The 139051-nt window shown below is 43.9% G+C and overlaps 1 protein-coding gene across 3 annotated transcripts; it reads right to left on the bottom strand.

The window, feature by feature from the left end:
• Positions 1–56920: 56920 nt before the first annotated feature.
• Positions 56921–138465, bottom strand: MAP3K9 (mitogen-activated protein kinase kinase kinase 9). Of its 3 annotated transcripts, none has more exons than XM_060262090.1 (11): positions 137625–138202; positions 125160–125573; positions 101363–101543; positions 93296–93444; positions 85356–85531; positions 78950–79190; positions 78124–78246; positions 75194–75347; positions 66526–66638; positions 64722–65510; positions 56921–58511 (listed from the first exon to the last, which is right to left on the bottom strand). In XM_060262090.1, exons 1-11 carry the CDS (start codon positions 138028–138030, stop codon positions 58102–58104), a joined length of 3156 nt encoding a protein of 1051 aa, XP_060118073.1. In that variant the 5' UTR covers positions 138031–138202; the 3' UTR covers positions 56921–58101. The 3 variants fall into 3 exon arrangements, with proteins under 3 accessions (XP_060118073.1, XP_060118074.1, XP_060118072.1); XM_060262091.1 differs by lacking the exon at positions 137625–138202 and adding an exon at positions 138391–138465 and having other exon boundaries at positions 57878–58599; XM_060262089.1 differs by having other exon boundaries at positions 57878–58599; positions 137625–138317.
• Between the last annotated feature and the right edge of the window lie 586 nt (positions 138466–139051).

Genomic DNA, 139051 nt, shown 5'->3' with positions numbered 1-139051 from the left:
TAATGTACTACTAAGCTATGTTTACTTCACCTGCCCAAAGTCAATGGTGTGAATTCTCATGTTTAGGGAGTGGATATTCTCCTCCCATTTCATACTATCTGGGGTTCATTTAGGGCCTAGACAGGAAGAAGATGAGGTTATGCAATATTCATTGGAGGTCAAGAAGGTTTGGGGTGAGAGAGAATGAACAAAAGGAGGATCACACAGATGACATGAAATAGTACAAAGTCAAACACAAAGAAGCAGATGGAACCAAAGCTGAGGTAGGAAGGAAAACCAGCCTTTGCATTAAATAGATGATTTGAGAATAAAACTCTCAGCTTTAATTGGCAGACAATACAGCAGGAAAGGAGATAATGAGACCTGGAACATCTTTCTTGTTGCAAAGCACTGGGAAGGAACACAGTAATCTTTTAAAAGAAACATACAGCCATCTACGCAGATTGTTCAGCCTTAGTAGTCATGAAAAAATCCTAAAGAAGTATAATTCTCCATCTAAATTAGGAGTTGGCTGTTGTGAAAGTTAGTAACTTTGTGTGCCGCCCTTCCTCCAAGAACCCGGTGTTATGTATGTAGACTAAGCCCATTTTGTTGTCACAATAATCCACTGAGATAGGATAGTTGTGGAAGCAACTACCTGGCAAACTTCCTAGGCTGAGCACACTTTTGAACTCCTATCTCCTTTAATGTCCAGCATTCTATTCACTATACCTCAGTAGTTCCCTAAAACAGTAGTATCCAGCTTTTCTAGAGCTCTGATGCACCTTTAACCCCAGATAGTGGTATGGGACATAAGCTGCAAGCACATGACAGGTCACATGACACTAGAGTTCTGTGATAAAAAGGAGATGAACGGCTGGGGTCCTGCCCTTGCTAAAGCAGAACCCTCTCAATTGCTAAGCAATTTCACCTCGCAGCCCTGTTGCTTCTCTTAGTATGGCGTATTCAGAGAAGCAGGAATTGGAACATGCTTGCTGGCAACATATGTACGTATATGAACATATGTCCTAATACATGCACACTAGCAGCAGCTGCTTCCAAAAAGAGCAAAATGGGGAGGGGGGAAGCAAATTTGTAGGAGCCTGTAACCCAGCAGCTGGGGCTCTGTGACATATCTGACTGAGGGTCCTGATCCATGAGTTGAAGACAGCTATCCTAGACCATATAGGTTATCTGTTTGTATACAGTACTTTCACAGTCCTAAAGACATGGATGGCTGAGAAGGATGATTTTTGCTATGTAATGTCTACATGAGATAGTACTTTCCAGTAACTTTTCTGAGGGTGTAGCCGAGTTTAAATTAGTACATAATCAGCACATAGTGCTGTATTTTGGTGCTTAATCACTGAACTTGCGAAAATGGTCCCCCAAGCATGAGCAGAGGGCTTTTCATTGAGCACCAAGTAAGCACAGCAAGTCCGTGTGGTTCCAGAATCCACAGTGCGATTTCCAGACTTCCATCCTGTATGAAGTGGCAGTTTAACCCCAGAATTTTCAGTTTACATATTAACTGCTGAATTACATGTTCCTGTAAGTATATCCTGCATAATGAAATCTAGGTAGCATTCCCTGTGCTCTATTTGTTTCTGAAGGATGAAGTTCCCATTAATGTATTTCAACTTGACCTCTGCACTGCATTTATATATAAAAAATGTCCTAATACATTAAAACTCTGATTTAATTGAAATTTGTTTTTAAATAACTGCAGAAGATCAAACTAGAAAAATGTCCCAAGGATCATGGGAGTTTCCTTCATCTATCTGACCAAATCCCAGTGCTCTTTGTATGATACATGCATGCTGTAAGCTTTGTGCAGTTACTTTTTCTTGGGGTCACTGCATTGTCCTTTGGTGTGTAGTACTAGTATAATCTCAGGTACATCTGGATGAACCTCCTGTATGTGGAAGTTCACTTTTGGTGTGTTAAGAACAAGAAACAAGTGGTGTAAAGACAAGAAAGTGAGGCTACCTGCAAAAATAATTCCTTGTTCTGTAGAAGGTAATCCATTTAGTGTTCTGTACAGCTTCCATTACATCCTGGGCTAGAATAGTGCACCATTTTCTCATTGGTGAGCTACTTCCACAAAGGGGTTTTATTCCATTGGCCATCTGCTTTTTGTGCAAGTTCTATGTGAAGTTTCACTTATTCTGAGTACGATTCATGTAGCTATTGTACTTTCTTGTAGCTATTGTACAGGATTTGGTGTGGCTGCAGATAAAGCACAGCAGCAATGGGGCCCTCACTCACTGTTTTGCCTTGACATAGTGATAAACAACATATGTCATATCAAAGATTTCAGGTTTTCACAGCTGGTAACATCATTAGGGTTTGTAGAATCTTTTGGGCTCAAGTGCCGTGTTCTACTGGAGAAAGTTTTCCTTCCAGACGTTTCGTTCTCAGCTGCGGAGAACATCCTCAGTGGCGTTGCAGCCGGAGCAGGCGCTCAGACCTTCTTGGCTGCTGTGCATTGAGTGGGACCAGGGCTGCTGCAGAGCTGCTATTTCTAGGCTGGAGGGGGTGTGATAAAAGGGCAGTTACACACCCTCTCCAGCCTAGAAATAGCAGCTCTGCAGCAGCCCTGGCCCCACTCAATGCACAGCAGCCAAGAAGGTCTGAGCGCCTGCTCCGGCTGCAACGCCACTGAGGATGTTCTCCGCAGCTGAGAACGAAACGTCTGGAAGGAAAACTTTCTCCAGTAGAACACGGCACTTGAGCCCAAAAGATTCTACAAACCCTAACATATGTCATATATGGATGCCTTCAAGTAAAACAGTCACTATGTCAAATTGACACAGTATATCATCTTGTGTGGTTAATACATCAGAAAACAGGAACATCAGGCCACACTTGTATCCCACTGTCACCATGACATTGTAGCCCCCCCCCCCACAATTACCTTCCTAAGAGGAGGTAATTTCAAACATCTTACAAGATGCTTGTATTTTGAGCAGCCAACCATGCATGTGATTTCAGCCAACACATGCAGAGAAACAGATGGGAAACTGCCAAAGCTCAAGTACAGAAAAATATGATTAGAGTGGGACCCAGAATAACTCTGCTTGTTTTCTGCATTTAAAACCCCCCTGAAGTACACATACAGAATTAAAACTGTAAAAGGCTACTTTTGAGTTTTTACCTTTCCTTCACTTACTCGCTGTGGAGGATGTACAGGTGAACAAAAGCTCAAGGCCTGTCAGCATTTCAAAAGAACAACAGAAAGCCACAGGAAAGTTCCCTTCTTAAAGTAGAACATTATCATGTGACATTGTACTTTTTCTATTAATATTTGCTGTAGGTGGAAATGAAAGAACACCTGCAGATTTAATGAAATTCAGTTTGAGCTTGCTACTAGGCAAGCACAAATTTGCTTGCTACTAGGCAAGCACAAATCCAGTCTAGAGACCTCCAGTGTATACATGTGGGTGGTTGCTTACATATATACATAAAGCTATTAAAAATCCTTAGTGAGGAAACAATAGTAAATGACAATTCGGTTAGAGGATAAAAGCAGAGGAATAGAATCAGAAGAGAATAAAAAGCAATTTTGCTTCTACTCAACCTAAAGAAGCATTTGATGCAATAATCAACACTCACTCCTCTTATTTAAATATAGTTGAAGGATGTCTTGGCCATTCAAGTGGTGCCTTAAGATTGTTACAATTAAATGTACAGCAGTGGTGGAAAGGATGGGTGGGGGCTCAAGAAATTCCTTTCCAAATAAAGGGCAACGTAGCAAGAACAAGAAGTGAGCCAATGCATCATCCTCAAGGCCCTGAAAAAATCAGGTCTTGACTGCAACAGTACAACTTTCTCTCTGGTCTTTAAAACTTGTGACAAATATTGCACAGTTTGTCCACAGAGTGGCTGAAATGAGAGAGTATTTAGGATTGTCTTAAATCTTCTAAAAGGAAGAATTCCACAGCTTTGCTGAACATGCTTTAATTTCACTAGCTGCTTCAAAAGTTGCACATTCTACAGCATAGAACAAGGCAATCCCAAATATACTTTCCTTGTAAAGTATTGGCATGTTTTGCTGGTGTCCTTTCTCCCAGGTGCTCTCTCATATGCATTTTCTTGTGTGCTGTCATGCATTTGGGGTCTTGTTTCTCCACAATGCTGTTCAACACTGCTGGCTTTGGTAACCCATATTTTAGTTGTAAGCTTTCAAGGCAACATCATGTCAAGTGTATTGTTCTGATGGCCTCAATTAAATCATGTGGGTCATGCAAGCCAACAGGTCAGCAACATTGGCAAAAGAGACCATGGATCATGAGGACAAAGTGGTAGAAAATACTACAGTGGCACAAAAAATCTGCCTCAGGTTTCAATGAGAAAGAGAGTCTATAAATATCAGAAATAAGTGCAAAATGTTTGTATGCACTGCATGTCCACTGAAAATGAGGAACACTGATACAAAAATAAATGCAACTAAGTAAAAGGAGTTGCCACAGTTCTAGCGCTTTCATTCAGAAGAACAGAGCACCCCTGTTTAAGATCTGGTCATAAACAGTAAGAGGGGGCATTGTTAGGGACAGCCAGTGTGGCGCAGTGCTTAGAGTGAAAGACTGCCCAAGTTTGAAACCCCAAACTGCCATGGAAGCTTTAGGCCTAACCCACCTCATAGGATTGTAATGCGGATACAATGAAAACGGAAGACCAAAGTAAAGCACAATGAAGGAGGGGAAGACTCAAAGTAAAGCACTTTGAGTCCCCACTGGGGAGAAAAGCAGGATATGAATGAAGTAAATACAGATATAGCTATCCTTGATTAGTTTCATCTACACCCTTTAATTTTGAGCATTCACACACAAGGATTCAGGGCATGTCTTGTTTTTGAAGCTGGGGCTTAACAATAGTACAAAGAATATCTTGGCATTCTTTTCACAAATTATATCTAATCTGGAGGGCCTTGAAATCTCTGCCATGTACTTCCAGTTGGCTCTACAGAACATAAACAGCTAAATCCATCTTGCAGGAGGTATTCATCTAAACACAATTCAGCACAGTGATTCAGAAATAGCAAGTAGGTAATAGAAATGGCTTGCCAATTCCCAGGTTCCAGCCGGGGTTCTCCTGCTTTCCCAGGCTCCTTCCCACCCCCAGTCAGCTGGCCGGCGAGGGGAAGCCCTGCCCCCACAGCCATCATGTGACTTTCCCCCTCCAGAGGCTTCAGTCTCTACTTGAGAAAGCCTTGCTCTTTGGATGGTGTGTCTGCGTCTTTAAGGCTGAAGGGGAGGGTGGGGGAGGAGGCAGAACAACATGCTGTGAAAGGAGCCCAGACCACGTTTGTTGCACAATCCTTGCAGAGGTCGTTTGCATAGTGTGTAAGTAAACTTGAACCTTTGGTTGCCCTGTGTTATTGTGGAAAACTTGAAAGTTCAGCAACTCATGAGTAGAGGTGCCAATCCCCAGGTGGGGGCAGGGGAGCCCTGCTTTGGAGGCCCTCCAGAGCTTCAGGGTCATCAGAAACAGGACCGGATCAACATGTTTTTTGATGGGGGGGGCAAAATTAAAAAATGACGCCCCCTTTTGGGCCATTCTGTCTTATGGTCCCATAGAATACAATGGACTCCATACCCAATTTGGCACCCCCAAACCATTGGTGCCTGGGGCAAGAATGCCCCCCCTAGATCCGGCCCTGGGGGGGAGGGAGGGAAATGTCTGCTGGACCACAGGGTATAATGGAGAATTAATCCTGGGGTATCTGGGGCTCTGGAGGGGCGTTTTTTTGAGGTAGAGGTACCAAATTTTCAGTGTAGCATCTGATGAGTCTCCTCAAAATGCTTTCCACGTTTCAAAAAGATTGGACCAGGGGGTCCAATTCTATGAGCCCCAAAAGAAGGTGCCCCTATTCTTCATTATTTCCAATGTAGGGAAGGCATTAAAAAGGTGTGTGGTCCCCTTAAATGTGATGGCCAGAACTTCCTTTGGAGTTCAATCATGCTTGTCACAACTTTGCTTATGGCTCCACCCCCAATGTCTCCTGGCTCCACCCCAAAGTCCCCAGATATTTCCTGAATTGGACCTGGCAACTCTAAATAGAAGGCACAGACTGCAAGAGTGGTAAGGTCCAGATGCAAATCAGCACAATTGCTAGCTGGATATACCATTATACTATTTCCAACTGTAACTCTAAAATATATTCTTGCTGCATTGGAGCTACAGCAATGACAGCAACATGTTTATGAACGGGAAGGCCACAAACATACCCTCAGCCTCTGAAGACTTTAACATCCTTTGCTGGAACTACCAATAAACCTGGAAGACAGCCATTGGAATGTCTTGGGGTGTTGTGATCCCTTATGAGTTCAAATTCATATATCAGCTGTCTGGTGCTCTGTACTACCTCCCCTTATAAATAAATCCAGGTCCCCCCACCCCAATTGCTGTATTAAGCATGAAGTTTAAATGCATTGTAATTGCTGGTGGAAGTGTTAATGTTCTGCTTACCTAGAAGGAAACATATGGACAAATGTCTCTTCTGATTTTGCTTAGCAAAGGCAGCTGCAGGATTTCAACCAGGAGGTAGATGTTCAGCATAAAAAGATCCCACCATCCATGTTTCAAGCTGCTGCAACTGATTAGTCAGTCATTTTTATTCCTTTCTAGATGTTGACAGCCTGGAACAGACTTGGAGAGTCAGCCTTCTGGACAAATGGCAGGAGCCAGCTTATTCAAAAAGCCTCGTTTGAAACAACTCACAGCAGCATTTCTCCATTTTGCAGTATAACTAGCTGTAAATCACCAACCTTTTATTTCTCCTGTAGCATCCTTTAGAGATTGATGGGTAACAGTTTACAAAGGCTTTCCTGTTTACACTACAGAAGAGGATTGGTTGTATGCTTATTACATCAACTTTTAAAGTTGAGAAAGCAACATTAATTGGGACAGGTGAGTTTCTCTTTACTAATAAAGAACAATAGTCAATGAGGACTTTTTAAATGCTGTTCTGGCACCTAATTCCCCACCCCCCTGCTGAGCTTTCCAGTTCAATGCAGATGTTTGTATTCTGGGTTGGCTCCATCCCTCCTAAGCCAGGTCAGCAGGCCTGCCCTGTGAAGGAGAAGGATGCTGCTGGCCCCCACCACCTGAGAGGGTTACTGAGCAATCATTCCTGCTTGAATCTGAGCCACATCACCATCCTTCTGCTGCCCTGCCCCGCCTCATTCAGGACACAATGTTTTTATTGATTTTGTTTCATTATTAGCCGCCCTGAGCCCGCTTGTTGGGGAGGGCAGGATACAAAATAACGAAACAAAACTCGAACTTCACAGGACAGAGCTGAGTTTCATGTGGGGGGGGGCGGGGGGGGTGCAGGGCCCTCAGTCAACCCAACCAGGGATGGAGGTGGAGGGGGTCAGGCCATTCTGCATGCACTTGCCGGCCATGATCTCTTCCCTTTAAAGTGTGCTGCTCAGTAGCTTTGGGTCCATTCTGCATAGATAGCTTACTTCTGATTTTCACTGACGTCAAGCCGGTTGGGTTTACTTCGAATGCTGTGCCTGCATTTCACATCTCTCTCTCTCTCTCTCTCTCTCTCCAATTTCTGTTGAGAGTTGCAGTGTATATATTTTACATACCAATGAGAAAAGCCGGGTAGTGTTCTGGGATCTCCTGATTGGTTAGTTTAACACTGGGCATGCCTTTTGAAATAGAAGACTCTTCCAGCTTAATTCACTGTGGGGTAGCTGTTAGTGTCCCCCCCCCCCCCTTTTATCAGTAGTCAAGGAGTTTGCTGGAGGGAAAAAAAACACTGCCAGGCACTGCTTTAAAAATTTAGTGAGAGTCAATGCTGACCACTTGGCTGGAGAGGAGGCAGAGACATCAGTGAATTCCCCCTATTGTTATTTAGAATGAGACAACAAAAGGAGATATTGAGATGGTAAAGAAAACAAAGTAAATTCTACAGCATTAGTCTCATGTTTGAAATGTTTGTGGTCAGAGTCAATTTAAAAGGAAAACTCCCCCCCACAAATACAAAATAGCCCAGTATCCAAACTAAGCAATTACTTTCCTTATCTCCTATTTCAAAAGACATGCATAGCGTGAAACTGACCAATAAGAACAGACCAATTAGCCTGCCAGGGGAGGGGAAAAGTCCAAGGAAATGTTTCTACTTTTAAAGGTTTGAAAGCGAATTAAAAAGAGGAGGTGGGAAATACTGCTCTGAAAACCCACTCTTGAAAACTACAGAGATACAGCAGAGTGACAGCAGAATGCTGGGATAAGGATGTGGAAGGAATTTCAAAATCCGATGCGAGAGTGAGGTGAGTGCGTGTGTAAATATGGAAGCAGGTTTTTAAAGTGACAGAGGTGAGAGCCGTAGTAAATACAAAAGCAGAAATGGCCTTGGCTTCTTGGCACACAACAGTGGGAGGCAGACTAAGCATAGGGTGGGCAAAGGCAGTGAACTTGCTTCTCTTGATCCCAGCTAGCACCAAACAGGAGGCGGCAGGCAGGGAGGGCCAGAGGGAGAAGGTGATGGACTCAGACAGGCTGCAAGTAGGTTTGCCAAGTCCAATTCAATAAATAACTAGGGACTTCGGGGGTGGAGCCAGGAACAAGGGTGTGACAAGCATAATTGAACTCCAAAGGGAGTTCTGGCCATCACATTTAAAAGGACCGCACACCTTTTAAATGCCTTCCCTCCATTGGAAATAATGAAGGATAGGGACACCTTCTTTTGGGGCTCATAGAATTGGACCCCCTGGCCCACTCTTTTTGAAACTTGGAGAGTGCTTTGAGGAGAGTCATCAAATGCTATGCTGCAAATTTGGTGCCTCTAACTCAAAACACATACTCCCCAGAGCCCCAGATACCCACAGATCAATTCTCCATTATACCCTATTAGAATCGGTCTCCATAGGGAATAATGGAGTGCCCAGCAGACATTTTCCTCCCCCCCTGCTTTCTGATGACCCTGAAGCAGGGGGAGGGCCTCCAAACCGGGGGATCCCCTGCCCCCATCTGGGGATTGAGCAACCAACAAAGAGCAACATGGATACTAGAGCAGGAAATAAAGGCTACAGTGAACCTCTGCAAGAACCAGCCTCAAAGTTAGTATACAATTCAAACACTATTCACAGCATTTGGTAAATCTACAAAATTTCTATTGAATAAATCACAAATTATAAGACAATAAGGAGCATACACCCACACCAACAGTCATCTAGAAACAAATTAATGTCCAATATATTTCAATAGTAGAGTGCAAGTGAAAATTCAAACAGTAGTCTTTCACATGGAGCACTGTGGGCGTATGTTCCTTATTGTCTTATAATTTGTGATTTATTCGATAGAAATTTTGTAGATTTACCAAATGCTGTGAATAGCGTTTGAATTGTATAATAACTTTGAGGCTGGTTCTTGCAGAGGTTCGCTGTAACCTTTATTTCCTGCCCACCTGGAGATTGGCAACCCTAGCTGTAAGTGAGGCAAGCCAGAAGGACAAGTCTCCTTGCTCTTTCCCAAGCATTCTGCTGTCACTCTATTGTATCTCCATAGTTTCCAAGAGTGGTTTTTCAGAGGAGTATTTCCCTCTCCTCCTTATAGTTCGCTTCCAAGCCTTTAAAAGCGGACACATTTCCTCGGACTTTTCCTCCCCGCTGGCCAGCTGGTCTCTCCTTATTATTCAGCTTTGCACTAGGCATGTCTTTTGAAATAAGGGATTAGGAAAGTAGTTGCCTTTGTCTGACTTGTTTGCAGGAATACCCAGTGAGCTGGTTAAGTGCTATTAACAGTAAGGTTGTTGTTTTTCCCCTCTTGGGCAATTTTGTTGTGGGGGAAAAAATTGACCACAAACATTTCAAACATGAGGATAATGCTGTGGAACCTGCTGTGTGGCAGCAGGAACAGTTAAAAAAAAAGCCTGGTCCATCTCAACATCTTATTTTTCCCTTTTGTAATCTCATTTCTAAATAACAATGGGGGGCAGGCTGCAAAGTATTGATGTCTCCACCTCTCCCCTCATGAACCACCTCGTCTCCAGCGAAGTTGTCAGCATTTCCTCTCACTAAACTTTTAAAGCAGTGCCTGCCAGTGATTTCTCTCCAGCCATCCCAGATTAGCATTAAACTCCTTGACTACTGATAAGGTGGGAGGGAAAAGAGAACACTAATGGTGATCCCACAGTAAATTCAGCCGGAAGAATCTCCTGTTTCAAAAGGCACACCCAGTGCAAAACTAACAATTCAGGAGAAATCTACCCCACAACACTGTCTGGGTTTTCTCATTGGCATGCAGAATATATACACCACAATTCTCAATAGAAATCAGAAAGAGAGAAAAAGATGCACAATGCAGGCACAACATTCGAAGTAAACCCCAACAAACTCAACTTCAGTGCAAATCAGAAGTAAGCTGTATATGCAGGTAGGGTCAATAACCCGCCCCCCCTTGTCTATCTCTCCCTTTCCAGGTCTCCTCCTTCCCTTCTGAATAGAAAATAAGGAATCTTTGATTATTAAGAACATAAGAGAAGCCATGTTGGATCAGACCAATGGCCCATCGTCCAACACTCTGTGTCACACAATGGCCAAAAAACCCAGGTGCCATCAGGAGGTCCATCAATGGGACCAGGACACTAGAAGTCCACCCACTGTGTCCCCTCCAAGCACCAAGAATACAGAGCATCGGACCAGTACTAAGCCCTGCAGCACCCCACTGCTTACCACCCTCCACTCCAAAAATTCCCCATTTATACCCACTCTCTGTTTCCTATTAATTTGCCAGTTTCTGATCCACAACAGGACTTGTCCTTTTACCCCATGACTCTTGAGCTTAATAAGGAACCATTGATGAGGAACTTTACCAAAAGCTTTCTGGAAGTGAAGGCAAACAACATCTGTTGGGTCCCCTTTGTCCACATGTTTGTTCACCGCCTCAACGTACTCTAACAAGTTAGTGAGACAAGATCTTCCTGTACAGAACCCATGCTGAGTCTTCCTCAATAACTTTTGTTCATCAATTTATCTACTAATTCTCTCTTTAATAATGGTTTCCACCAACTTTCCCGGTATTAAATCAGACTGACTGGCTTGTAATTTCCCAAATCTCCTCTGGAACCCTTTTTAAAGATGGGGGTGATATTTGCTACCTTCCAGTTCTCAGTAATGGAGGCAAATTTCAATTAAAGATCACATATTTTTGTCAGGAGATCCACAAGTTCACCTTTCAGTTCTTTCATAACTCTTGGATGTATGCCATCTGGGCCTGGTGACTTATCAGTTTTTAAATTGTCTATCAATTGACTATTGACAGGAGGAATTTCCAGGGGCTGAGATGAAAACTTAAAAAAAAAAAGACAAGTAGGTCCTTGAGAGGCTTACTCCATGGTTGTCTCTCTTTGGTTGAAGAAACACCAAACAATCGGCAGAGAGAGTGGCAGTGTTGCACCAGACATTCTGCCCCCACCCTGGTGTAGTTTCTGGAAGATCTCAGCCCCCCTCATGCTGCACCGTTTCCCCAGATTAACCTGATTGCCACTCCAGAAAGGTCCTCCTTATCAGTTAAAACCCTAGCAGCTTTATTGTTTATAAGAATAGTTGAATCTCCCTTAACATTCTTTGATCCAACAAAGTATGTTAAAACATGGCTGCTTCAAGGTTATCATTCAGCATTAGGTACCAAAAGCATGACCCGAAAAATAACTGAGGAAGTTGGTGACATGTCTAAATTTTGGAAACTGCTTTAAAGTAGAGGTAAGTTTATAGCATGTGAAAATAATATTGTTTCAAAGAATCCCATGTATTTCTCCTTCATTTCCTTCTTGAGAGTTCTGGCACCTCTTTTTCCAGAAAAAAAGCCCTGTCAATAGGAGAAACTATTCCAAACCTTCCCAATGCAGAGCATTTATTTATTAATTAAAGCAAGATAGTTAAGGGCAATAAGATACAAAACATTCAGACATTAAGAAAAATAAAATTGGACTTCTGGGCAATGGCTTCTTGTTAGGGAGCTTCTGGCCCACCATAGCTACAGGTCTGCCCAGGAGCATGTCTGAAAGGATCATACTTCTTTACAAACCAAAGCTGCAAGCTCCACATGTTCATCTGGCTAAGGGAATGATAGCTATGGTAGATGCCATGAGGCCCAGTAAATAATGTATCTGTTTGACTGATGCCATCTTATCTTCAAGAAGACATGCATCAAGGTTCTGCCCCTATCTGAGGGTAGTAAAACCCTTGCCAGAGGGTAGTAAAGCTCTTTCCAGAGAGGCCAGGGATGCAACACTTGGGGGAAGGTGCTAGTTGAGATTTCTCCCAATTAACTGCTAAGCCTAATTGGGTACAGGTAGAGAGGAGCACTCTTATATGCATCCTCAAGAGTTCTTGGGATTGCACTACAATAAGCCAATCATCCACATAAGGAGAGATGGTAGAGCCCATGGTTCTTAAATGAGCCACAACTACCACCAAACATTACACAAAAACCCTAGGAGTGGCGACAATATCAAGCAAAGAGCAGTGTATTGAAAGAACTCTGACCCCTATCTAAAACAGAGGTACTGTCTGTGTGAGGGGTGAATAGCAATGTGAAAGTACGTGTCTTTAAGGTATAGGACTGCAAACCAGGGATCAGGAGTAAGAAACTCAATCATGGATCACAGAAAAACCATCCTGTATTATTCTGTATCTCTATCCTTTTTGTCAACAAGAAAAAATCAAGAGTGGAAACCACATGCTAGCAGGCCTGTGGGAATGCTTATTAAATCTGCAGATGATACTAAATTGGGAAGGGTAGAAAATATGATAGAAGACAGAGTCAGGATACAGGATGATCTTAACAGGTTGGAAAACTGAGCTAAAACAAAATGAATTTTAACGGGGATCAGTGCCGACACTGGGAAGCTGGTACAAGGCTAGGGCCCAAGGCAGGTGCCCCCTGTCACCCCTCACTTCCTGAGTGAGCTCAGCAGCTGCCGCTGCAGGGCTTCTGGCCTCAGTTTGCATACGCACATGCCGTCACTCTGCCCTCCAGGTCTGTGTTTGGAAGCACAGATGCGAGGGATGGAGCGACAGCGAGCAGCATGCGTGCCTGCTGAGGTTGGAAGCCCCATGGCAGCCACCGAGCTTGCTATTTCCCTCACTGAGAAAGTGAGGGCGAGTGGGAGTGCTGAAACTGGCGCCCTGCCCCCCAGAGCAGCACTCCAGGCAGCCGCCTCATGCTGCCTAATGGATGTGCCAGCTTTGACAGGGATAAATGTAAAGTTCTGCATTTAGGTAGGGAAAAAATCAAATGCATAATTATAGGATGGAGGACACTTGTTTTGGCAGTGGTATGTGGGGAAAGGATCTAGGGGACTTAGTGGATAATACACTGGACATGAGTCAGCAGTGTGATATGGTAGCTGTAAAAACAAATGTGATTTTAGGCTGTATCAACAGAAGTAGTGTCCAGATCACATGAAGTGATGGTAAGAGTCCACACACTTAACCACTATACCAAACTGGCTCTCTTAGAAAGAAGCTTGCCATGCTTGGAAGAGGAGCCCACCCTCCCCTTGTGCCTTGCCCTTTTGTGTTTCTTAGATGGTAGTTCCAAACAGGAACAAGTTGGAAGTGAGGAAGCAAATGATGGAGACTGAGGACATGTCAACTCCAAGATGGATTTTTTTGGTGGATTTTTTTTTAACTTTTTAGTAGTTAGAACTGCTGGGGCCAATTGCATGATGGGACAGAATGGGACTTCAGTACCAAAACCAATAGGGTTGACTGGCTCAAGGAGGGATGTTCTAAGCTAGAAACCCACTTGGATGGGACCAAAACAAAGCCCTCTCCCCTAAAACCAGTCTGTAATTGGGATGCCCTATCAGAACATGCCTTGGGCATAAAGTGCTGACAGATGGTACAAGATCCTACATTATGGGACTCCCCAGATGTGTAAGAGCTCATCACCATGAATCATCGTATGCATTTCTTGCAAAGCACCTTGGTTGCCATAACTGGGCACCACAAATAGTAGATACCAGAACAACCACAGGGTAGGTTGACAAGAGTCGCCTCATGCTGACGAAGATCCCAAGCAGGGAACAACTGGTCCAGGGGTGGCCAAACTATGGCTTAGGAGCCACACATGGCTCTTTCACACAAATTGTGTGGCTCTCAAAGCCCCAACTGTCCTCCTGGCTGGCTTGGAGAAAACATTTCTCTCTTTGAATCACTTCTCCAAGCTGAGCCAGCCTGTGTAGTTTTTTTCCACCTCTCCCTTCCTCCTCCTCCATCTATTTGCTTTCCTTCCTTCTGTTTTACAACTCTCAAACATCTGATGTTCATGTCTTGTGGCTCTCTAACACCTGACTTTTATTCTATGTCGTTCTTATGTTAAGCAATTTTGGCCACCCCTGAAGTGATCCAAAGAAAAAAACAAGAAGAAACAAGAAATACCTCACTCTTCAGTACCAGAATAGAGCTTCAGTCCCCTGCATATCCCTTTCAGATTTTTAATGGTAATAACGGCAAAACAAAATATGTAAATTTGCTTGAGATTTTCCAAGTTAATATAATAAAACTTGTAGAATTGAATTGCTTAGCACATAATTTGGAACAAATTCCCTCCCCTCAAATGCAAGTCTGCTTTTGGTTCTGTCCAGTGTGGACTTGCCTTTACCAAAAAGCTACCTGTTTCAGAATGAATCTGCAATCCCTTTCTTTTCCCAGTGGACAACTGATACTTTGGATAAGTGGGGAGTGAATAAATGGGCTTCAATTGCAATTGCAGATTGTGTTGCTATGCTAACATCAGCAGATATTACTTAGCTCCCCAAAGGGGGAGAAAAGCCCATTTTTCAGGAGCTTCTCCTCTAAATGTAATTAGCAGACAACCTTAACTGGACTGTGAAAATGAGTACTATTTTCTTGCTTGTTCAGCTTATTGTATGGTTTAACAAGGCATTTGCTTTAGAGAGTGCTGCAGAGCTATAGTGGAAAGCAAGAGTCAGCTTAATGTACCTTGTTTGAAAATGAGGAGATAGAACAGCAATAAGATTTCACAAGACAAAGGAAGCCTCTCTGCCCTTTTCATAGAATAACGTCATAGAAAGAATCCTTTAAACTGCACAGAATGATCCCAAGGAATGTATGCAATGTGTAAGCACTGCTTAAAAGCATAATGCACTCTTCCTGCATGTTAATGGATAGTCTCAAGACCTTTCTTTCCGTCTTGAATCCCACTGGCACGCAAAAAAACCCCATTTTAAATAAATAGAGCCCTTACTAAGTAAACACTCACGTTCAAGCCAGCTCCTTAGCAGCAACCAAAATGTTTGGGGAAGGAGACCATTGGCCAGAGGTTTTGGCTTCAGATCATTTGAACCCATGACTAGTTGCATATCTGAGCCCCACTAATCCAGCACCATGATTTGCATACTATGAACATTTTATGTACAACTCCTCTGCAGTTTTTAGATATGATTTTCTTTTGTACTCATCGAGTACCTGAGGAAAGTGCAATTACTCCCATGTTTATCTTGACAATGATGACACTAATGTATTTTTCACCTTAAAGAATAGAAAACTTTAAACTAGTAACATTACAGACTTGAGCAATTTCCCCAACAAATCTTAGCAACTCATAATGCTTGCCTCCAATGCAAGCACTATGACCTGACACTTCTTCTCTGGCTCAGATTTTAATTTAAATTGGGGGGATTCTTTCCTCCTTCTGTTTCACTCAGCCATCACTTTTCTGGCAGCTACAGCCTCCCCGCTCACCCTGCTGACACAATGCCTGAAATGCTTCTTGTTGTGGCTCCAGCGTCAAGGGGAGGGGCCAAGGCAGGCACCCCAGGCAAAATTCCTCTCTATTAACACATTCTAGTTTAGTTTACAGTTTCAACTGAAGTAACACAAAACCACACCATTTTCAGAAAAAGTGGAATAAAATTGGCCACAACTTTTATTGGTTACAGCTGTAGTAAGTCTTGGCACAGCATGGGGTAAGGGGGCAGGAAGAGGCAATGCTGCGTCCTAAGTAGCTGGTGGCCGCCCCCTGCCCTCTGATCCACCCCAAAGACATCCTATAGGGCCCACATCAAGTTAGGGTGGGTCCCGCCCCTCTCCACCAGCAAAAGGCTGCCTTGCCTCTTACCCCTCCCCTGTGGCCCCACAGATGGGGATCAGGGTAAATCCAGATCTCTGCTTATCTGAGCCAAGGCTGCAACCATGTCCTGACCACATACCAGGTTTTCTAATGATGTCTCCACTACAGCAAAACCAGAGGAGGAGGAAATGGTGCATCTTTGAATGTGCCACAAGCACTGTGCATATTCACTGTAGATGGTTAGTGTAGGATCTCGGCATTATAGACTATATACTAATACCATCTTTACTGCTACCATTGTTCGTTCTTGCTATTACAGACCCTTTTTAAAAGTGAGAAAAGAACTGACTCCTTTATGCCTGTCACTAAAAGCTAGCTGTGGTGGCAGTGACAGCATGGGGACCAAAAGATGGCACTGTCCTGTAAATGTGTGCAAAATGTAACACCACCAAAATGATACCATCTCTTCTTGCTTAAAATATTTTCAAAGCCCAGAAACACAGTTTTTGTTGCACTGTGAGATCACCTCCTAAATAGTATAATGGCAAGACATCATATATGAGGTTTTTACATGAGGAGATTTTTTGGGCAATGTAGAAGTCAGTCAGATGTATACAGAAATATTCAAACATTCCACAATTGCTCTTTTGAACTCCCAAATTCTATAATGCAGGGGTGGCCAAATGTGCTTAATGTAAGAGCCACATAGAATAAATGTCAGATGTTTGAGAGCTGCAAGATATGAACATCAGATGTTTGAGAGCAGACAGGCAGGAAGGAAAATAGATGGAGTGGTGGAAAGAAACCAACTTTTAACTTTAAAATGCATTCTTCAAGCTGCTAGCTGACTTGACTTGGAAAAGTGATGTAGAGAGAGAAATGCCTTCTCCAAGCTGGCCAATGGGGCAGTGGGGGCTTCAAGAGTCACACATAGGGTTGCCGATCCCCCGGTTTGGAGGCCCTCCCCCCACTTCAGGGTCATCAGAAAGCAGGAGGGGGAAGGGAAATGTCTGCTGGCCATTCAATTATTCCCTATGAAGACCGATTCCTATAGGGAATAATGAAGAATTGATCTGCGGGTATCTGGGGCTCTGTGGGGGCTGTTTTTTGAAGTAGGGGCAGCAAATTTGCAGTATAGCATCAGGTGCCTCTCCTCAAAAGACCCTCCAAGTTTCACAAAGATTGGACCAAGAGGTCCAATTCTATGAGTCCCCAAAGAAGGTGCCCCTATCTTTGATTATTTCCAGTGGAAGGAAGGCATTTAATGTGATGGCCAGAACTCTCTTTGGAGTTCAATGATGCTTGTCACAACCTTGCTCCACCCCCAAGGTCCCCAGATATTTCTTGAATTGGACTTGGCAACCCTAGTCAAACAATGTGCAAAAGAGACACCTGTGGCTCCTGAGCCACAGTTTGGCCACCCCTGCTCTAATGTATGTATTCCAGGAGATATTAATAATCAGATAGAGGAGGTACACAAATGACCCACAAAAAAATCATAAATCACTTTGTTAAAAATCATGGGCTGGAAATCGCAGGTTGGGGATCAAGGTAATGCAAATCTAGATGTCATCCAGAAAGCAAGTTCTCATGGAATACTTAAACCAGTTGATATTCCTGGCCTTGTCTGCCTTATCTCACATTCATTGAATGTACAAAGCCTGTGTTTGTTTTGGTGTCCCCAGTCACTGTCTTTGAAACAATCTAGCTTTGCGATACAGGTAAATGTTTAGTTACCTCAACCTTTGGACAAGTAAACTGTCATGCTTTGAATAAGTCTTGAATATCTCTGTACACTGGTGGAGATGTTATATCCTAATATCCTTTTTTATTGGTCAGATATCTTAATGCCAGTTTAGGTTCATCTGACGGGGCCTTGATTAATTCTAAGTGGTGGCCACGGGATTTCTTCTATTCTGCTCTTATGGTAGGATGTAGATTCTCAAGCCACCTTAAAACAAATTTTGCTGGATCATGTTTGATCAGACTCGCAGCTAGGGTTGGCCTTACCATAACTAGCAGTAATTCCAGGTTTGATATTTATGAAGATTTTCTTCTTTCTTGGTTAGAGGATACAGCCTTACTGATCACATGCTTTTATTGTCACATATAGGAGTAAATACACTACAAATCTGAGACATGCCGCAGGTTTGGAGAAGACCCTGGAAGGAGTTGTAGAAATATAGTACAAGCGATGATTGCTGTTGAAGAGATGAACAAGCTCAGCTGCTGAATAATTCATCTGAAACAAGCAACAGCCGTGTCAGTGAACAAAAGCACTATACAATACAACATAATTATGAAGTGGCTGCATCAAGGGGAGCATAGATGAAGCTTTCAGATCCACTGATTATGACACCATACCCTTGGCAGTACTTCCAGATGAGCATGCTCTTCTGCTTTCATTTTTAATAATGATGCTTCCCCCCCCCCTTTCAAATGAGACTCTTCGAAGCCACTTTCAGTCCTTGATTACACTTCACTGCATCCCTACAAAATGCCCAAATAATACCACATTTTAACAAGGGAGGAAAATATCTAATTTCCCAATGTTTATGACTCACCCAAGTTGTGGGATCCTGCCATTGTGTGGAAGCTGAAGAGCTAACACAGCTGCTCAGGGATCAGAAGTGCTGAATTAAGTCTGAGTACTCTCATTGCTCACAAAGATTTATGCCATAATGGCCTAAGTATAAAGACTCAGCTGCAGTTATGGATTAAAGGTGGGATTTTGTCCAGACACCTGCATAATAATCATACAAACCAGATCCCAATGAGCTGTAGAGATGCTGACTGGATTTGGGGCTCAGGGCAAACACATAAAGGAGGAGTGTGAGCAAAGCTTCATGTGTATACAGGAAAGGATGCTAATGAAGCAAAACAGCAACTCCAGTAGCTTCTTAGACCGGCAACACAAAGTCAAGTACTCAGCCCACTGCATTGCTCCTTTTGTCAATCAATCAATCAATCACACATGCACACACACAAAGACAGAGAAGAGCACCGACACCACCCAAGGGAGATTAGCCTCACACTTTCAGAACACAACATTGCTTACCTGGAACTGTTGGTCTTTTGTGCAGTAACTGCACAAGTATAGCCATTGATAGAAATGTGTAGAAAGCTCAGATTACAGGATCCTCATCAACTAGTTGTTCCCATATATATGACATGATGTAAGGAAGGGATCATGATGTAACGAGGATACATGTATATATCTATCTCCAATTTTGATAGATTTGTTATTTCACTATGTTTTTCCTCAGAATTAAATCCAAATGGTGACAATATAAACTTAGTTTGCTAGTCCTGCTTGGTCCTTGCATCTGTTAAAACATCTTCATTATGTTGTATGCTAATTTGCTGCTCACTCTCTATTAAGTATGGACTGGTAAATTCCATTTCAACATATATGAAGCAGTGTGTGTGTACACAAAAGCTTTCCTTGAATAAAATTTTGTTCATCTTAAAGGTGCCGGTGGACTAAAATTTTGTTCTCATGATATAAGGAAGGTGTCTTCCAACTTCTGGAGTCATCTATTCAGAAACTTCAGATTCTCCTGATGTATAGTGGAAAGGCTGTTTTCATTCTATCCTAATATAATTTGTACCTATGAAGATGCTTCATGTATAGGACCTCAGGCAGTGGCTACACTGTATGTCTTGTTTGAAGTAGAGCAGTGGCATTCTCTGTGGTAATGTTAAATATGAATGTAGACAAGAGTACTCTGAAGGCAGGAAGAGAATAATATTCCTTCTGTACACTAACCAGGAATAACCACCTCTTTATCTTCAGAGTTACTTGTGACAGAAAATTTCACTCAATGAGTTTTAAACAAATGTAAACTGGATTCTATTTCAATCACTACATTAATGAGAGATCATTATTGAGGGGAATGGTGATGTAATCCCCAGGCAGCATTACAAAAGAACAAATGGATTTATGTACTTCCTTAATCAAGTTTTACAATGCATTCTTAACCTGTGGTCTACAGACCCCAGGGAGGGTGTCAATGGATAGGCTTCAGGGGATCCATGAATTTTCCTTTGATTCCCTTCATGTTACTTTGAAATTCATGTTAGTAAAAACAATCCATGAAAAATATGTTATTAAAGAAGTGTAGGGTGGCATGGGATGCTGATGTCTCAGTTTTCTGTTGATAGGAATTGATGAAAATGTACCGTCATTATTTATTTATTCATATTTACATCTTCAACTTGATGAATCACCCCATCCCAACCAATGCTGGGCTCTGGGTGATGTATAGGATAGTTAACAAATACAAACATAAAAAACCAGTGAAATCAAAATAACAATTATAAATCGGGGAGGGATGGTGGCTCAGTGGTAGAGCATCTGCTTGGTAAGCAGAAGGTCCCAGGTTCAATCCCTGGCATCTCCAAAAAAGGGTCCAGGCAAATAGGTGTGAAAAACCTCAGCTTGAGACCCTGGAGAGCTGCTGCCAGTCTGAGTAGACAATACTGACTTTGATGGACCAAGGGTCTTATTCAGTATAAGGCAGCGTCATATGTTCAATCCTGATGGTGTTCTATTAAAGTGTTTCCAATTCAGATCTCCAGATGCAGTATCAAGGGGGAGGGACCCCTGAGGGGTGGTGGGGGAGGTGCCAGCTTGGCAACTGGCGCTGTCCTTAATTGAAAGCCTGGCAGAGCATCTCTGCCTATCAAGCCCTGCAGAACTGTAAAAGATCTTGTAGAGCCCTGATGTTCTCTGGTAAGTTGGGGCCAGGGGATCTCATCAAAAACAGGTGGACCTCTTTTGGCCAGGGATCATCAGTAAATTTTGACCGATAGAGTATAATGCTCTTTTCAGGGACATAGTGAAGGAAGCAGTCCCATAGATATGTCTGTCCCAGACCACTCAAGGCCTTAGAGGTCATAACCAAAACCTCGAATCTGACTTGGTGCTCAGCCAGAAGTCAGTATAGCTGATGCAGCATAGGTTGAATGCGTCCTGTCCTAAGCATTCCCATCAGGACCCATGCTGCTGCATTCTGAACCCATTGGAGCTTCTGGGTCAGACTCAGGGGTAGGCCAGTGCAGTGTGAGTTACAGCCTAATCTGAAGGGGACCAATGATTATGGACATTTGTACTTGTTTATATCTGGTCACAGTAAACCAGGTAAAAGTAAACATTTAGCCTTTTCAAAAATTGATTTTTTTTTTCATTCCAGACTTACTGTAATATTGTTTAATTAGAAATAAGGCCCATTGTGAAGAAAAATACAATGAGCTCTTGCAAGAGGCTCTGGGTGAGTACCTCCCTACCCTTGCTGTCTTCCAACCCACCCAAGTGAAGGCATTCACTTCACACACCCCTGACCTCAAGAGGAGCTGCCATCTGGACAGCAGCTTTAATTCTGAGTGTTCTCCAGGCCTCACCTGGAGATTGGCAACAGTGGTTCCCCAGGAGGAAATGGCTGGTTTGGAGGGTGAAGTATATGGCATTGTAGCTGAGATCCCACCCCGTCTCAAACCCCACTCTCTCCAGGCTCCACCCCTGAAATCTCCAGGAATTTCCTAACCTAGAGTTGACAACCCTATCTCCTTTTTATCTGCCCCTCTGATTTCAGCTTTCCATCGCCCTCCCCCTCCTTGCAGCCTTTACCTAGGGAAAGGACAGTCTTTTCTCACAGTGTGTGTGTGGGGAGGAAACCAAAGCAGCTTTCATCATTCTCCTCTTCCCCTTTGATCTGCATAACAACCTTGTAAAGGAGGTTAGGCCGAATGTCTGTGATTGGTCCAAAATCACCCAGTCAGCTTTCAGAGCAAGAACCTGGGTCTGGCAGACTCCACTCTGAAGCCCTAACTCCTTTGCCCTCCTCAAACTCCACCACAAATTCTCCAGGGATTTCCCACCAACCTGGAATTCTCCAGGAATTTCCCATCAACCTAGTAAGGACTGGCCCCAATGAGTTCTCCCTCAGAGGCCCTTAGTGATAGCTTTCAGACCAACACTCTCTGATAACACTGTTGGTCTTAAGCACAGGACTTCAGGCTCTCTCTCTTGCTTTCCCTCCCTCCCTATCTATCTCTCTTCATGTGGTCTGCTGCCATGGGACAACATTTCCCCCCATCTCTGGCTATTTCCCTTCCAGAGGAGAGGGAGGAGCCCTCAGCCAATCGAGAGAAGGGTTTCTTTCTCCCCTCTGTGAAGCAGTGGCTCAATCCTTGTCTGTCCTGGGGCTGGAGGATGGGGGCTGCTCAGCCAATGGGAGATTAGGTGAACCTATGGCCAGTCTGTCTGGAAAATTATAGGAGAGATACTTGTGGATTCTCAATGTTAGATAGACAAGAAAATAGCAATAGTCCAGTAGCTCCTTAAAAACTAACTTCAGCTTTAGCTTCAGCATTTGACCTAGTGAACAGTCTGGGCTGATTTCCCTTAGGACTGACTGATTTGATCTTGCAGTCCAAGGGACTCTCAAGAGTCTTCTCCAGCACCATATCTCAAAAGCATCTATTCTTCTGCGCTCGGCCTTCCTTATGGACCAGCTCCCACAGCCATTACTACTGGAAATACCATCGCTTTGACTACACGGACTTTTGTTGGCAGGGTGATGTCTCTACTTTTTATTATACTGCCCAGGTTCGCCATAGCTGTCCTCCCAAGGAGCAAACTTCTTTTAATTTCATGGCTACAGTCACCATCTGCAATGATCTTGGATCCCAGAAATGTGAAGTCTATCACTACTTCCATGTCTTCCCCTTCTATTTGCCAAGGTGTGATGGGGCCAGATGTCATGATCTTAGTTTTTTTGATGTTGAGTTTCAAGCCTACTTTTGTGCTCTCCTCTTTCACCCTCAACAAGAGGTTCTTCAGGTCCTCCTCACTTTCTGCCATTAGAGTAGTGTCATCTGCATATTTGAGGTTGATGTTTTTCCCAGCAATCTCTGCTCGCTTTGTTGTTTGTAATGCTTTTTAAAGTCCATTTGACTTTATTTATTTATTTATTCATGATTTGTATCCCGCCCTTCCCACAAGTGGCTCAGGGCGGCTTCCAGAAATTGGTCAAACATAAAAATTAAACAATTTTAAATATATAAACAATTAAACATTTAAAACAGTTAAAACCTTAAAAACCAGTAAACATTCCAATTACATATAGAACAGACGTCTGGCCAAGCTACATTGAGTTCTCATCTTAGCTAGGTGTAGGCTAGCCGGAAGAGGGTCGTCTTACAGGCCCTGCGGAACTGAACAAGGTCCCGCAGGCCCCTCACCTCCTCCGGCAGCTGATTCCACCATGTAGGGGCCATAACGGAGAAAGCCCTTTCTCTGGTGGATTTCAAGCGGGCTTCTTTTGGCCCCGGGATAGTGAGATTTTGTGTTCCCGACCTCAGTACTCTCTGGGGAACATGTGGGGAGAGACGGTCCTTCAGGTAGGCAGGTCCCAGGCCATATAACACATGGGATGGAGAAAGTAGAGAAAGAAGTACTTTTCTCCCTTTCTCACAATACAAGAACTCATGGGCATTCAATGAAATTGCTGAGCAGTCAGGTTAAAATGGATAAAAGGAAGTACTTCTTCACCCAAAGGGTGTTTAACATGCGGAATTCACTGCCACAGGAGTGGCACACAGGAGCACTACAAGTATAGACAGCTTCAAAAAGGGGTTAGATAAAAATATGGAGCAGAGGTCCATCAGTGGCTATTAGCCACAGTGTGTGTGTGTGTGTTTGTGTGTGTGTGTGTATATGTGTATATATATATATATATATGTGTGTGTGTGTGTGTGTGTGTGTATAAATTTTTTGGCCACTGTGTGACACAGAGTGTTGGACTGGATGGGCCATTGGCCTGATCCAACATGGCTTCTCTTATGTTCTTATGTTCACACTCCAGGATATCGGCTCAAGGTCATCGATGTTACTGTCATAGTTGTCTGGGACATTGAGATCCTTCTTGTATAATTCTTCTGTGTATTCTTGCCACCTCTTCCTGATCTCTTCTGCTTCTGTTAGGTCCCTACCTTTTTTGTCCTTTATCATGGTAATCTTTGCATGAAACGTTCCCTTGATTTCTCCAATTTTCTTGAATAGATCTCTTGTCCTTCCCATTCTATTATTTTCCTCTATTGCTTTGCATTGTTCCTTCAGGAAGGCCTCCTTATCTCTCCTCACTGTTCTCTGAAAATCTGCATTCAGTTGGGTGAATCTTTCCTTTTCATCTTTGCCTTTCGCTTTCCTTCTTTCCTCAGCTATTTGTAAAGCCTCATCAGACAGCCACTTTGCTTTCTTGCATTTCTTTTTCTTTGGAATGGTGTTGATTGCTGCCTTCTGTACAATGTCACAAACCTCCGTCCATAGTTCTTCAGGCACTCTGTCTATCAACTCTAGTTCCTTAAACCTATTCTTCACCTTAACCTGAACTCCTCAGTGCTTAAATGTACTTTTAGCTCAAACTGACTCTGTTTTAATCAGCCAATGTATAACATCTTCAACTTTAGGAGGTTTTTGGATCAGCTAGATAATTCAGGCACAGCACTGTAGCATATCCAGTCTATTTCCTTTAGAAGACAGGCACATTCTGGATTATGATTGATTTTTTTCCCTCAGTAACCTTAATCAAGTAACTTGTTTGCTCTACCCGAGTCATATTTTAGACCATTGACCCCATTCACACCCCTTTCTCTCTAGAACAACCCATGGAAGTCTTCAGTTGACTCTTCCCCCTCCCTCCCTTATAGCATTCGAACATTCTCTTCCTCCTGACTGGATGTTGCTATGGCTCTGCATACTCAAAACTCAGTGAGAGGCGATTGGTACTTGACTCAAAAAAAGGCAAGACAGCCACCTGTCTGTCACCTCGGAAAACCCCAGAAAGGAACCCTCCACTTAAGTTCCCCCCTCCCAGTTGAGTCTAATACAAAAATCAGAGAAGTTTCACTAAATGCTTTTAAAAATATTCCATTAAATCTCTGGCTCAGAGTCAAATCTTAATATGGATGTGCTCACAGACACAACTACTGAACCATTTGGAAGCTGTCCATGAAGACTCCTAGCTGGAATTAGAGGGCAAGATGAGAGAAAGGAGTCTTCTTCCTCAGTCCACCCTGATGGAGTTTTATTATTAATATTGATATTTATTAATTATTATTATTATAGTTATAAACCAACCAGTCCTTGCTACTGCAGGGCTCTTAGCAATATACAACACATATAAAACAACACCAAGATAAAAACCAGTTAAAAACAATTAACAAAACATTTTAACATTCCAATGGTGAGTAATAATCCCAGTTCTGACTGCCGGCTACATTCACAGGCAGGGGGGAAGAGTGATAGATGTAAATAGCAGAGGAGCAGGGCTGGCAGGAGGGAGTCGGCGAACTAGGTGATGGCCTGGCACCCACAGGGGCACCTCCCTCCCTCCTGGCACAATCGGCTGGCCCCTCCCACCTTCCCCCTACCCGGCGCGATTGGCTGTGCTTTGGCTCTTCTGCTCCTGCCTCCCTCCCTCCCGGTGCAATCACAGCACGCCATGCCCCCACCAGCTGCGAGGCGGCGTGCATCTTATCCTTTTTCTTCTAAGAATGCTCTGGAGAAGGCTTGGCTTTCCCTCCCTTCCGTTTCGAAAAGGAGTGGGGAGAAGCGTTCTCCAGCACATTCTTAGAAGAATAAGAAGCATGCCATCTTGCAGATGGTAGGGGTGCAGCGTGCTGTGATCATGCCGTGTGTGTGGGGGGGGGGGGTGCGGCTCTTCTCACGCACGAGACCTCTGCGCCTCATATGGCTGCTGCTCGGTCTGCACCACGCAGGATGGTGAACCTTGTGGCGGTTTGGTGTGCTGTAATCGCGCCACTGGCTCCTGGCCCCTCCGCTGAAACTCCTCACCCCCTCACCTCGCCACCTCCTCGACCCTGACTTCACCGCCACCACGCCCCCTAGCGTCGGCAAAGTCAGGGGAAGCAGCGTAGCAGCGAAGGCACTCAGAGCCGGCAGCTCTGAGTGCGCTCGCTGTCTTTGACCTTCGGCGAGGTGAGGGGGTGGGCAGGGAGCAAGCGCACTCAGAGTCAGTGGCTTTGAGCTTGCCCGCTGTCTCCCCACCCTTGCCGAGGCTTTGCAAGCCTTGCAAAGTGGTGGTGGGGTTCCCAGCCCTTTCTCGCTTTAAAGTGGGAGAGAGCCGAGAATGGGGAGGGGGGCGTGAAAAATATATTTACAAAAAAGGAGGGCAGGGGGTCAATTTTAGCCTGGGGTGCTGGAAACGGCAGCGCTGGGCCTGCAGAGGAGGGTGCCAGTCAGATGGAATCTATCGTTGTCTTTAGCCAAAAGCCTGGTGGAACATCCTTGCCTTGTAGACCCTGAGGAATTGCATCAGATCCTGCAGAGCCTGGACGGTATTTGGAACAGAGTTAAGAACATAAGAACATAAGAGAAGCCATGTTGGATCAGGCCAACGGCCCATCAAGTCCAACACTCTGTGTCACACAGTGGCAAAAATTTTTATATACACACATACACTGTGGCTAATAGCCACTGATGGACCTGTGCTCCATATTTTTATCTAAACCCTTCTTGAAGGTGGCTATACTTGTGGCCGCCACCACCTCCTGTGGCAGTGAATTCCACATGTTAATCACCCTTTGGGTGAAGAAGTACTTCCTTTTATCCGTTTTAACCTGTCTGCTCAGCAATTTCATTGAATGCCCACGAGTTCTTGTATTGTGAGAAAGGGAGAAAAGTACTTCTTTCTCTACTTTCTCCATCCCATGCATTATCTTGTAAACCTCTATCATGTCACCCCGCAGTCGACGTTTCTCCAAGCTAAAGAGTCCCAAGCGTTTCAACCTTTCTTCATAGGGAAAGTGCTCCAGCCCTTTAATCATTCTAGTTGCCCTTCTCTGGACTTTCTCCAATGCTATAATATCCTTTTTGAGGTGCGACGACCAGAACTGTACACAGTACTCCAAATGAGACCGCACCATCGATTTATACAGGGGCATTATGATACTGGCTGATTTGTTTTCAATTCCCTTCCTAATAATTCCCAGCATGGCGTTGGCCTTTTTTATTGCAAACGCACACTGTCTTGACATTTTCAGTGAGTTATCTACCACGACCCCAAGATCTCTCTCTTGGTCAGTCTCTGCCAGTTCACAACCCATCAACTTGTATTTGTAGCTGGGATTCTTGGCCCCAATGTGCATTACTTTGCACTTGGCCACATTGAACCGCATCTGCCACGTTGACGCCCACGCACCCAGCCTCAACAGATCCCTTTGGAGTTCCTCACAATCCTCTCTGGTTCTCACCACCCTGAACAATTTAGTGTCATCCGCAAACTTGGCCACTTCACTGCTCACTCCCAACTCTAAATCATTTATGAACAAGTTAAAAAGCATGGGACCCAGTACCGAGCCCTGCGGCACCCCACTGCTTACCGTCCTCCACTGCAAAGACTGCCCATTTATACTCACTCTCTGCTTCCTATTACTCAGCCAGTTTTTGATCCACAAGAGGACCTGTCCTTTTACTCCATGACTCTCAAGCTTTCTAAGGAGCCTTTGATGAGGAACTTTATCAAAAGCTTTCTGGAAGTCAAGGTAAACAACATCTATTGGGTCTCCTTTGTCCACATGTTTGTTCACCCCCTCAAAGAAATGTAACAGGTTAGTGAGGCAAGATCTTCCCTTGCAGAACCCATGCTGAGTCTTCCTCAATAACCTGTGTTCATCAATGTGCCTACTCATTCTGTCCTTGATAATGGTTTCTACCAACTTCCCCGGTATTGAAGTCAGACTGACTGGCCTGTAATTTCCCGCGTCTCCTCTGGAACCTTTTTTAAAGATGGGGGTGACATTTGCTACCTTCCAGTCCTCAGGAACGGAGGCAGATTTCAATGAAAGATTACAGATTTTTGTTAGAAGATCCACTTTGAGTTCTTTCAGAACTCTCGGATGTATGTCATCCGGACCCGGTGACTTATTAGTTTTTAATTTGTCTATTAGTTGTAGGACCTCCTCTTTTGTCACCTCAATCTGACTCAGGTCTTTCAATACCCCTTCCAAAATTAGTGGTTCTGGGGCAGGCAAAAAGTTCTCATCTTCCACAGTGAAGACGGAGGCAAAAAATTCATTTAGCTTCTCAGCCATTTCCCTATCCTCCTTCAATAATCCTTTTACCCCCTGGTCATCCAAGGGCCCCACTGCCTCCCTGGCTGGTTTCCTACTTCTAATATATTTGAAGAAAGTTTTATTGTTGGTCTTTATGTTTTTTGCAATATGCTCCTCATAGTCCCTTTTTGCCTGCCTGATCACAGTCTTGCATTTGATTTGCCACAGCTTGTGTTCCCTTTTACTAATCTCACTTGGACTGGTTTTCCACCGCTTAAAGGAGTCCTTCTTACCTTTTACAGCTTCCATTACTTTGTTAACCATGCAGGCCTTTTCTTATGCCTGTTTGTGCCTTTCCTAACTTGTGGTATGTATTTTATCTGAGCTTCTAGGATTATAGTTTTAAATAGCATCCAAGCTTCCCCAAGGGTTTTGACCGTATGTACCTTTCCTTTCAGTTTCCTCCTCACATGCCTCCTCATCTCAGTGTATTTACTCCTTTTAAAGTTTTAAAGTTCCACCAGTTTGGGGCCAGGGCCAAAAAGGCCCTGGCCCTGGTTGAGGACAGACAGATGTCTTTATTGTTTTATTTTAATTGATGAGATTTATATCCCACCCATCCCTCTAAGGTGGGCTTAGGGCAGGGACCACCAGCAAGTTGCTGTCTGAGAGCAACGCTCTCCTGGGGTTATAATGGAGGAAACAGTTCCATAGGTACACCGGTCCCTGATTGCAAAAGGCCTTATAGGTCAGTACCAGAACCTTGATGGATCTGTATAATATGGGATGTAAAAGGAAGATACAAATGATTTTAAAGGACCCTTCACATCCGGGCCACTTGCTATTTGAGATCTTACCATCGGGCAGATGATATAGAGTGTTGAAGGCTAAGACAAATAGATTTAAGGGCAGCTTCTACCCAAGTGCTGTGGTTAGGCTAAATGCAGGGCTATGAATGGTTATTTGTTTTAGATGTAGGCTAAATGTAGGGTTATGAATGGTTATTTGTTTTAGATGTATTTAAATGGTTTATGTATATGTCTTTTCTTTAGTGTTGATGTGTTGGTATGTTTGTGGAAGAGCACCTCATTTCGTTGCTCTCATTTTCCTTTTTTGAGAACAATGACAATAAATTTATCTATCTATCTTTGAACTTGACTTGGTATCCCATTAGGAGCCTATGTAGCTAGCACAGCACTGGATGTATATGTGCAGGACACACATCACCACAGTAGTCTAACTTGGAGGTGACTGTTGCGTAGATTACCATGGCCAGGTCAGGGTGCAACAAGTAAGGGGCTAATTGCCAAGCTTGGCACAGATGAAAAAAATGCCAGCTTGGTAATATGAGTGACTTGGGCCTCCATAGTCAAGGAGGGCTTCAAGATCACTCCCAAGCTCTTGACAGACTGTGTTGGTGTCAGTGGTGCACCATCAAGAGCTGGCAATCTATGCCCCAAACCCAAAGCGCACTCAGTCACAGAACCCCAATCTTAGTTGAATTCAGCTTAAACTCTGTTTCAACCATGGTCTCCAAATCCATGGACAAACTATGTGGGGCAGCATCCAAGTGGCCATCCAAAAACAACTACAGCTTGGTGTCATCAGCATACTGATGACATCCAAGCCCAAAACTCCTTGCCACCTGGGCAAGGGGACACATAAATGTTAAGCAGCATCAGGGAAAGAAGTGTCACCTAAGGGACTCTGCATGTCAAGGGGTATCTAAAGGACACTTTCCACCCTGCACAACTCTTTGTCCCTGACCTTGGAGAAATGAGGTAAGCCATTGAAGGGCTAGTCTCTAGAATCCTACATTGGTGAGGTGGTGGGTCAAAAGATTATAACTGACCACACCAAATGCTGCCATAAGGTCTATTAAAAGTAGCAGCACTGACCCACCTTGAGTCAAATTGGAATGGGTCCAATGCCAATGTCTCATCCAGGAAACCATGGAGCTGTTCAGTTACCACCCTTTCTGTCAAGCATAATATTTCTGTGTATTAAATCAATACCTTTATTGAATACTGATTCCTTCCTCTTTAGCTCTAACAACTGTCCTTCCCCATAGCTGCATATCAAAGCTAACCCCCCCCCCCTTACTTTTCTCACCTCCCTTTCCTCTTTCCCACCTCTGGGTAGAAAATGTAGGAATGCTGTAACTTTGATGATAGAGAGAAAGGAGGCGCCTCCCCCGAACAGTTCCCGTTCACTGCTTATCAACAGGAGCAAGAATGTATGAGATTGAGGGAAGTTTCAACCGCAAGATAGTAATGGGTAGTATTTTTTGCATAGTTGTAACAATTCACACATGCTTGTTATGTCTTGAGGCTATCTTTTCTATACCCTTTGATGCAGTCCTTAAAACACTATACTATGAGCAATTCTGTATCACTCTCAAGGTACTGCACCTTGAGCAACAATGGATTATGGATAAAACAAGTCTTTGTATCAAACAATTGCTTGATTATTCGAAATACCTATGCTTGACATTTTGAGAGAGATCCAAGCTGGAATTTAACTGAACTGGTAACTTTCTGACCAAATGGCGGAGAGAGCTCCAGATAACAGTGAACGCCCCAATCCTCTGGAAAGAGGAAGAGGCGAGAGCCGAGAGGATGAGATCGAAGTACGGACCTCCCCGTGGCACATACTAGACGCTCGATGGGCCACGGGGCGAGGGTCCCCCATGCATATGCAGCAACTTCTCATCACCCCCTAAAATTGGGAGCCGCGGACCTCTACCACTCTGATGGAGGAGGCACCAGTGCGGAGAGAGGCCATCCTAACCCAACACTCCTGAGGGTGATGATTGGGGAGAGTGGCCCGGGAAGCCCTCGCGAGAGCGCCTGACCCGTCAGTGGCGAGGAGCGAGAAGAACCCCAATCCAGGGAAGGGGAAGAAGGTGAGGGTCCTCAGCAACCCAGCCCTGACGAAGAAGAAGAAGAGATCAGACGGGACGAGCGGGGGGTACTCCAGACAGTGAGAAATGAGATGGCTGACATGGCAAGAGGCCTGAGGGATGAGATCCAAGCCAATGCCACTTTCATGGCACAAGAAATTAGAAGGCAACTTGACCAAGTGTTGAGACCCACCGACCAGAGGGGAATATCAATACCCCCCCCCTGGGAAGACAACCGGCCGCGCTGCCAATACCAGCCCTGATGCCACCACCAATGGCGCCACTACCAGTTCCCCGAAATTATGGTAGAGGAAGGGAGCTAGATGCTACATTCGATGGGGATACCAAAGAAGTGGAGTACTTCTCCATCCAAGCCAATAGTTACATGCACTATTGGGGAAACACATTTCCTGATGAATTCAGCCAGGTGGAATGCCTGGGGTCGAAGCTGAAAGGGGCAGCCAAACGATGGTACGTGAGCTTGTACGAGACCAGGAGCCCCGAATTGGATACCGTAGCCACTTTCCTGCAAGCTCTACTCACGCAGTATGAAGACCCACTACAGGAAACTCGAGCGCTAATGGCCTTCTGAGACATGCAACAAGAGTCAAAATCGGTGCGTGAGTATATTGCAGAATTTAGAGCAAACACAGCCAAGGTCCGGGGTTGGAACGAACTAATGAAGATAGAACAATTCCAGAGTAGCCTGAACGCAAGCGTTTTGGATAGAGCCCTACATCAAACTCGTCCCACCACACTGGTGGGATGGGTGCAATTAGCAGGCGAAGTAGAGACTAATATGAAAAAAGTGGCCCTACAACGTCAACAGCAGCAAGGGGGGATGTGAGTCTCGGTCGGGGGCAAAATCTGAAGGGAAAAGGCTACTCCAGCAGAAGGAGCCACCAAGCCGACTACTCCTCGCAGGTGTTTTCGATGTGGGGATCTAAATCACCTACCTGCCAACTGCCCAGAGCGACCTCGAGGCCCCCCCCTTACTCTGAAGCCCAGCACCTCAGCACCTAAGAAGGCTTCAACCCATCCTAAAGAATCGGCAAAGAGGAGCACTATAGCCACTACTTCCATGGATGAAGAAACCATCATCATCGATGAGCTGAGCAAGATGTCCTGGGAGGATGAGCCGGCGGGAAACAGGAGCGACCTGCACAGAGAGGTGTCGAGCAGCAGGTTGTGGAATTAACGGCACCACTGAGGGTGAGAATAACTGGATCTTTATTTTTTGTCCCATTGACTTTATTAAATTCAAAGCTAAAGAGATTTGTGCATGTGTGGGCCCTGATTGATTCAGGATGCACCAGAGAGATAATTACCCCCAAATTAGTGGATGCTCTGGGTTTCCCCAAAGTTCCCTTGCCCCAACCCATACAATTTGAACAGATGGACAGGACAGTAATGAAAGGGGAACCCTGTGTGGAGCAGACTCAAGCAGTGCCAGTAGGCATAGAAAATCATTGGAATACTGAACTTTTTGTGATTGCTGCTTCCGCATCTTTCGATGTGGTTTTGGGAGTAGGTTGGGTGGTGAAGCATGAGCCAGACATTAAATGGGGAAACCAAATCATAGATTTCACTGACAGTAAGTGTGATCGGCACCAATGGGATAAGACTTGGGGTAAGGAATCTCCCCCTAGGAATGAAAGATTATGCTTAACAGTAAAAGAAGTGCGCTCCATCCCCAAATGGTATAAAGAGGGGTATTTAGCGAAGAGGAGGCGAATGAACTTCCACCCCCATCGGAATACCGACTGTGCCATAGAACTAATCTCAGGGCAAGAACTCCCCAAAGCAAAACTATACTCCATGGGGTGGGCAGAGAAGGCGGAACTGAGGAAATTCTTAGATAAAAATCTAAAGAAAGGATATCAGACCAACAAGAGCCCCACATGCCGCCCCAGTACTGTTTAGAAAGAAGGAGGACGGGGGGCTTAGACTTTGCAGATTTTCGAGGTATCAATGGGATTTCCACCTCGAATGCCTACCCCATCCCATTGATTAAGGACCTTTTGAGTATGGTATCGGAAGGGAAAATGTTCACAAAATTGGACTTAAGAGATACTTACTTTAGAGTACGCATAAAAGAAGGGGACGAGTGGAAAACCATCTTCAATACTCCCATGGGTCAGTTTGAGTACTTAGTCATGCCATTTGGATTACAAGGGGCGCCTGGAGTTTTCATGAATTTCATCAATGAAGTACTAAGAGAGTATTTATATAAAGGGGTCATGGTGTATCTGGATGATATAATTATTTATTCCAAGGATTTAAAGTCTCATGTGAAATTATTGTAGGAAGTGCTCAGCACTCTGTACGAACACAAACAATACTCTAAATTGTCCAAGTGCGAGTTCCACAAGATAGAACTGGACTATTTGGGATACAGAGTGTCTGGAAAGGGACTAGCAATGGACCCCACAAAGATACACGCAGTATTAGATTGGGAACTCCTGAGGACATGTAGACAGCTCCAATCTTTCCTCAGATTCACAAATTTTTACCGTAATTTCATTCAGGGTTTTGCACACACTATGTTGCCACTAACGGATCTTCTTAAAACAAAAGGAAAGGGTCTGGAAGCAAAAAGGCCAAGAGCTAAACTAGTTTGGACAGCCAAGTGCCAGGAGGCGTTTAATAAACGAAAAGGCTGTTCACCAGTGAACCTATTCTTAGTCACCCAGATGAATTGCAACCTTTCATGGTCCAATGTGACGTCTCTGATGTCATGGTGGGAGCAATATTAATGCAGGCAGATGATGAGGGGAGGCTAAGACCCTGTGCATACATCTCTAAGAAATTTTCCCAAGAACAGCAGAATTGGTCCGTGTGGGACAAAGAGGCATTTGCAGTGACTTTTGCATTAAAAACCTGGAGGTCTTGGCTAGAGGGAGCCCGAGTCCCGTTCGTAATGTGGACAGAGCACAAGAACTTAGAGGCCCTTACGAGGCAACGAAAACTAACTGAAAAACAAATTCAGTGGGTGGGATTTTTTGCCTAATTCGACTTTACCTTAAAGCATATCCCTGGATCAAAAAATTTCTTGGCTGATGCCCTATCTCAACTTCCTCAACACAACAGTCAAAAAGAGGAAGTTATTGACTATCATATCACCCAGTCACCTAGTTGGGGCAGTCACTACTAGATCTAAAACAAAAAAAGGTAACATAGAAGAAAAATGGGGAGGAGAACGACTAATCACGGAAGTAGAGAAAGAGGGAGATACCAAACCAGAAGGAGTTATCAAGGGGGAAGGGGGATTTTGGTACCGTGAAGGGAAACTCTATGTACCAGAAAGCCTCCAGAAATAAGTGCTACAATTTTGCCATAATAGTAAAATTTCAGGGCACTTTGGCTATGTGAAAACGCTACACTTGGTCAATCGGCAATTTTGGTGGCCGCATATGAAAAAAGACATTTCGAGCTATGTGTCAACCTGCCCGGTATGCATCATGGCCAAGAAAAGGGGAGGGAAGCCCCTTGGATTGCTACAGCCCTTAGAGACCGCTGGCCAGCCGTGGTCAGTAGTTTCAATGGACTTTATTGTAGAACTCCCCATGTCTCAAGGGAAAACAGTAATATTGGTAATAGTAGACACTTTCTCAAAGCAAGCCCACTTCAGCCCATGCCCACAACTACCCAATGCGAAGAAGTTAGCCTATTTATTCTTCCAACATGTGGTCAAATTACACTCCTTCCCTGATAAGATCATTAGCGATAGGGGTCCACAATTCATTGCCAACTTCTGGCGGGAGTTTTGCAAATTAACCGGCATGGAGCAAGGTCTGAGCTCAGCGTACCATCCACAGATAGATGGTCAGACAGAAAGGCTAAATGCGCTCCTAGAACAGTATTGACGGTGCAATGTGAATCACCAACAATCCAACTGGGTGAAATTGCTACCCTTTGCAGAATATGGATATAACAACAATGTCCACAGTTCCACCAAGACGTCTCCCTTCAGAGTAGTGAATAGCTACAAAGGGAAACCTTTCCCATTATTACCAGGAGGGGACATAGCGGGGTTGCCGTCATCATTCGAACATTGGTGGGGAACTTTAGGAAAAGAATGGAAAGTAATACAGGAAAATTTAGAGGCAGCCAAAGACACTTATAAAAAACAGTACAAAAAGAATCACATTCCAGTGTGGGATTTCAAAGTAGGAGAGACAGTTTTCTTATCGACTAAGAATTTGCCAATGCCTCAGCCATCCAAGAAGTTAGCTTACAAGTTCCTGGGTCCATTCAAAATAAAAAAGAGTCATCGATAAAGTGACCGTGGAATTAGATCTACCAATAATGTTTAGTAAAATCCATGCTGTCTTTCATTGCAGCCTATTAAGCTGACATCCTGGAGCTACGTCTTGGCACCCTTGACCACCAGCTCCACAACCTATCCAAGTTGGGAATCAGAGTCACCATGAAGTACAGGAAATTCTGGATGCAAAATTTAAAAGGGGGGTGCTGTATTTTCTAAGATGGAAACACTTTCCACCTAGTCACGATGAGTGCGTGGAGGCTTCAAATGTAAGGGCTGCCAGACTAATAAAGAAATTCTACCAAATGAACCTAAATAAACCCCGAAAGAAGGCTTAAGGGGGGCAGTATGTCAAGCATGCTATTTCTGTGTATTAAATCAATACCTTTATTTAATACTGATTCCTTCCTCTTTAGCTCTGACAACTGTCCTTTCCCATAGCTGCATATCAAAGCTAAACCGCCCCCCCTCCCTTACTTTTCTCACCTCCCTTTCCTCTTTCCCACCTCTGGGTAGAAAATGTAGGAATGCTGTAACTTTGATGATAGAGAGAAAGGAGGCGCCTCCCCCGAACAGTTCCCGTTCATTGCTTATCAACAGGAGCAAGAATGTATGAGATTGAGGGAAGTTTCAACTACAAGATAGTAATGGGTAGTATTTTTGCATAGTTGTAACAATTCACACATGCTTGTTATGTCTTGAGGCTATCTTTTCTATACCCTTTGATGCAGTACTTAAAACACTATGCTATGAGCAATTCTGTATCACTCTCAAGGTACTGCACCTTGAGCAACAATGGATTATGAATAAAACAAGTCTTTGTATCAAACAATTGCTTGATTATTCGAAATACCTATGGTTGACACTTTCATTTACCCTACCAGAAACAATAAATTTGATACTGGGTAGTAATTGGAAAGATTGAAAGGATCCAGATTTTTTTTTGGAAAGCAGTACAACCACAGCCTCCTTAAGGCCCTCTGAATAAGCCCTGGTGTCCAGGGATGAGCTGACAATATCCATAACAGGCCTTGTATCCTCCCTTTGCTGGCCTTCACCAGCCATGAGGGACATGAGTCAAAGAGGCATGCAGTCAGTCTGACAGCACCCAGGATCCTGTTGACATCAGTGGAGGAGAGCATGCAGAAGTTATCAAAAACTGAATCCAAATGCCAAGGGACCTCCAGTTCACTTACTGTCTCAAGATTGGGAGGCACATTGTGGCAGAGCCACAAGATTTTATCTGTAAAAAAACTACAAATGCCTCACAGCTAACAGCCAAATTCCTACTATTTTGATTCTCTTTTGTAAGGGATGTCAAAGACTGAAATAGCCTAACAACTCCATGGGTGTGAGCTAGTGGATACAATTGAAACAGAGAAGAATGCATTCTTTACCACCTTTACTGACAGCTCATAGGATTTCATAAGTGTTCTATAAGTTGTTCTTGTGGCCTCATCTCAAACCACTGCCAAACTCAGTCAAGTCATCTGAGTTCTTGTTTCATCCCCCTAAGTTGAGTGGTTTACCAGAGGAATTATTTACCATGAGAGCACAGAGGATGTATGAGGTCTACCTCATTGATGGCTTCGGAGAGATGGGAGATTCCAGTCCATTACCAGCACATCTCATGAGGTGCCAGAAGACACTGGATCCTGCGCAGCAGTCTAGAATCCAATAGGATACATTAGTCTCTGCAAGTGAGCATAAATTAAAAGGATTACTGAAAGAGGATAGGGAAATGGCTGAGAAGCTAAATGAATTTTTTGCCTCCGTCTTCACTGTGGAAGATGAGAACTTTTTGCCTGCCCCAGAACCACTAATTTTGGAAGGGGTGTTGAAAGACCTGAGTCAGATTGAGGTGACAAAAGAGGAGGTCCTACAACTGATAGACGAATTAAAGTCACCGGTTCTGGATGGCATACATCCGAGAGTTCTGAAAGAACTCAAAGGTGAACTTGTGGATCTTCTAACAAAAATCTGTAATCTTTCATTGAAATCTGCCTCCGTTCCTGAGGACTGGAAGGTAGCAAATGTCACCCCCATCTTTAAAAAGGGTTCCAGAGGAGATCCAGGAAATTACAGGCCAGTCAGTCTGACTTCAATACTGGGAAAGTTGGTAGAAACCATTATCAAGGACAGAATGAGTAGGCACATTGATGAACATGGGTTATTGAGGAAGACTCAGCATGGGTTCTGTAGGGGAAGATCTTGCCTCACTAACCTGTTACATTTCTTTGAGGGGGTGAACAAACATGTGGACAAAGGAGACCCAATAGACTTCCAGAAAGTTTTTTTATAAAGTTCCTCATCAAAGGCTCCTTAGTAAGCTTGAGAGTCATGGAGTAAAAGGACAGGTCCTCTTGTGGATCAAAAACTGGCTAATTAATAGAAAGCAAAGAGTGAGTATAAATGGGCAGTCTTCGCAGTGGAGGACGGTAAGCAATGGGGTGCCACAGGGCTCAGTACTTGGTCCCATGCTCTTTAACTAGTTCAGAAATGATTTGGAGTTGGGAGTAAGCAGTGAAGTGGCCAAGTTTGCAGATGACACTAAATTGTTCAGGGTGGTGAGAACCAGAGAGGATTGTGAGGCTCTCCAAAGGGATCTGTTGAGGCTGGGTGAGTGGACATCAATGTGGCAGATGAGCATCAATGTGGCCAAGTGCAAAGTAATGCACATTGGGGCCAAAAATCCCAGATACAGATACAAGTTGATGGGGTGTGAAGTGGCAGAGACTGACCAAGAGAGAGATCTTGGAGTCGTGGTAGATAACTCACTTAAAATGTCAAGACAGTGTGTGATTGCAATAAAAAAGGCCAACGCCATGCTGGGAATTATTAGGAAGGGAATTAAAAACAAATCAGCCAGTATCATAATGCCCCTGTATAAATCGATGGTGCGGTCTCATTTGGAATACTGTGTGCAATTCTGGTCACCGCACCTCAAAAAAGATATAGCATTGGAAAAAGTGCAGAAAAGGGCAACTAGAATGATTAAAGGTTTGGAACACTTTCCCTATGAAGAAAGGTTAAAACGCTTGGGGCTCTTTAGCTTGGAGAAACGTCGACTGAGGACTGACATGATAGAGGTTTACAAGATTATGCATGGGATAGAGAAGGTAGAGAAAGAAGTACTTTTCTCCCTTTCTCACAATACAAGAACTTGTGGGCATTCAATGAAATTGCTGAGCAGTCGGGTTAAAACGGATAAAAGGAAGTACTTCTTCACCCAAAGGGTGATTAACATGTGGAATTTACTGCTACAGGAGGTGGTAGCGGCTACAAGCATAGACAGCTTCAAGAGGGGGTTAGATTAAAATTTGGAGCAGAGGTCCATCAGTGGCTATTAGCCACAGTGTGTGTATATAATTTTTTTGGTCATTGTGTGACACAGAGTATTGGACTGGATGGACCATTGGCCTGATCCAACATGGCTTCTCTTATGCTTTATGTTCTTATTAGCTAGACGCCTAGACGGAGGGGCAGGGAAGAACCGCCAGCCAGGCCTTCATAAGCAAGCAGCCTATGGCACTTCCTCCTTTAAAGTCATATCTACATTGATCCCCGCACCAAAGATCAAATCCAATGTGTGGCCAGCTTCATGTGTGGGACCTGAAATAAACTGGGTGAGCCCTGGTGCTGCCATGGAAGACACCAGGTCTGAAGCCTGAGTGGAGACCACAGCCTTGCCAGTATGGACATTGAATTTCCTAAGAATTAATAACTTTGGGAATTCCAAGGCCCAAAAGGCTTAGCAGACTGTCTGCTGGTGGTCAGTGCACCAGACAGGCAGCCAAACTCACCTCAGCACCCCACACAAGACCAACACAATCATTGTTGGTGACCTTCGGAGAGGGGAGTGGTTGGAAGTAGGAACCTTCTTGGATGAGCAAGGCTACCCATTCCCCTCTCCCCTGAGTTAGGGACTGAGTAACTGAGGGGGAGTCAGTTTTTGCAAGGCAACAGTTTCACCCTCTCATATCCAGGTCTCAGTCATGCAAGCTAGATCTACATTTTGTGTCATCAGGTAATCCCAATAGCATTTTGGTCTTATTATCAATGGATCTAGCATTGTACAACTTCAGTACTGAAGGGGAATTTAAATTCGTAGCATTCACAGCAATGTGCCTTGGGATGGGACAAAGGCTGGGAGGAGACCAAGCATTCTTGCATCTGTCTACTTCCTTTCTGTGACCTTCTCCAACTGCCATATCTCCCCCCTCCCTTTGCCCCTGATCACTGGGATCCCCAGCCAGATGCTGGCCCCCTGAATGATGTTACCTTGTCCCATCCTCTAATTCTTTCCTCCGCCCCAGCCACCCCAGTGACCCACAGTACAACAAATAAACTCATACAAAAACAGTGGTCCAAAAACATTCAGTTGCATCCAATCAGGCAGATTATAAACTCCTATAATCGCTCCTATATTTTCACTTCAGCATCTACATGTTTTCCACGTTGTCCAGATATGGTCATGGTTGGATTTTCTATACTAGTAACAATGCAGTGCTAGTCAAAATAACAGCAGCCTACAAAAACAATAAGAAATACATTCCCCACTTCCCCTCTTTTCTTCTAAAGGAAAAGAAAGATCCAGGAAAAAGGGCCAGTGAATTTCAGGAAAAAGGGGCAGATATTTTACCAGTGCACAGAGCCCCATGGCACAGAGTGGTAAGCTGCAGTATTTCAGTCGAAGCTCTGCTCACGACCTGAGTTCGATCCCAGCAGAAGCTGGGTTCAGGTAGCCGGCTCAAGGTTGACTCAGCCTTCCATCCTTCCAAGGTCGATAAAATGAGTACCCAGCTTGCTGGGGGTAAAGTGTAAATGACTGGAGAAGGCAATGGCAAACCACCCCATAAAATGTCTGCCGTGAAAATGTTGTGAAAGTGACGTCACCCCAGAGTTGGAAACAACTGGTGCTTGCACAGGGGACTTCCTTTACCTTTATTTTACCAGCAGATGACTTCAATGCTTTTCTCAAACCACCAAAGGAAAAGATAGCAGAACTCTGAAGTGCTGCCCTCTACCTTCCAAATTAAAATACAGGTCTGCAACTGTAAGTGTATAAAGTGATAGATGAGCCAATTGAAGTAGTCCTCATTGTAAATACTTTATATTATGGAACACAGCCAAAATACTAAAGACTGCTTAATGGGGTTGGTAATGGTATCGATTCCCCTTTCATTTTAAGAAAACTGCATTCTTAATCAGATCTCCAGAAGTCTCTCATAATTTACTTTGCAAACTGCTACAAATAGATCCTAGGAAGATTTAAAAGAACTGCATGAGGTACAGCTTCTTTTGCAAAAGAGATGCACATCCTTTTTCAGTCAGTCATAGCAATTTTCAGTAGGGAAACAAATCTTGAACTTCAAGATGATGCAATATTTAATTTCTCTCTGTGTTTAATTATGATAATGACAAATACACATAGATGCTCATGTATCTCAGGATTTTTCAGATTCTGGATAAACCATTAAACAATGTTCAGCTTTGAATGGGCATTGGAAAAAGTATGTTCCTAGACCACCTATCTATGAGCAATAGTATACAGGATCAAATACACTCAATTAGTCATAGCTTAGTGACAAAGAACACATTTTGCATACAGACCCTCGGTTCACTCCCTGACACATCTAGTTAAATGACCTAAAGTTGCTGGGTAGAGAATAAGCTTGGAGTGACTCAGCCATGCAGTGTAGCCCCTCTGGAGATGACAGAGCAAGATGTCCAATTTCACAGGAAAAAGCTTCAGATATTCTTAAAACACAATCTCACATGTGCAGTTTTAAAGCTGACACTGAAGAGACTGAAATTATTCAAAATGTTCTATTCTTTGGCTCAGTCATCAACCCAATGGGAGACTGCAGCCAAGAAATCAGAAGGAGACTGGGAAAGGCAGCCATGAAGGAACTAGATTTACTGCTTTAATATGTTGAGAATGTTGGAAAATTAAAAATAAAAACAGATTTTTTAAAAAAGGAACCAGAAAAGATACTTAAGTGTAAAAGAATTGTTGCTAGAGACCAAAATCAAGATAATTCATACAATGGTATTCCCCATTACTATGTATGGAAGTGAAAGTTGGTCAATGAAGAAATTTGACAGGAAGAAAATTGATTAATTTGAAATGTGGTGTTGGAGGGAAGTTTTATAGATACCATGGGCCACCAAAAACAATTGGGTTCTAGATTAAATCAAGACTAAAACTACTGTACTTGGTCACCTCATTAGAAGACAAAACTCACTGGAAAGACAATGATATTAGGGAAAGTTGAAGGCAGCAGAAAAAGTGGAAGACCCAACATGAGATCGACTGACTCAGTCAGTCTTCAAAACCCGAGCAAGGCTGTTAATGATAGGACATTTTGGAGGTCATTAGTACCCAGCTTGCTGAGGGGAAAGTGTAGATGACTGGGAAAGGCAATGGCAAACCACCCTGTAAAAAGTCTGCCATGAAAATGTTATGATGTGACGTCACCCCAGAGTCGGAAACAACTGGTGCTTGCACAGGGGGACCACCTTTACCTTTTTACTTCATAGGGTTACCAGAAGTCAGAAGCAATTTGATCACACGTAACATATCATGTTGCATGTACCCTACAATACAAAGCCACCTTTGTCAATTAGCCTGAAGGTAGCAATATTAGAAGCTCTGCTAGAATCAGGATCAATCCTTCACCATCCCCTTATGGTCCAAGAGGAGGAAAGCTATCCTTCAGATTCCTGTTTTTGCACACTGCTCACCTCGGAGTCATATCCCTCTTCACTGCGCAGCATCTGCTTGGATTTCCCACCATCTGCGCCGGAGGAGCAGGAAGAGCTGCGGCTTCTGCGTCACAAATGGAAACTGGGTTTTAGCGATTTCTGTTTGTGATGCAGAAGCTGCGACTCCTCCTGCTCCTACAGCGCAGATGGTGGGAAATCTGAGCAGACGCTGCACAGTGAAGAGGGACGTGACTCCAAGGTGAGCAGTGTGTGAAAACGGTAGTAGTGAATTGCTACTATACACAGTAACATCCAATATGGGCTAGTCCCCTGCCAGACTCAGAGCTGGGAGATGCAAACCTGAATCGCCACTTTGCCACAGAAGCTTTCTGGGTAACCTTGGGCCAGTCACATTCTCACAGCCTGACCCACCTCACATGGTTCTTTAGAACATTATATAAGGTGATTTGAGGCTCCACTGGGGGGAAAGGCAGGGTATAAATGAACTGAATAAATTAAAATATAACAAGGGTCAGTTTTTGTTACCCAGCTTGAATTCTTAGAGTAATAAATTAACACAATCATGACATTTCACAAAATTTGTAAAGTGGTAGATAGCTGGGGAAGGCAATGGCAAACCACCTCGTAAAAAGTCTGTGATGAAAACGTTGTGATGCAATGTCACCCCAGAGCCGGAAACAACCGGTGCTTGCACAGGGGATTACCTTTACCTTTTTACTTTATAGGGTCACCAGAAGTCAGAAGCAATTTGATCATGTCATTTCACAAAATCTGAAGGTAGGAAATATCTCTTGCCCCAGTCAAGTTCAATGCATTTTGGAAGAGAGTGATCCACTCTTTCCTATTCCTTCACTTCAAATAAACTGGTACTGATGCACTCATCTTCCTTTCTGCCCACTGTACACTTGCATGATGGGCCAGGAATTCATCAAGGGGGTTCTTCCAACACTGATGAACTTGTTCTGCTTATTTCTACAAGCTGTTAAGCAGCAATGGGAACTCTTTTTCAATCCATTGTACAGGGTATACTAGGTTACTTCAGTTCAGGGAATATGCCCAAAGGATATTTATTTAAGCTGAAGAGCAAAGTTCCAAAGAGGTGTCAACAAGTTGTGTAGTAGAAAGAATGCTGTCTCCCTTCTCCCACTTTTGACTTCCTGTCCATCACTGGCTTCATTACAATGCACCATGAATATAAACTGCTAAAATCCCAACACCTTCTGTTGAAGATCCTCATTTACTTGAAAGGTATTTGTATTCCTTTATGTAAAAGGATCCCACCTTGTATCCGGTCATGGGAGTTAAAATAGATTAATTGTAGGGAACAAGAAGAACAGACTAAGCCTGATGCATTATACCTAAAATCTATCTTCTGAAAATTAATCAGGAGGTTTATTTCATTTCCTGCCCCCATGCTCTTTTAAAGTTAGCATGACTGATTTATTTCCTGCTCCTAAGAAACTGTTCTTTTTAAAATCAAGTCATAAGAATTCACTGAACCACACTTCCCTCTTCTGCCTCCCATCCCAACAGCTGATCCCAATGCCACTGCCCCAAGCTGCTTCTAGCTATGAACAGCAAAGTGCCAGCAACCAAAACACACAGGAAGAATGGAAGGAGAGTTCTGGAGCTTGTTTTAGTTTTTATGAGGCCCTTTAACATTTAGTTAGTTAACGCATTAATTTTTTTAAAAAAAATTATAACCAGAAATATGGCACCATAATCAGGCTGCAGTTTTACAAGAATGTAAGCAATTTTAAAAACCTGCATGCAGTTGGTACCATTTTGAAAGAGGCATAGCCCCCTCTTTTGCCTAGGAGAAAATGCCTCTAAGACCATTGAGCATATACTCATATACACATTTAAAAATCAAAGAATGCTTTCCCCATAAAAATGATTTTATTCACCCACAATTTATGAAGAGCTGATAGTTTTAAAAACTAGCTACTCAACTGATTTTAAGTGCATTGAACAACTGGGTGTCCTAATTTTTAGAGCTGTAGTACCGTTCACTACCTTAGGGGGGAAATTGGACAGTCCCTGCCAGAGTAAAAACAGAAGAATCATTTGTCTGATTCATTGTAAACAAGTCCCTTGTGGGAGTTCCATATAACTACTGTATTATGCAGATGTGTCTCACACTATTAAACTGTATCACTAAATTTATCTCTGGCTATCAGTTCCAAGCCTTGACTTGGCTGGTCTAGGCTAGTCGAATCTCCTCACATCTTGGAAGCTAAACAGGGTCAGCCCTGGCTAGTATTTGCATGGGAGACCACCAAGGAACTCCAGGATCACTACGCAGAAGCAGGCAATGGCAAACCACCTCTGAATGTCTCTAGTCTTAAAAATGTCATGGGGTTGCCTTGCCATAAATTGGCTGTGACCCAATGACCCCCCAAAAAAGCAGCTACTTTTAAGTAACAGCCCTTTTAAAGAACTAAAACTAGATACTTCCTTGAAAGCATTACCTTGGTAAACTCAATTATGTTTCTACTCTGTACAGTGAGTGCCTTGAGATAGTCTGTTTCCCTTTCAGGCTTAAATCTGTCAAAATTTCATTAAAGATTAGGTAGAAATCAATGTTGTTTTATTAGGTGGAGTTGGACAAGTGTTATCTCATCAGCCCCACTTTAATCTGATTAGATTTGTAAGGCTGCTAGCAGCATCCCAACTAAATGAACTACTTCAAACTGTTTTAGAGAACCAGTAGGGTCTATATTCAAGTGAGCACCATCTGCTGGCTGTTTTTCTCTGAACAGACTTTAAAATGAAAAGGCAGCTAAGTAACTCAGAAACACTTTGTTCACTTTAGAACTCAGCTGTCTGAAGGAATCTATGAGTTGGCACACTGCAGTAGCAAATGGGGAGTGAATAAAGGAAATTAGTATTTATGGAGGTCTCTGGGGATAGGGTGAGGGAAACAGCAGCACTGCAAATCTGAGATAAGATGAGCGGTCAAAGCTTCCTGCTGTGGAAAGAGGAAAACAGCAAAATTAATATTTCAATAAAGTTTGAGTTCTACAGCAATTCCAGAGGACTATAGCCACTGGGTTAGCAAAAGAGAGTGAGCCAATGCTAAGGAAAAGTACATGAAGAATACTATGACTACATAGTGGTGGATTGAAGCCACTGTTTTTGTCCATTTTACTTAAACTGAAACATCTGAATGCAGCCCATATTTTTATTTAATTCTTAAACACTTTGTAAATGGCTAACATAACATCCAGAAAATATTTAAATATCACTAGCAACAACAAGATAGCCTACCACACCAGAAAATGTTAAAAGCTGGCAGAAAGAAGTATTTTGTGATTTGTCATCTAGATCAGCAAGAAGTTGTTGCCAAGAAACCTGGCTGATCTTTCTAGGAAGAATATGCTGTCTCTGTGGTTTCTTCAGAGAAGGCCCTGCTCCTCACATTCATGTACTCAACCCCACAGATGACAACTATTATATAGTGGGTATAAAGCATTGCAGAGACAAGATCATAGTGAGGACAGCTCTTTATTAGGGGCAGCATGGTGATGGCTGCTTCCACAAAGACTGACTAAGGGTCTGTGGGTCAAACCTATATACAACTCTAATCTCCTGTGCTAGCTTGCCATTGGTTCATTCAAACAGGCAGGAAGTACATACTTTAAGGCACATACATAACATCCCTGCCCACTAAGTTCGCAAGCCCTATTGTACGTAGTCCTGTAGGTATGCTGGCTTGCGCCGCTCGCGTGTTGACCTTCTGAATTCTGGGGCTGCAGGCAGGGAGGTTGCGGCCTCGGGTGCAGTGGGCTAGGGGCCTGGCAGTGTTGGAGCCTCGGCCCTTGGTTCGGGGTCTTCCTGATGCTCGGCTCTGGCCAGATGTTCCGATTCCCCTTACGGTGCAGGTGTTTGTTGAGCCATGGCTGCCGGGGCAGTCGCTTCTTCCATCTCTGGACTGTCAGCCGGTGAGGCATTGGGGCTTGCTGCCCCACCCTCTGGTGCCTCGCGGGGCCGAAACTGGTCTATGTGTTGCTTCATTATGAATCCCTCTTCTGAGGTGATCTCATACATTATGGCCCCCAGTACCCTGGAGACTCAGATCCATGCTGCTCCCCTTCCAAAGTTTTTAGCGAACACCAGGCCCCCTCGACTACTATCAGGGGCAGCCAGCCGGAAAACTGGCCGTACTTGACATTGACATTTCCTACTCCCAGTACTGCGACCTCCCTGTTGTGAAAGTCACGGATTACGAAGGGGGATGGGCTCAACTGGGCTTCCCTCCCCGGGCACAATTCCCTGAATGTCCGGACCGATACTACCTTCTGGCCCGCCCCTGAAACAACTTCCATTTGGCAGAGCCTGCCCGCTATGAGCACAGTCACCTTGTACTTGCCCAGGGACGGCATGCTGGCATACCTGGTTCCTCGCCTCGATGAGCGCCTGGATGTCCTCCACAAATGCAACCTCATGGCGGCGCCCATCTTTCTGTCACGGTTTTCCACCAGGGTGCGACTTTGACCAACACACTCGTGCGAGATGCCCCATTTTTCCACACGTGTGGCAAACGGCGTTCCAGAATTTGCAGGAATGGTGCTCGTGGGCTTCCCCGCAGCTGGCGCATCCTCCTGTCGAGGTAGGGTCAGTGGCACATGGCTGTTGGTGCTTTGGGGCCTGGCGTGTCTGAAGTGTGTCTTCCTCGACGGAGTCTTCCGAGTTGGACCTGCTGGCAACCTGGTTTGTTGCAGTGGTACGCCGTTCCTTATGCGTCCGCCAGTGTAAGCTTCTTGTGTCTCGTCAGTTTGGCCTGTAGCTTCTCGTCGTGGAGGCCTGCCACGAAACAGCACAACAGCGCTTCATCAAGGCTTGTGAAAACACAGTCTCGGGCCAGGCAGTGCAGCTCAGCTAGGAAGGTCGAAGTGGTCTCGCCGGCTTTCTGTACCCTCTGGTGGTATTCTAGTCTCAGGGCCATTAGCGTAGGCCTGGGTGAGAAATGCTCGGTGAGCCTCTCTGCGATGACCTTGTATGTAGTGGCATCATTGGTCAGTCGCACTGGCGACATCATTCTCAGCCAGCGCCAGCATGTCTTCTCCGCAAAGGCTGAGTAAAAACTGTTTCTGCTTCCGCTCATTTGTGATGTGGTAGAGGAGGTAGAAGTTGATCCTCTTCTCCCATCTCTCCCACCTCTCTGATTGGTTGGGATCGAACTCCGGTAGTTACCCATGAGGGCCGAGTGCCGGGGGCCGTCTCAGAAGCGGTGGCACTGGAGGAGCTGGAAGCTTGGTCATCGCTCATCTCTGGTCCTGGCATGGCGCTACTTTAGCGATGGTGGTGCAATGCGCGGAGCTGGGTCACAGCTGCTGTGGCGCAGTGCGGTGCCGGTTGTTCAGTCGCCTACCAGGATCCCATCCTCGTCGCCACTATTATATAGTGAGTTTAAATCACTGCAGAGACGAGATCATAGTGAGGACAGCTCTTTATTACGGGCAGCATGGTGATGGCTCCTTTCACAAAGACTAAGGACCTGTGGGCCAAACCTATATACAACTCTAATCTCCTGCGCTAGCTTGCCATTGGTTCATTCAAACAGGCAGGGGTCTGTGATTGGTGTAGGTGGCAGGTATTTGGATCCCACTGCCCATCGTTATACAGTCCCCAAGCTCTGCTTTCCTGGCTCCAGTGAGCCGGTAGGAAGTACATACTTTAAGGCACATACATAACAACAACAGAACATCAATCAGGGCCTCTATCTTAATAGAAGAAGAGATATGCAAGATCCACAATCTAGGCTCTTTTAGCAGTGACCAAAACCATATAATACCTATTTATTAGAGCCAGCCAAGATTATACAAAACAATGACTTTTTTCTTTTAGCAATGGCAGACATTTTAGTTTCTGCCTTTGTGCAATATCTGAGCCAATGCTGCTAAGAACTTCCTCTCATAATCAATGCTGAGGAAGCCTGAATGTTGCCCAAGTGCCCATACTATAAATTATTAGGTTAATTAGTTCCCTGGACTAGAAGTACAATGTAATGAGGTTCCTGCTACTCTAATACTATTGCTATCTGTATCCACCAAGTTACATTACAAGAAACGTGATTCATAACCTCAGATCTAAGACTCAGAAAGCATACAAACAGGACAATGTGAATTTACAGAACACTGAAGGGAGGCTCTGTATCAGAAATTATCTGTAGTGGGAACACCACATAGTTTATAATAGGATATGCAAAAAGTGGCTGTAAAACATACAATAGTTTGCCATTTTCAATGTTTCTAGGAATGTTTTGTAATTAATGAGGGAGAAGGAACAGATCACTATACAACGGCTATTTATAACAGTTTTATTCAAGTCTGTGTGCTCTAATGTTGAGACAAGGCCTAGAATAGCATTACACTATAATACAATATAATTTTAGCCATTGAACCAAGCCTGCTTGGCACCCTTGGTTTACCTTTTTACAGTACACACACCAAAAAAACCAAAGTAATATTCTTACCAGCTTCAATTAGCTGTCTTAAATATTAGTTTCTAACAATTTTAAAAGCCAAATATATATATATCTGGCTTTTGAAATTGTTAGAAACTAATATACACACACACACATAACACATTAAGAACAGAGGTACAGTACATTCTGGAAAAGTATAATATATTGATGTGTTAGCCACAGAGAAAAAAATCTTTGAAATAATTTAAAAACTGTTTTAAGCCCCAAAAGGATCAGAGGCAATGGCTATCTCACAAATAAAGCTATTCTGAGAAAATAACTTCAATCTGATTTCCTGTCCCCATCACATTTACCTTTAAGCAGAAATGAAAGACAGTCTCCATCATCAAATAGCTTTAGTGCCCTAAATGAGGAAAATACAGCTGATCAAACATCTTGAGATAACTATGAATGAATCTAGAACAAAAAAACCCCACTGAACTTCCAGTACCTCATAGTACTGTGTTAGAGAATGTAATAACTGGGCCCAAACATCCAGAATTTTCAGGCTGGGAAAATGAAACTTATATTAGAAGGCATTAAGACTCAAAACTGGCTCTCCAAGGTGCCTTTTTTCCAGCCTGTATCTAAACTAACATCTAACAGAAGTGACAGCACTCCACATCTGGACATGCAAGACCTAATCTTATACCACAGGGCCAAGCCTGTCTGAGTCATCCACTTTGCAGAATTACTCCATGTATATACATTCTTAAAATAAAATAAAACCAGAGCCAGCAAGGTGGAAGAGGGAAAAGTTTCAGAAGAATAAATTATGCAGTTTAACTGGATACCAAGTTACAGCAGCAGGATCTCAGTGCTGGTAAAACTGGATTACAGCTAGAGCATATAATACCAGTAACTGAAGTTCTTTGAGTGGTCCATCTGTGCAGTTGCATATAAACACACACATTATACATATTATGAACCCTCCAACACACAACTGAGAGGCAGAGGCAAAAGTCCTGGACATGCCCAGGGAATGGAGCTAACATTATCAAACTTTGGGCTCAAAGTAATTATGTTGCATCCCGTGCCATGACCAATCCCTGGACCTTTGAGCTCAGTATTAGCATTGGGCTGAGCCTGACACACATAAAATATCAGTCAAAAGTAGAGTATCCTTCAGCATGTGCAGTACACATTTTCTTCATCTGTGAGCTAACCAAGCCTACTGCTTCTATTTGGTCTTCAGTATTGAAGGATATGATTTCCAAGAAACCGGAGTTTCAGCATTTACGGGGCAAGTGAGCCAGACAGGATAACAAATGTGGGTGGAAAGGGCCAGCAGATCAACAGCTTAGAGATTTATTTATACCTGGGTCCAGCCTCTTCAGTATTAGAGGGCTCAATCGTACTAAAGTGAAGGCCTTTTAATACATAAAAATTGAATTTTCTTCACCAAAGAATAACCACAACCATATCCAAAACATTTGTAATAAAGAAAAACATCTTGACTTCTGCACACCAGCAATTCTTTTTACGCATGAAACCCACAAATACAGACAGAGATGACTGCAAAACAGAAACTGAACACTACATTGCAACGTACCCAATCCGTTCCATTTCCTCAGCAAAATGTCACAAAGGAATAAAACAGACAGACTGGACTTCAAAGGGTCTCATCATCAGAAGTGAATCAGCTCAGGGAAAAGAAACCTCAATCATTTTAACAGAAACAGAAGGTCCTTTTACCTCACTACTACTGAACACAACTATACCTGAACTGAGATGCAAAACCTACATACAAGGCTACTCAGAAAATTATTCCAGGTTTCTCTTGTGTCCACATGGAACTGCTACCTTCTGGTAGTTTTATTTTTTTTTAAGCCTGCCCTGAAAGAAAGGCACTGTCTGCTGTTCTGAGGCCCTTTGCTCATTATTACTGTATATCATACAAGGCCAATCAGAAACTATTTTCTTCAGCTCTGCCCCCCAGAACTACAGCACGTGGGAACAAGTTGGCTGGTACAGACCTCAGGTGACAATGTTGAGGGGGAGGGGAAGGTGGGACAGAGCAAGACTGGAGACTCTGTGAGGAGAAAGAAGCATAGTTTAAAAGGGTGATGGCAAAAAGTGCAATTTTTCTTATTGTCTTACATATACTCATCCTGAAGCACACCCACGACTCCTTAAAATTAGTAATTAATACTATTTGGCTGCCATCCTATCAGAGTTAGAACAAGTGGGATGACAGGTGGAATTTGCCACTGTTTCACAAAATACACAGGTGAACAGGACTTCTAATCTACATTAGAAATTCTAAATGAGGAATATGTTGATGGATATTTTTCTGAATACAGAAAAACAGAGATCTTGCATACATAACGGCAGGCCTCGGATTCAGTGGGAGCTCACAGGAGCACAGCTCCTGAACCTTTCTGAGAGTTCCACCTCCTTGTCCACTGAATAGTATGTGCAGCTGCATAACAATCCCTGGATGAGCTCCACCACCTATTTTTCTACAAAATGTCCCCTGCATAATGGCATATATGGTTCCAGAACTATCTCCCATGTTAAAAATCCCCCTCATTTTGTATTATGTTTGTCAGATACACACATACAACTACCAAAAGCACAATCTCCCAGACTGAGATGTACACCCCATGCTTTCAACAAATACATAGTAATGTGACTTGTAAGTCTTATTTCTGATTTTGGCTTACACTTTTTTGGGGGGGAGGGGTGGTATCTGTGCCTGAGCACAGCAACCTCCGAAACCTTCTGGTGGGAACAATACTTTTGCAGAGAATTTTGCCTGTTAGTGCATGCTCCAAGATGTCTTTCAGACATTTCTACAGCACAGGAAGAGTGGGGTGTGTGACTGAGAATGAGAGAAAGGTCTTGGGATAGCAGCAGCAAACTCAATTGAAAATGTTCACCTTGCAGCAGTAGCTGCAAAGGCAAATTCCACGCTGGGATTAGGAAATGAACTGAAAATAAAATTGTAATGCTCTGTATTGATCTACAGTGAGGCCTCATCTGGCATACTATGTGCATTTCTGGTTCCCTCTCAGAAAAGAATACTGCAGAGCAGGAAAAAATACACAGGAGAGGGCAATCAATACAATTAAGAGGATGAAACAACTTTCCTATGAAGAAAGAACAATCTGGGACTTTTCAATTTAGAAAAAAAATAACAAGGGGGGGGACAAAACAGAGGTTTATAAAATTATGCATAGACTAGAGAAAGTACATAAAGAGTCCCTGCCCCATAATACCAGAACTCAAGGGCATCCAGTAAAGTTGATGGGCGATAGATTCCGCACAGATGAAAGGAAACACTTCTTTACTCAATGTGTATTAAACTGTGAATTCACTGCTAGTGGAGGTAGTGATGGCCACAAGCACAGAAGGCTTTAAAAGGCGGTGATAAAGATTCATTGATAGACCTTTCCTCAATGGCTAGTAGCCAGAGTGACTAAAGGGAACATGCACATTTAGAGGCCCTAAATACTACTATTAAGAGGCAGCATTGCAGGAAGGCCTTGGCCTTGATACCCTGTTTGTTAACCACCACGGTAACTGGTTGGGCCACTGTGTGCTGTAGGCTGTTTCACTAGACAATTCAGCGGAGGTCTTCTTTTGTTATGTTCTTATGACTGCATGGATGACCAGTTGAATCTAGGGTTGCCAAGTCCAATTCAAGAAATATCTGGGGACTTTGGGGGTGGAGCCAGGAGACTTTGGGGATGGAGCCAGGAGACATTAGGGGTTGAGCCAGGATCAAGGCTGTGATGAGCATCATTGAACTCCAAAGGGAGTTCTGGCCATCACATTTAAAGGGACGGCACACCTTTTCAGTGCCTTCCTTCCATAGGAAATAATGAAGGATAGGGGCGCCTTCTTTTGGGGCTCATAGAATTGGACCCCCTAGTCCAATCGTTTTGAAACTTGGGGGGTATTTTGGGGAGAGGCACTAGATGTTATACTGAAAATTTGGTGCCTCTACCCCCAAAAACAGCCCCCTCAGAGCCCCAGATAACCACAGATCAATTCTCCATGATTTTCTATGGGAATAAATCTCCATGGGGAACAATAGAGTTCCCAGCAGACATTTCCCTCCCCTACCCCCGCTTTCTGACGACCCTGAAGCGGGGGGAGGGCCTCCAAACCGGGGGATCCCCTGCCCCCACCTGGGGATTGGCAACCCTAGTTGAATCCTAGATACAATAAACAATCAGTTTTTCTCCTTTGCTGTCTTTGGGCAACCCCACAAGTGGGTGACTGACAAGATGACATAAATGGCGAAAGGTGTGGGTATGCTCTGAAAGGGAAAGACTTCAAGGTTGCTCTGAAAGCTGTGTCTGATCTAGCATATACAACTGTACAATGCTTTACAAAAGGAAAAATGAACAGATTATGTCACAGCTTTTCACAGGGCAGCAATTGAAATATTTCTGAGGAGAAAGCAAGAGACAATTGTCATGCTTTCAAGAGCATCCCCTCTCTCCAAACAGAACTGGTTCTTTACCAACTGTTACAAGTTGGCTAATGATAGAAAAGGCCAACTGGGGGATATGAGCAGCAATGCTAGTTATAAAGCTAAAAGGATTGTCTTTTCCAGAGTCTTTGCCTTATAAACCAATGTCAAGGCATTCAGAGCAGATCTTAGTAGTAGAAGCCCCATTTCTCAGGGTATCTGCAGAGAGGTAAACCTCTCCTCCAGAAGAGAGAAAATTAACTGCTTCCTGTACTAATGTTTAGAAAATTCCAGAGATTTTTTAATGCAGATGCTGGTCTAAAATGTTGGACTACACAAACAAACAATGAACGGAAAACAAAATGCATGCTGTTACAAAAGTCTAAGAAGGTTTCTCTGTTCTACAAAACTCTGCATTTTAAATTTTTTAAAAGTTAATACAATTATTATTTGTATGGTCATTTAGATCAGGCTCAAAGGATTTAACTAGGGGTTTTCCTCCTTTAATTCAAATACACTTCAGGTGACAATCTACTTATTGAATACATAAAGAAACTGGATTGAGTAAAAGAGTACTCTCCCAAAGTTATTAAAAATTGTGCAAACCCCTTAGTATTAAACAAACCCTTAGTGTTAAACAAATAGCTTAGAAAAGTAGCTCAAAAACTCCAAGCAAACCTAGATCCAAGTGGACAGCCGGGTTGATCTTAAGCAGTAGAACAAAGCAGGAGTCAAGCACACCTTTAAGACCAACAAAACATATGAAGCTATATGAAGCTAAATAATCCTATATTTTTAAGTCTTCTATGTAATCTTAAGTGTCTCAGCTTTGCAGAGGATTAAGGGGCAAATCAGATACTCACACATGATCCTAACAACTGCTCCATATGTTTATCTAATCCCCTCTTGAAGCTGGCTCTGCTTGTCGTTGCCATCACTTCCTGTAGCAGTAAATGCTATGTGTTAATTTCTCTTTGGGTGAAACACTTCCTTTAATCATTCTAAACCTATTGCTTATTAATTTCATGGAGTGCTCAAGAGTTATTGTATTGTGAAAAAGTGAGAAAAAGTAATTCTTATTCTACCTTCTCGTTCTCATACATAATTTTGTAAACCTTTATTATGTCACCACTCAGTCGTCGTTTCTCCAAGCTAAAAAACCCTCTTTAACATTTCTTCATAGGGAAAGTGTTCCACCCCCTTAATCATTTTAGTTGCCCTTTCCTGCACCTTTCCCCATGCTATATTTTTTGTGTGGTGTGGTGACCAGAACTTTGAATCACATTAAAATATTGGCTATCACAGACAAAGCCCTTCATGCCTTGGAACCTCATATTTGTGAGGCCATCTCTCCCCCTATGCCATGACAGCTTCACTCATTCCAGCTTCCTATAGCAACCTAGAGTTGGCAACTCTGGAGAAGTCACCCCATTATAATGAAGGAGAAGATGGAATAATTTTATCAAAAAAGAAACAAAAACACTTAAGTTTTCCCTTCCCCAATTACAATGTTCTGGGTAAAACTGACATACTATGCAGATCTGACTTGGGATAAAAGCAAATAAGCGAAGTTGCTAACCTACACAGGCAAACTCAACAACTGCTCATACACGTGACTTCTCTGCTGTGGCCCCCACCCTGTGGAATGGGCTGCCTCAGGCGGGCAGAAATGGTCCCCCTCTCCTGGCTTTCCACAAACTATGCAATACTGAATTATTCAAGAAGGTTTTTCTATGCAGGCAGTAGGGTAGCACTGTCATAAAAGGCTTCATGGAGTGGAGTTATTGGGGACTGTGGTCTGTAATACTGTGTTCAGCTTGCTGTAGGTTTTTCTATACCCAAATCCTATTTCACTATCTCACCTTGTTGGTTCTGTTGACTAACTATGTATAATCCTCCTTGAGACCCAGTGAGAAAAAAAAAAACTAAATAATGCAAATAAAAATAAATAATCCACTAGAACATTTCTACAGACATAAGGATTCCCACTCATGGAATGCAACTTCCTTGCCCTCCCACTACAGCCCCAAATGCCCTCTGAAACACTCAGGGGGCAGGGCAGCAAAAAACCCCTCCCTCCCCACAGGTAAAAATCCCTCTATCTGTAAAAACTAGAGCTGCCAACTTCCAGGTGATCCTGGAGATCTCCCAGAATTAAAACTGTTCTTGAAACTACAGAGATTCATTCCCTTAAGAAAATGGCAGCTTGGAGGGTGGAATCTCCGGCATTATTGCCTTCTGAGGTCTCCCCCTTCCTCAAGCCCTCCCCACCCCAGATTCTACCCCCAAATCTCTAGAAATTACCCAACCTAGAGTTGGCAACTCTGGAGGATTCACCCTATTATAATGGAGGAGAAGATGGAATAATTTTATCAAAAATGGTGTTTTGTTGAGAAACAAAAACACTTAAGTTTTCCCTTCCCCAATTACAATGTTCTAGGTAAAACTGACATACTATGGCAGATTTGACTTGGGATGAAAGCAAATAAAACTTGGGGCGTTGTGAAGAAAGATTAAGGCCCTTGGCTTACTTTATCAAATAACAAGAGCCCTTCATCTAGAAATTCAAGGTCTACTGCATGAAAATAATGCATGTTGTACAAAAAAGGTAATGTGACTACTAGGGCAATATAATGATTTTAAAATGCTGTTTAATGTGCACAAAATTGATAGCTCTGTATTCTGACTGGGCTGTTCACAGTACATTAAATACTCTGTCCCAAATATTGTGGCCCTAAAGAGACAATGGTGTTCATGGGATATTGGCTAACAAGAGACACAAATAATTAAATACATTTTGTATCTTCATTATTGGAAAACATGCCTAGGCAAGTTACCTTTTTAGGCTATTGTCCTATACACACTCACTCTGGAGTAACTTATATTGATTTTGTTGGGACAGATATTTGAGTAAACATGCACTGCTATATGCTCTTGGATCCATTAATAGTCACTGAGCTCCCTTTCACAGAATGAGGTTGGAACTGTTCTTGAGTGATCCCCTTGGGAGCCTTACATAAACCATCTTGAGTTCTGTGAGGCAGCGTGAAATGTATATACAATAAATAAATAAATAGGCCTTACAGCTTAATCTGTGCCTTTACATAAAATAATTAGTTTTTATATGTAAGTTCTGAGGAACTTGCCTCATCAAGGTCATGTCAACAACCTGTAAATTTCCCCCTGATATATTCCGGTTAAGAATTATTTAGTATATACTTATAGAAGCAACCCTTTAGAATTTAATGTTAAATGATAAGAATTCCAAACAGCAGGTTTCAACTTTAAAAATCAAGTAGCAAGTATATGTTCTAGAGACTGATCAAATTTGGTCATCTGTCTGGCCAGATAAAATAACACTGGGAAACTGCCATGGATGTACTGCTCCCTCTGCTTAGACAAGACCTTAGACAATCAATTTAAAATGCTTTCCCCCCCCCCCCCCCCCCTTTAGCATCAAGCAGGGCTTTTGACATGTCAAGAAAGTACAGTTCTGCTTCTACAGAGGCCACAGAGCCATGTTCCAACTTGCACAGTTGAGATAAGCATACACTTCTGCTGCATGAGGTAGCTATAAATATAGATGGAAAAAACTGAGGCACGTATGACAAAGTGATTTGTCCAAGTTTGTACAGCAAGATGCTGGCTGAACCAAGGTAAAACTTCAACAGTTACAATTTCCATTTTCCCTAGGTAACACTGCTACAGGTTTTGGGAGTGATTAACTATGCTTCAGATGAGTGAACAGCAGTTCCTTTTTAACAAAAAGAGATGGAAAGAAATCAGATGAAAGTAAATACAATGGAGGCAAAAGAACATTGGGATTAAAAATCAGTATGGATTACATCCATGAATCTAAAAACAGAACATAGGGTTTTTCAAACATTCTTTCAAAAGTTAATATAATACTGGTGCTTACTATTTTAATATGGCAAGCTGGTAACCAGAACAGAAAAAAAATATTTAACCATAAAACCATGTCATAAAAGCAGGAGTTCAAAATTTCTGTCTGACTTTAACAGCCACACAGAATTTACACTCACAAAATATTCCATTCTTTCCCTAGGTGAATGGTGCAATCTTTTGCCATCACACTGTACTTTGGAGACACTCTGAAATTTTTATGGGGACCACCTTTTCTATGCTGAGTGGTGCAAATGAAGCTCTTTACAAATGTCAAAAGTGCTACAAGCCCAGTGTGATTGCAGCAGTTCTCCCTCACACTGTGCCTGTTTCAGAGAAACTTGGAAAACATCAAGGTGGTTCATGACTTTCAGAGCATCCCCAAGGGTCAGGGTTTGAGAAGGATGGGAATACCTGCCAGATGGAAAAATACACCCACCTGGCATAAGGATTAAGGGATGCCATTTGATGTGTATGTCACTGCCAGTTTCTCTAGATGCATTTCAGCAACCATATACTTCAGCCTACCTAAACATATAGTGTCAGGGAGGAGGGCAGCAGCAGGTATATAAGCATATCATCTGAGCCATATCTCACACTGTCCCATCCCTCCTCCTCTCACTATCAAAGCTTCCCTCCCTTGTTGCACCAGCTCAGCTAGACACTTTCTACCAGGAGCTAAAAGATGGATAGCATAATGCTTCACAACTCTCCTGTTTTATCAATACAGCTCTCATATTTCTTGGGGGGGGGGGGCGGGTTAACAGGTAAAGTTGGAGAGTTTGATATTTATGAAGAAACACCCCCCACCCAAGGTATCCAAATTAAGGAAGAGGAATCATTTGGGTACCCAAAATGATCAAAGGTTGAAATTTTGAGGAAGAAAAATAAAATGTGTCAAGAGAACTGGTGCAGGTACATTTCAATAACCTTTGAAAATAAACACTTGTGCCCAATATAACATTCTAAATGTTGGGACTGAGGTAACTGTAAAACCTACAGTGATATATGGTATCTCTGGACAGAGGTTCAGATATAGCCACACTGCCTACTGCAGTTTTGAAACTAATGAAAAAACCAGAACAGAAATCAGCAGTTCTGTGCAGCTGAAGTACATGCAGCTACAACAATAATAACCATACAAAAAACTCATAAAAATCCCACTCAGGTAACCCAATACCATGTCTGTAGCAGACAAAGCACAAGTGACATGACCTCAGCAGCATCTCTCTACTTCACCCATGTTCAAAGTGCATTCTTAGTGCAAGAAGTAGAACTGAATAGAAAGAGGCTTACCAACCCCTAGTGGATTTCATGCTAGGACCAGAACTCTTGTTTGAGTTCATATGATGTAGGTTTGTGTGTTTTGAGTTCAGTTCTGCATAGTGGAACAGTGTTGTCCTGACTCTGACCTTCAGCATCCACATCCAATAAAGTCCGCTCTTCTTCTGGAAACCTGACATGGAACGGAAGCAGTGCAGGCCTCTCTTCAACAGTGCTACTGCTGCTGGCAAAGCAGGAGTCCAGGTTACTGGGGGTTTCAGCACTGGAGCTATTAGCAGAGGATTCACCCCTTGCATTACTGGGTGAGACAAACCACCAGGGGTCAAGCCGCTGCCTGTTAGCAGAAGGGCGAGGTCTAGGCAGGAATTCCAAGGTCTTCGGCCTCTCCAGAGTAGAGTCTTGCTGAGCATTATAGCGCCTGGGGGTTGGAGGAAAGATGAGGTTGGGGTCTGGCAGTCGAGGGACTTCATTTGCACCCTGACTTGGGCTGGGTGTTTTTAACACACCTATTTCTCCCACCAGGGAAAATAAATGAAAGGGAGAGGAGAGGAGAGGAGGGGAGGGGAGAGGAGAGGAGAGGAGAGGAGAGGAGGGGAGGGGAGGGGAGGGGAGAGGAGAGGAGAGGAGAGGAGAGGAGAGGAGAGGAGAGGAGAGGAGAGGAGAGGAGAGGAGAGGAGAGGAGAGGAGAGGAGAGGAGAGGAGAGGAGAGGAGAGGAGAGGAGAGGAGAGGAGAGGAGAGGAGAGGAGAGGAGAGGAGAGGAGAGGAGAGGAGAGGAGAGGAGAGGAGAGGAGAGGAGAGGAGAGGAGAGGAGAGAGAAACCAACCAGTTAGATAACACTGATGAAGTGAGATGCTGGGTTCATTTAATAAATACAAGGTAATATCAAACACAGGACATGATTAAGGACATGCACACTACATTGCATCTACACCATCTTCATGGTGACTCCTACAGGTCTGAAAGACAGTATGGAGTGGTAGCTAAGCCAGAACAGCGGGCACATCCTCAACAGGAGAATGCTTAAGTTTGTTGCACAACTAAATCCACTTCTTTCTTGAGAATTATTCCTACACTTGTATAGCTAAACTATACAAAATGTAGTATGGGAACCTGCTATCTGGATACAACCAGAGACAGATAAAACTGGAACATAGTCAATTCCCTTAAAAATAAAAAAGATACAGAATGTATTATGTAAGGGTATGCCTTGCGTAAGGATATACCTCATCACTATAAGGCTGTTCAGAGCAAATAAGGATTCTGAACACTTCAGTGTTATGGCACAAGTACTGACCAGTTCATGAAGTGACAGACTATTCTGCTAAGACAGAATCACTGGCCAACATATCCAAAGACAACTGAAGAACTTTGAAGGCTCTGAAGCTGCTCTCCACTGTCATGTATGTAAAACACTGTGATACTTCAGGGGAAGATACAGGTTTTATAATTAGAAAGTGGGGCTTGTGTTCAGCAGCTCCCATTTGAGACATAACTTTGTAATTTGGAAAGGAAATCCATTTTTCATGGGCAGGACTGAGAAATAGCCTTTTTTCTTTGCGAAGAAAAACTGTACAGCCAGGGCTTTTTTTGTAGAAAGACCCAGCAAGAACTCATTTGCATAGTAAGCCACACCCCTGACATCAAGCCAGACGGAACTGCATTCCTGTGCATTCCTGCTCAAAAAAAGCCCTGTGTACAGCTGGAATTATATTTATAGACATTCAGGAAATCATGAAGGGGATTTTTTCAGTATGTCTGTTGACAAATATGAATAATTGACAGACACGGTTCATACTTTTTCATTATGATTTTTGACACAAATTGGGTTGGAGGAACCATCTGAAGGAAGCTCTGATTTGGGTGGCAGTAATTGAGGGAAGAGAAACGTTATGGGTTGTGACGGAACCGGCCCGATTCTGCCTTCAGGCCCGGTCCCGTCAACTCCCTATTGAGTCGCCAACTCCTGGAGGGAGCTATTTCTCCTCCTGCCCCTTGGGCTCGCTGCCACCACCTGCTCAGTCTAGGGGTTCAGATTGAGAGGAACAGGACTCCCAATCCCCCTCTCCAGCTATGAGGCCAGGCCTCAAGGTCCTCTGCCACCCTGTACTTGGGTTTCACAGAGACCTCAGCACTTCTTTGGGGCACCCCTGGAGGATTGGCACCTTATCCAACTGCATGCCTTCCCCCTTCCCCGGGGCCCCCTTTATAAAGCAGTGTGGTCTAAAGCGGTTTGGGGATCTATGTGGTACAGAGATTGACTGCCAGCATTCAAAACAGAAAAAAAAATTTATTTACAAGAGAAAAAGAAAGGGAAAGAAAAACAAAACAAAAACAGTTGCCTATAAAAAGTTAGCACAGCACAGCACCCGCACAGCAAACAGCATGATAAAGGAAAGGTGTTATAAATGCATCCTACTGTCCCTGGTCTAAACTTGCCCCACCTTGGGGATGACTTACTTGGTCTGACTGCCTGGGGGCCTCACAGGCAGGAGCCCCCATGGCCACCACATGCTCCCTCGAGCGCCAGTTGCAAAACTGCCTTCTCTTCCTGCTAACTCCAATCCCAAGAACAAAAGAACTTCCTCCCTCTCTAGGAGACTTTCCCCCTAGCATTGTTGGTTTGGCTCTGGAAGGGAGGGGGGTTTGGAGGGAGGCTAGGCCAAAGCCTGCTTAGGAGTTTCATGTTTTCCCTCCCAATGAAGCACCAACATTGACTAAAATGGCGTTTCTCCACATGGGTATTTGATGAAAACCTGCAGTAGGCAGCTAGGGAAACCTGATTAATTAAAATTTTGTGCGGCATGGGAAAGCAATAATGTGCCAGGGAAAATGGAATTGGGGGAATATGGGAATAAAGAAAACTATAACTGGCAGCTACCAATAAGAGAAAAGGAGGCTGGAGGCATGAACAAATGTGACTTGACAAAAGGGGTCACTGCATAAGAGCCACCAGGTGCAGTGGGCTGAGAATCAAATTAGGATCCGAGACACCAGGGTTCCAGTCCCCATTCTGCCATGGAAGGCAGCTGTGTGATCGTGAGACAGTCACTCTCTCTTGGTCTAGCTTACCTCATAGGGTTGTTGCAAGCATAAAATGAAGGAGCACCATGTACATTGTCTTGATCTCCAAAGAAAAAAGACAGAAGAAAAATGGGTTGGACAAAGATTCTTATATGCAGGGCCAGTGCCAGGCTTTTTGGAACCCTAGGTGAGACTACCTACTTGTGCCCCCCCCAACCCCCCAAACCAATGCCAGTTGCTAAACCAGGCCCAGTCACTTGGTGGGGAATCTGCATGACTTATAGCAGACACTTCATTTACCCTGTTGCAATCAGGTTGATGTCCAAGGTTGTTTTTTTGTTTAGGTAGCAAAGAATGCCTGTGTGTGTGTGTGTTTAAGTAGAAAATGTTAGCAATGTCCTTTAGCCTTATTTCTTGAGCTAACCTCATAACTGCCCAGAGATAGCACACAGAGAACTTTGGTTATACATTTTTCCCAGTCAAGAAAAAAAAAATTAAACCCCAAACACATTGGGAGTATTTAAAGACTTTTTACTAGGTAGAAAGCTCTCTTAAATACAATGCAACTGTATTTAAGAGCATTGACAAAATGTAGATAGATCAGAATGAGCATTTTCTGGATATTTCAGTAAGACAGGAGTTTTAAGAGCAACTGGCTATCTTGAATTGACTAAAGCAATACACTAACTGCTGCACAGACAGCAGTTGAATCAGGACAGCATCAGGGCTGATGATGGCTTTCTGTAAGAAACAACCATGTGCTTCAGTGAGGATACTTCTACCATTCTCTGCTCTAAGGAATGCCTTCCCACACACCTGGATGATCTATGTCTCAGGCTCCTGCGTTACAAGCCAACTTGCAATGAACAGCCCAGATTCCCTGGAACTTCTTTCTGCCGGGATCATCTGCTAGGAATGGGGGGTGGGTGGGTTGGAGTTTAATTAAACACAAGGTACTGTGGTTCAGTTCTGCAGCACCTTATGCTTAATTAAGCCTTCGCTGCCTGTTTTTTTTTTTTAAGAATCTTTTAAATTGATTTAATTGAAGTCTATGTTTTGGTTGGAACGGGGATGGGCGGGGTGGGGATTGTTTTCCAGCCATCCTGCACCACTTGGAGAAAAACACCAGCCATCCCATGCCTCTTGGAGAATCTGGGAGGTGTGGGGGAAGAGAGATATTCCTCCTGCTTTTGGAAAGCCCTCTCTCTCTGAGAGTCCAGGAGGCATTGTGGGTGGGGGCAGAGAGATTCTTCCTGCTTTTGTAGCTGTAAAGGCACGAAGAAGAAGAAGATATTGGATTTATATCCCGCCCTCCACTCAAAAGAGTCTCAGAGCAGCTCACAATCTCCTTTATCACCCTCCCCCACAACAGATACCCTTTGAGGTAGGTGGGGCTAAGAGGGCTCTCACAGCAGCTGCCCTTTCAAGGACAACTTCTGCCAGAGCTATGGCTGACCCAAGGCCTTGCTAGCAGGTGTAAGTGGAGGAGTGGGGAATCAAACCCAATTCTCCCAGATAAGAGTCCACACACTTCACCACTACACCAAACTGGCTCTCCCCCCAACCATCTTGCACCTCTTGGGAGAGTCCAGGAGGCATAGGGGGAAGAGGTATTCCTCCTGCTTCTGCAGCCATGGCTGCAGAAGCATGAGGAAAGCCCAGCCAGCCCACATCTCTCCAGAGAGGAGTGGGGTGGGGAGATCTTCCTTGTGCTTCTGCAGCTGTGGCTGTGCCTCTCCGACTGTTCAAGGGGAGTGTAGGGGGGTGTCAGTTGCTTGCGGGCCAGATTGGAGGCCTGCGGGGGATGATCCATCCCATGGGCCACCTGTTTGCCACCCCTACGTAGGGTTTTCAAGACTTTTCAGTTTAATTTGTCTGCCATTTCTGCTTCTGCATAGTAAACTTGGGCTTCCTTGGGGTCTCCAAATCCAAATACTAACTATGGCTGACCCTACTTACCTTCTGAGATCTGATGAGATCCAGCTAGCCTGGGTCATCTAGGTCAGGACTCTTTATGTAATATTTATTAATTGACTGTAAGGGGCCCATAACTCTGTGGCAGAATAAAATTTGCAGTTGCTTTCCTTCCTTATAAACAAGAAAGAGTTTTGTGGTACCTAGCAAATTTATTGTAGCTGAAATAGTTAATTGTATTAGCCATGGAGTGTCTCTGATGCCAATTACTGAGTTTGTGCCAAGATTCACCAGTGTTTAGCCCAAGAATTTGCTTTCAAAGCTAGAGTTGTTAGAAAAAAATACCTCAGAGCATGACTCCCAACACTCAGTAACATCAATCTATGTTAGGCTTGCCAATCCCCAGGTCCCAGAGGAGTTTTTTCTGCTTTCCCAGGCTCCTTCCCACCCCCAGTCAGCTGGCCGGCGGAGGGAAGCCCCGCCCCCAGAGGACCATGTGCCTTTGCACCTCCGGAGGCTTCAGACTCCGATTGAAAAGCTTCCTCTTGGGATGGTGTGTCTGTGTTACTTTGAAGAAGTTGGCAGCAACTTGTGAGTAGAGAGGCCAATCCCTTGCTTCAGAGTCGCCAGAAAGGGGGTGGGTGGGAGGGAAATGTCTGTTGAACACTTCATTATTCCCTATGTGGAGATTGATTCTCATAGGGTATAATGGGGAATTGATCTGGAGATTTCGGGGGCTCTGGGGGAGCTGTTTTGTGAGGTAGAGGCACCAAATTTTCAGTATAGTATCTAGTGCCTCTCCCCAAAGTACCCTCCAAGTTTCAAAACGATTGGACCAAGGGGTCCAATTCTATGAGCCCCAAAAGAAGGTGCCCCTATCCTTCGTTATTTTCTATGGAAGGAAGACATTTAAAAAGGTGTGTCCCTTTAAATGTGATGGCCAGAACTCCCTTGGAGTTCAATTATGCTTGTCACATCCTTGTTCCTGGCTCCGCCCCCAATGTCTTCTGGCTCCACCCCCAAAGTCCCCAGATATTTCTTGAATTGGACTTGGTAACCCTAATCTATGTCTCTCCATACACTTCACCGTTCAGCAAGACCTCTTGGAAGAGATATTGGCAGGAATTTTAACTACAAGGTCTGAGCTGTTCACAGACCCATCCTTTCCTCTTTTTTTCCCCTCTACTTCCCATCTCCAGAAAAATCCATTGTGGTCCCTGGCTAGCAATATACTTGAGCTTGGGTTAGAAAAGTTCCCAATAGCAAAATAACATAATTCGCATAAAGCACTGATGCTAATTGGAGAAAAGTCTGCAAAGTAATTTTAATGCATTGATCTTACACAAGTCTCTTTGTATGCCTCTACAGCTTATGTGACCAATTATGAGAACCGGGAGAAATTTCAAATTAAGGGAGAATATTCGTGAGAAGTATTACTTGTGGAGCACGTGGTTTCAACTGTAGTCATCTCACAGTGCAAATATAAAAGAGAGAGAATGAAGAGCAGAAGGATTAAGGAAGCTTTGAAAGATGGTTTTCCCCATAGCCCCAGAGAAACCTTGCACAACTGCCAAACAGGCAGCTCTGAATAAGAGTGGGGAATAAGGCAGGAGCATAAAATGCAGAATCCAGTGGCAAGAAAATGAATGTTAGATTCTATTCTATCTGATATGAGGGAAAAGTGTAACCTACCTGCTCCCAGTGCTCCTGTAGGGGAATTACTGGAAAGGTATCCATTGGTAAAGAGACCAACAACTTTTATGGCACCTTCAGAGGGGGTGCGTCGGTGCCCCCCTTGGTGAACTTCTGAAGAAAGAGTCACATGTGTGGGAGTCAAGGACTGGTTGGGATCCCGCTTGAACTTCTCAACACGTATGTTAACCAGTGGATTACTAACTACCGGCAAGGGAGCCTTCACTGTCACAGGGCTGACAGGCATCTCATATACTACAATCTCATCGCTGTCTGAGCGCAGAAGGGATCGAGTTGAGTTACATTCAGAAATGGAAGACAAGGAGAGGAGGGTCAGGGAACTGGAGGGTTCACCCAGCTCCTCTTTCTTGAAGAGCTTCCTTGAAGGAGGGCTGGTACTCCGACGGGAGCGCCCAGCTCGCTGAAAGATACTGTCACGTTTCTTCTTCTCTTCCTTGGGGGCTTCCAGTTCATCCTGGGTTAACAGTTGGCACTTCCCAGCTTCCAAGAGATCAAAGCCTAGGCCAGCAGCAGCTAGCACCGCTGCACAACCCAGGAAGGCAAGCTCACATCGTTTGTGGTGGGAGCCACCACGTTTGAGGCTATTGGTGGGGGTGAGTTGAGGGGTACTTGTGGCAGAGTTCACAGGGGTGGGTTCATTGGCATCACTGGATTGGCCATCCCAGTCCTCATTCTTCTGAAACGGGATACAGAGGTATGATTGGTTAGGTCCAGGTGATCGCTGCAACTTGCTCTCTTCATTTTTTAAAGAATCACTGTCTTCATTATCTGTAAAAATAAACAGCAAGCCTTTTACATTATCACTATATAAGTATCCATTGCCTATGTTTTACCATACATCTGCAGATAAAAATGCACTGCAAATACAGCTTTTTTATGACAGTACTTTAAAAACTGAAAGCTAGGTAACTGATGCCACTTGCCACTGAGTCTTTGCTGGCAACAAGTGTAAACCGGATATGACAGAATATGTGTGCAACTGAATCTACCACAAACATGTATGTTTTTCCTGCTCACTAATAGCAATTCACAGAAGTGAGCAGTTGTGTTAGTAAAATATTACTTGGGGGAAGAAGTTCGTCACTGCAAACTTGGCCTGATCACAAATCCCCTGCTATCATGTCTTGGGAAGGCTAGAATTTTTATTTTTTTTTATAAAAAAGATGACAGGCAAAATTATAAGAAAGCCATTTTTCTGTCAGAAAGCCATGCTTATAGGCTTTCCATTTCCAAGATAAACACAACAGAAAGTTTTTACATTTGTTCTATAAATAACCAAAGGCTTAAAACAGCTCATAATTTAAAAAGTGAGCCAAACAACTAAAACAACATTGGCTGAGTGTAAGAAAAAAAGAGTCCTGCAAATAAAGACTAAAAAATGACAGAGACCCAACCTCAGGAGAAATCTTTTTCTGAACAATCCACCACTTCCAATATTGGGGTGGGGGGGACAAGGAGCAATATCCAGACCCAAGAAAAGAGCCAATGAATGATCAAGGGCAAAACTGAAAGACAAAGAGGGCAGAGGCAGGATACAAGATGAATGAATTATGGGCTACTTCACACATCAGACATAAGTCCAGCAAGAGCACCTGTTCAATGCATTCATACACAAACATTACGTTGATGCATACTCCAACAAAATAATTTATAGGAATTTATCATTATAATCTTATAAAAGGATTGAAATTAGAGGACAAAATCAGACTGAGATTTTTTGAAAAAAAAAACTGCTGAGTATAGGTGGATGATATATAACAATTCAGTTAACAGGCTACTTTACCCATTTCTGTTAGGCTTGTAAATCCAGGCAAAGTGGCTGCCGTTCTCTGGACCTTTCCTAGGTTTGGAACACTAGATGACCATTGTCTGTATCCATCTACCAGGATCTTCAGACTAGCATAAAGAAAGGTTTTATTGTTTCAATTAGGACTTCACAAAAAATTTTCCCCCTTCCACCCAGTTTATCTCCTATCATATCCCAAAGGTACAGAATACATGAACATAGGCTCAGTAGCTTATACTATCACCCACATTTATTGTAGCCTCACTACAGTCCTGTGAAAAGTCTTTTCATGCCAACAACGAAGGATCAGCATTATATGCACATATTAGATACAAAACTCTCCTATGAAATTTGCGCATTCTTAAATATAGGCAGGACTCATTCCATTATTTAACAGGATTATAGCAGAAGTGGCCAAGTAGCATTATATTTAGTTTGCTTATATTGCAATTCTACTAACAAGCAATTTACATATCATTTCCAAACAAGTTTCTCTATCCAGCCAGTTTATAAGGTTAAACCTGGTTAGTTTTGGGAGCAGAACTTTATCAGAACATTTTCAGGGCCCCAATTAATTATACCTAGATAATATACCACATAGGAAGAGACAGGGAAAACAGATTTTATATCTATCTGTATCTACACATAGAGAAAGACAGAAGTGGGACTTGTGTACTCATTTCAAACAGAGGCCAAAGCCACTGGTAAGGACTTTTCACTTAAATACAGTCTACTTACCAGGCTAAAAAAATCAACACATACTGGACTTCCATGTTTCAGTGTTTTGACTTTGGTGGGGTCTGCGGAGCTCATCTCCAGCAACACCCCCCCCCCGAATTGGATGGTTGGAGGGGTGCCACAGCTATAGTATCCCCAGGGGGGCCCAGGCAGGGGTCCCCTGACAGTAGGGAGCTTGACAGGATTCGGGGGAAATGGCAGCGGCCAACCCCTGAGCCTCCTGTTGCTCCAATATTCTGTCACTACGATTGCCATGATGGCAACAAGAGGTGAATGCCCGACTTCTTTATCTTAACAGCTTTCTAAGCTTCCTCTTTTCTACTGTAACTGCTGAAAATCTACCATGCAAGTAAGTTTACTTAAAAATCCAACCGACTAATGAAATTCTTATTGTAAAACCAAATGGGACTGTTCAAAAAGAGGGGGGGAGGACGTTTCTCCCTCCCCCACAGGAGAGGCCTCCAAAAGAAGAACAAAAAACTGCTGAAAATTGGCATTTTTTCCTCGTTCTTTTTAATTGGACTGAATATAGACATGTAAATTAATCTGGCTTATAATTAAACAAGCTGCAATTGGAATTCTAGCATATTATAACACAGACTGAATATACGTTGAATATGTTTATAAAAGCAATTCATTTGAAGGAGATTGGAACGGATGTGGTTTGAACTGGAATGCAAGAGAAAAGTACACAGAAGGGGGAGAGTTGGAGGACAAACTGACTGGATCTCTGGGCTGATCATTAACTCCTGTTACTGGACTGAGTAATACTGTGGGAAATAAAGTAATACTGAGTAATACTGTGCAAAATAAAACAGATGATAAAAAAGATTGTTGTGCTTCCATATCTTCAGTACAACATGCTATTGGTCTGCTAGTGGAGCTGATAAAAGAGCAGGGGGAAATTTTTCTTCTGAAGTATAGCGAAACTGAATATCTACATAAGTAGAAATGTCGAGAGACCCCAGAGTTGTCTAATGAGCCAGGGAAAGTGAATAAACAGGCTGGAAGTGTGCTGAATGAAATCAAAATGGAGACAACATACGCAGTTTCAGAGTTGGAGTGGAAATCACGATCTATCAAAGCTGTTGGAAGAGGAAGTGGGCCTTATTCTCCTTACCAGAACAGATGAGCGTGCCAAGGGGAGAAGATGGACACTACGCCAAAAAGATCAAGACTTGGAAAGCATTTAAAAAGAAGGGATTATAAACTGTGTTTGCATACTTGGTTACTAATAGCACAACATGATGGAGCTGATATGTTATTCTGAAGTGGAAGCTGGAACTTTATAGTGTGGAGGTTTTATATTTTACAATTTAAGGAGAGTAATCCAATAGAGACTGTGTTGTAATGATTGTATTATCTTCTCCTTAGATAAAAATATATGGAGGATGAGGTTGTTATGCTGTACCAATTCTCCTCTTTCTAAAGTAACATGATAGTTGGAAATAGAGTCTCCAAAAGCTCTCAAATAAGTTTTGAACAATTAATGAACAATCAATTTAGATAAATAGTTGGTTATACTCAATCTATATTAATGTAGAGAATACAGATATTTTATAGTGATAAGATGTGCTCTTGATTTCTAATTTTTGTACATGTCCATATTGATATAGATAAAGTAATGCGCTTTTGTTTTTAACTCTGGTTGGAAGCAAGCAAGTTACTATTATAGACATAAAGTATATAGCCATCTTACCCGTTTATGTTTATTTTTAATATTTTTAAAATCATTCAGCCAGTTTTTGTTCTCTTTTTTTGTTCTCTTTGTTTTTTGCTTTTGGATAAATGTTTAAGAATGAGGACTGCGAGTCAGCAAAATATTCTACAATTTCCTAATCTGAACAAAGTGGGCGGCTGTGTTGGACTGAAACAGTAGAACAAAGTAGGAGTCAAGTTCACCTTTAAAGGTGCACCTGACTCCTACTTTGTCCAATTTGAACAAATTCTTTAGTATCTAAAAACATGAGAAGGAAGCTAGAGTGACCACAAGGGGGTGTTATTCAACCTCTTTTCCACTACTCATTTTTTCAAGGCTTCAGCACTTACCCAGTTAAAGTGAGCCCATGCAAACCTTCATCCTGTAGTTATTTGGGAATAAGCCCTGTTCCCAGTCAGGTAAATATAAATTATCTGCTTGGGCCATATGGCAGGGTAAGTAACTAAAAAAAATTATTTTCCTTTTTTTGCATTTTCTTACTTTCTTAAAGGAAGAATTTAAAAATTAACAACTCCAACAAAATCTTTACACTATACAAACTTAATATCACTTAAACATTATATCTTCATGTTTTCTTCATCTTCTTCCTTTGTTCTTCTCTCAAAGATTAAATAATAAGATTTATAAAACTCACTAGTTACTTAGCTTATTATATTAGCTTTATATGGTAAGTGATTAAAATAAAGCTGCACAGTTTACTGAATGGAACATGGAGACCCATGGCTGTTCCCATGAAGTCAGGTTTTCAAACTTTTTCTGTAGTTAATATGTATGTTTGATGCAATTTCCTTCAAATCTTTGGGGTAAATATTTTATTTCCCAAAGACTCCTAGCACCTGCACACAGGAAAATAATACTTTCTCCTAGACAGTATATCCATTGCTACTGTGATCTGTGCAAATAATGTGGCTGTAGAAGCATCACTGGGCAAACAGCGACCATATAACATAAACTAAGTTTGTTATTCCTGTTTGGTCCTTGAGCATCTTCATTATGCTGTATGCTAATTTACTGCATGCACACAAAAGCTTATACCTGGAATAAAACTTTGCTGGTCTAAAAGGTGCCACTGGACTCAAACTTTGTTCTGGACATCTGTTGGATACGATTTGACACACAACTGATGATAACTGCCTCACCTTCCCCAGTATGAACATTTTTTAGTAACTTTAGCAATGTTTAAGATGCAAAAAAATTAATAGTTACAGCTATGCTGCTGCAGTCTTCACAGCAAATGGATCAACTTTTGCACTACTAAAAATAAGTCCCCCATTGCTTTCCCAAGATGGTCTTGTCTCTTGAGACAGGCTTAATGTCTCTTGAAGCCTGTGTCTGGATAAAGGATTAATTAAAGGCTAAAGCTTGTTTTTTTCACTTGAACCTCTGACACCAGCAGACACCTCTTTCAGACAAAATGGAAAAGGACCATTCCAGAGAAATTACTGACTTTTGGAAATTCCCCTAGCAGATAATAGCCCCTCATTACTTAAAAAGTAAATATATAATTAACGAAAGGATTTGAGATACTGAATTACCGAATTACAACATAATTTAAGTCTTGTCACCAAATATTACTGTTTCAGGGGCAAAAGGTTTGTGCTATCTAACTATCTAGCTAATTTACTAATTTCCAAAGATAAGAAAGCTTTTACTTTGGCTGGATTTAATGTTCTTTCCTCTGTGCTTCTGGAAGGGCAATACCGTGGTGTGCCTTGTGAGGAAAGCATATGCCTTTGTGCAAGTGGGGAAGTTGAAACTGCTGGGCATATTTGACTGCACTGTCGATCTGTGGTGAACTTCAATATGTTTTTATTACTCCTATACTCCAAAAAAACCTAAACAAACCCTGGTAGACTGGAGGAATTGTATACTTTCTCCTAATCCTCTTGGGCCATGAGCCTTGATTATGGAGTTGCCATATCCTGTGCAGCAGCTAGAGTTTACAAGGATTCTCTATTAAGTTAATGAATTATATTTGCTATTTTATATCATCTATGTGGTGGTTTTCTATGTAAATATTTTTGGTGCTATATGTATTTTTGTACTGGCCTATAGCAGTAACATACAACTTATTCACACGCATTCAGCTCACATTCCTGATGCTATTCTGGCTTGCTTCTTCTACAAAGAATATCACCATTTGAAAGATACAGATAATTTATTACATTAACTTCATCAGCTTCTGGTTAAATGACAAACTCCTTCTGTACTAAACTGCAGTTTTGCCAGTCTGAATGTCACAACTTACCTTATTTTCTGATTTCCAAATAGAAAATATCCTTTACAGCATTCCAGTATAGTCTTTTTCCTAAATGTAATCCTGACAACTGGTTAACTAGATGTTGTGAGCAGTATATATGTATTGTTAACTAAATGTTGTGAGCAATATACCATCAAGTTGCTTCCACCTTAAGGTGACCCTATGAATTAATCATCTCCAAAACATCCTATGGTTAACAGTTTTGCTCAGTCTTGCAAACTGAGGGCCTTGGGTTCCTTTATTGAGTCAATTAATCTCAAACTGGGTCTTCCTCTTCCTCTATTGCTTTCAACTTTTCCTCGCGTTATCTTCTTTTCCAATCAGTCTTATCTTCTCATAAATTGACATTACTACAATAGCCTCAGTTTGGTCATTTTAGCTACTATGGAGTATTCAAGCTTGATGTGATCTAGAACCCACTTAGTTGATTTTTTGGTCATCCGTGGTATCCATAAAACTCTCCTCCGATACGACATTTCAAATTAATCAACTTTCCTCCTGTCTACTTTCTGTACTGTCCAACTTTCACAACCATAATTAGTAATGAGCAGGGCTTTTTTTGAGCAGGAATGCACAGGAACGCAGTTCTGGCTGGCTTGGTATCACGGGGGTGTGGCCTAATATGCAAATGAGTTCCTGTTGGGCTTAAGCCCTGGTAATGAGTCATACTGCAGCATAAATTTTCTTGCTCTTGGTTGCCAGCAGCACACCCTTACACTTAAGAATCTTTTCTAGCTCCTTCATGGCTGCCCTTCCCAGTATCTGTCTTTCTCTTGGTTGATGACACCCAAGGAAAAGAAAATCTTGAACGATTTCTTCAGTATCAGACAGGGCTTTTTTTGTAGAAAAAGCCCAGCAGGAACTCATTTGCATATAAGGCTACACCCCCTGATATCACCATTGTTTAACACAGGACTTTTTTGTAGAAAAAGCCCAGAAGGAACTTATTTCCATATTAGGCCACACCCCCTGATGCCAAGCCAGCCAGAACTGCATTCCTGTTCAAAAAAAGCCCTGGTATCAACCTTAAAATTGTGCAATTCCTCACATGTTATTATCTTTATCTTGATGTACAGCTCTAATCCTGCTTTGACCCTTTCTGCATTAAACTTCAGAAGTAGTCATTTCAAGCCTTCATTATTTTCTGCCAATAATGTGGTATCATCTGTATATCTCAAACTTTTAATGCTCTTTCCACCAGTTTTCACTCCATCTTCATCTAAATCTAATCCAGTTTTCCTTATGATACGTTCTGTACATAGACAGAACAGATGAGAAAATACATCCTTGCCTTACACCTTTGCCAATTGGAAACCATCCTGTTTCTCCATATTCTGTTCTAACAGTAGCCTCTTGCCAAGAGTATAGATTGGACATTAAAACGGGGGTCCCCAACCCCCAGGCCAGGGACCGGTAGTGGGCTGCGGCCTGCTTTCCATGGGCCGTGCAGCCTCGCCACCTCCCCCGCTTTCCCTCCCCCTCCTTCACTCCTACACAGCCTCTCCGCCTCCTCCCCCCTCCCTCCGATCAGCTGATTGGCTGGGAAAGCCGCTGCAGCAGCTTTGAGCGATGCTGCCCTTGCCTCCTCAAGTGGGAAGGAGGCAAGGGCAGCGTTGCTGGCCGCTGCTGCCGGCCTCCAGCCACCCTTCCTTTTCCTTCCCATCCCTTTGCCTCCCACCCCCCTGCGCCTGGGCTCTGCAGCCACGGCGTACCTGCCTCCTCCTCTGTCACCTCTTTCGCTTCCCCTCCTGTTGCCTCCCCCCTACCGGCCATGGCGTGTCTGCTTCGTCTTCTGAGCCCACCACCACGACTTGCCCTCTCCTTCCCTTTCCTTCCTCTCCTGTCACCTCCCCACCCCGCCCTGGCAGCGGTGACATGCTGTGATTGCGGGGGGGGGGGGGGGGAGGCAATGGAATAGGACAAGAAGGGAAGGGGAGGAGAAGGTGAGTGCTGTGGGCCCGGGGGTGGGGTTTGAAGCCCTTTGGGGGTGCCTTTCTAGGGCACGATGTGCCCTCGGCTGCCACTAGCTGCAGTGGTTTCCCCTCCACAGCTGTTTGGCGGGGGGGGGCAGCCTGGGAGGACTTCACCACCCCTTCCCCAGCCTTAAAATGGAGAAAACGGAGGGGAAGAGGTGACGAGGCTGCATTGGGGGGGGGTGAGGGAAAACAGGGGGGGAGAAGGATAGATCCAGGTGGACAGCCGTGTTGGTCTGAAACAGCAGAACAAAGTAGGAGTCAAGTTGCATCTTTAAGAGGTGGCGAGGCTGCACAGGGGGAGGAAGGAGAGAGGAGGAAAATGAGGGGAGGAGGAAGCGGTGAGGCTGCATGGGGGGTGAGGGAGGGGAGGAAAACAGGAGGGAAGAGGCGCCACTGGGGGGTTCCCCCACCCTGCCTGCTCTGGGCTGGCCCTGGAGCCGGTCCCTGGGGCCAAAAAGGTTGGGGACCACTGCATTAAAACAATCAGATGTCCATTTCTTTTAAAATCAGCAAAAGCTTTTCAGGATCTACACAGTCAAAAGCTTTGCTGTAATCTACGAAAACACAAGCTGATTGTCTTCTGAAATTCACTTGTATGCTCCAGTAACCTATGTAAATTTGCAATATGGTCCCTAGTGCCATTTCCTTTTCCAAATTCAACCTGAACATCTGGAATTTCTCATTTCATATATGGTAACAGTCTTTCTTGTAAGATTTTGAGCATCACTTCACTCACATGAGAAATTAATGTGATGGTCCAATAGTTGCTGCAGGCTTTCGGAATTGGAATGTAGATCAAGCTTTCCCAGTCTGTGGGTCATTGCTTTGTTTTCCATATTTGTTGGCATAGATTTAGATGGACTCCATTTATGTGGCTTGAAATAGCCACCATATATTCCTGGTGAGCTGGTTCTCCCAACTGCTTTGAATGCAGCTATCAATTCACTTTCTATAACTGCCGGTTATTCAAACAATTCTTCCTTTAACACATCTGCAGTAATTTTCAGGTACTTGACCCATGTATACAACAGCACCTAAACTTTTTTTAGCAATAAAGTTTAATACAGAACTAAGATGAAATGTTATGTACAAAGTTCTCTCCCAGAAGAGTAAAAACCTTGCTCAAATCCAGTAAACCATGCCTGTAATAGCAGTACAGGTGTTTACAGCTGAGAGCAGGTTCTTTTAGCCATATCTATTAAGGAACTGGGTGCTCTTCACTTAGTACTTCCTGAATACAAAGAGGAAACTTGTGTAAAATGTCTTTTAATGGTCATATCCAAATGCAAATAGAATGCATTAGAATGCAACTTGCACAGCCCTACTATGAACTCTTTAATTTGTTAACTGCCCTTGGGACTTCTTGGTTTCCATGAAAATTAAACTCTTGCACTATTTGAGGGTTTTCAAGGGGTGTGTGTGCATTGCTTGTGGGTTAGAGTTCTTACTGCTACACCTGTTTTCCTAAAGGTGAGCAGAGACCTAACTCTGGACTTTAAATAGGATCAACAGATAGGAAACAGGTCACAGGACTGTGCATTCCTCCTCACTGCACACAAGAGTTGCATATGCTATCCTCAAGTCTGATCTTTAGCCATTCTAACACAATTCCTGCTCATAAAAAGTCTTGAAACTAATATTGTGAGGCCAGCTTCTAGCAAAGCAACATTATTTTAATCTGCATAGCCAGTCAGAAGCCATGATGGACAAAAGCCCCACCTGGCCACACTCACTTCCTGAAAATACTTCCTAGGCACCAAGAAAGGTGTCAGCAGGCACCATGGCATGGCAGGTCTGTGAGAAAAAGAGATAGGCCATGGTTTTATAACACAGCAGAAACTCAAAGAATATTCTAAGCACGTGTCTCTTGATTGTGGTGACAAGAGCAAGATAACTGCTAAGCCCATCAAGCAGTTTTAAAACAGGAGTCAGTACTACTAATAAAATATCTATCCACAGCATGCCTCATACCTATCTTCGCCTGTTGCTAACTCCTTCTGACAAAGTGAACTTGGCCCCCATGTACGACCTTTCTTCTTTGGGCCTCTCCTTTCTTCTTCTCCTTCCTCTTCCTTCTGGAATACTGAGTTGCGTCCCCATGTTTTGTTGCTCTCACTGGGTGTCACTAAGGAGGGAGGAGAAGAATTCAATATGTGAAAATGCTTCATCCAGCAGTTTTGTAGCAGGCTTTTTTGGGTTATGTTTTGTTAGAATAATAAAAACACTTTGCTTGCACTATACACAGTTTGGTGTTCAAATCTGGGTGGTTCTGGAGTTTGCAACCATTATTTTCAATGGGGAATGTATATGGGGGTCTGTGGTAGTGGTTTATAAAGATAATGGCACCAAATTTGCACAGAACACATCCTCCCAACATTCAGTCTAAAGGTCCCTAATTTTCAACTAGATTGAACTAAGTGGTTTGATTTAACAGACCTCCAAAGTAGGTGATTCACTGTGCAGTTGCACTTCTCACCACTGATTCCTAAAATGGCAGTGAAGTGGCAGCCTAGCAGAAGAGCTCCAGCTGGCCACAGTATTAGAAAAAAACCTGTTTGCATTTTCCTACTTTTACAGTGACAGACTTTTAAACCTTTCTATTGAAAACTCTGCATTTGCCATCTTTCCTTGTCGTAGTCTGTTTCATTTCAGAAAGTGAAAATGGTTTCCTTTTCTGACTCCCCCTTCCTTTTTTGTTGGTCTGCCATTATCTCCTATGAGAGACTTTTCCGAGGGTGTGTGTGTAGAGTGGCTGTTTTTCAACTAAATGTCACCACAATGTAGCTGAATGAGTGCTGCCTGTCCTCTAAAGAATCTGAAAGTTTCAAGCAAATTGTGCCAAGGGAAAAAGGTCTATGAGCCCCTGAACAAGGTGCTCCAATCTCTCTATTTTCCCAGCCACAGGACTTAGCAAAGCACTATATTTTGTGCTCACAAAGAAGAAAAGGGGTCCAATCCAGCAAAAGAGAGAGGGAAGGAGAACTGTGGGCTTATGTGGCATGTCTCCAAAGTGAGTGGCTGGAAGAGATCTGTGCTACTCCTTTGCAAGGATCTAATTGGAAGGCTGAAATCCCATTGCTTGGGAAATTAGCAGACTCAAAGAAATATGCAAGCAAATAGTGTGGTTACCTAGCAGCACTAGAAGATGAAAAACAACAAGGATTTTCAGAGATTGTTCCAGAGGGGTGTGTGTGTGTGTGTAAAACACATAAGCATCTCACATTTGTGTTACCATCACAGAAAATTACAGTAATGATTTCTATGTGTATCTTCAATTCAGGAATTTTATTATGCATGTCCCTAGTGTTGATGGCCCCTAACAGAGATGTTAGGTAAATTCATGGATTTCTGTGAATATCAAGGAGAAAGATAATGAAGTCTCCATGCTTGTAGACAAGAAACTTGTAAACATTAGTTGCAGGTTGGGGGGAAGAACAGTGGAGCATGGCTGTGCCTTCTGCAGTTTTCCTAGTGTCATCTGATTGGTTAGTGTGGGAAGCAGTATACTAGGAAACACTGGTATGATTCATCAGGGTTCTCTTATGTTCCTATTAGCACAGGCCTCTTGCCAAAATTATAAACTGTTTAAGTCTGAGCCCCCCCTTTCCTTAATTTGTGTAGAGTGAAATTCACAATTCATCAACAACACAAAAATGTTAATGACAACTTATGATTCTATAATTCTCTGAAACAACAATTATTCGAAACTATATTTTATTATATCTTAGTGCTTTAATAATAGGTTTGTGTATATGTCTCCAACTCATAATTATGCACTATCCCACAATTTGATGCTGTTATATTAATACACTAGATAAAATAAAAACATTTTTTAAAAATTATGAATTCTGGTTGTATTCTTAGCAAAGTGCTATATTTTGTGCTCACACAATCCTTTGCTGCAGGGGAGGGAGGAACCTTTCCTGTGGAAGGAATGACAAGTTGACTTTAAAATAAAGAACAGAGAAATAGATAGGGGCCTCACAGAAGACCACTGAACAACATTCAGTGGAGAACTGAATATGTCTAAAAATAAAGCAATTAAGAGGTTTTTACAGGAAATAATGGTCTTTACTGTGTTCACACTTGAGTGGTACAGCCATGAAATTTAAAGTCCTGGTTTCAAATTCTGGGTTGAAACAACACTAGTTAGTATTAACTATTTTAATTTGGAGCAAATATGACAACCAGCCACTGTTAAGTGCAATATCTGGAATTCATATACCAAAAGGGAGCAAACACAAATTCTGCTGCCAGACTCCATTCCCTTAACCAGCTTGGACAGAATAGGAAGGTTTTCACACAGTAATTGCAATCAGGTAAAATAACCTTCATATCCCTGTTCTCTTCTTCCAGCATAGCTATTCTGTAACTGAACTGATCCTTCTAACATTTACCCAATCAATATTTTACACTGCACCCAGTGTTGCAAATGATGCACTACTTCTCCTAGCAACAAAATATTGCTGAATGTGTGCTAAGAAAATGTACCAGATAACTCTTCTGTTCTGGGGCTTTCTTGGGCAGAAACATTTGGACCCCCTGCAAGATAGTGAACAGCAACTGTACACCTATTGTGAAAAAAATATCTGATGAGATGCATAGTACAAAATACAAACAAATGAGGTGACAGCTTTTTTTTTGGGGGGGGGGGGGTTGAATTTGTAGAAGAAGTTTGTTCTGCTCAAAGAATGGGTTGAAATACATACACTAGTAGTAAACAGGCTCTGCAAGCTTCCCAAACAGCAAGTAGTATAGCGACCCGAAAAATAATCATGATTTGTTCATATAATATGTATTGTGGAACCCTGGCCTAAATAAACCTTCAACAAACAAATCCACTCACTTAAAATCAATGGGTTCTGTTTCATACATCTTTACCGAGGCATTAAACGACTTACGCTGGATGGCTCTGAGTCTGGGAATGATGGTAGGACTGGCAGGAGGGCTGGAGCAGCTGCTGATCAAACTCTTCCTTTTATCCATTGTTGGAGATGCCTGTACAGTAAATTTGTGTTGGAAATCTGTCAAAAGAAATCTTGATCAGTACAGACATTAGTGAAATAATACAAAGGCCCCATCTGCTAATCTGACAGAATACCGTTTTACAATGACTAAGAAATGTTATAACTCAGCGGTCCCGAACCTTTTCGAGCCTTTGGGCACTTTTGGAATTCTGATACAGGATGGGGGTCACAGCTTCAAAATGACTGTCACAGGAGATGATACCACTAGAAAATGGCTGCCATAGGGCATAGAGACACATACCTGAGGAAACCCAGGTATAGGGAAGACGAGGAGTAATTTATAAAAATACACTGGGGAAAAGGAGTGAGAGAATTAAGCCTGCATTGTGGTGGCAGATGAAACAGTATTGCTTTATTTGCCCAGACAACCAGATCTCAAGTGACCAATCAGAAGAGCTGACAGGCAAGAGCCCCTTGGTAGGCACCAGGAAAGGTAATGGCAGCCACTTGTGGGCACCATGTTGGGGATCCCTGCTCTAAATATTTTAGCTTCCTAGCTTCACTCTATTACTGCTGGTTCTGTGTAAAACATTCTTCACAGACTCTTGTCCTATAAGAAATGGCTTGGGTAAAAACAGTGAACAATAATCTTAATTTTTTTAGTGCCAAAGGCAATCAGGATTTTATACAGCATGTTTTATATGTACAACTCTGAGGAGGAACAGACAACTCTCCTTTGTGCTACTAGAATAGCACCCACCAGAAGGGAGACTGATGCGATTGCCATCCTTCAGCTTGAGACGGTTTTTCCTGAACTTGCCCATACGTTTTTTCACAAGCGGTTTATCCTGGCACAGTTGGTGGATGATTATGTTGAGCTCCCTTTCCAAGATGTTAATCTCCCGCTCTGCTAGCTCCTGTTCCCGCTGCCGCAGAAGCTGCTCATGATTCTTTTGCTGGACTGCTGCTCTTGTTAGCTCCTCCTCCCAAGTACGCAGCTCCTAGAAGGAAGACAGACACCATCCAATATTTGAATTTTTAACAGTTGCTCCTCTTTCATTTTAAGTCTCTATAATAAAAAACACAGAAATGGGTGTTGTCTTCCATCAAAGTATACTGTGCAGATTAGCAAATCCTTGCACTGTAACTTGCCATGCTGCTGTCTTTATCTACACACAGGATTTGGGTCATCAGGAAGGTCAGTTATGAGTACCAATCTCAACTTAAAATAAGAAACACTGAATTAGAGTAGGTGTGTTTCTCCCTAGATATACTATAGTGCAGAGGTATCAAACCCACTTGTTAAAAAGGCCAGATCTGATATAAATGTCACTTTGTCAGGCCGGGCCATATGTGCCAAGTACTGAAGACATAAACTTTATAAAGGGCACAGACAAACCCTATTAACAATATTATTTTTACTTAAAATACAAATAAAAGCAATTGATTCCTAACAGTGAAAGCTGGTGAACCCACAAAAGCCCCAATAAATGTATTTAATCATATAAGAGAAGCCATGTTAGATCAGGCCAATGGCCCATCCATTCCAACACTCTGTGTCACACAGTGGCAAAAAAAAAATTATATATATATACACATACACATATACACACTGTGGCTAATAGCCACTGATGGACCTCTGCTCCATATTTTTATCTAACCCCCTCTTGAAGCTGGCTATGCTTGTGGCCGCCACCACCTCCTGTGGCAGTGAATTCCACATGTTAATCACCCTTTGGGTGAAGAAGTACTTCCTTTTATCCGTTTTAACCTGTCTGCTCAGCAATTTCATCGAATGCCCATGAGTTCTTGTATTGTGAGAAAGGGAGAAAAGTACCTCTTTTTCTACTTTCTCCATCCCATGCATTATCTTGTAAACCTCTATCATGTCATCCCGCAGTCCACGTTTCTCCAAGCTAAAGAGCCCCAAGCGTTTCAACGTTTCTTCATAGGGAAAGTGTTCCAGCCCTTTAATCATTCTAGTTGCCCTTTTCTGGACTTTCTCCAATGTTATAATATCCTTTTTGAGGTGCGGCGACCAGAACTGCACACAGTACTCCAAATGAAACCGCACAATCAATTTATACAGGGGCATTATGATACTGGCTGATTTGTCCCCCCCCCCCCCCCCAGAGATACCTTACATTTCCATACAAATTAGTTACTTTTTGAATATATAGTATTTTTAGGAGATGACTCATTGGGGTGCATTCACACTACACTAAATAGTGCATTTTGCAACTGAATTTTTACTGTGTAAGAATAGGTAGGGCAGGCTGAGTGATCAGCCTTGATTGACCCAGATGACAGGGTCCTGGCTCAGGAGGAGGAGATCTCTGAACCTGGTTCTCCCAGATCCCCCTGGGATTCTCATTTCTCCTGCATTTCCCACAGAAGCAGTGGAGGGAAAAGCCTGACAGAAGGGCTGACAGAGGGTTGAGGGAAAGGCCTGGCAGAAAGGCTATTTCCAAAACCTCCAGGAGATGCTTTTTGTAGTCCCATGACCCCTGAACAAGTGTGTGTGGGGGGAATGGAGATTGTTGTCCCCCATCCACCCCAAAACTCACTCTGCCTCCCAGCTCTGTGGCTGTTCAGACATGTGGCAGCAACACTGGCACCCTCTTTTCCCTTCACACCTCCACTTGCTTCAGTGCCAGGAGGTCTTTGTCCTCAGAGCAGCACAAACAAGACAGCCCAGTTGCCTCTCGATCCAGTTGCCTGGACTTCCTCTTCTCTTTCCCACTGGCCCCATTCCTTCATTGGCAAACCACTGCTCTCCGCATGCCTGCTCTCACCAACCTCCCTCATCATCACCATTTTTAAAAAAGCAAAGCTGGTTGGATGTGGTGATGGTAGTGCCAGCTGCTTGGTTCCACCCCCTCCCAGTGCAATAGCTTTGCCAATCCTTGCTGAGCTGCTGTCGGAGGACACAGAAGGTAAAAACCCACCATGATTCCTTTCTTTGCCTTCGCTTCCATTCCCCCACACAATTTCACCTCAGTCTCACCCCTAGCCAGTATGGTGTAGTGGTTAAGAGCAGGGGACTCTAATATGGAGAACTGAGTTTGATTCACCACTCCTCCACATGAAGCTAGTTAGCTGACCATGGATCAGTCACAGTTTTCTCAGAGCTCTCTCAGCCCTACCTTCCTCACAAGGGTGTCTGTTGTGGGGAGAGGAAGGGAAGGTGACTGTGAGCTGCTCTGAGACTCCTTTGGGTAGTAAAAGGTAAGGTATAAACAATCAACCCTTCTTTCTACTTCTCAACAGCTTCGACTGTACATACCTCACTGCAAGTGCCTGCTTGCCCCAATGAGCAGTCTCTGCCTTTCCTTCCTCACACCAGTTGCTTGTGGGCCAAGCAAAAGGCCTGGATGAGTCACTTTGGGCCATATGTCTGACACCCCTATAATATAGCAGGTTGAAATTTATTCTACTTCTGGTAGCAAGGCAGTATTCTAATCTTCAAAAAAAACTCAGCCAGATGGAAAATTTGAAGCAATTATTTCTTTATAGTTTACATACTGTTGTAGGGTCACTTAGCAGGAATCAGATTGGTGTTGTATTTATCTTTGAGTTGCACAGACTCAGTGACAAAATTAATTGCCCCAAATTGCATATAAGCAGCTTCATGGGTTAATTCACACCATATAATTCACATTAATAATTCAGGAATGTTGTCTTACATCCCAACCCACTCCTTCCTAATGTGATCAACTCTTTTTTGGTCTCCTCCTTATACAAATGGCCTGGCAATTATTCCTGTTCTATGTATTTATTTTTCATCCTTCAAAATGTTGACAAGTACTGATGCCACCATTCATAATTTATGATCATATCATGGTGCTATTAGAAGGGTTGGGGGTGACGGAATTAATTTTGGGAGGGGGGTTTACAATAAAAAAGTATAACTTTATTAGGGCATATCTTAGCAATAATATTTTTAAAGTAAAAAGTTAGGAAAAACCTGTGGTTTCTCTGGGATACCATGTTCAATCCTATGCACACATACCAGGGAATAAGCACTAAACTCAATGGGATTTACTTCCAAGTATACATATTTAGGATTGCACTATAATGTGTATCCCTGCTGGAGTAAAACAAGCCTCTACTTTTTCTCAGTATGAGGATGGAAGTAGCCTGTTAATGTCTGTCAAGAAGTGAATGATTCTTTCACTATCTTGTTTTAGAATACAGCTGGAATTACTCTCTCTATACATTTCTCTTAATACCAATTCTTCTGGTTCCTGGAGGAGAGTTCCATCTATCAATGCCTACCAGCCATGGTGAGCAAAGTGAACCTCCACATTCGGAGCCAGTAAACCTCTTCATATCAATGCCAGAAGGCAACATGAGGTAAAAGTCTCAGCCTCTATGCCCAGTTGGTTAGCATTCCAGGTCAACTGGTTGACTACTGTGTGAAATAGGTGCTGAATCCAATGGGATCAAAAAAACGGAACCCAGAAAGACATATTTTGAGGCATACAGCTTTTGTACATACTACTGTCTCCCACATCGATACCAAGAAGAAGAGCACTGAGTGGCAAAGACCACAAATCGACCTAAGGTGCAAATGCATCATAAGAGCTACCTGCTGCATAAGCCTCACCAGAAAGGGCAGCAATGGGTTAAAAAAAACCCAAATCAGCAAGATTCAATTAACAAAATAAATGAAAGAAGGCTGCTAAACTGCATTACTAAGTTCAAGTGAATACGAACGCTATGGGTTGACACCAGATATATTAACAAGGAAGAACGCACAAAGACTATTCCTGTAGCCAAAAGAAATAAAAAGCCTTGACAGATGACCGATAAAACTCTTAACATTGCTGAAGACAGATGAGAAACAAGAGTAAAAAGCCTAAATATAGCATTTCAGTGACTCACATGTAGAGACAAAGTGAACTATTATAATAACCAGCATACAAAAATAGAAGAGAACAACAGCAAAAAAGGACTGTCAAGAGATCTGTTCCACAAGATCCAAGAAATCAAAGGGAAATTTAAAACACAGACATGCTGAAAGATCAACACAGCAATACATTAACATAACAGGACAAAATAAAGAAAAAATGGGAACAATACACTGAAGAACTATGCAAAAGAGATGAAAGGATAACAGATTCATTCCAAGATGAATCTTTTTAAAAAGAACCTACAGTTTTAGACAGTGAAGTGAAAGCCAGACTGAGATCAACTGGGAGAAGCAAATCACAAGGAGTACATGGGATATCAACAGAACTATTGCAAGCCACAAAAATGGAGTCCATCAAAATCTTACCAAGACTGTGCCAATAAACATGGAAAACAAAACAATGGCCCACAGACTGAAAACACTCAATTTTTATTTCACATCCAAAAAAGAAAACATCAAAGACTGCAGCAACTATTAGTCCATCATATTAATGAATCACACAAGTAAAGTAATACTCAAAAATCTTACAACAAAGGCTGCTTCTTTATAAGGAAAGAGGAATGCCAGAAGGTCAAGTTGGACTTAGAATAGGGAGAGATCATACTGCAAACATACATTGGTTACAGAGCATACAAGATAATTTCAGAAGAAAATCAGCTTGTGTTTCATAGATTACAGTAAAGCTTTTGACTGTGTGAATCACGAAAAGATATGATTAGTTTAAAAAGAATTGGGTGAGCCATAATAGCTGATAGTTTTAATGCACAATGTGTACTCTGGACATGAGGCTACTGTAAGGAATGAATATGGAAAAACAGAATTAGTAAAGGTGTCAGTCAAGAATTTATTTCTCTATCTGTTCAAATATATATGCAGAACATATAAAGAAAGATGGATCAGGTTTAGATGAAGGTGGAGTGAAAACCGGTGGAAATAGCATCAACAATTTGAGATATTCAGAGGATAGCACATTAGTGGCAAGAAACAGTGAAGATTTGAAATTACTCCTGCTGAAGGTTAAAGCAAAAACTGCCAAAGCAGGATTAGAGCTGAACATCGAGAAGACAAAAGTATTGACTACTGAAGAATTACACAACTCTAAGGTTGACAATGAAGAAATGGAAATTGTTCAGGATTTCCTTGGCTCAATCATCCAAGACTGCAACCAAGAAATCAGAAGGAAATTGAGACTGGGAAGGGTAGCTAGAAAAGATTCTTAAATGTAAGGATGTGCTGCTGAAGATAAAGTTAATTCATGCCATAGTATTCCCCATTACTATGTATGAGCGAAGAAAACTACCAAGAAGAAAGTTGATTCATTTGAAATGGGGCACTGGAAGGGAGTTTAATGGATACTGCGGATTGCCTAAAAGAAAAGCTGGTTCTAGATCAAATCAAGCACTCACCCTAGAAGTTAAAATGACTAAACTGAGGCTATTATACTTCGATCATATTATGAGAAGACAGGAGTCACAGGAAAAGACAGAAACACTAGGAGAAGTTGAAGGCAGAAGGAAAAGAGGAAAACCTAACACAAAAAGGATCGATTCAATCAAGGCAGCCTCTGTCTGCAAGACTTGAGCAAGGTTGTTATTGATAGGATGTGTTGACGACATTAATTCATAGTGTCACCATGAATCAGAAGTGAACTGAGGGTGCTTAAGAAGAAGAATTGCAGATTTATATCCCACCCTTCTCCCTGAATCAGAGACTCAAAACGGCTTACAATCTCCTCTATCTTCTCCCCCCACAACAGACACCCTCTGAGGTGGGTGGGGCTGAGAGGGCTCTCACAGCATTTGCCCTTTCAAGGACAACCTCTGCCAGAGCTATGGCTAACTCAAAGCCATTCCAGCAGGTGCAAGTGGAGGAGCGGGGAATCAAACCTGATTCTCCCAGATAAGAGTCCGCGCACTTAACCACTACACCAAACTGGCTCTCTTAACACATACACACTAAACTACCATGGCTTCAAGTTCTTACCTTTTAATTAAAAATCAATAGACAATATTGGAGGGAGAGGTAAAGAACTTCTTGAGCTTTTAAGCTGCTATTACTACAGTAGATGAAGTTTAGAAAATCACTTTTGTTCTTCATTCCACTTGAGCCAGGATATGATTTATTAAAATGCCAGTAAAATGCATTCTTCATGTATATCTATGAAAATCGTTACAGTGCTTCTACAACAATTAGAAGATGAGATATGGGATGATATTCTAAGTGCATGTAGCAAAAATCCAGTCATGCTTACCTTTTCTTTGGCCCGGAGTTGGTCAAACATCTCCTGGATCTCAAGTTTCCAGTCTTCTTGGAGGGAATGGAAGGAGTCCTTTGGCATTTCAAAAAAACCAGACTCCTCTATGTTAGTAAGCTGGTTCAAAATGTTGGCAAAAGATGGCCTGAAGTGAGGGTCAGCATTCCAACAATCTGAATCGGATCAAGAGAAGCAAGCATTCTAGATCAGAAAGCACAAAACCATATGCAGATTCTTAACTACCACTATTTTATATACTGCTCCATCTACCTCTTAATGCATATGGATTACATATCACTTAGCAACCTTCTCTTCTGGTTTACAAGGAACAACACAGAGAGCTAACATTTTCTGAAACAGTTGTACTTTTATATAACAGGTCCCAAGTTATCTGATTCCTAGGGATTAGTACATTTGTATTTTTAAATAACATGCTCAAGTTAAATGCTCACTGCAAATCTTACTAGACTCATGGGGGAGGATTCCATCTCCCCTCCACTTTCTTGCTGTGTCCAGCATGGCTCCCATGCTCTTTCTGGCTGCGCTGCTGCCGCCGAGCCCAGTGTGGCTTTCAGGCTGAGCCTCCACCCCCATCAGGCCCATCATAGCACAGCTCCTGGCATCTTTTAACTGCTGAGGAAGGTTTTTTTATTTTGTGTGCGTGTGGGGATTTTAAAAACCTTTTTAAAAACTGTTTTACTTTTGGGGGGATTTAACCCCACCATGTATTTTTTTAAAAAATTCAGATTTTTCTGCAAACCTGGAGAGTGCCCCAAATTTGCTAAAAAATCTGTTTAGCATCCATGTGGCCCCAATCCACAGATAAACAGGTTGCTTACCTGTAACTGATGATCTTCAACTGGTCATCTGTGCAGTCACACTGATGGGATTAGGCGCCATCGGTAAACTTAAAAGCTGCAGATTTCCGTGCCAACATCCCAGTGCGCATGCCCAGAAGCCCCACTGCGCATGCCCACTGAGACAGGAGCGGACATCCCACCAGTTCCTTCTGACCACTGCATAAGCCCAAGACAGACCGGCAGCAGAGGGGAAGGAGGGCGGGTAGTGTGACTGCACAGATGACCACTCAAAGATCATCAGTTACAGGTAAGCAACCTGTTTATCTTCTTCGTGGTCTCTGTGCATCACACTGATGGGAGATTAGCAAGCCAAAGTCCTACCTGGAGGAGGGTGCAACGGTCCATCTGCAGGAAAGAGATTGCAGAACAGCACGGCCCACCGATGCGTCCCGGCGAAAACGTAGGTCTAGCACATAGTGACTCACAAAGGTATGCGAGGAGGACCAAGTGGCAGCCTTACAAATGTCCTGGATCGAAACACCCTTCAGGAAAGCCGCCGAAGTCGCCATAGCTCGAGTGGAATGGGCTCGTATGGGCCCTAGCAGGGGCCTCTTGTTCAATAAATAACAGAGTTTTATGGTCTCAGTTATCCACTTGGAAAGTCTTTGGGACAAGATCCGCTGCCCTAAAGATGCAGCGGCATAGGAAACAAAAAGCCTGGAGTCTTTCCTCGAGGGATTTACATGATGGAGATATAACAATAATGCTCGTTTCACATCCAAAGCATGAAGTCTCCTTTCAGCATCATTAGCCGGATTTTGAAAATAAACTGGCAGGTAGATTTCAGAGTTCAAGTGAAAGGAAGAAATCACCATGGGAAGGAAGGTGATATCCGGACGAAGCACCACACCGTCACTGGTGAAACACAAGTAGGGAGCATCACATCTGAGCACTGCTAGTTCACACACCCTTCTTGCAGAAGTAATTGCCACCAGAAAGGCCGTTTTCCACACCAACAGTCGAAGAGAGCAAGTGGCCATCGGCTCAAAGGGTTTCCCCGCTAGAGCACGAAGAACCAAAGATAGATCCCAAGTCGGAGTAGGCTGTCTTACAGCAGGATACAGTCTAGAGAGACCCCGGAGGAACCTCTTAGCATCAGGTTGCATGAAGACAGAATGACCATCTATCTGGGCATGACTAGCAGAGATGGCAGCCAAATAAACGCGTACTAATGAAACAGCCAATCCTTTATCCAACAGGGAAAGAAGAAAATCAAAAATGGCAGATAATCCCGCAGTTGACGGGTCTAGGGAAATATCAGAAGAAAACTGAACTAATCTTGCCCATTTATAAGCATAGGACTTGCGTGTAGATGGCTTCCTACTGTTCAAAATGACGAATTGAGCTCTGTCAGACAGTAGAGTCACTGTAGATGCCACACTGTTAATTTCAGATGTGGTACATCATGATGTACCACACGGCCCTGGTGGGTGAGAAGAAGATTGGAGGCCTGAGGAAAATGGTGAAACATCCCGTTGGCTAGATGGAGGACCAGGGAGAACCAATGCTGTCTGGGCCACCAGGGTGTCACGAGAATGCCCACAGGTTTTTCCCTCAAAATCTTCTGCACTACCTTGTTGATCAAGGGAATGGGAGGAAACAGATACACATGCTGTTGATTCCATGGAAAGAGGAGACCGTCCCCCAAGGACAGGGGGTCTGCCCCCCCCCACTGCAGCAGAATAGTTTGCATTTCCAGTTGTTGCGCGTGGCAAAAATGTTTATCTCCGGAGTTCCCCAACTTAGAAAGATGGGTTGGAGGAATTTCCAGTTGAGCTCCCATTCGTGGAGCGAAGCCCCTCCTCGACTGAGGAAATCTGCACACACATTCAAGTCCCCCGGAAGATGTGTTGCCACCAAGGACACATCCATGGATCTGCACATCTCCCATGTGTTCAGAGCAAGTATGCAGAGGCTGCGGGAAACCGTACCTCCTTGTCTGTTTATGTAAGACATGGCCGTCGTGTTGTCTGTCAGAATGGCCATCGTTTTGCCCTTGAGAAGCGACTGGAAAGACTGGAGAGCATGGAAGATCGCCAACAGTTCCAAGAAATTTATATGGTGATGCGCGTGGTGATTGGGCCACCTGTCCCCCACGCATAGGCCATTCATATGTGCTCCCCAACCCCACAGGGACACATCTGACGTTATTGTGACTGACGGGGATGGGCTGTGGAAGGGTGCCCCTTCCATCAGGTGCTGCCGCTGCTGCCACCAGGTGAGAGAAGATAGGACTTCTGGAGGGATGGTCATCAGGTGAGATGGAGAATCGAGATTGCATTTGAAGTGCTTGAGAAACCATAGTTGCAGGATCCTCATATGTAGCCTGGCGAAGACCAGAACCGAGGTAGTGGCTGCCATGAGGCCCAAAAGACGCTGAACCTGGCGAGCTGTGACCATGGGGCTGCGCCGAAAGGTCTGAACAAGATTGATTACGTTGTCCGCACAATTTGGAGGCAGGAAGGCCTTGCAAGCACGGGTGTCTATTATGGCTCCTATAAACTGCACCCTCTGAGAGGGTTGTAGGTTGGACTTCTTTTGGTTGACCTGCAGGCCGAGCTCCCAAAGAAGAGAGAGAGTAATGGCAATGTGCTGCATAAGGCGGGTCTTGGATTCTGCCACAAGGAGCCAATCGTCTATGTACGGGAACAGGGTTATCCCCTGCAATCTCAGATGGGCTGCGATAACCACCACAGCCTTGTGAAAATCCTGGGGGCTGTAGAAATGCCGAAGGGTAACGCCCGGTACTGGAAATGGGCGGCTCCAATGGTGAACCTGACGTACTTCCTGTGAAAGGGGTGAATAGAGATGTGGAAGTACGCGTCTTGTAAGTCCAGTGTGGCCATCCAATCTCCCCGATTGAAAAGAGGGAGAATGTTGGGTAATGAGGTCATTCTGAATTTGTGGTAAGTGATGAACAAATTCAGAGCTCGAGGGTCCATGATCGGCCGAAGACCTCCGTCTCGTTTGGGGACCGTGAAGTAGCGAGAGTAAAAACCGAGTCCCCTTTGATTAAGGGAACTTGTTCGATGGCTTGCTTGAGAAGCAGAGACTGAACCTCTTCTCGTAAAGTGTCTGAAGGGCCGGTTGAAATGAAAGTTGGGGTGGTTGGATTTTGATGGAATTCGATCACATAACCCCGCCGGATTATGGATAGGACCCACTGGTCTGAAGTTATTTTGGACCATGCCCGAAGAAAAGGGAAAAGACAGGTACGGCCCAACGAGGATGGGTGGGAAAGGAGGGAGAACAAAAGGCAGTCAAAGCCCCTGCTTGGGCTGTTTAGGGCCCTTCTGGCGAGAAGATTGAGCAGAGGAAGGAGAGTATTTAGGTTTAGCCCCATACGAAGGCTTAGTAAATGGTGTTGTCAATTTTGGGTGCCAAGATTGCTCCATAGGAGATTTTGAATAAGGCTTCTTGTTCCAAGGTTTCGGCCAAGGTCGTTTAGTTTGGGAACGCGGCGTAGAGACTCCCAGGTTTCTGGAGGTTCAGATTCTCTTATCCATCTCCTGCAAAACCGAATCGGTATTAGAACTGAAGAGGCCATTGCCATCAAAGGGTAGATCCTCAATGTAGGCTTGAGTGTCTGGTTGTAAGGCCATGGAGCGTAACCAGGAATGGCGTCGTGGAGTGATAGCCATTGTCAGGGTCTTGGCACAGGTGTCACCTGAGTGCTTGGCTGAGTTAAGTTGCTGCTTGGCTAGGGTCATTTCCTCCTTTTGAATCTTCCGGAGAGCAGTCCTGCTCTGTTCCGGGAGGCTAGGCAAGATGTTGGAGACCTGCTCCCAGAGGGCGTATTGATAGCGACCCATGCAGGCAGTGTAGTTGGCAATTTTAACACCCAGGGACCCAGCAGAATACAACCTTCTTCCTAGGTTGTCCAATTTTTTCCCTTCCTTGTAAGGCGGAGCAGAGTGTGTCTTCTTTGCCTTGGAAGATGAGGACACTACTACAGAATTCGGCTTGGGGTGGGTGCAGAGAAAGTCTGCACTGGACTCTTGTATGCGATACATGTGGTCCAGTCTACGAGATGAGATGGGCGTGGAAGCTGGTTTTTCCCAAGACGATTTCACAGTGTGCAGCATGACAGTAGTGAGTGGTAGAGCTACTGCAGTAGAAGTGTCCATCTGAACAATGTCAAAGACGGTGTCTGTAATCACTGGTTGAGGTTGGACTGTAGTAAGGGACGACTGAGCCATATGCTTAATAAGGTCTCCATAAGGCTTTAAATCCTCCGAAGGTGAAATGGGTTGCTCCTCTGCTATCTTCTGTGGTGGAGAGGGTTCCCCAGGTGATGATGTTGTTTCTTGTTCCTCAGGAGTCGACCCCTCAATGGACCTGGGTGACGCATCAGGAGATTCAGAGCGCTCCAATAAATATGGCGTTGGGGATGACACAGGGTCAATTGTTGTGCCCTTAGTTTGCTCCAAAGAAATCTGCTGAGCGGGGTCCCGACGGTGTCGAATCGGCTCAACATTGGGCAGCTTCGACATCGACGCAGAGGGTGCCCATCTGGATGGTTGATAAGAGGTTCGGGATCGATGAGAAGCTTCGGATAACTGATCCCAGTCCATCTGGCGAGGTGGGAGCCAAGGGAAAGACGGTTGCATGGGGTACACCCCATATAAGTACTGCCACTGACGCTGATCCCAGGGGAATTTGCAAAGGCAGGCAGTGAGGAGGAGAGTGATCGATCTCTCGGTATCAAGGAGAGCGGCTTCTTGAAGAGCGGTCCCCTCGCGATTCATGCAGTCGGCCTCGGGGAAGTGGACTTCGGGATCGAGAGACCTCAGCTACCCTTCGGGATTGATCAGGCGGACTCTTCTCGGTACTGGAACACTGTGCCAGTTCAATTTCGTGATCAGAGTCGGAGGAAATAATGAGCTCCACTGACATTGAGGCGAGGATCGGAGGGCTTGGCCGATGACTCGGTGAAGCGTAGAGCTTCAGTGGTGGAACGAGCGGTGCCGTCGGGTCCGATGGTGAGATCGGAGAAGCTGGCGAGACGGATTTGGTAAGCTTTGGCTTATCCGATCTCTTAGCCTTCTTCTTCTTCTCTGCATGAGCTCCCTTATCCTCCTTATGCCTCTTAGCAGGCATAGAGGAATCCGACAGAGCAGCCGAGCCCGAGCATTTGTGAGGGTGATCGGCGTCGGAAAGGGGACGATTGGTCTCAAGCGATGTCAAGGTCAATGGTTCAGCAGCTGCGGTCGGCTGTTCGACCCATTCTGATGAAGACATTTTCCGAGGAGATAGCGCCTGCTCCATAAGGTCTGCTGCAAGGCAGGCAGCTCTGTTCTTCTTGGTCTGTTTAGAAAATTTTGCGCAGTGCACACAAAAGTCCGTTCTATGGAGCTCCCCCAGGCACAATAGGCACAATGAATGTCCGTCCAGTAGGGCGCTTTTACTCCCACACTTGGAGCACCTCCTGAAAAATCCCCAACATCTTTCCATACGAAAAATAGAAGGAAGGATGAGGTGGGGGGGGAAGAGCGGGAAAAGAAAAAGGTCTTCGCACCGCGCTCCCCCAAGTACTTAATACTAAAACTAACTAACTAACTACAGCTATAACTATAACTATATATCTATATATTCTTAAGTTAAGAAGTTCACCAACCGAAGCAACGAAAAGATCGACTGATCAGTGCGGCAGGCAGAAGAGAACTGGCGGGATGTCCGCTCCCGTCTCAGTAGGCATGTGCACTGGGACGTCGGTGTGGAAATCCGCAGCTTTTAAGTTTACCGATCGAGATCGGCACTGGCACCTAATCCCATCATTGTGATGCACAGAGACCACGAAGAAGATTTAGCTATTTGCAGATGGGGGCCACACGATGCTAATAGGATATAAGATAATTAGAATAAGAAACTGAGATATTTTCTTTGTTGGTATATACAGTCACACCTAACTGTGATCCATTGTGCTGTCATGGACTCTTCCCCTGGCCTTTAGAGGTTTGACAATACCCACAAGACTAGGTTCTGTAGTTGGAAGAGAAGCACTTTAGTACTTGTATACATGTAGAAGCTCAAATGTCGCCCTTTGGTTCCTTTTCTAGAGTTGTAAATGTGCATCGAAGCAGATACAGCTTATTACAGTCTGCAAACAAGCACAGAGGAAGAAAGGGTGGGCAGATATTTCCTCTGTTTCAACCTGCCTCCAGCCTTCTAAACACAGTATGGACCAAATGATGCCTGATCAGCTGGCTCCACCCCCCCCCCCCAATCATATAGCTGGCCAAATGGGGGACAGGCTGCAGAAAGCAGTATGTTAGCTGCCTGGAAGAGCCAATGTTGGGCACAATTGCCTAAAGTGTTTTAGCTCCCTCCCATCTTCTTCCACCAAACCACAATAATTGCTTCAGTTTAAGGCTGAAAGCTGGATTTCAAATTGTCTAATGTACTTCCATCCATGATTTGTTTCTCAGCTCAGTGTCATTTAAGTAATAAGTCCAAATACATACACATAGGGCTTTTTTGTATCAGGAATTCCTTCACATATTAGGCCACACACCCCTGATGTAGCCAATCCTTCAAGAGCTTACAGGGCTCTTAGTACAGGGCCTACTGTAAGCTACAAGAGGATTGGCTACATCAGGGGACTATGGCCTAATATGCAAACGAGTTCCTGCTACAAAAGAGTTCCTGATAAGCACATCCAACATAGCTGTCTGAGGTCAAATCGCAGTTCACATGTCTCTAAAACTGGGCAAAACAGCAGATATACCACCTGGCCTGGTTGCAGACTGGGGAAGGAAGACAGTTTATCTGTAGAGTCAGCACTGCAAGAACTGCATTCCCAAAGCAGGAAGAGTTGTTTTTTATAACCCATTTTTTTTCTACCTTAAGGAGTCTCAAAGCAACTTACAGTCACCTTCCCTTCCTCTGTCCACAAGTTACCCTTGTGCGGCAGGTGGGGCTGAGAGAGTTCTGAGGCCACCCAGCAGATTTCATGTGGAAAAGTGGAGAATCAAACCCAGTTCATGAGATTAGAGCCCGTTGCTCTTAACCACTGCACCACACTGGCTCCCAAGGAAGAAAAGTATGAGCAACCTAGTTAAGTTGGTTAACTCTTACCTTCCATCAATCTGGCAAAAGGTTCTGGGCATGTTGAAGGAATGGGAAGGGCAAGTTTATTCATGGCAACACCATATGCGACTGCTAGGCCATCAATTCCTCGAAACGGTACTTCTCCAGTTAGCAATTCCCATAGTAACACACCATAGCTTTTTAAAAAAAGAAAAACTGCTTTAGTTTTCCCTTATACTCTTCCAAATAGATACACAAAAGGTTATATTCTCTCCAACACAGCCTAAGAAAATAGTTTACATAATACTTGTCAAGAACAAGATTATTACATCCTGGACAATGGTGCATAAGGCATGAACAGTGTTCAAAGAGAACAGACTCAAAATGGAAGAGATATTATTTGTCTGAGAATATAAGGTTTTTGTACACACAAGGACTTTGCAGAATTACCAGGTTTGAAAATGCAATGTAAGATATTCTGCACCAATCATGTGTACCCTATTTGACACACCAACAAGTTAGTCTATGTATGGCCAAGCAATCACAGTTACATTTATCATAAAGACAGGTTGCTTACCTGTAACTGTAGATCTTCGAGTGGTCATCTGTGCATTCACACTTGTGGGATACTGCGCCTGCGCCGGTCCCTGATCGGTATCTGTAAGAAAGCCCGGGAATTTTCCGCGGTCAGCGCCACTGGGCATGCGCAGGCGTCCCACTGCGCACGCCCAACGGCGCCACCGCGGCAATCCCGCCAGTTCCTTCATGACCGCTGAAAGCTCCTAGTGAAGGGAGACCGTCAGCAGTGGGGAAGGAGGGCGGGTAGTGTGAATGCACAGATGACCACTCGAAGATCTACAGTTACAGGTAAGCAACCTGTCTATCTTCTTCGTGGTCTCTGTGCATCACACTTGTGGGAGATTAGCAAGCAAGGCATACCTGGAGGTGGGAAGACGGTCAACCGGAAACAGCAGATTGTAGAACCGCAGTCCCCAACCGAGTCCTCTGTTGAGCATGCACGTCCAGCGCGTAGTGCTTCATGAAGGCATGCGGGGAAGACCAGGTAGCAGCTTTGCAGACATCCGCCAAGGGCACACCCTTCAGGAACGCCATCGATGTCGCCATCGCTCTTGTGGAGTGTCCACGGACAGGTCCAGGCAGCGGCCTTTTCGCTAGGAGGTAGCAGATCTTAATGGTCTCTGTCAGCCACTTCGAGAATCTCTGTGACGAGATCCTGGAGCCCAGTTTGGGCGCAGTGTAGGAGACGAATAGCTGCTGGTCCCTGCGAAAGGCTTTAGAGCGCTTTAGGTAAAAGAGCAAAGCACGCCTGACGTCTAGGGCGTGCAGCCTACGCTCCTCGTCCAAGGAGGGGTTAGGGAAAAAGGATGGTAGCCAAACCTCTAGGTTGAGGTGAAACTGGGAAGCCACCTTAGGGAGGAAGCTGATGTCTGGGGCCAGGGAGACACCGGATTCCCTAAAGATTAGGTAAGGGTAGTCACAACGCATCGCCGTAAGCTCCCCCACACGACGTGCAGAAGTGATGGCCACCAAAAAGGCAGTCTTCCAAGACAGGAGCTGCAGGGAGCATATGGCCATAGGCTCGAAGGGACGCCTGGTTAGTGTATCTAGGACCAGAGTCAGATCCCACAGTTGAGTGGGAGGCTTAGATGGTGGATGCAGTCTAAACAGCCCCCTCATAAACTTTTTGGACTGGGGGTGAGCAAAGATGGAGTATCCCCCCACAGGTTCGTGAAAGGCAGATATAGCTGCCAGGTAGACCTTAATGGAGGAGAAAACTAAGCCTGCGTCAACTAGGGATAGCAAAAAGTCAAAGATGGCCGGCAGGCCTGCCTCCCTTGGTGTGCCTGACCGGTCAGCCATAAAGTTCGAGAACTTCCTCCACTTCCTATTATAGGAAGCTCTGGTGGAGGGTTTCCTGCTATTTAGTAGGACCTCCTGGACCCTGTCAGAGAACTCTATTGGTTTATAAACCAAGCTGTCAGTTTCAGGTGTGGCACGTTGTGGTGCAGCACGTGCCCCCCCTGAGACGACAAGAGGTCTGGTTCCGCTGGGAAGTGGTAGAGGTTCCCCCCCGACAGCTGTAGCAGTGTGGAGAACCAGTTCTGGCGGGGCCACCAGGGGGTCACCAGGATGCAACGTGGCCTCTCCGTTGCTATCTTGTTGACTACTCTCGTCAACAGGGGAAGGGGCGGGAACAGGTAGAGAAACCGGCCCGCCCAGGGGATGAGGAGTCCGTCCCCCAGGGATGCTGGGTCCGCCCCCCCCCCCCGGAGCAGAACATGGGGCACTTCTTGTTGTTTGCTGTGGCAAAGGCATCCAGCTGTGGGTATCCCCAAAGCTGGAAAACTGGTTCCAGAAAGCGCCACTGAAGTTCCCACTCGTGTGGTGAGGCCCCCCCTCTGCTCAAGGAGTCTGCCTGTGTGTTGAGGACCCCTGGAAGATGAGCAGCCTTCACAAAGATGTTGTGCTGGATGCATTCCGCCCACAAGTCCATTGCCAGTGCACAGAGCCGACGGGACACTGTTCCACCCTGCCTGTTGATGTAGGCCAGGGCGGTGGTATTGTCTGTGAGCAGTGCCACCGTCCTTCCTGCCAGCTTCGGGCGGAATGAACGAAGGGCAAAGTGCACCGCCAGCAGTTCCAGGTAATTTATGTGGTGCAGGGCCAGTGTGGGAGGCCACTGGCCCCCCACGCAGAGGTCGTCCATGTGGGCCCCCCAACCCCACAGGGAGGCATCCGTGGTGATGGTTACTGTGGGGGCCGGGAGATGGAAGGGAGCCCCTTGGCAGATATTGTCCTTCGACTCCCACCACTGGAGCGATTGGAGCGTCGTGGGGGGAATAGTGAACCTCTTTCGAGGTGAGTCTTTGGTTGGGCGGAACTGACGGAGAAACCATAGCTGCAGGTCTCTCATCCTCAGTTTCGTGAAGAGTAGCACGCTTGTCGTCGCCGCCATCAGCCCCAGCATCCGCTGAAGCTGTTGTACTGTGCCCCACCCTTGTCTCTGGAGCAACTGCACTGTGCTGATGATGTCCTCTGCCCTCTGGGCGGGCAGGAACGCTCGATGCAGGTTTGTGTCCAGTACTGCCCCTATGAACTGCACTATCCTTGATGGAGTGAGTTTTGATTTCTCTAGGTTGACCGGCAAACCCAGGGCATCGAGAAGGCGTAGTGTGGTTGTGATGTGAGCAGACAGGCTTTCCCTTGATCTGGCTACCAGGAGCCAGTCGTCTATTTATGGGAAGACTATCACCCCCTGCAGCCGGAGGTGGGCAGCCACTACGCTCATCATTTTTGTAAACACCCTGGGTGCTGTGGAGAGTCTGAATGGTAGGGCCGTGAACTGGAAGTGCTGTGGGCCCACAGCAAATCTTAAAAACCTTCTGAACTCTGGGTGGATGCTGATATGGAAGTAAGCATCCTTGAGATCTAGGGTGGCCATCCAATCCCCTTGGTTGATGAGGGGCAGGATTGATTGCAGTGTGGACATCCTGAACTTCTGGTACAGGATGAATTTGTTCAGATTCCGAAGGTCCATAATGGATCTCAGCCCTCCATCCCTCTTGGGAACCAGGAAGTAGCGGGAGTAGAAACCACCCGCCCTGTCCCCTGTTGGTACCTTCTCTATGGCTTGTTTCTGTAGGAGGGTGGCCAACTCCGCCAGCAGAGGTGGGGAGGGAGAAGTGGTGACCACTACGGACTGGTTTGGAATCTGAGCAAAGTCTATTTTGTAGCCCTCTTTGATGATGGATAGGGCCCACCTGTCTGAGGAGACCCGCTCCCAGGCAGGCAGGAAAGGGCGGAGGCGGATAGTGGAATGGGTGGGGGCAACGATGTGTGCAACAGTAAAGTCAAAGCCCCTGCTTAGAGGGGCGGGCGCCCTTAGGTTTGCCTGAAGGCTGGGCGCTGTAGCGACCTCTGTTGTTACCCGAGTAGGCCTGCTTATCGGGTTGTGAGGAACGGGGGTGCCACTGTTGGTCTGAGGGTGGCTTGTGGGGAGGCTTCCTGGTCCAGGATCTGCTCCACTGCCTGGCTCTGGGTTGTCTGGAGGATGCCTGCACCCCCAGGCTCCTGGAGATCTTCAGGTTTTTATCTAGTTCCTGTAGGGCATTGTCCGTGGTCGTACTAAAGAGGCCGTCACCTTCAAAGGGTAAGTCCTCGATGAGTGCCCTGGTGTCCTGCTGTAGGGCGGTAGACCTTAGCCAGGAGTGTCTACGGATGGAGACGGTGGACATGATGGCCGAGGCAGACACGTCTACCATGTGCCTCGCTGCTGTTAGCTGCTGCTTGGCCACCGATAGGCCTTCTTTTTGCAGTCTCATTGCGGCCATTTTCTTTTCCTCAGGTAGGGAGGAGAGGAGGGGGGACAGCTGTTCCCACATGGCGTACTGGTATCTCGCCATGCAGGCCGCATAGTTAGATACTTTCGCGCCAAGGGATCCCGCCGAATAGATCTTCCTGCCCATACTGTCCAATTTCTTCCCCTCCTTGTCAGGAGGGGCAGAATGCACCCTACGCGACCTCAAGGAAGATGAGACGATGGCTGAATTTGGTTTTGGGTGCATGAATAAAAACTCAGCCCCTGTCTCCTGGACCTTGTACATATGGTCCAGCTTCCTCGAGGACACCGGTGCCGAGGATGGCTTCTTCCAAGGGTCCTTGAGTGCCTGTAGGATGACCTTGGTCACGGGCAGGGCCACAGCCGTGGAGGTGTCTCGTTGGACGATATCAAAGACGTTATCGTCCACGACTGGCTTAGGCTGGGAGATGGGGACGGAAATGGTGGTTGCCATCCTTTTAACCATTTCTGCATAGGACCGCAGGTCCTCTGAGGGCGAGACTGGGAGGTCCTCCGCTGTGTTAGGATCCGGCGAGGGTTCCCAGGTTCTCTCCTCGTCGCTCTCCGACCCCGATGGCGAAGACTCTCTATGCTCTGAGCGCTCCGACAGGGGTGGTGTTGGCTCCCTCCGTGGTGACTGGATCGGCGTCGGGGGTCGGTGCGGGGGCTCTGTTGGTGCGAAGCATCGCTCCGGTGGGATCGATACCGATGGTCTTCTGGATCGGTGTGATGTCCTGGAGAATGAGGACATTTCGGACCAATGCTCCCACTCCGGGTGGTCCCTTGGCTGGTAGCAGTGGAACTGTGGGCAGCAGGGGTAGGTCGACTGCCATCTATGCTGCTCCCAAGGGGGTATCGGTGGGAAACGGCGAGGCTCGACCGACGGCTCCCTCTCTCTTACGCGCCTGGGCGCTGCCGGTGTCGCCGCATCGGCCGATGTCGCTACTTCAACGTCCGATGCCGACTCGCCGCTCCGCCGACGAGATGCCACCGATGGAGATCGATGGGTTAGGTCGATCTCCACTTCCGATGCTGAGGATCGCGGCTGATGAACGCTGGGCCCGAGGGCCAGTGGGCTGCGAGGTCGATGGACGCTCGCCCTTGGAGTTGAAGGGCTGCGAGGCCGATGAACGCTAGCCCTTGGAGATGAAGGGCTGCGTGGCCGATGAGCGCTAGCCCCTGGAGTCGGTGGGCTGTGCAGCGGAGAGGGAGGAACCCTTCTCTGCGGCTCGATGGCGATCGGTGCCGACACGTCGGGAGAAGGTGAAGTGGAGCGTGGTTGCTTTCGCTTCTCCTTGCTCTTCGCCTTCTTGGAGGATTCTCGCCCCGCTTCCTCCCATCGCTTCTTCGCGGGCCTCTCGACCAACCCCTCGAGGGCTCGTTTCGCGGGCTGTTGATCCCTTGGAGCTTCCGCCTCGATCAAGGTCGCATCGGCCGATGGGACCGTCGGGGGTTGGGCGGCCGCCATTTTTGGTACCGATGCCGAGGGGCTCGCCGTTGGTTTCGGAGGGCGAAGTGCCAAGGTAGTTAGTGCGGCCGAGAGCCTTCCGCCCTGTTCTTCCTGGTTTGTTTGGAGAAGCGGAGGCAGTGTGGGCAGGCCTCCACATGGTGCGCTTCGCCCAAGCAGAGAAGACACAGGGAATGGCCGTCGGGAGGGGCGATCTTCTTCCCGCAGGCTTGGCACCTCTTAAAAAAACCCCAGCGACTGTCCATAGACAATCGTCACTGGGAAGGTCCCCTCAGAGTCCTCTGAGAGGGAGAAAAAACTAGGGAAACAACAGGGGGGGAAGGCCCCGGAGGACGACCCACCACCACACGCACCCGGAAAAATACAAAGTCTCTCTCTCTTTTTTTTTTTTAAACTAACTAACTAACTAACTAGAAACTAACTACTACTCTACGGAAAAACAACAAAGCGGCTATATATACAGAGGCTAGGGGAAAAAAGGGTAAAACCCGAAGCTCACCGACCGGGAACACGAGGAAACGCAGCTTCTTCGCGCAGCGGTCAGAAAGGAACTGGCGGGATTGCCGCGGTGGCGCTGTTGGGCGTGCGCAATGGGACGCCTGCGCATGCCCAGTGGCGCCGACCGCGGAAAATTCCCGGGCTTTCTTACAGATACCGATCGGGGACCGGCGCAGGCGCAGTATCCCACAAGTGTGATGCACAGAGACCACGAAGAAGATCCATCCCTCATAGCTCTACTTGGGAAAGTCTTATGTATTACACAAACAGCAAATGGAAGTAGGTTTCTCTAAATATGCCTCCTCCTAATAAGAGTACAATTAAATTAGTTTCCCCTTGAATATCCCCAAATTGTAAAATGACAGTTTTTTAAAACTACCCCTAATGGATGTTCGAAATAAAATGGTTTGCCACAAAGTCTACCATTCCCTGCTAAAGACTGGCTTTATCCTTCCCCTCACCTAGAGACATCAGCAACTGCAGATTACATTACAACAGAGAGGGGAAAAAATCTAATAAAGTATTCTGTTTATGTGTGACATGAGTGTGCACAATAAAACTGGCTCCTAGAAATCCATAGAATAAATCAACTTCCAAAATTACTCTAGAGAACAATTTTGGCAAATTTCTGCAGAAGTTCCTGAGGGCCCTTTGTAATGTTTCAAAAAGCCCTGTAAATACTAGCATGCATGAATGTCATCAGCCATCCAGATGCAAAACACAAAACAGAGGTTGTGATGATGGGCACAGACTGAGTACATGCATCCCCTTTATTCCCCCCTATGGCATACCAAGGCCAAAGAGTCTTCAACTAGGTCCAGTTATCTGAGGCATCAATATGTGGGTGCCTCAGTAAATAAAATTTTCTTATAACTGTGTGTAAGGATTCAGGTTACATGAAATAAATAAACCTAGGTTTATTAAGGCACCTGATTGTTGGATGTCATAACTAAATGAGACTTCAGTCTCAGCGTGCGTTAACCAGGTAAGCGGCTGTTATGACTAAACGTCAATATGAATTGAGTCAGAAGTAAATTAGTATGACTAAATATATGCAAAATATAACTAGGGCACTGATGGTATTCTTAAGAGCATTCTGTGGTTTTGTAAAAGTTTTAGTAATAATTTAGACTCATCTTTGACAAAAACAACTACAGTAAATATAAGCATGTGTATAAGAATTTGGGATAAAACAAGCAGAGCGGACTCACACATGCTGAATTTATAATCTATAATTTTAGCCACAATATTAAAACAGGACGGGGACAAGGCAGCTGTCTGGAGATTTCAACACACGCAAGGACCATTTGCAGGCAGAAACTAAGTTAAGAGAGTACATTTTCTGCAGTCGGGTGAGAGACCTGCTTCCCACCTCCCTTCATTCCTACAATGACACATATATCCACCTTGAAGTCCAGCACTGATGCTTCAGATCCCTGACACATTTTATCTGTTCAAACATATTTATCATTCAGTGTGTAAGCCTGGCAGAATCCTCCAGCTCACATATTTTTCAAGACTTCCTCTCTCACAGCAAGCCATTGTTTGTCTTTCCATCTGAATCCCAAATTTCAGTTTATCTTCTTTTCAAACCAGGATTAAATTAATTTGGAATCTTAGTCTGGGGAAACAAAAGAACACACTTTGTGCTTCAGTTTGCTGTGGAAGTCTCTATGTAGGGACTGGAGAGCAGGAGGATTTGAGCCTGAGGCTTACTCTCCTAGGTTTATTCAGAGTCTCTCAATACTTATAATTTAGTAGGCCCAAGCATTTAGTGCTGACATAGTACCTCCACACATCACTGCCTTTAGAGAACATGGATGAGCGGATGACCTCAGGAGCCATCCAGGCATATGTCCCAGCTGCACTCATTTTGGTTGTCTTATGCCACTCCCTGGCCAAGCCAAAATCTGTGATCTTCAAGTTCTTGTTGCTCAGGTCTCCATTTTCCACCTTCTCGAGAATCAATACTAGGACACAGAGAAAAAAATTAAATGTATGTATAGCAAAAATATAAATTTTATGCCAAAAGAAAAATATTTACCCTTCTTTTAAAATCTAGTAGTGGGGAAGGGGAGAAGAGTCAAATCTAGCCATGCATGCATATAAATATAAAGATGCTGTCTGGATTACCACTTGAGCTAGCTGGATTCCCACCAAACTACACACCAGGAGAAGTTGCAAAGCAATCAGAACAATAACAACAGCTGCTGTTGCTGCTACAATAATAATAATGTGGAGGGGAATCTCCTGAAAGTTAAGCAACCAGTTGCAGAAGAAAAACAAGCACTGAATGACTACACCAAGAAAAGCAAAGAGAAGCTTCTACTTGAAGTGTCCAAGGCAGACTTATTTAAGGTTACAGAAACCAAACAAGATTTCAAAAAGATTACAGTCAAAACTAACTTTGACAACTCGAAGAAAAAGTGCTTGTATGGCCAATATTTTAAAAAAAACAGAGAATAAACCTAGTGAAAAAACCTGAAAGTGGTTTCAAAATGGGCATTTCAATAAAGAGACAAAAGGACTCATTCTGGCTGCACAAGAGCAGACATTCAAAATGAATAGCATGAAAGCCAAGATTCAGAAGACCATGATAACAGTAAATATCAACTTTGCAAGACAAAGGATGAAACAGTTGACCACATGGTCAGTGCCTGAAGTAAAATTGCTCAAAGTGATTATAAAGAACATCATGATAGAGTTGCGGCTATGTTTCACTGGAACAGGGGTGTCAAACATGCGGTCTGGGGGTCTGAGTTGGTTTCTATCAGGGTTCGTATCAGCCTCCTGAGCAAATGGCTGTCATCTGCTTCCTTCTCCCTCTCTTTTGCTTCCTTCTGCATCACAGTTTGCTTTGCCAGGTTTACTCAACCACACAGGAGCTACAGAGCAAAGCCTCTATTTTCTCCATTGGCTGAGGCTCCTCCCTTGGGGAGGAAGGGGGGAGGGAGAGCTTGCTTTGCCAGGGTCTCTCATTTGCACAGCACAGCTACTGAGCCAAGCCTCTCTTCCTTCTGTCAGCTGAGGCTCCTCCCCCTCTTGGTCCCTTGGGGAAGGAAGGAAAGAGACAGAGCTTCCTTTGCCCAGTTCCTGGATCCCATGGGAGAGATACAAAGAAAGCACTTTTATGACCAACGTATGCTAATGTTTTAAGTTTTATTTTATATTTTAAGTTGTTTTTTTTAGTTTAAGGTTTTATTTTAGGTTGTTGTTTTTTTAAAATCTTTGTTTGTCTGTGTCCTTTATAAAGTTTATCTCTCTGCTACCTTGCATTACACTTTATGACACACATGGCCCAGCCCGACAAGGTCTAATTTGTGCCTGATCTGGTCCTCATAACAAATGAAACTGACACCCCTGCACTGGAATCTTTGCAATTACCATCAGCCAGAAATTCATAGGAGTACAAACCAGACAAGATAATAGAGAATGATGAAACCAAGATTCTTTGACATTTGTTTCCAACAACTGTGATATCATAGGAGCATAACACCTATGATATCACAATTGTAGAAAAAAAATGAGAAATAGTGTTTGGATCACTGCCTTCGCAATCCTAGGAGACAGCAGAACAGAAAGGGAAGAACAGAACAGGAAAAGATCACAAAATACTGAGACCCATGAATAGAGTTAGAGTGTCTGGAAGAAGAAGGTTACTATCATGCCAGTTACCACTGGAGCACTTAGAGCAGTGCCTAGAAGTTTCAAGAAACACCTGGACATTCTGGGCATTGAGCAAATAATACCAGCTCAGCTCCAGAAGACAGTGTTGCTTGGAACAGCAAAAATCCTGCAAAGATACCTCTGCAATTCCCAAGAACTTGGCTAGACCTCAAATTGCAGATCATCATGTCTATCAGCCAAATATCTGACTGTGACAATTCATCATCACCATAATAAATAATACAGAAAACTGTATTTATTATTCTGTTTTGTTTTTGAAGTAACAGATACTTTTTGCCTGTCTTCAGCCAATCAATTCTGGCGACTGCAATAAAGATCTAAAGTACACAGGACCCAGGTCAATTACAACTTTCTGTACTGAAACACAGTGTCTTGAGTTGTACCCAAAAAGCTATATGAATCCACTGCGGTACTGATGTAATGTGTTCCTGGCAACACACTTTGTCTGAAGGCAGAATGCTGAGCTATGCACCAGATGCAACTTGAGAAGAATCATCATGGGCAACCTTATACACACTACAGCAGCCCACTCTCAACCTTTACAAAAGGCATGAACAACAAGGCCACGAAGTACATATATGAAGAGCATACTTAATTTTTAATCACCATTATAGGTGTTGACACTGAAAATACAGATTTATGTTTATAAAGCACCTATTCTGAAAGTTTCCATTTCTAACATTCTAAAGGATTAGAATTCCCCAACAAAGTTGTAGGAGTTGCTAATAATTTTGTTGCATCCACTTTAATTGTATAATTCTTAAACACTATATTTCACCACAATTGACTAGTGCATTGTATGAAAGAACTTAACACAGCCACAGAATGCTAGAGTTAACCTTTTCAACAGAATTAAAATGTATTTAAATGACTTGGTTTTCAATTCCTCACATGGTTTTCTTATTTTGAGTGTCCTTTATCATTCTCCAGTATGACTTACTACAATCAGAAGTTGTTGAAACAAAGCAGTGGGCAACAACTGCTGGTATACATACTTTGTCTGCTTTGGCTCCCCACTTGTGGAATAGCCTATCAGAGAAGGTCCCACGCCTGTTTCTGCAAACTATAAAAAATGGGGTTGTTCAAGAGAGCTTTTCTATAAAGGTAACAGATCTATACTAGGGATGAGCACATAACGGGACAATGGTGGTTCATTTCAGATCTTGGTTGGTTTGACTGCCTGAACAGGTTCATGGTTCATTGATTTGTTTGGCTCAGGAGGTGCAAAACTCACCAGGAGTCTTCAGCAGGCTCTCCTCCACCCACCCTCCAAGTCTGGCAAACAGATTTTCCTAGTTATAGTCCCTGAGAGCAGGTGCCCCCAGGAAAGCTTGACTTCAGCCCTCACAACAAAAACGAAGACTGATTCCCCAGTAGCCTTGTTCTGGTCTCATTGATCCTTTTCCCGCAGCGCTTCTGCTGGATTTCGGGCAGGCAAAAAACAGTTTTTAGAGGATCCTGCCTGCCGCTGAGGGAACTTGAAAAGAGGCAGGGCAACTCACCACCCCGGGGCAGCTAGTGCAAAATCCAGCAGAAGCACCAGCAGGAAAAGAACAATAAGGCTAGTAGGTAATTGGTCTCTCTGTAGTGCAAAGTGAAAGCAGGTAAATCAGGGTGCCTGCTCCCATAGAGCAGAATGGAAGCTCTGTGATTGGCTCCCAGAGCTGCCAATCAAGCTATGGACAACTGCTATAGGTGTTTCTAGGGCTTCCAGAAGTCCACTTCCAACACTGCCTAGGAATTGAATCAGTGCCAGGCTGTTTAGAAAAATGAGCCACAAAAACAAAACAAACCAACTGTCAAGGGAAAAAAGATGTTCCATTTTCCAGTTCAGGCATGGAGCGAGCAAACAAAATGGTTTGGAAAAAATCACAAATCAGCCCAGTTTGTGCACAAATTGTAATTCATGGTTCAGTCTGTGCCCATCCCTAGTCTATACCTTAGAACAAATTTTGAGTCCAGAGGCACATTTAAGATCAACTAAGTTTTATTCAAGTTATGAGCTTTTATAAGCATGCACAGAAAGTGTGTGTGCACATGAAAACTCGCACCTTGAATAAAATTTTGTTGGTCATAAAGGTACCACTGGAGTAAAAATCTGTTTTCCTGCTTTAGATCAACACAGCTGCCCACCTAGGTCCACACCATAACACAATCATTAATAAATAAAAGCCTAACCGCGGTGACAAATCTGAGAATTTTCATTGATTGGATGTGGCTTACACAGGATTGGTTCACACTCTGTCTCTGGCGTGCCATCAGCTGATTCTGCTCTCCCACACCGACTGCCGGCCCCATCAGGGAAGAACCTCACCAGAAGGCCACTGACCTTTGAGGGAGACAGTTTTCTGCTGACAGGTTCTCCTGTGGGCTTACTGATCACTACTGCCTCTCCTCAGGGCCTGTTGAAGGAAATCCAGGACAGTTCATCTCCTCCCCCCACCCCACACACAACACTGCCGTGAAGCAAATAGTGAAGCAAACAGTAAATTGTGAAAGACATGTTCATGAGACAAAACAGTGGCAGTTCCTTCTCTTCAATTGACACAAAAGGAATGTTCATTCACAGCAGAGAAGGGCCAGTTCCAGGTTGGCGGGAAATTCCTGAATTATCACCACAGGCCTCTGAGGGAGAGGCCTTTCCTCCTGGGGGACTATTGCCGCCAGTCTCCAGGTGAGGGCTGAAGATCACTCAGCATTACAACTCCAGATGGCAGAGATCAGCTCTCCCTGAGGTGGTGGTGGGGGGGGGGGGTGTGTGGAGTGAATAATTTCACTTGAGTGGGTTGGAAAACAGCAAGGCTGGGGTGCACTCACCCAGAGAACATAAGAACATGGGAAGCCATGTTGGATCAGCCCAATGGTCCATCCAGTCCAACACTCTGTGTCACACAGTGGCCAATATATATATATACGCACACACAAACATATATATATATATATACACACACACACTGTGGCTAATAGCCACTGATGGACCTCTGCTCCATATTTTTACTCAATCCCCTCGTGAAGCTGGCTATGCTTGTAGCCACCACCACTTCCTATGGCAGTGAAATCCACAAGTTAATCACCCTTTAGGTAAAGAAGTACTTCCTTTTATCCGTTTTAACCTGACTGCTCAGCAGTTTCATTGAATGCCCACAAGTTCTTGTATTGTGAGAAAGGGAGAAAAGTACTTCTTTTTCTACTGTCTCCATCCCATGCATAATCTTGTAAACCTCTCTCATGTCACCCCGCAGTCCACGTTTCTCCAAACTAAACAGCCCCAAGCGTTTTAACCTTTCTTCATAGGGAAAGTGTTCCAAACCTTTAATCATTCTAGTTGCCCTTTTCTGGATTTTTTCCAATGCTATAATGTCCTTTTTGAGGTGCGGTGACCAGAATTGCACACAGTATTCCAAATGAGACCGCACCATTGATTTATACAGGCTGATTATGATACTGGCTGATTTGTTTTCAATTCCCTTCCTAATAATTCCCAGCATGGCGTTGGCCTTTTTTATTGCAAATGCACACTGTCTTGACATTTTCAGTGAGTTATCTACCGTGACCCCAAGATCTCTCTCTTGGTCAGTCTCTCCCAGTTCACACCCCATCAACTTGTATATGTAGCTGGGATTCTTGGCCTCAATATGCATTACTTTGCACTTGGCCACACTGAACCTCATCTGCCACGTTGACGCCCACTCATCCAGTCTCAACAGATCCCTTTGGAGTGCCTCACAATCCTCTCTGGTTCTCACCACCCTGAACAATTTAGTGTCATCTGCAAACTTGGCCACTTCACTGCTTACTCCCAACTCCAATTCATTAATGAACAAGTTAAAGAGCATGGGACCCAGTACTGAGCCCTGAGGCACCCCACTGCTTACCGTCTTCCACTGCAAAGACTGCCCATTTATACTCACTCTCTGCTTCCTATTAATTAGCCAGTTTTTGATCCACAAGAGGACCTGTCCTTTTATTCCATGACTCTCGAGCTTACTAAGGAGCCTTTGATGAGGACCTTTATCAAAAGCTTTCTGGAAGTCAAGGTAAACAACATGTATTGGGTCCCCTTTGCCCACATGTTTGTTCACCCCCTCAAAGAACTGTAACAGGTTAGTGAGGCAAGATCTTCCCTTACAGAACCCATGCTGAGTCTTCCTCAATAACTTGTGTTCATCAATGTGTCTATTCATTCTGTCCTTGATAATGGTTTCTACCAACTTTCCTGGTATTGAATTCAGACTGATTGGCCTGAAATTTCCAGGATCTCCTCTGGAACCCTTTTTAAAGATGGGGGTGACATTTGCTATCTTCCAGACCTCAGGAACAGAGGCAGATTTCAATGAAAGATTACATATTTTTGTCAGGAGATCCACAAGTTCAACTTCTGAGTTCTTTCAGAAGGCCTTTAGTGGTACCTTTCCTGGTTGGTGGGAAATTTCTGGAGATTCTGTGGTGGAGTTTGAGAAGGGCATATGAATAAGGGCTTCAGAACGGGGTCTGCTAGACACAGGTTCTTGCTGTGGAGCTGACTGGGTAATTTTGGACCAATCACAAACTTTCAGCCTAACCTGCCTCATGGGCTGTTGTTCAGATTAACGTGGGGAGAGGAGAATGATGTAAACTGCTTTTGTGTCCCCCCACACTGTGAAGAAAGACTGTCCTTTTCCTATGTAGAGGCTGCAGGGAGAGGAATGGCAATGGAAACCTGAAGTCAGGGGGCAGATAAAGGGAAGAAGATAGGGTTGCCAACTCCAGGTTAGGTAATTCCTGGAGATTTAAGGGGTGGATCCTGGAGATATGTGGTCTGAGAAGATAGGACCTCAGACAGGTACAATGCCATTTCCTCCTGGGGAACCACTGGAGATCACTCAGATTTACAAGTCCTCTCTAGATGGCAGAGATCAGCTCCCCTTGAGGTGTGTGTGGTGTGGGGGAGTCAATGCCTTCACTTGGGTGGGTGGGAAGACAAGGGTGGCAGGCACTCACCAGAGCCTTTTAGAGCTCACTGTATTTTTTCTTCACAGCATGCCTTATGCCTACTGCTTCATAAAAGACACTTCATAAAAGGAAAGAGGCTGTAGATTATCCCACTGTGTATAAAGCATATTATTACCCTGTTCTCACTGCACTTTCTATTTATGCATAGCATTTTTGTTCATTAGACCCACATTCTGTATCATGCCTACTATAATCAGACGTTCAGATTTCAATAATGCTAGAGCTAGTACACTGCTCACTAGATGTTCCCTCAGTATTGAGGGTATTAAACGACACTGCATGTATTAGATCACTTTCATAAGGAATGCTATCAATAGAGTCCCATGAGAAAGGCAAATAAATATAATGGTCCTCAGCTGTATAGCCAGTTTTCCTCCCATCTCTGCACTCAGGTGAAAATATTTCAGTTTTACAATATTAAGTTTATTAACCTATTAACAATATCACAATCAGACGTTGGTCAACAGATGAGTCAATATTAGTCACATAAGCATTATGTTTGTTTTTCTTGTACAAAGTTATTTTAAGCTTCAACAGGTTTGGTTCTTTAACTACAAGAATTAATGAGTTAACTTACAATGTGCTATGATCACAACATTAAACCTACCTTGAGTGTTTTATTAGAGATGGCAGGTTAAAGAGCTATCCTACATAAACATACACACACATACACCAGAATGAAAGCAAGCCCAATTAGTAAAACAAAAATGTCAATTTTCACCCAAGAGTCAGAAATAACTGGTGCTTGCACAGGGGACGATGTTAACCTTTTAAAGACACATATGGTGCAATGAAGGGGACATGAAAGTGCACAGGGAGCAAACTAAGCATTATGCTGGCATATCCCTTAAGATATGCCCTGGCACTTCCATGGCAATCTCAGACTCTGGCACAGCAACCTGGCAAAACAACCCTTGGTGCCAGCTTGGAAGGGGGCAACCTTGATGGCATGACAGGAGTCAGTTGGGTCCCTAAGCTGCTTTAACCTGGGAATGCCCCCTGGAACTAGTGGAAAGTTATGCCTCATGAGCCACAGGGTATAGATGAGGGCTGTGTCCAGTACCCATTGGCCCCTGGGCAAACACCTGCACCCCATAACCAATGACAACAACCTGCAGGCAATGTAAACCCCAGCCATGGCAACAGCAACCAGTTTAACCTGATGGCCTCAACTCAGAAGTCACAGCATGGACATCCCTGCAAAGTAAAGTAGGCCCAATGCACATACCCCAACCCAACCAGGGGCTATGGTTACACCCTGCCTGGCCCAGCAGAGGGAGCTGGGCATCTGGAAACCACACTATCACAAAATCAAAGCTGTATATAAGCACATAGCAATAGCAGCCTTTACTAGGAACATAAAATCATAGACTTGACAATACTAACCACACCACAGATATGGCAGCAAGGGGGAGTAATGTCCCAAGGAAATGGGGTCTCCGGCGACATGGGAGGTACAGGAACATCCAGCTACTGTTCCACAAAACAGCTGTGCTGCCCTTAGAAGGTCTGGCAGCCTGCCCATACTCCTGACAATTTGTTATAAGTGCTCCCCGATGCCCTTAACACTATGAGCCAACAATTGCCACAACAAACTACCCAGGTGATGGTTCAGGTCTCATTGAGATGGAACTGGTGGAAAGTTATGCCTCATGACCCACAGGGTATGGATGAGGGTTGTGTCCAGTACCGTTGGCCTCTGGGCAAACACCTGCCCCCCATAACCAATGACAACAACTTGCAGGCATCCACTTCCATCTCCAGCTGCTGCATTGTACTGTGAGAATTGCCACAAATGCCGGCCCTGTGGGAAAGCAGAACACAGTTGGAACACAGTCAGCTACAAGACTAACTGTGTCCACCTGTAAGGTGAGGGACAGTCTGGTGCAGCCTCCCACCCCAGTGTTCAAGAAAGGGAGTGCTAATCACTGGCATGGAAGAGCAAAGTGGGCTGGGGAGGGCATCAGTTACTGTTCTGCGCCACAGCACTGTCCACTGACCCATCAGATCTGCTGGGTCACAGACAAGAAAAAATTGATGTCCACAATAACCTCCACTCCCAGCATGAGCCCACTGGCTTCCCCAAGCTCCAGCAATAACAGGCCTTGGTGGAGCCTCAGAATATAGAGTGACTTTGGCCTTATTTTCCTTGCTGTCTGAGCAATCACAGCTGAATGCTACCTCTGACTGGTCCACTGTTGCTGTGGGGCACAGCTCTTGTTTCAAGGAATTATGTGGTACAGTGCAGGGAATCAAAGGCCCAACTGGCCATATATAGGCTTAGTGTAGGGCCAACCACCTGGATGGAGGCATGCTCCTACCCACCCACTCCCTGTTGCAGTGCGATGGCTCCATATTATTGGGCCTGCCACTAAATTAGTGGCCCTGCTCCCAACTTGGCAACACCCTAAACATTTGGCCTGCTGGTGCCAGCACCACCAGCCTGTCTCTCTCACTCCCTCCTTAATCTGGGGCAGCAGCTGCTGAATGGTCATTTTGTGGTGACTGGTACATACAGCAAAAAGTTTGGTGATGGTCAGGGCTTCCATGACACTGTGGTTCCCAATGTGAAGGCAATGGAAGCATATCTTCATTTATCCAACTGCCCACTTAATGGCTATGTTTGTCTAACAGTGGGCCTGGTTGTATGCTCTACTAGTCCTTGGACTACATCAAGTGTATGTATGAGAGCAGGAAGCAGCTCCTGTCACCTGTGACAGGAAGATAGATAATGGTCAGTCCCCACTAGCCATTCCACCTGAAGAGGAGTGTCTGAGGCACCAAAACTTATCCTCTGACTAGGCAGCCAGCAGACAGTTGAGACCAGAAACAGCAAAGAACTGTGCATTGTCCATAATGCCTGGGAACATGGCTACTAGATCTGTCCCTGTTGGTTGCAGCTGGCCTGCATATCCAGGCTATGGAAGTGCTGTCAGTTGTAGATCTGCATTTCCTCCCAGAGAATAGTAAGAGCAATGTATGTGCAGCCCACAGCATCCACAATGTTCAGGAAACCTGCAAGATCAGAAACCCAGCACACACACGGCCAGGTTGGACTCCTCCAAGCAGCAGCACATATGCTCCTTCAGGCAAAGCAGTATGATATCCCAGAAACTGTGGAGGCAGTGGTTCACCAAGGACTCAGACACATCCAGCACTTCAGTAACAATGCCTGGAATGAATCTGTGGTGAGCACACAGTGGACAGCAGCACCTTCTGTAGGATAAGGATACAGCACTGGGCTAAGCTCCTCACATAGGGCTTGGATGGTCACCCTTTCCAGGTGAAGCTGGTCTAGGCAGGTGATTTCAGGGAGTTTCAGAGTGCTGATACTGATTCCTGGCAGGGAAGGTGAGAGGAAAGGCAATCACCCTGGTGTAGCCTGTCTGGTGGAAGGAGTGGCAGGTTAGAGTCCCAGATTGTGAGGAGGGCCTCCTCCTTGCAGGCCAGGGCCCGTGGCCAGCATCCACACATGACCAAGGCCCTGTCACCTGTTGCAGTCCCCAGAGGGTGGGCTCCACGCTTGAGTTGTCTTGCTACTGCTCCATATCCATCCTGTGGCTAGCAGCGAGAAGGGTTTTACTGGCTGGTGGTTCTCACAGTGCCTAGCCCTGCCCTTATATTCCCCTGTAGCCCTTGCATCCACACCACCTGCTTTCCAGGAACAATCTTATATCCTAGAGGCAGACTTCTTCCTGGACACTAAGGTAGCAGAAGCCACCTGTTTAGAGAATCCTTCCTCCATCACTGTTTTCCCTTCAGTCTCCATGTGATTATATTGAGCCACTCATGATCTGAATGAACTGTCAGGCCTTAGGTTTGAGAAGAGAGGCAGTCTCCACAGAGGTTATGCAACCCGGAGACTTGAGAACCAGGGTCTCAGAGGCCAAGCTTGGGCTACACAAAATAAAAGAACAGGAAGTAAGGCATAAAGAAGTCTAAGTGGGCATAGTACTATGAAGTCATCGACTCCCTCTGAGAACACAGGTAGCTGGTGGAGAATCTCAGATTCTTGTTAGTAGATCAAACCATGGAACTAGAAGCTGAAACAGTGACTCACTGAGCTCCCATTTCTCTTGGTTCATGTAACTGTAGCATAATCAACTCATCTGTAAGTTGAGAGACTCCCAAATGTATTCCGCCCTCAACTAGTTCAGGTTAGTTTCTTCCAACTACATCAACCTTTCCATCTCTTGTGGTACCTTTCAGGACCTGGTTAACACCTGGGCTTTTGCTATCTCTCCTTCCTTGGAGGTTTTTAAACAGAGGCTAGATGGCTGTCAGTGATGTGGATCCTGTGAATATAGGAGATATGTGATTTTCCTGCATTGTGCAGGGGGTTGAACTGGATGGTCCCTTCCAACTCTATAATGCTATGTATTTCTCTGTCCAAATGCAGTTGTTGATGGTGGATCTTATCCCTGAAGATGCAGAGTGCCAGGCTAATAATCCTTAGTTCTATAAGATGAATGCTGGGGAGGGTCTCTGACTGACAGCAGTCTCCCTGGACATGTCCAGGTGAGTGATGCTTCACTGAGATTTTTTGGTGACAAACTTCCACTCAAATAATTGCAAGTGCGCCCTTAACCCATGGTACTCTGTCAGTGGCAGAAATTGTGAGGCCCCGTTTTTGTGCTAATATCAGTTCAGCTGAGCAAGCCAACTTGTCCTGCTTAACCATCTGCCTAATCCCTGGCCTTGGCTGGAATCTATGAGTGTCCAGGTGAAGAATGGACTGTGAAGGAGGTCAGTGACTCATCTGGGCATTGATGAGGAAGCTGTGCTCCACTAGGCCATGGCTGGTCAGACTGATGGAACAGGATTGTGTCAGAAAATAATCCGGATAGGAATGAATTTATTTTACGTGGAGATTTGCCATACAAGGAGCTGAGGCCAACCTAAGACCATAGCCCTGAACTGCCTATGTCAGTTTCCATAAGAGAACCTCAAGAAGCATCTGTAGGAGGGAAGGATGGAGACACCAAGGTATGTTTCCATCAAATCTATGGATGCAAGGAAATACCCTTGCTGCAGTGTTTCAGCAATGGTTCTGAGTGTCTCCATTTCAAATGTTCTGTATCTCATAAACTTACCAAGAAACCTGAAATCCAAGATGGTCTTCCCATCCCTGTCTTTTTTGGCACTGTGAAAAAATGGAGCAGACACTTGACCTTCTGTCCTGTGGAGGCACAGGCTCCATACCTAAATCTGTCAAAAAACTGATTGCATCTGATGTTTGTTGCACCATATAGACATGTTGGAAATCTGAAAGATCAGGAACCTATCTCTTGGATGATGAAAGAACTCAAGGGAATATCCACGAGCAACTGTGTATAGATCTGATGTGGACTAAACTCAGGACTGGGCAAAGTTCTAGAGTCACCCTCCCCTATGAGTATGAAAGGACTGAGTTCTGTATACTTTTCATCCCATCTTCCTTTGTGCTTGAGTACAGCATGACCTCTTTATTTCCTCAAGAATTTTGTCAAGATTACTTCTAATGAGCTTGACTACATTCTGCCTCTAGTGACTGTGGGTAGGAGGGTACCCAATATTCAGTGTCCTCTCTTCTAATGAAAACACAACCGCTTATATTTTGATCCAGAATGGGACACAAGAGCATACTGAAAGGGAGGATAAACATCAGAAGACGGTAAAAGGCCAAAAGACCTACAAACTTTTCTCAGTTTTTTTCTGGAAAGATTCATCTGGTTCACTCTCTCTTGAATTCCTGTCACTAATAGATAGTGGGATCTGAGCTGGACAGTGAGAGGGCAGGAGGCAGAATAAGCTCTGACCATTTATTATACACCAAACAATCTATGTTTAGGCAATTAATCTTAGTTAACTCATGGTTTCTTAATCTTAATAGCCCAGACTAGACCAATCTTGTCAGAGCTCAGAAACTAAGCTGAGTTGGCCCTGCTTAGTATTTGGATGGGAGACCACCAAGGATGTTGGATCAGGCCAATGGCCCATTCAGTCCAACACTGTGTTCCACAGTGGCAAACCCCGCCCCCCCCAAGGTGCCAGGAGGTCCGTCAGTAGGGCCAGGACACTAGAAGCCCTCCCACTTCCCCCCCCCCCGCCCATACAGAGCATCACTGCCCCAGATAATTTCAACAATAGGCTGTGGCTAATAGCCACTGATATTCACTGAAGCTCAGGGTCATGACACAGGGTCAGGCAATGGTAAATCATCTCTGAAAGTCCCTTGCCTTGAAAATCCCTTAGGATCACCATAAATCAGCTGTGATGATGGTAAAAAGGTGATAAGCAGCCACTCTTAAAAGAACAGCCCTTTTCAAATGAATCTGTTCAGTATCTTCATTAGTGAAAAACTTCTTATCTTGTCTCTGCAAGTACTTGCCTCTTCTTGAATGAGCAAAATGCTTTTGAAATGTGAAGCTTCATATTTTGATACATCATGGACAGATATGTAACTGTAAACATTTTAGGCAAAATGCCACTCAGATGAAATATTACTGAATGGTTAGAATCAGAACTATTACATGACACCTTTATAATAAAACCTGCTTAAATGCCACCTGTTTGGGCAGAATTCAAGTGTTTTATAAGGTACATTTCCTTGCATATAGTAACTTATCTTCCACTGATCTTCTGCTACTCATTTCTCATGTGTCAGTCCTACTAGTGAAATGTAACTCTAAGAGACAATGTCAAGGATTAGTTAGCATTAAACTTCATATTGCAAGGTCAGTAGAATGCATGCAGTAAAAGAGATTGAGATATGGGTAGTAACACAAACTCAAGGTAGCTTCAAGAAAGTATACCTCCCTCCTTCAAGAGCCTTCAGCACTGTTGCCAAACATGTATCTCTCTCATGCCTGTCAAGCTTTTTCAATGTTACACCCATTCTTAATAGATGGTAGCTAGTAGAATGCAGATGGAACAGAATGTGCCATTCACACAACCTTCAGAAAATGTTTCTGCAATAAAGCAAGTGTGTTCTTGGAAATGAGCTCAGTCATCCATGCTAAGTATAATAGCAGCAAAGTAGTAGAGCAATCCTGCTTCTTAATATGAGAGGAGATCTCTCATACCAATGATGGATCCCCAAATTGGCAGAGAGTATGCAACTCAAATAATCTGTTATGTACCTGCCAGCTACCATTGTCAGACCAAAATGGGTAGTTGATGAGTACTACTGAATGTTTCATGTCCATACTTATGGTATGTTCTTGTTCTATCTGCTGGTTCCAGTCTTCTAATATCCTAATACGTTAATTAATGAATATCCCATTTTGTTAACTGTTCTGACTCACTATGTGTAGACTGTCTTGAGTTCATGTGAGAAAGGCAAGCAATATATAGTAAAGAAATAAGACCCTGTTGATTTAACCTTGGCTGCACCAGTTGCAGAAAACAGTCAGGCATCAGCTAGCTTTCTGAGCCATAACTGAGTCCATAAGAGATTCCAATACTGTAACACAAAAAAGACTCTCATTTGTCTGTGCAACTTCAGAAAAACTGACTATAGTCTGAGCAGGAATTTATTGTGTATATATGCTATCTGATCAATTGTGCAGAGTTCAAAAGAAACTCAGTTTCTGTTTTAAGAATTCCGAGTTCATACAGCTGTCAGGATATTTTAAAAAGTCAATGTCTGCAAACAGGTTCAGTAGAGTGCACATACAAAAGTACAAGCATTCTTCCAATATGCTTGCTGTACATCTGTTATGGCCACCAGGCACTTATTATAGTTCCAGTGCTTTATATATTTGCATACAGTGGCCTGAATATGAATAACTGAATATTGCGCAAAATGTACATGGTTGGAACACTAAAACATTTCATGACCGATGGCTGGCACATCATGCAACAGTGTAAAGTAAGAAAAAAAATTGCATTTCCTTTACACAGTATGAGAAGAGACTTGTGGTGCAGAGTAGTGAAGCTGCAGTACTGCAGTCCAAGCTCTGCTCATGACCTGAGTTCAATCCCAGCAGAAGCTGGGTTCAGGTAGCTGGCTCAAGGTTGACTCAGCCTTACGTCCTTCTGAGATCAGTAAAATTACTCAGCTTGCTGGGGGGAAAGTGTAGATGACTGGGGAAGGCAATGGCACCCCCCTCCCTTTAAAAAGCCTGCCATGTAAACATTGTGATACGACATCACCCCCAAGTTGGAAACAACTGGTGCTTGCACAAGCGACTACCTTTACCTTCTTACACAGTATAAAGTCTACCTCATTCCATGTGAGCAACTTTCTCTTGCAGCAGATAACTGTCAATGTGACAAACATAAAAACTTAGATAAGGGTAGTAATGTATCAATATAAAATGGAAACCATAATCGGAAAATATGTATGCAGGTAGTGATCCAAGTACTATCAATAGATTTTGACAACTAACTTCAGAGTAAAGCCCCCCACCACCCACCCATTTAATACTCACCTTTTTGATATTAATGGCAGAAGCAGAAATGGGCACTAACTGAAAAAATGAGGTTCATACCAGTTCATGGTTTAATCACAAACCAAGCCAGGAGGTTTGTCCATGAACCAATCCAGTTTGTGCCTTGCAAACCTCCCTGAAAGGGACCACAGTCCTTTTAAACAGGGCTTGCAGAAAGCCCCCCAAAAATAAAACCCAGCTAAGCCACGGGGAACAGATGCTTCCTGTCACTCAGCTGTTTCAAGCTGTCTAAAGGGACTACACAAGACGGCCTGAAACAGCTGAGCAGCAGGAACAGTATGTTTCCTGCTGCTCAGCTGTTTTTGCCTTCTTTTGGAGTGGGGACAGAAAGTAGGATTAAAAGGACTCAGTCCCTTTAAACCCCTGCTTTCTGCTCTATCCATGAACCACCACGAACTACTTCAGAAGTTCACACAACTTAATAACAGTAGACCCATCATGAACTTTGGTTTGTGAACCACAAACAGGGTAAAATTTTGATTTGTGCCCATCCCTAGACAGAACTGCTTCTGACTCTCAGCAATAACAGATACAAATAGCAAGAGTTGGCAAGACATCTCACCCAGTCATCAACACATGCAACTCCTTCAATGAAAGGTCATTTGATTGCTAGGGATCTTAATCAGTGCCTAAAGACAATTTGGAGCGGAGGAGTCTAATGAACTAAAGCTTAATCCCAATAAGATGTAAGTGCTACTGGTGGGCAGAGGGTCTGGCCAAGGATTTAAAGTATCATCCATTGTGGATGCAGTTGCACTCCCCTTGAAGGAACAGGTTCGTGGTCTGGAGGTGCTCTTTGACATATTATACTGCTGGGCAAGCAGACAGCAGCTACAGCCAAGAGCATCTTTTAGCTGTTTCCCCTGTTTAGCAAGCTGTTGCCTCTCCTGGGCAAAAAAGATCTGTTCACTGTCCCTGGCTACACCTAGATTAGATTACTGCAATGCTCTCAGTGTGTGGCTGCCCTTGAGAAGTGTTTGGAAACTTTGTAGAATGTTGCAGCCAGGATGCTGACTGGAGTGGATTGTAGGCACCATATAATCTCAGTCTTGGTCCATTTACTCTGGCTCCCAAACTATTTCCAGACAATTCAATGAGCTAGTGTCAACCTTTAAAGTCCTATATGGTTCAGGACTGAATGCCTGAAGGACCACATACACAAGGGGTGTCAAATATGCGGCCCAAGGGGGCCGAATCAGGCCCCCGGAGGGCTCCTATCAGACCGCCAAACAACTGGCTGTCATCAGCTTCCTTCTCCCTAACTCTTGTTTCCTTATGCATAACAGCTTGCTTTGCAAGGCTTGCTCAATCGCACAGGAGCTACAGAGCAAAACCTCTATTTTCTCCATTGGCTGAGGCTCCTCCCTTGGGGAGGAGGGCAGAACTTGTTTTTCCAGGCTCTCTCAATCGCACAGCAGAGCTACTGAACCAAGCCTCTCTTCCTTCTATTGGCTGAGGCTCCCCCCCTCATCCCCTGGGGAAGGCAGAAAAGACCCACAGCTTCCTTTGCCCAGTTCCCTGGATCCCACAAGAGAAATACAAAGAAAGCACTTTTAAGACCTTTATAAAGTTTATATCTCTGCTACCTAATCTTAAATAGGTACACACATGGCCTCGCTTGACATGGCCCAACCCAACATGGCCTGGCCCAAGAAGGTCTCATTTATGTTAGATCTGGTCCTCATAACAAATGAGTTCGACACCCCTTATGATTCTATACCCTTAGATTCCACACCCTTATCAGCCTACCCAATACAGTCATCTTCCATGCTTTGAGTGCCCTACCCTGCTTCAGTGCCCTACCTTTGGAGATCAGGTAGATGGCAATCTAGAAGAGTCTCTTCTCAGTCATGGCTCCAATACTGAGGAACCCTCTTGCCAAGGAGTTTCATCTGTCCCTCTTTGTTGCCATCTTATACTGATGGGTACAAACTTATTTGTTCTGTTTGGATGTGTTGTCCTTTTTGGTTTGTTTTAAAGACTTACAGTGTGGTTTGTTTTATTATTTTTGCCATAAAGTTGCAAATGACTTATGGTGACCCCATAGGGCTTTTAAGGCAATAGACGTTCAGAAGTGGTTTGCCATTGTCTGCCTCTGCATAGCCACCTTGGTATTCCTTGGTGGTCTCCCATCCAAATACTGACCAAGTCAACCCTGCTTAAGCTCCTGAGGTCTAACAAGATTGGGCTAGCCTGAGTTATCTAGGTCAGGGCATACATTTTAATTTGTTAGACACCATGGTTACCTGTGTGAGGGCAGAAAGGCAAGATAATATTAGTGACACTGATATATCAAATTCTAGATGCTTACATTAGGGATGGCCATGAACCAAAAACGTTTGCTGTTATTCTTCCAGAAACAAACAGAGGGAAACTTTACCAATTCTTCCAGCCTAGTGAGAAATAAGCACTGGTCTATATAGTGGGGACCTAAAATGGGGACCAAGGGCTGGAAGAATTGATGAAGTTTCCCTTAGCGGGGACCTAAAATGACTTAAAATGACAATGCAAACTTAAATGACAGCTCTTCCCTCTACTAGTTTGATTCACAGCCTCTGAGACATAGGATGAGGCTGACAGTGGATGATTGACTCAAAGTCACCAAGCAAACTTCCATTGTAGAGTAGGGATTCATACCAGTGCCTCTTATATTCTAGTTCAGGTGTCCCTAGCTTTTTTTCAGTCAGTGGGCACCTTTGGAATTCTGACACAGAGTGGTAGGAGGTGGAGGTTGCATAGGAAGTGGAGCCAACCGCACAAAGGAAGCCCAAGTGAAGGGGAGATGAGGGGTGATTTTAAAAAATATACTGGGAATTAACAATGAGAGAAAATAAAGCCAATTCTGTGATAGCTGTTGCCACTGAAGCAATGTTACTTTAACCTCCCCAGCCACTGAAGCAATGTTACTTTAATCTCCCCAGCCAATCAGATCTCCAGTGGCCAATCAAAACATCAGCTGGGCATGTAACACAACCGCCCCCACCCATCTTCTAAAAACCCTTAGTGGGCACCAGGAAAGCTGCTGACAGGTGCCATGGTGCTCAGACGCATCCTTACAATTACATATTACTGGCCCCCGGAAATAAGTTTCTTCAAAACATAGTTAATACTGCTTGCACATTTCTTGGCATGCTGTTAACAGAAAGGGAGAAGTCACACCACACAGAGGGAGGGGGAAGTAGGGGCATGCAAGATAATATATTCCTTCATACTGCACCAAACTTTGGTTACATCTGAAAGAGCCCAGTGTTATATTCTTAAAGATTGATAAGTTTTATTTCCAGTCAGTATATCAACATTCCCCACAATGCTTTAAGGTAATAAATTAGTCATGCAAGTTGCAAGAGTTTCTGCAATATCCTTTTTTGTACTTTCACAATATGTTTGGTTTCCCAGCACTTATCAAGGAAGTCTCATCATGCATTCCTGTAAGTGCAAAACTTTTCTTTAAAAGAGTTTAAAATAAGAGTAAATTGAATAACTCAAATGAAGATGCCCAATATCAGCTCAGACCACTAATCTATCTAGTATACTATACCAGTCTCTGGCAGAAAGGACTTTGCCTAGAATTTATTAGTGAGTGACTGGAGATACTAGAGTCTGTATCTGGAAGAATTAACTAGAAATATATTATCTCCTCAACTGAGTCAAGCCCCTCCACTGAATAGTGGAGTTTACAAGTATCAGTTGTTACAGTTTTATAATTTTTATTGATTCTAACTACAAAAAGAAGAAGCAGTAGCAAAAATACATAAAAGGGGGGAAAGGATATGTACAGAGTGGGAAAAACAGAAACAAAGAAAAGTACAAATATATCAATTATAATTCTACCTCCAAATAAAATACCCAATTCGTTCTACCTGCAAGTATGAAGTTCTCCATATATTTTACCATCCTTGTCTTTCATTATAATTTTTTTTACTAAACTATTACTAGCAATATAAGTCTAAACAATTCTTCAACACAAATAAGTATAAAAAAATCAAAGCCATCTCGACACAAGATTGGCTGATTTAGTTTATCCATGTTAAGAGCACAGATTAATTTGTTAGCTTGAAAATATCCTTATTAAAATAAGCATATAAAAATCATATCTTTATCCTTAAATTAAAAAAATACAACATAACAATTTGTCTATCTCAGTATAATCAATTTCTCCGGAGGAGCATATTAAAAACAAATCTGCCAGATTACAAAATAATTGTGCTGTCTGCCTTTTTAACAATTAATCCAACTCTTATATCAATATGAGCAATTTCTCCAAACAAACATACTAAGAATAAATTTGCCATATAAGAATAAATGTGTTGTCTGCTCTCTTTACCATTGATCCAAATTAACTGTATATTTATCTAACATTTTAACAACACCCTTCCATCCTTAGGATCTCCCTTGGTCTTTTAAGGACAATTCTTATTAATAATTCCACATTTATTTACTCACAAGAAAAAAAAAGAACTCAGGAATCCTTCTTCCCAGGAAAATTTTTAAATCTTAATTTTAGCGGCTTAACTTAGCCATATTAAAAATACAAATTCACTTATTGGTTCAACAATATCATTACAGTAGGCACAAAAAAAATCTTTATCTATTAGATGAAAACCAAATTGAAAAATAATTGTTATCTACCTACCTAAGTATATAGCCGAAAAATCCCACCTAACCTTTTAAAATCATATATGTTCTTACTATAAGTTCCATATCCAACTGCTCACCAAGTTACAATTTGATTACATTATCTATCTTCTTAAAATGTAAAAACTTTTTGATCCCTTTTGCTTCTATATCCATATTACTCCAAAGAAAACCAACTTGATATAACCCAGACATCACACTTTGCCTTTTAAAATCGCATGTCAGTTCTTATTGAGAGTTCCATATCCAACTATCCACAGAGAGGGAAATAGTTCAAGAGTCCTTCTTCCTGAAAGATTTCCACATCTTAATTTGTTGGCTAGAATGCACCTTCTCTCTTCTCCATGCGGCCACCGATCTCGGTAATGAGGAGAAGAATTCTGCACCATTTGTTCCTCTCAGCAGGACTTCACTCAATCTTGATTTCCGGTCTTGTTTTGTAACTGCGCCATAAGGATTCATTTTGGTTTTCTTTTGTTCATTTTGGAACGGATCACTTTTCCATTCTGATTCCGCAGATGTCACCAGAATCTCTTTAGCACTCAGCTCATGTAGATTTGATAGTTTGCTAGCTTTCAGCATAAAAGCTCCCATTTGCTTTCTAATCAACTGCATTAATGAACCAAGATCCTATTTCAGAGACGTAATATTCCATAATATATCTGTTTTATAAGACATTTCACTTGGCAGTGCCATTTTTCTCCATCAGCAAACTCAGTCTCTTAATCCAAGTTGAAACGTAGCTTAAAGATCCTGTTGGTTCGTCATTCCAAATCAGCTCCAGCTGAGATTTCAAATGTTATCATTTCAATTACAGTCAGACAGGGACAAATCACTCTAAAATATATCTCTTTTATGTCCAGACCATATTGCAGCCAAATAATAGTCTCTTTAACGTACGTCCAATTATAATCTGGGTCAATTTACGTATTTGTATTCAGTCCAATTCAAGTTATTACCAATACTTAAAATTGCTCTTTGACTTTTCGCGCCTCATTCGCAGGGAAAGTAGGCATATAGTCGATCTCTATCCCTTCGAGCTGCCTGCTCATTGTTATGTAAAACGACCCATTAGCCAGTGGTACTGAAAGCTCACTTACTTGCAGAGTAGAACGGCCATGCTTGGAGTAGAGAAGCAATACATCAAAAGCTTACTGAAAGGAGAGAAAGAAAGCAGTCGAGTGTTCATCTTTTTCTGCTGAGTCAGCTATCATGGTAGCGAAGCCTCAGGACATGCAAGAACAGGAGCAGCTGCCGCTGTACCCCTAACTTCCCGCAAAAGTCCCATGCCTCCAGGGTCTGTCTGTGGTGCCCCTCCAGCCACCTGATTCAAAGGTGCCGCAGGAGGACGATCTGCGGACACCCCTGAAGTCAGGGAGACGTAACCCGGAAGCCTCAACACAGTTTTATTCAAAGTCTAATATCAGTTTTTAATAAATAAGTGCTACATATCCATGATGACAACATCTGGAACAACTATGCATCTTTTCTAGGTATTTAATGAGATTATACTGAATTTCAATTTCAATTCCTTGTATACATTTTTTCTAATCGCCTCCCTTCTGCTTTATGCTGATTGATTGTTCTCCTATTCAAATTGCACTTAAAAGTTCCTCACTGTCGTGGATGTATCACAGAAGAAGAAAGAAGGAAAATACAAAAGAAACTTGCTTCTTTCCTCTACTACTCATTTAGAATACCTGACCGACAAGGAAAAAAAACAATAGGAGTCTTGGGGCACCTTAAAAACAACATTTTATTCCAGCATATGCTTTTGTAGACTATAGCCCATTTCTTCACATAAACTCAAGATGGGCTCACTTCTCATGAAAGTCTCACAATGCCATTCAAAATTTGTCCTGTACTTGTTCATATTCTCCCCCTCCCCCCAACAAACACACTTCTATAAACTATCCCATATTTTCATGGCTACAAAACAGTACTATAAATAAACCCCAATTTATCTGTTACCATTTTAACTTTTATACTGAAAATATCCAGGAATCATAGATAAAAAATTCTGCAGTATCACAGAATTTATTCAAAGGAGCTGCCATGCATCTGATGTTATGAGTTATATACTACCAAGACCTATTCACATGCTAAAAGAAGTTTTTTTAAAAATATATTAAACTAATTGTATTTATGCAAACTCATTGCTCCAACTGAGAGGGAATACCTGCTTAAGTACCTGGTTTAGTTGTTAGACGCTCTTGGTCTACTCATCTTCTACCCATAATACTGCTACAAATATTACCCATCTTTTTCCAGAGAAGTATACTGGTGACAAGAACAAAGCACTCCTTGCTAGCTTCACAGCAAAGCCTTGTGTTAAGGAAGACAGTTCCTGAAAGGGTGCACATATGGTTCTAACTAGGGATGGGCACGAACCGAACCACAAATCATGATTGGCCGATTCGTGATTTGTTCCCAACTGGTTTGTCTGATCCGAACATGAAACAAACCAGCCCTTTTTTCTTGGCATGTCATTTGGTTCATGTTTGCTTCATTTTTCCAGACAGCCTGGCACTGGCATGTGCACTACTGGTCAATTTCTAGTGAAACTGACTAGAAGCATCAGCTCTACTCTCCCCTATGGCCTGTGATTCTGATCAGTTTCCACTGAAACTGACAAGATGCCTCAGCTCCATTCTCCCCTGCCTCCTGCTCTTCTAGTCAGTTTCCAGTTAAATTAGGTAGATGTAGCAGCTCAGCTCTTCACTGGAACCTGAACAGAAGCACAGGGGCCAGGAGAGTGGCACTGTGGTGTCTAGTCAGTTTCCAAGCTTCCTGGGGGTGAAGCTGACGAGAAGCCACAGGGCGGCTTCCCTTTCTTTCCCCACCTCTAATGAGAGCTGTTTACTGATCTGGCTTTGGGGACTGTAGCTCAGCCCCTTGAAATCCAATTCTCATCCAACTTCGAAAGCAGGTAGAGGAGAGCAACTCAAGAAACCATAAAACCAAATGAACCACTGTTTTTGCATTCTGTGCCCATCCCTAGTTCTAACTCCATGGCACTGCAAAGAATTGTTATTCCACATGACCAACTATTGGTAAGTTACTAAACAGTACAAACAGCACAGAGTTTAGCAACAGAAATCCTGAAATCTGGAGTCAGGTCTGCTGAATTCCTGAAAATGTACACTCCTAAAATTCCTGAAAATACACAATGAAGTAAGATGGAAAATGGGTGGTGGGCAAGAGATACAGGAACAAAAAGTGGAACTTAGTATCACTATGTTGTTGGCACTGTCATTTCCACCATCTTATCACACAAGGGCAAGTAAGTGTTATCATCTCCCCAACGCTGTTAGTTACATCTGACATGCCAAAAGTATCTCCTAAAGAGAAAGGAAATTCTAGATGCTTACTAAACACTTCTGTCAATACCATCTCCAAGTGAAGGAAAGGTCTTCTGGTAGGAGACTCTACCCTAAATAAAGATTGTTTTTTGTCTGTTCTTTGCCTTCATTAGTAGTTCCTCAGGAGTAAAACAAATGTGAATTATTGATTTAACATTTCCACAATGTGCACCCCAATTACCAAATAATAACAACATTGGACTAAATTTCTATTTTCACGCTTACTACTGGAATTAAAAGCAAAATGCTAACATTTCAGTAATGCATTCTGACTGGTCATGGTTAACTGAGTGCTTTGAAAAAGCAGAAAGGTGGGACACAAGTTTACTATAGGTCAATATTTTAATTTTGTTCTCTACAACAACCATTTTAGAACATGTAGTAGCTCTCATAACAACACTCTTAAGGTTTACTTTAAGCCCAGCCTCTCAGAACCGCCCATTCCGCACCAAACATGCTTTATATCCTCACTTACTGTTGCTGGATTTGAGATCCCGGTGGATAATAGGAACAACTGCTTCATCATGCAAATATTTCATGCCTCCAGCAATCTGGACAGCCCAGTTCACCAGTATGTCTGGTGGGATTCTTTTACCAGACAGTGCTCTATTTAGGGACCCTCCACGGGCAAATTCCATGATTAAGCAAAGATCAGGCTCCTTTAAACATACACCTTTAAGGGCAATGATGTTGGGATGTTTGAGCATCGCAAAGAGTTTAGCTTCCTGACGAACATTTTCAATAGTTTCACTGATGTCTTCATCTGGATCGTAGCGAGCTGCCTTAACTGCAACTTCCTCTCCAAGCCAAACTGCACGATAGACCTTCCCAAAGCCTCCTATACCAATTACTTCTTCCAGAACAAGCTCTGAGAAGTCGATCTCCAACACTAGAAAGAGAAAAATGGGGGGAAAGTAAATGCCATAACAAGGTAATTTCCTTTTTCTATTTAGAAATGGCATCATTCCTCTCCAAAAATTAGCTCCCACTCACACAGCACAACTTTATGGTGAAGCTCATTCTGATGGCCTCTTTGATTTCAGAACTCCAAAATAAAAACATACATGAATGTACTGTTTTATGCAATTTTCTTGCAAACAATGACTACCATAGTGATTACAAAACAGCTATATAACATATTCAGAAATACTGACAAAGACAAAAAAAGATGCTTTATACTGTCACAATTTTCTTTTACATCTCAATTCTTTGCTTGGCATAAACATGCGCTTATTTCAACCAGTATTAATAACTGGGCTAGTACCCCAGATTAACAATACTTCACAAGTATGCCTATACACAAAGTTTCAATAATGGTTTAAAAACCCCACCCAACACAGTTATCTTTACCAAACTACTCATCTCAACACACCATTCAAGTGGTTCTATAAGTCACATTAGTAGTTTATCAGGCTACAAAGCATAGCCAATAAGGAACCTGATCTGCATGTCTTACAAATGGGTGATTAATGATTAATAAAGCTCATTCAGTCCATCCACTCAAGAGCTACCCCAACCTCACTTAAAAGTATATACAAAGCACAATTCTACTGAAGTTAAAGGAAAGGAACCAAACTGAAACTTTAAGCTGATAAACAGGAAACTGTGCTGGTATCCAGAAATACTTTGGCAGCTTAAGGACAATGGTATAATAATTTCCTCAAAAAGCTTATATAATGGAGAAGTGGAAGTTGAAAATGCACCAAAATCTAAAAACCAGAAGATCTACACTATAATATCTGCAGTCCCCACCAATGAGAACATAAATATGCTCACATATACACAATTTCTGTATCTTTAGTTATTACTTTGACAAAATCATTCAAGAATTGAAAAGTTTAATAGTCACTGCTTAGGAAATTTCTCTTTCATAATTTCAGTAATTTCAATAAGAAGTTATATTAGATTGCTGCAGCAAACACAAAAGTAATATAGCACTTTAAAGACTAACAGATTTAATGTACCACAAACGTCTTCTTTTTTGGTCTAGAAGGAAACTACGGTTCTGAAATAAAGGGTGCTGAATGGATAGCTCCTTTAATGATATCTTCCTTCTGAAAATCAGGAGAGCAGTTAAACAGTAGTTCTTCTCTTGGTTCAAGCTTTAGAGCTGTTACGAATCAATTCGTTTAGTATACTGAAGAGGTATTTAGGAACAGTTATATAACTTATTTAGGAAGAGGAAAAAGAAGAGGAAGAACAAGAAGAGGAAGAACAAGAAGAGGAAGACAAAGAGGAGGAGGAAGAGGAAGAAGAAGAGGAGGAAGAGAAAGAAGAGGAAGAGGAAAAAAGAAGAGGAAGATGAGGAAAAGAAGGAGAAAGAGGAAGAGAAAGAGGAGGAGGAAGAGGAAGAGGGAGAGGAAAAAGAGGAAGAAAAAGAGGAGAAGGAAGAAGAGGAAGAACAAGAAGAGGAAGAGGAAGAACAAGAAGAGGAAGAGGAGGAAGAAGAGGAAGAAGAAAAGGAGGAGGAAGACGAAGAAGAAGAAGAAGAGGAAGAGGAAAAAAGAAGAGGAAGAAGAAGAAAAGGAAGAGAAGGAGAAAGAGGAAGAGGAAGAAGAGGAAGAAAAAGAGGAAGAAGAGGAGGAAGAAGAGGAAGAAGAAGAGGAAGAAGAAGAGGAAGAAGAGGAAGAAGAAGAAGAGGAGGACGATGAAGAATACATTTTATTTATATCCCACCCTCCCCTGCCGAAGCAGGCTCAGGGCGGCTCACAACATATAAATTTCAATTTACAGTAAAACATCAGTACAATTAGATAGATAATTCATTAAATAAAAATCATCATATTTAAAACCATCATTTACAATTAAAATTAACATTTGTGGTGCTACATCTCAGATGTTTTCTTCAGTAAGTTTGGCGGCTGGATATATCTACAGCAGATCTGTCTTAGGTCTATATTTAGGTGAAGGCCATTTTAAAAAGAGTAGTCTTGCAGGCCCTATGGAATTGATCAAGACTCCGCAGGGCCCGCACTTCATCCGGAAGTTGATTCCACCAGTGTGGAGCTATGATCGAAAAGGCCCATTCTTGTGTGCTTTTCAACTTGGCCTCCTTCGACCCAGGGACTGTCAACCAGTTCTTCCCCCTGATCTCAGTACTCTCTGGGGCTCATATGGGGAGAGACAGTCCCTATGGTAGGCAGGCCCTCGACCATATAGGGCTTTAAAGGTAATGACCAGCACTTTGTAACAAACCTGGTATACAACTGGCAGCCAGTGCAGCTCGCGCAGCCCCGGCTGTATGTGCTCCCACTTTGGGAGCCCTAATAGCAGCCTAGCCGCCGCATTCTGCACCAGCTGCAGCTTCCGGGTTCGGCACAAAGGCAGCCCCATGTAGAGGGCATTACAGTAATCCAGTCTCAAGGTGACCGTTGCATGGATCACTGTTACTAAGTCATGACGCTCCAGGAAGGGGGCCAGCTGCCTCGCCTAAGGTGGAAAAATGCGGATTTGGCAGTGGCCGCTATCTGGGCCTCCATTGACAATGAAGGCTCTAGTAGAACCCCCAAGCTTTTGACCCTGTGCACCGCTTTCAGTAACACACCGTCAAAGACTGGGAGGGGAATTCTTCTTCCTAGAGCGCCACGACCCAAGCAAAGGACCTCCGTCTTCGTTGGATTCAGCTTCAACCTACTCAGCCTGAGCCAACCTGCCATGGCTTGCAATGCTAGGTCCAGATGTTTTGGGATGCAGTCAAGCTGGCCATCCATTAGTAGATAGAGCTGGGTGTCATCTGCATATTGGTGACACCCAAGCCCAGACCTCCGGGCAATCTGGGCAAGGGGGAGCATGTAGATGTTAAATAACATCAAAGAGAGGACTGCTCCTTGCGGCACTCCACAATCTAGTGAGTGCCTCTGGGACAGTTCTCCCCCAATTGCCACCCTTTGTCCCCATCCATCAAGGAAGGAGGAAAGCCACTGTAAGGCCGACCCCGATCCCTGCGTCAGCAAGCCAGCGGGTCAGTAACTGATGGTCGACTGTGTCGAACACAGCCGACAGATCTAACAACATCAGCACCGCCACGCCACCTCGATCCAGATGCCACTGGAGATCATCTACCAAAGCGACCAGCACTGTTTCCGTCCCATGACCTGGGCGGAAGCCGGACTGGTGAGGATCTAAGATGAAAGCGTCATCCAGAAAACCCTACAACTGTAACGCTACTGCCCTCTTGATAATTTTACCCCAAAATGGTAAATTTGAGACCGGTCGATAGTTAGCCAATTCGGTCGGATCTGCTGTAATCTTTTTCAAGAGAAGGAGGACCATAGCCTCTTTGAGAGGTGTTGGAAAATGCCCCTCTGAGAGTGATCTATTTACGATGTCCCATATAGGGCATCTAAGTTCCCTCTGGCAAGATTTAATTAGCCAAGAGGGGCATGGGTCCAGATCACAAGTTGTTGGGCGCACAGTAGAGAGGATTCCGTCAACTTCCCCCAGGCTAAGTGTGTCAAAGCGATTCAGAAATGAACCAGAAGACAGGCACCCAGCCTTGAGTTCTTGCACTGTATCCAATGTGGCAGGAAGGTCATGGTGAAGCGACGTGATTTTATCTGCAAAATTTTTTGCAAAAGCCTCACAGCCAATCTCTAATTCTCTAACATTTGGTCTGCCTTGAGGCAGTGTTGTGAGGTTCCCAGTTATCCTAAATAATTGTGCCGGGCATGAATTTGCAGATGCAATCTTAGCCGCAAAGTAATCCTTCTTTGTGGCTTTGACTGCCATCTCGTAAGACCTCATAAACATTCTATAAGATGTTCTTGTCGCTTTGTCACGAGTATGCCGCCACTGCCTCCCTAGCCGTCTGAGCCCTTGCTTCAGCTGTCGTAGCTCCAGGATGTACCACAGAGCCAGCTTAACATGAGGGTGCAGAGAATGTCGGGGTGCGATCTTATTGATGGCCCTGGATAATCGGCCATGCCAAGGCTCAACCAGGTCATCAAGGGAATCGCCAGGAGCCCAGGGATCCCGCAAAGCCATTTGGAACCACTCAGGGTCCATCAGACTCCGCGGGCGAGCCAAAATAGGCTCTCCGTCCATACAGGGTTGGGACGGCGCATTCACACGAGCCTTGAGGGCAAAATGGTCCGACCATGGCACCGCCTCAGCGGTGTAAACAATAAATGAATGAATGCAAGAGCATGAATAGAACAAGTATAAGTAGTAAATGTTCTACAAGTCTTCAATGTATTTACATTTTAATAGCATACAGCTTAATCTGCGTAACACCTGTCATGATCTGTGCAGGATTGGGAGACAAAGCCTAGAGAGGCCTAGGTACCAGTGTGGGAGTAGAAAGACACAGCCTACAATCCCCACAATGCTTGGCGCCCACTGTAACCAATCAGTGTCCAGGGATTGTATGAGGAGATTGATACTTAACTTTGTGGGCTGTGGAACTGTGTTCTTTTCTCTCACAGAGTCACACTGAGAGGACAGTCTGTGGCTGAAAGAAGGATTCCTCACTCAGAGGCAGAATGAGTAACAGGCAGTCGGCCTGGTAAAGAAGGCTGTGGGCCGTGAAGACTAACAGGCTAAGGGAAGTATAGGCAGCCACGTTAGAGTTTATTTTTATTTACCTTTATAGGCTGTTATATATATATTAAGAACCCTGTCTTGTTTTAAATGCCCATTCCTGTATGAATAAACCTTTATCTTTTTAATGTTCTTTGCCTGGTCCTCACTCCTGTGTTTTCTTGGCTAAAAGGGGCATTTTTGGTTGGGCTTGGGATGGTACTTTGGGCCTTCCCAAGGAACCATAAATCCAGAGTGGGGGCAGAGTAAGACAGCAACCCACAGGGTTCATGACAACACCCTATTACCTACCACTTGGTCTTTCAGAGAGCTAATCCTCTACAAGTTCAAGGCACTACTGAAGCACTATAATAGTATTTAATAAGGTGTAAGACTTATGAATTCTAAACTTACTATTCTGAGGACCAACATTTTGCAGACTTGATCTTAAGGCACAGAACCCAATCATACACTAGGAGAGCCAGTTTGATGTAGTGGTTAAGTGTGCGGACTCTTATCTGGGAGAACCGGGTTTGATTCCCCACTCCTCCACTTACAGCTGCTGGAATGGCCTTGGGTCAGCCATAGCTCCGGCAGAGGTTGTCCTTGAAAGGGCAGCTGCTGTGAGAGCCCTCTCAGCCCTACCCACCTCACAGGGTGTCTGTTGTGGGGGAGGAAGGTAAAGGAGATTGTGAGCCGCTCTGAGACTCTTTGGAGTGGAGGGCGGGATATAAATCCAATATCATCATCTTCTTCTAATTTAGTCAGAAGAAAAACAGAAGAGTGACTTATCAAGACTTCTGAAATCAAACTTGCTTGAATCTATACCAAGTTTAATTTACAAACAATTTTAGAAAAGTCAAGCTTACAAAGGCCAATCCTATGCGTATTTATTCCTAAGTGTGGTATTTGCTCACTACTTTCCCTTGCTTATTTGAGTGTCACTTCATAATGGAAAACTGCACAATTCCTAGCTACCTCCCCAAGTCCTGCATTCTTGACTACATGCTGCAACATCAACCATGTCAACACTCCACCATTAACCATCTTTCACCACTAATATGGAACCAAAGGGGGGAAAGAGATAATGCACCACTAGGTGGTCACTGCCAGTTGGAGTCCAACATGCAAGCAAAGAAGAATAGGACTGAAGACATAGGGAAAGGGAGCACAGAGGGTCATCTACAAGTAAACAATATTCAAGGCAACAAAAGATCTTCATGGCTAACACAGCATACAAGTTAACACTGAAATCTAAAGTCAGTGGCTTAATTTTTTTTACTGCACTAGCATACTGTAAGAATTCTTAAATGGAATGGGTTTGCATCTTTTAAATTTCCTTGGGGCTTTCCTCCGTTAGGGGCTCTTCAGCAAAGTTGGAAGTATACCTCGCATCCTTACTGAAGCTAAACAAGTGTCGGTTAGGTAAGGCCTTCTGTGTGAGACCCTTGAAGTTCCTTGATGTCAAAAGGTAAGGTTTCTGTCAAAATGTTACGCTTTAGAGATCCAGCATGGTGCAATGGTTAGCACAAGACTAGGATCTGCAGGACCCAGATGTGAATCCCCATTCCAGAAGCTTGCTGGGGGACCTTGGACCAATCACTTTATCTCAATCTAATTGACCCTCACAGCCTAGTTGTGTGGGAAAATGGAGAACAAAGGAATGATATATGCTGCTATGATTCCCCACTGGGAGAAAAGCAGTAAATAAATCAGCTTAATTGCATGACCCCTCACAATGCATAAGGGTGAGATGTAAAGGGGAATGGCAAGATTCAACTTCACTTAGCTTTTATGCCATGTTTTAATCTTTTTAATCCAAGTAATAACTTTTTATTATCCTCATTGCTTGCACAATGGTTACAGGTGTGATGAACCATACTAACAACCAACTATAAACACAAGGTAGAGATCTCAAAAAAATATCCAAAGCAGTTCAGTCTGGAATACAAACTCAAGTCAAAATATGTATTCTCAGATTTGATAAGCATAGGAAATACTGACAGCTGCACAGCCACTGCTCATAGTGACTAAAAACAAAAAGGTAGAAGATAGTGGGGGGATTTTTTTTTGTGATTAAAAAAAAAATGGGAAATACTGGGACATTTAGCAGAGCCCTGATAAAAAGCTTCATATTTTTTTTCCTCTGTTAGGTTTTTCACACTCATAATGTATAACATGCAAAAGTTCTCACATTTCATTCAGTCCTAAGATACAGCATAAAGCTGCACAGTTTTAGAAAGAGAAGTGAAAGCCATACTAAGCAATAGAGAAAAACAAATAACCAGGAGTAGATGGGATATAAATAGAGCTATTCCAAGCCACAGAAACGGAGTCCATCAAAAGCTTACCAAGATTGTGGCAACAAACATGGAAAACACAACAATGGCCCAAAGACTGGAAACACTTGATCTACATTCTAATATCAAAAGAGGATCCATCAGAAACTGCAGCAACTGTTGGATCATCACATTAATTTCTCATAAAAGAAAAACAATGCTCAAAATCATAACACAAAGACTTTTACCATATATGGAATGAGAAATACCAGATGGTCAAGATGGACTCAGAAAAGGAAGAGGCACTAGAGATAATATTGCAAATTTATGTTTGTTACTGGAGACTAGACAAAGCTTTTGACTGTCTGGATCCTGAAAAACTATGGTTGGTTTTAAAATAAATGGGTGCACCACAGCATCTGATTGTTTTGATGTACAACCTGTACACCAGACAAGAGGCTACTGTTAGGATAGAATATGGAGAAACAGAATGGTTTTCAATTTGCAAGACTAGACAAGGGTGTATTTTATCCCTCTCTCTTCAATCTACATGCAAAACTTATCATAAGGTGTGACAGACATTATATGGTTAATGCTTTACCTGGTCTGAAAACCCTGAGTGACAGGGTTTTTAGTCAGTCCCTCAAATCCCAAGATTGGGTTAGCATATCAGCAAGTATCTATAAACATTTAAACAACTGAGTGGGAGAGACGGGGGGGGGGGGGAAGCGGGGGTTGCTAACCAAGAAGATAAAGAGGTCCTGGGGGAATCATCATATAAGGATAGTTGGATTAATTGTAAATGAAAGTGGAGTGAAAACTCATAGAAAGAACATTAACATTTGAAATACGCAGATGACACCAAATACGGGCAGAAAACACGTGAAGACTTGAAACTACTGCTGCTGAAAATTAAAGCAGAAAGTGCCAAAGCAGGATTACAGCTGAACATTAAGACAACAAAAGAAATGACTACTGGGGAATTATACAACTCAAAGGCTGACAATGAAGAAATGGAAATTGTTCAAGATTTTTTTTCCTTTGCTCCAACCAAAAAGAAGACTGTAACCAATATATCGGAAGGAGGTGAGGAGACCAGGAAGGGCAGTCATGAAGAAGACAGAAAAGATTAAGTGTAAGGATGTGTTGCAGGTGACCAAGATCAAGTTAACTCATGACATAGTACTCTTCATTACTATATATAGGTGTGGAAGTTGGACAGTGAGAAAAGCTGACAGATAGAAAGCTGATTCCTTCACAATCACATTTCAAATGAGAGTTACAGTTACTGTGGACCACCAAAAAAGACAATAAGTGGATTCTAGATCAAATCAAGATTGAACTCTCTAGAAGCTAAAACAACTAAACTGAGGCTATCATACTTTGGTCACATTATGAGAAGACAGTAGTCACTGGAAAAGACAATAATGCTAGGAGAAGTTGAAGATCCAATATGAAATCAACTGACTCAATAAAGGAAGTCACAGCCCTCTGTATGCAAAACCTGACCAAGGCTGTTAATGACAGTATTTTATTGAGAATATTAATTCACAGGGTTGTCATAAGACAGAAACAACTCGATTGCACTTAACACACACAAAAGGTTCAGCATTAACAAGTCTGAGGACTTTCTCAAATTTTGCAAAGGAAAAAATGTGGAAATTTTGGGAAACAGTGGGGAAAAAACTTATGAACTCTTAAAGGTGCCACTAGATTCAAACTTTGTTCTGCTGCTTCAGACCAACACAGATACCCACCTGAACTGAATCTAGCCCAGAAGAGCTGAACTCATTTGTTACAGGGGCTGGATCAGACATAAAAGTTACTTCACTGGTCCAGTCCATGGGTGCTATAAAACGCAATGCCAGGCTCCAGAGAAATAAACTTCATAAATGATGCAGGCAATTCCAATTAATGATATTTTTACTCAAAATACAAACAACAGCAATTGAACACAATTGATTTACTGGGGAACCCGCAAAAGCTCCAATAAATTTAACCGTATGCTAGACTAGCTTTTTCACCAAGAGATACCATAAAAGGGGGATATCTTACATTTCCATACAAATTTGGTATATATAGCACTTTTAGCAGATGAGTCATCTTCGCTAGTAAATAAGGCAGTTTTTAGCACCCTCCCCATACACCTAGCCTCAGCAGCCGAGCATGACTACGATCCTTCTCTCACTCTTTGTTCTCTCTCTTCCTGTCCCTTCCTCTGAAGACCTCAAAGAGGCACACTGGACCACTGTTCCCTCTAAGTTGAGTTAGTTTGAGCTAGCTCAGATTTTTAGCCTCCAGCTCACACAATTTTGTCTTAGCTCAGGAAGGATGACTCCAGAGCACAATAATTTATGCAGTAGCTCAAAACGTTAATGCCAGTAGCTCACAACTTTAATATCAGTAGCTCACAAAGTAGAATTTTTGCTCCCAAGACTCTGCAGCTTAGAGGGAACATTACACTGGAACCATTCCCATCAACAATAACCCTGTGAGGTGGTCCAGGCTGAGCAACCATCCATGGGTGACCTAGACAACAGGGCCCTGGGTTCAGGAGGAGAAGAGTTCTGAACCTGGAACTCTCAGATCCCCCCCCCCCCCCCCACTGTCAGTTCTCATCCCTCCTGCATTTCCCACAGAAATGGCAAGGCTGAAGGGAAGGCAAGATGGAAAAGATGTTTCCGGAACCTCTGAGGAGGGGTGCTTTTTGTTTTCCTGCGATCCCTTTCCCTTCATGGGCTGAGAATTGATGGGGAAGAGTAGGGAGGCTGTTGTCCCCCACCCTCCGATACCCACTGTGCCTTCAACCTCTATGGCTGTTCAGATGTACAGCAGCAACAATCTCAACCAGTTCAATTTTTACCACAAGTGAGCATTAAACTGTATTAAAATATGAAGAAATAGGTGCTTATACCATCGTGTAAAACTGCATAAGCATTTCTGTGACTTCCTCCTTTAATAGCTACTAGCTCTTTAAGACAGAACAAAGACAGCTTCATATGCAGTTTAGCAACCAAGTAATTGTTATTAGTTAACTGGGCTTCTTAGCACTGTTAAGAAAATCCATTCACCTGGCACTAAGGATGATGACAGGATAAAATACAGCTTTTTTGGGGAGGGGGGGTTGCTGCTTCCTCTGGAATAAGGTACATCTCAAAACCAAAAAAGCAATAGCCGATAATTGTACCAGCTGCCTCCTCTAGTCCTCTCTGCCTTCACTTTTCTATGTTCCCTTCCAAGAGGCAGAGGAACAAGAAAATTTCCACAAGCAGCTGGTCAGATGTTCGCTCTGCAAGGCTCCAGCCTTAGTACAATTCTAAGAGCAAAGACCATATCTGGATTGCATTGTGAGAGCTCCTGAACAGAAATCACAACTTTTCAGAGTTAACAGTTCCATCCCATGTAGAGCTACTCTGGTCTACATCAATTAATTTTAATGTATTTAGATCAGAATTGCTCTGCGATTGCATAATAAACTACCAACTGGGTGACCTCTTATATGCCGCATCACAAGCGAACATATTGACAATAAAATACTATAATACTCATGATACAAAGCACTTCATACAGGCCTGTAACAAGCAACCTATCTCTTTAATTATGCAAAGCACTAGTATGAAAAAGAACAAGAAAATGTACTTAAAGTGCTATTCATGTGACTGTTCAGTTTCAGTACAATGCTGAATATTCAAGACAAAATTTGATCTCTTTATATATAAACATATAAATACACTTTAAAATAATATAACTGGGAATGTTTGAGCTTGTTATGTTAAACACCTGTGAACTATGAGCCCTTTAATACATTTACATCAATATTTGTGATGACATTCTAGATATTCTCCCAGGAAAGAAAACTCTCAAGTTTCCCGACAGTGCCATTCTGTCCCAGCTCAATCTGTCTAACAGTAGCAACAATATGGAATAACAGCCTTAAACCAAGAAACTCGGAAGTGTAGGCAGAACATGCCCTTATTCACACATCTCAACTAGTGTGCACTATGACTTAAGTGTCCAGAAGGCAAAACAAGACTGGAAGCGGGGGGGGGGGGGGGGGAGGTCTACAAGCTTCTGAAAGTTAAGGACATACCACGTACACAACTGATACATCAACAACTTTGAGCATTCATAATAAGCAGTAATATATTACTATTATTGAATTTATGCATTTCACAGCTCCAGCAAAATAAAATGCCCTTGATCAAATGTTTCTAAAAGGTTGCAAGAAAAACAGAAGGGGGGTACTCAAATATCAAAGCACTGCCTTATAGTCTCCAACTGAAAATAAAGAATGCAGGCTGGACATAAGAGGGGAGCTCAAAAGGGCAAATGAGCAACTGTCACAATATGCTGCACCTCGCTAGTTTGCTCCACGGGACTCAAATACATGGCGACTGGTTTCCCGGTTATAGCAAAGAGAACTTTAGTGTAGGCTGTAGGAGATGGATACCTCAACAACTCAGTCTGCGCAGCTTTCAGTGCTGTATTCTGACACCAGACAGATATAATGAAAGTGCCTTTAGAACATCTTTCCTCTGACTCGAAACTTGGTATTGATTTATAACAAATCCCGAGGAGAAAATATAGAAAGCAGCTTACAACTCCTTCCTAGAAACGGCTCTTGTTGGGGATCAAGGTTATAAAGAACAGAAAAAGCAACGGCACGAAATACGGCCAAGCCCCCAAAGCCACACCCCTTCCTCCCAAAGCATCGGATTGCCCTCTGAAACACAGGGGCGAGCCGAGCCTTTGCTGCCTCGCTATCCGGGGAGAAGAACGGCTACGTGGACGTCAAGTACATCCGCAGTCAAGGAAGTCATTTAAGCCCTATTAACAAGCATGGCACCTATATACACGAGACAGTTTAGCCACCTGCACCGTCTTGCCAAACTCTCTGGTTTGAACCACGCATCGGGTAAAGTATGATAAGACGGTCATCTGAATGGACACCCCCCCCCTTCCCCGCACGCCGGAAACACTGGCTCTAGTCTAGAGCATTCTGGTGTCCAACAGGAGGAGGAGGCTATTGGATTCGTATCTAGGCTATCACGGCTACTCGCTCTGGTATAAGGGAATCTGTCTAAGAACTCTTGATGGCACGATTTCCTCTGCGTGGTGGCGTCTCCTTCCCCCTTCGCTCTTACACTGTATGGCCGGAGGCTGCTGCGCGTAGTGGGGCTGGAGCTCCGGAGCGCCCCCTTGGCGGAGGCGGCGGCGGCAGCAACTGCTGCTCCTGCTCACGTAGTTGCTGGGGAAAATGCCGACGCGCTGGTCGATTTGGCCGGTCCACCAGCCTTCGTCGCCAGACACCTGCGAGTCCTGCGAGAGTACTTGCACCACGTCGCCCGGGCGCAGGCTAAGCTCGTCCTCGCCGCACGCCTCGTACTCGAACACGGCTGTCCAGAGGCTGTCCCCCTCACTGGCGCCTGTCCTTTCCCAACCCGGGCTGACCCTCCGCGCCGCCGCCGCACCCCCCTCCTCTTCCTCTTCGCCCTCGGCCAGCAGCGGAGGGCGAGGGCGACGCGGGCTGCGCTCTGCGAAAGGCTCCATAGAGGAGGCGGAGGGAGCGGTTCCTCCATAAGGGGGGAGGCGCTGCCCGCAAAGGGAGCCGCCTAATGTTCATGCGGCCGCAGTTACCGGCCGCAGGTACGACCCCGAGGGGATGAAAAAGCCGAGAACGGAGAGGCGCCACAGCGCAGCACGAAGCAGCGCTCCACCGCAGCCCCGCTCCGTCCCGCTCTGCCGCCTCCACCAGAGGACAGAGCCCCAACGGCGCATCCTTCCTGAGCCACCTGACTGACCGGCGAGCTCTGGCGAGGGGGAGGGAAGCAGGCATCACGAGCCCCGCCTCCTCGCTCTAATCTTCATTGCCGTTCGCTGCTTCGACAGTCTTTCAAGCTCCTCCCTTACCTGATTGAAGATCCTCGGCCACCACCCACTCCTCGCACAATCTCCGCCCAACTCTCGCTCAGTTGTCTTACACGTTGTCCGAGCCGTCCTTCCCATTGGGTAATTCCGACTAACAATGGTTCTGTATTGGCTAGCGTTCTCCGTCAGTTCAAGAGTTTATACTATCTATATCTACAGGCCTGTTTTGCATTGCTTCGCTAATCAAGATAGAACTTTCATTGGGCCGTGAGTGAATGGGCGTAACTCAGCGGAGAGTGAAGACTGCGCTCGCTTTATTCAGATTGGCGCATAGCCCAGAAGAAAGGACGCTTCTTTGTTTATCTTTGGTTGTCTTACGGGGCCGATGCTGTCCTATGCTTTTTCTGACTGCCCCGTATGCACCTGTCGGGAAAAGCAGAAAAGTCCCATTTTCCGGATATGGGAGGAGAAGCGGATCCTCTTTAGGGACCAGGGTATCTGAGAAGTATTATATATGTATAACCTCTGGCAACTACACGCATCTGTTAAAGCTCTTATCATCCCTTTTTCCGAAGGTCATATATACCTGTAAGAAACACAGAAGAAGGTTTGAATTTGCATGTCAGGTCTCTGACGTGTGAAGAACACAAAGGTAGTCTTCGATTTGGTTTTGCCTTGTTTCTGAATCAATTGATCAGCAGAA

Source organism: Heteronotia binoei, chromosome 21 (assembly GCF_032191835.1).
Source record: "Heteronotia binoei isolate CCM8104 ecotype False Entrance Well chromosome 21, APGP_CSIRO_Hbin_v1, whole genome shotgun sequence".
NCBI classification, from domain to species: domain Eukaryota; kingdom Metazoa; phylum Chordata; class Lepidosauria; order Squamata; family Gekkonidae; genus Heteronotia; species Heteronotia binoei.
This window is presented reverse-complemented; position numbering and strand designations above follow the sequence as displayed.

Coding starts and splice junctions, on each gene's coding strand:
- MAP3K9 (XM_060262089.1), bottom strand. CDS start 138,030: ATGGAGCCTTTCGCAGAGCGCAGCCCGCGTCGCCCTCGCCCTCCGCTG. Junction 75,348..78,123: donor CAGACTCAGAGCCATCCAGC/GTAAGTCGTTTA, acceptor CTCCCTCCTTAG/TGACACCCAGTGAGAGCAAC. Junction 66,639..75,193: donor TTAGCAACAGGCGAAGATAG/GTATGAGGCATG, acceptor TCTTTATGCTAG/TCTGAAGATCCTGGTAGATG.